Genomic DNA, 144,179 nt, shown 5'->3' with positions numbered 1-144,179 from the left:
TCACAGACTGGCAGACTCTGACATGAACACTCAACCTAGCAAGTCAGAACATCTGTTTCTGGACCCTCTAGTTAGAGCTGACACATTTTTAAGAAATAGGTTTGGAGTACGAACAGTCAGACGGAAAATATATTTTGTCTAATTGGATATTAATGAATTCAGTGAGTTTTGGCCTTTAGTTGCAACACTGGACATACAAATAAACTAAATAAATCCTTACTGTTGATAGGAGCAGCAGTTATTGGAAACTTGGTATCAGTCTCCTCCTTCACAAGGAGCTGCTCTCCTTCCTGATGGGCCCCGGGTTCCTCCTGTTCCTCCTTTATGTGGAGGAGCTCTGACTCCTGCTGCTCCTCCTCAGGACTCTGTTCTTCAGGAGCCTCTTCTTTAACATCTGCAGCCAACACTGAAACACATTACATGCTTTATGAGCAATTAGATCTTTACAATGTTACAACAATCTTAAAGATTGTTGTAACATTGGTCTAAAAGGAAACTTTCAATTCTTATTCGGCACAACAACCAATGCCGTTTTTCACCCTGACCAATGCATCCCCATATTATTGCAGCCATGGCAACAGCGCTCAGATACAAGCAATTTAGAATACCAAGTTGTTTTTACGACTTTCAGACAAGAGATTATTAGAGGTGGAAATATAGTGCTGTTCCAGTTAAATATTGAAATAGAAATATATTATTTGTAGCTTTTTAGTTGGTCAGTAATTGAGTAAATGTCCTTTTATTATTTTGTTGCACACAATTCACACATTACACCTTATACATTATATACGTAGACGCCTCGTTGGGCGGGTTCTGCCTATGTTGCGATGTGTCAGAGTGTCCGCCATATTATTGTGGCAAATCTGCAGTTACTCAGTCACTTAAACAGTATCAGAGGGAGTTTAATTTCAGAATATACTTTATTTTTGTTATATTTTCATTTTTGTAATATTAAGTATATTTTCATATCCGTTTGGCTTCATTTTCCTGACTTTATTCTCGTAAAGAATGAAAATTAAAAGAATCTAACCTGGCCCTATGACTATTCTGGAAATGTCCCCTCTTAATTCTCATAATACTACCACTTTTGTCTTTCATTTCTTTCACCTTATTGTCCTAGGACTTTTTTTCTCATTAGTAACTTCATCTCTTTAATACTTAATTAAGATAGATAGATAGATAGATAGATATATGCGTATATGTCTGTATTTATATACATAAGTACTTATATATATATATATATATATATATATATATATATATATATATATATATATATATATGCACATCTATACCTAAAAAAAATAGTCCATGCTGTATTCAAGCTAAAAACCTTCTCGATCTTCTCTGATCACCATTCACTATAACAGAACTTTACTTTTTTCTGCCACATACAATATGGCGGTGACGTTGATGTACGAACCCACGCCCAACGAGGCGTCTACGTATATGATGTCTATGACATTACACCACCACCACCAGCCTGAAGCATTGATACAAGGCAGGCTGGATCAATGCTTTCACGTTGTTGACGCCAAATTCTGACCCTACCATCCAAATGTCACAGCAGAAATTGAGACTCATTAGACCAGGCGATGTTTTTCCAATCTTCTATAGTCCAAGTTTGGTCAGCTTGGGTGTATTGGGTGCCATTCCGAACTTAGTCCCACCCACAACGTTTGAGCTCGGGAAGTTCGGTCTGGCATTGCTCAATAGTAGCGCGAGTATGCTCGCCCAATATCTGGCGGGCCAATCAAATTGTCAGGGTGGGCTTTATACGATGATGGACAGATGATCAACAGTAACGTAATCAACCATGTCACCAAAGCGCGCTTGGGTTGAATTTGTTTACAACAACGATAGCTGCCGCTGGAGAGTTGAGGTGTGTAGATTCTGCTATTAGGTCTGTTCTAGAAGATATCGACAGCAAATTAATTTTAAAAGAGGAACAGAAAAACGCGATCAAGGCATCTGTTGAAAAGAAAGATGTTTTTGGCGTCCTTCCTACGGGATTTGGCAAAAGTTTAATTTATCAGCTGGCTCCGTTGGTCGCTAAGAAGATGGGACACAATGAAAACCCATTGGTCATTGTTGTGTCTCCTTTGGTCGCACTCATGGAGGACCAAGTGAAAGAAGCAACTGAAATGGGCATCACGGTGATGCAACTCGGCGTGAACGACGAGGTGGATATAGCCAGCGGTCGTTGACAGCTCCTTTTCGGATGCCCGGAATCCTGGCTGCTGAACAACAAGTGGAGGGACATGCTAGGCTCCGATGTTTTTCAAGCCAACGTTATGGGTATCGTCGTGGACGAAGTTCATCTAACTTACAAATAGTAAGAGATCATCTGACTGTCTGACTTAGTAAATAACTCCCAATGTCGTGATATGAATCCCATGTTGTAAACATAGTAGGTAACGTTGTACGTTCGCTTAACATACGTCACACTATCTGTTGCTCTTATTGGTTGTAGGTCTATCCAATTGAGTGCAGAGGCATTTTTTTTCCTGGTTCGTTTCGAAACACGCCCCATAATCACAGCTCTATGGAGCAGTATCAGACTCAAATTCTGACTAGAATTGAGTAGTATTGAGAGGCTCGGTTTCCTGTTCTTAGCTGACAGGAGTGGCAGCCAGTGTGGTCTTCTGCTGCTGTAGACCATCCGCCTCAAGGTTCAATGTTTTTGTGTGTTCAGAGATGCTCTTCTGCATACCTTGGTTGTAAAGAGTGGAAAGGTGTAGCTAATAAAAGTGGCTGGCGAGTGTATCTTACTGGTTTTAATTAAAATATAAAGGGTTTGTAGAAAAGGTCTAAAAGGAAACTTTCTCACTTGTGTAGAGATGTATTTTCTTGTCAAACAGTAGTTGTTTCAGGCAGGTTTTGTTCCTGCAACCCTTGAAAAAGTTAACCTTTAAAAATGGAGGTATATAATTAAACTTTATTTTTCAAGAAGAAATCCTTATTTGTCATTGCAGTTGGATTGTTATTTTCAAACGTCACAAAAATGTTGTAAAGCCTGAAAGAAGTGACCTATTTAGGAAGTAGTTGATCTTTGTCTTATAATAAATTGGTAGCATTATTCCACAGGTAATTTTATAAGGTTTAAACAAACAGGAGCTAAGCATACAACAACATGGTCATTTGTGCAGTTTGACAAGGTGTTGGTTTTAAGGTCACATTACTTTCTTTAAATAAGGTTCAACTTAGATTTCCTCGATTTTTTTTAAAAACTATTTCACAATACTACAATGTTGTGGTTATTCTGTGAGAAAACATGACAGAAACGTAAGTAGGATATATAACAGAGATACAAACTCAGTTTTTTCAACTCTTGTAGAAAATTCTCTTAAATAATACAAATCTAACAATAAAAAGTAAGAATATCCAGACTATAATGTAACAACCAAAATAAGATGAGTGGGTAAACCAATAGACGTAAAACTCCTTTGACATTTATACACTGGTAACCAAAGTTCTTTCTTTAAGTCAGAATTTTCTCTGAAAGAGATACATTTTATTTGTTAGGTAATTTGTTAAACTTTAACAAGTTGACTATAGCAGCTCCTGGCATCTTTGGAGAAGATATTAAATAAAAGTGAGAAAAAACATATGGTTAGAGATACAGGTAAAAGCCAGTAAATTAGAATATTTTGAAAAACTTGATTTATTTCAGTAATTGCATTCAAAAGGTGTAACTTGTACATTATAATCATGCATTGCACACAGACTGATGCATTCAAATGTTTATTTCATTTAATTTTGATGATTTGAAGCGGCAACAAATGAAAATCCAAAATTCCGTGTGTCACAAAATTAGAATATTACTTAAGGCTAATACAAAAAAAGGATTTTTTAGAAATGTTGGCCAACTGAAAAGTATGAAAATGAAAAATATGAGCCTGTACAATACTCAATACTAGGTTAGAGCTCCTTTTGCCTCAAATACTGCATTAATGCGGCGTGGCATGGAGTCGATGAGTTTCTGGCACTGCTCAGGTGTTATGAGAGCCCAGGTTGCTCTGATAGTGGCCTTCAACTCTTCTGCGTTTTTGGGTCTGGCATTCTGCATCTTCCTTTTCACAATACCCCACAGATTGTCTATGGGGCTAAGGTCAGGGGAGTTAGCTGGTCAATTTAGAACAGAAATACCATGGTCCGTAAACCAGGCACGGGTAGATTTTGCGCTGTGTGCAGGCGCCAAGTCCTGTTGGAACCTGAAATTTCCATCTCCATAGAGCAGGTCAGCAGCAGGAAGCATGAAGTGCTCTAAAACTTGCTGGTAGACGGCTGCGTTGACCCTGGATCTCAGGAAACAGAGTGGACCGACACCAGCAGATGACATGGCACCCCAAACCATCACTGATGGTGGAAACTTTACACTAGACTTCAGGCAACGTGGATCCTGTGCCTCTCCTGTCTTCCTCCAGACTCTGGGACCTCGATTTCCAAAGGAAATGCAAAATTTGCTTTCGTCAGAAAACATGACTTTGGACCAAGGCAAGGCAAGGCAAGGCAAGGCAAATTTATTTATATAGCACAATTCAGTACAGAGACAATGCAAAGTGCTTTACATGATTAAAATATAGGAAAAAATAAAACAGAATAAAAGCAAGCAGGGATAGTATAGAAACAAAAAGAACATTTGAAAACAGTAAAACATTTTAACTTGAACATTCAAAGGCAATTCTAAACAAATGCGTTTTTAATCTCGATTTAAAGGAACTCAGGCTTTCTGCACTTTTACAGTTTTCTGGAAGTTTGTTCCAGATAAGTGGAGCATAGGAACTAAATGCTGCTTCTCCTTGTTTAGTTCTGGTTCTAGGTATGCAGAGAAGGCTGGAGCCAGAAGACCTTAGTGGTCTGGAGGGTTTATACGCTGATAACAAGTCTGTGATGTATTTAGGTGCTAAGCCATTTAGAGATTTATAGACTAACAGAAGTATTTTAAAGTCTATTCTCTGAGATATAGGGAGCCAGTGTAAGGACTTTAGAACTGGGGTGATGTGCTCTACTTTCTTAGTCTTAGTGAGGACCACTCAGCAGCAGTCCAGCTCTTTTTTTCCTTAGCCCAGGTGAGACGCTTTTCGCGCTGTTTCTTGGTCAACAGTGGCTTGACACGAGGTATGCGGCAGTTGAAACCCATGTCTTTCAAGCGTCTCTTGGTGGTGGATCTTGAAGCACTGACTCCAGCAGCTGTCCACTCCTTGTGAATCTCCCCCACATTTTTGAATGGGTTTTTTTTTCACAATCTTGACTAGGGCGCGGTGATCCCTATCACTTGTACACTTTTTCTGACCACAGTTTTTCCTTCCCTTCACCTCTCTGTTAATGTGTTTGGACACAGAGCTCTGAGAACAGCCAGCCTCTTCAGCAATAACCTTTTGTGTCTTTCCCTCCTTGTGCAATGTGTCTATGGTCGCCTTTTGGACAGCTGTCCAATCTGAAGTCTTCCCCATGTTTGTGTAGGCTTCAGAACTGGACTGAGAGACCATTTAAAGCCCTTTGCAGGTGTTTTGAGTTAATCAGCTGATTAGTTTGTGGCACCAGCTGTCTTCAAAATTTAACCCTTACACAATATTCTAATTTTGTGACACACGGAATTTTGGATTTTCATTTGTTGCCACTTCAAATCATCAAAATTAAATGAAATAAACATTTGAATGCATCAGTCTGTGTGCAATGAATAAATATAATGTACAAGTTACACCTTTTGAATGCAATTACTGAAATAAATCAAGTTTTTAAAAATATTCTAATTTACTGGCTTTTACCTGTATACAGAAAATAGATAAATAGAGATCAGAAAGGGTGTCCAAAATATTTTATTTTTGGCTTAGTAATTATTTGTGTACATATATAACCATACAGAAGAGTTAAAAAAAAGTCAAAACTTCAAAGTGGTCTGTCCTGCCTGTCTGCCATAGCCCAAGGATATGGACCACTAATAAATTACCTTAATTACGCCAATTACATGACTGTGTGAGAGCTTATAAAAAAGCTGACAGAAAAAAGTTTTTTATAAAAAGCTATTTTATAATCAAAGAACTGTTTTCTCTCTTTTAACTCTTTTAAAGAAAAAACTAAATTATGTAGGTTTGTGTTAAGACTTTCTCTCAGAGGAGGGTCAACAGGTTGATGAATAGGGATCTAGTTGAGGTATAATAGTTAAGTGTTTGGAGTAGAAATATAATTAAATGTGTTGCAATGGTGTGACAAAGAACAACAGACATTAACCAGGACAGATCTTGGAGGAACAGGATGAAAAATCGGGTATCATTTGACAGAATATGAAACTTACGGGGGAAGAATTTTTAAGTAAAAATGCAGAAATAATATGGTGTGACAACAGCGTCAGCATATATAGAAAATCTGATTGATTTATAGCGAAATTTAGACAACAAAGTACTTAGAATAAGAATAATATATTGAAGACACCCTATGGGCATAAGTAAAGTCATGAGGTAAATGGTAAATAACTTGTTGTTTAGCGCTTTATCAAGTCCGACGACTGCAAAGACCTTTACACTAAAGTCAGTCATTCTTCCATTCATGCACACCTTCACACTACCCTAACCCTGACAGTAGTGAGCTATGTACCTGCCCTGGGGATGGGGGTTGGGGGGACTGACAGTTGTGGGATCAAACTTGCAACCCGCCAGTTACAGGACGTACTCCCTGACTCCTGCCCCACTGTGGCCTTAAGGATGTACTCTCAAGATGGCCTCTAGGCGGTCATGAGACTGTCATGTGGTGGGGGTGAAGTCATAAGTTACTTGTCATTACATGTCATTACAGGTTATAGGGGTGGGGTGAAATCATAGGGTATTCAATTGATGGGTTAATGAGGCGGTCATGAGACTAGAAAGTGATGGGGCGGGATGAAGTCATGAGGTAGTCATAATGCGTCCATGAGGTTGTCACATCCATGTGGGGGAGGGGTCAGGTAAACTCAGGTAGGACTGGGTGAGTTCAGGCAAGGTCAGGTACACCAGGTTTGCTCAGGTAAGGTGACAGCATACAGGTAAGGTGACATCATCAGAAATCAGAATCAAGTTTAATCGCCAAGTAGGTTTGCACATACAAGGAATTTGACTTGGTTATGATGGTGCGGATTTTTTTTTTTTTATAGAAAAAAAAATGTGTCCACATAGATCACAACAGAATGACTTCTGTAATAAAATAAATCATACTTTATTTTATGTGTCCTGTCTGGCAGTGTGGCATTAGGAATTACTGTCTTCATACCAAAGAGAGCCCAACAGATTTACTTTCACAAGTCGAGCATTACTGCTCCGCTATATATATATATATATATATATATATATATATATATATATATATATATATATATATATATATATATATATGCAAAAAGCTTTATTAGACAAAAATAAAGCAGAGAAAAAAAAAGAGTGTACAAGCTTCTACACATGCAGAGAAATATATAAAAAAGAACAGCAAAACCAAACAACATAGTATTTACAGTTACAAACAACCAACACCTTAGTGACGTCACTGAAAAATATGTAGTATTATTTAATAGCGTACCGCGCACGTGACGTCACCGTCTCAAGAGCAACGCCCCTTTTGCCGCTTATGTAGGGCACACAGGAGAGAACGCCAGTAGCAACCAGCTATTACAAGTGCAACAGAACCAGCGATATGACCGACTTTGCAGCCATTAAACTTTCCCAAGACGCACCGTTTACTGGTCGCACTGTCGAAGAACACACCGACCTTCAGCTCAAATGATGGCTTGAGTGTCGAGGGCTTAAAAAGACCGGAAAACGGGCCGAGTTGATCGAACGGTAAGCTTTGGTTTTTTTTCCTGCGCGGCAGTAATGCCGTCGTCGGCCGTTTTTTTTTTTTTTGTAATCACCGTCCAGGAATTGGTATATGTTTAATGTTTGTCTCATTTGAAATGTTTTTGAGTAGGCTATCCTGGTAGCAGGGTATCATGTTAGCGCCTGCTACCATGATAGCCTATATGCTATCATGGTAGCAGGCGCTTCATTATTAACATGTCGGCCACCAAAATAATCTTACCTGTTCACTACTTGATGTCGCTGGAATTGGGTCAGGATGTTCTTCGGTTGTGCCCTTTCCTCCGACAAAATGCTTGCTACATATGTAGGCCGACCGCACCGGTGTACCAAGCGCACACATTTCTCCTTGGCACTCTTGAAACATCCTTCATATGCGGCCGATCAGCGTACCTCGAATCGCTGTTGCACGTTCCATAGCAACATTGTTTAAAAACCATGGTCTTAGATTTGGAAAAAGCAGTCGATTTAATGAGTAAAACCTAAGCTAACGCACGTCTCTTTACAGCGAAACAGCTGTGAACTATGGAGGTTTGCCCTACTGCGTACCACGTGATGTGACGTCATTGTGACGTTACGTTTCTAAAAATAGCTTGCTCGCAGTACGCTATATAAGTTTAATATAAGATTTATAAAGTGACAGCCTTAGCTAATTATAGGATTTTTCTGTATAAAAGTGAATCTGTAAGCACCTATATCCAAGCCTCTACAGGTGTTTGTGAGAGTGCATTTGCATATGTAAGGCTTATCCATGAGAAAATCCTCAATAGTGGTTGTGAGGAGCCAAAGACCCGCCTCTTGAAGGCCTAGACAGACACCAGGGAAACCAGAAACCCAGACGGCCATAAAGGCCCCCAGAGCAAACAAAACAGTCACAGTGCCAACGCCCCCGGAAGCTGCATCAATGAGCACGTGGGCCTCGCCGGCAACCGGCAACGACAGAGTGGATTCAGCCATGGCCTAAGAGACTCAAGGCCATGGGGCACTCCAACTCTCAGTAGGGCCCCAACGAAGCCGTGGCACCCAGACCCCACGAAGCTGCCCCCAGAAATGAGTGAGAATACACCCAAGCACCCAGCCCTGGACAGCGAGGATCACCGACGCACCAATGGGTCAAGGCGCCAGCCAACGGAGGGAAGCTGGACGGGGGGGATGGGGGGACACCCCAGGAGAGGGGGCAGTTCAAAACTCAGAAAGATAAACTCAGAAAGATAAACAGAAAACCATGTACACAGTTACATTAACATTTTCCCACCCAAGTGCCCCACGTCTAGACACTCTTACCCACACACACACACACAAAAAGAAGGAATGTTGTACACACTTGCAGTCAGCACACACACCCTATACTCCCAGGTCCAATTGCAGGTACCCCAGAGGGGTATCCAGCCCCCAGACCTGGGAGGTGAATTCCATTGTCAGGAGGGACCTCAGGAAACCCAACAGTCCCAAAACCTGACATAGTCAGTCCATAAATCAGCCCTAACTCCCTACCCCGATCTGAGCCCCAATGACCCTCCAGCCCATCCAACCAGAGATTGGGCCAACACGATCCAAATGGGCCATCCAACCAGAACCCCCCCCCCCCCCCCCCCACACACACACACACACACCCAGAGGTGCTGCCTCTCCCACACCCTAACCTCCATACTCAAGCCCTACATCCGGGAGGGGAGCAGAACTCCCAGCCCCAGTTGATCCCCAGGACCAAACGCCCATCCCGAGCCCAGATCCCAGCTAGGTCGCCCTCTCCTCCTTCAGGCTTTAAACTTTGTATGTCAACTGGTGAGCAAGGGTGTAAAAAACATCCCAAGCCTGTCTCTGCCTGCTCAAATGACTGTTCTCAAGTGGATTTGAAACTTGGAGGGTTAAAATCTCTCACATAAATCATAACAGACAAGCTTCTGTCGTGTATGAATTCTCATCTGTACATTTAAATTTGATTTAAGGCTAAATGTTTGTCCACATAGATCACAACAGAAAGGCTTCTGTCCTCAGGATTGTTTCACAAAACAAAGAGAAAATTAAGCTGTGATTTTCCAGATATCCTGGCTGAATAAAGCCTGCACTCTGTTACGCAAAAGCCTTACCATGGCATTGTATTCTGTCCAGCTTAGTTACCCCTGGTGCCTTTTGTGTTCAGTCAGATAAGGCAATGAGTTTTGTCAGTGATTCTGTTTCCCTGTGTGTTATGCTATTTTCTTTATCAGCCGGCATTAAAGTATCACCGATACACATTTGTATTCAGTCCATATTTTTACATTGTGATTGTAGCCAATACCATTATACGCTTTATTATTATCCATGTGGGCATTCTTACTGCTTAACTGTTTTTTAAGACAGATGTTTGATAAAGGCTTTTAATAGACCATTACATTTGTTAAGAGAATTAAATAAATGTTAATAAAAGGTGTTGTCAATAAAGTTCGGTATTACACCATTTTCCACAAAATTCTGTGACTTTAGGGTCACTGTTTCATTGATTCTTCCAGAACAAAAATGTTCTATTTAGTGCACAACATGCATAACCTCACAGCCCCAAAAGGAAAGAAAATACAAATCATAAGGATCGGTCACTTAACTCTTAATAGTTAATTAGTTTAATAGGTAATTTCATTGCATATCCTACATTAACTAGTTTTCGTTTGTTTGAGTCTATGCTTAGTGCTTTGGGCACAAACAATATTTGTATTAATCATTAAGGTTGTCTGCTGAAAGTTTCATCCCTCTATACTGCTTCAGGAGTTATGGAAGGGTCAAAGAAACAGTACCCTCTAGAGTTAGAATTGGATAGATCTAAGAAAAGGGTTGTTGCTCCAAACAAACGTGTTTTCCTTCATAAAGCAGCAGTTTTTCCTTTCTTAAGTATGATGTGCTTCAATTCCTCTTAAGGCTCATTCAAAAGATGTTGCTTGTTTTCTTTGAAGATTGACACAACTCATCCATTGGAGCATCAGTGAATCTGTGATTGACCATGTGTCTTATGTGTCTTTTGTAGACAGCCAAAGATGCACATAAAGCTGTATTACTTACACCTGGAACACATTGTTGCATTTTCTGAACCTGGATTGGGTTTTGTGAAACAGATAAAGCCAGGAATTTTGATCATGCCATGTCAATCCTGGCTTTAGCACTTAACCTGGATTTCTAAATTCGGCTTTTGTGAAACAGCCTTCTGTATGGATTGCCATGTGTGTTTTTAAAGTTAATTTTCGGCTAAATGTTTTTTCACATAGATCACAACGGAAAAGCTTCTGTTCTGTATGGATTTGCATGTGTGTGTTTAAATATTGGTTTTGGCTAAATCTTTGCCCACATAAATCACAAAAGAAAGGCTTCTCTTGTATGGATTCTCATGTGTCTGTTTAAAGTTCCTCTAATGCTAAATCTTTGCCCACATAGATCACAACAGAAAGGCTTCTGTCCTGTATGGTTTCTCACGTGTCTGTTTAAGTTATATTTTTGGCTAAATCTTTCTCCACATAAATCACAACAGAAAGGCTTATGTCCTGTATGGATGCTCGTGTGTGTGTTCAAATGTTCTTTTCGGCTAAATCTTTGCCCACATACATCACAACTGAAAGGCTTCTCTCCTGTGTGGATTCTCATGTGTCTGTTTAAATGTTCTTTTCGGCTAAATCTTTGTCCACATACATCACAACTGAAAGGCTTCTCTCCTGTGTGGAATCTCATGTGTCTGTTTAAAGCGTAATTTCCAAAAAGTGTTTTTCCACAGTCTTTGCAGCTAAGCTTCTCCTTTGTCTGGACTTTCTTTTGTGACTCCACATTTTTCTTCTCTATGGAACATTTATTATATCCAGAGTCTGACAAGTATTTCAGCTCACAGAGAGGGTTCTCTACAGGACTTTCCCCTCCGTCCTTCTCAGTGTCTTCAGTCTGTAAACAAATGGAAGCATCTCCATGACATTGTATTCTGACGGATTCTTCTGCATCATTCTCTTCTGGAAGCTTCCCGCCTTTAATTTGGTCTGGAAAAAGTTGTGAGAGCAGCGGAGACTGTTCATCATCCAGATTCTTTATAGGAGGAAAAGCGACTGGAAACCTGATGTAGTCTCCCTTCTGTTCCTCCTTTATGTGGGGGGGCTTTGGGTCATGCAGGTCGGCAGGAGGTATGTGGTATAAAGAAGCTTCTTCTTTAACAATCAGCTCATGCTTAACATCTGCAGGAAACATTGAAACACATTATGTATATTAGAAAATATTTTGATCTCAACCTGAACTGAGGCACATTTTAAAAAGATATATTTAGGTAGTTAGATTTAATTCTTTGATTTAACGACTACACTTTGTCTTATGTCTTGTATGTTTATAGTTTCTTGCAAAATTATTTATCCCCCTTGGCATTTGTGATGTTCTATTGCCTCACTACCTGCCAAGTAAAATTAATTATTGGATGACTGAGTTTGAACATGCAGTACAGTAAATCACAGCAAAACAGAAAACTTAAGCATACATGAATGTTACAAGACCCCCAAAAAGGTCAGTTCTGTAAACCAATAAGTAATCCTAGATGATATATTAAATAAATACAAAAATGACTGCATAACATTGTTTTAATGAAAAGAAAAACTGCCATTCATGCAAATTAGAGAGGTCTGTAGTGCCGCTTAGCAACTGAGGAAGGAGGTAGAAGGGATGTAAGCACGAGATAAACTTTGAGGGTTGTTGGCACCAAAAACAGCATGTTAGTAGCAGACAGTGGCTAAAGTTTTCAGAGATTTGTAGGTGATAAAATACGGCTATGTTGTCCCGTAATATCGCAGGTTTCTTTTCAAACACTCCCAAGGACGACGTTCATTTATTTAACTTTCCTGAGGATCCTGAGCGAAGGTCAAAGTAGGAGAAGCGGGTAAAATGGATTCATGAACAGTGGGAGCCGAGCCCGCTGCCGCATCTGCTCTGCTTTGAACATTATGAGTGGGGCAGATTTGGTTTTGTTCCCATCTTAAAAGTCACAGTGATGTCATAGTGAACCTGGAGTTTATTCTTTCTCCACCTTCGTTCAGCTTTTCGACACTCCCTTTTTTCACTTCTATCTGCTGGAGCACTTCTCCAAGGCGATTGTCTTCCCAGAAACAACATTTACTTTAACTGGAACAATGCAGTCAATGATGTCTGAGACTTTAGACTGAAAGTTATATACTAGGTCATCTACTGAGTTGCAGCACAAAGTTGAAGTAGCAGAGTAAGCTTGAATAAAACTTTCCGCGGCATTGTCCTTAAAGATGCGTTTTTTTTAAGATGTCCCTTTGGCTAAATGAGTCAAAGGTAACAGATAAGTGATCAGATAGGGCAACATCAGTTACACTGACCATGGAAATGTTTAGACCTTTAGTGTTGATTAAGTCTAAAATATGTCCCCGTTTGTGCGTTGGCTGTTTAACATGTTGTGTTAAACCAAAGTTTCTAAGTGCGTCACACAGTTCCTTCGCACTTCTGTCTTCAGTTTTGTTAAACGTAGCTCGAAAACATAGTTCGTACAGGGTTCTTTACCTGGAGAGCCAAATGTTCAAAAGAGACGAATTTTACCCAAAACACCTTTTTAAACTTTAGTGAATCAATAAACAAAGTTGTTACTCCTCCACCTGTCCTTTGCTGTCCGCTCTTACAAAGAAAACAAACAAGCCCAAATGTCTGGAGTAGTGTGGAGTTGCAAGCTTTATAGTACTGCTGAGACAAAGAGATTAGTACAAAGGCCTTGTTATGGCTTAAATGACATGCCAATTGAATCTAAACAGGTAATGGACCAGTAATAGTAATAGACCAGTTCATGCGCGACGTCCGCGCTACATCCGGGTCCCGCGGGTAGGCAAAAGCAGAACTGTTCCCGTCTACCATCATTACAAAACGGGTGATTTAGAGCGTACTTTTAGTTAGTTTATTTTTGGAATCTAAACAATGTCTACGACTTGTTGTGGTCCCGGTTGCACACAGAGGCATTATAAATCGTTGGATGTACGTTTCTGTCGTTTACCAAAGGACGAGGAAAGATAACAAAAAAATGGATAATTTCAATGAAAAGGATGCAGGCAGACAATCTCAATGGACTGTGGGAGCCATCATACTACGACAGAATGTGCAGTCTACACTTCATCTCCGGTAAATACAACTTAATTCTGCACTGGTCATTGTTCTACTTAAATAGCGGCGGAGGGGAGGTGGCGATCGCTACAGGGGCCGGAGAAGCGGAGTCGATGCACTGCAGCAGCAGCACGCCGCATCATTTTAGTTTTCATCGTGCAATCAGTGTGCAATAATGTTCACCAGACAGCGGCTCCATTACGCCCCTGTTTACGCTGCAACGTCGCCGACACCCCCACCCATTTTAATAAGACAAAAACACCAAAATAATCCGTAGTGAACAATGTTTTTTTAACTTACCGGACGGCTCTTCCTCTCTGCTGAGGCGCAGTGTGTCAGACTCCGCTTTCTGCTGTTACACAAACATGTCTGAACATCCATCCATCCATTTTCTAGACATTTTTATGTCCCGATATGAAATAATTGTAGCCGTCCAGTGATTTCATGGCTTCCATGCTCTCTCGTCTGTACTGGCCTGCGTGTTTATAAGGCAGCTGTATGTCACGGTACGGAACAGTTGGCCAGCATTTCACAGACTCGCTCCGTCCCTTCAGGCTTTTGCTGTGTGGATCTGGCAACCTGATACCATCAACCATCAACTTACTCTTAAAACGATCTTGTGATACGTTATCTTAAGAAGAAAAATACGTGGAGAACTCGTCGTTTCCTCTGTTTGCGTCCGCCTTTGTGTTCGTCTTTTGCCTACCAGTCCGGCGTGCATGCGTGAAAACCCCGGATCAAAACAATAACAGTGAACTGGTCTATAGGGAGTCATTAAGTTCATTGTAGGCCTGCAAATTAAACTGAAACTAGCACACTTCTCTGCAATGGGGAGTTGACAATATGAATTGAGTAACCTTTCAGGATAGGAAGTGAAATGTCTTCAAACTTCGAAAAAAAATAGTCCAGTTTTGTTTTTTTAACTTTTTTTGGAAAACGTTTAAATTAAATTAAATTTTTTAGCTCCTGGTCGTTGAGAAGCAGAGAAGTCCAAATGATGGGTCAAAGGCTGTTCCCCTGGGTGGAAAGTTTGATTTCATGCTGAAAAGTATGGGCTCGAAAGCATGACATGCATAAATGATTTGATAAAACACACAGATTTCCCACAAGGGGGTTCATTTAATATTGCAATACTAAAAAAAAAAAAAAAAAAAAAAAAAGAAGTCAAATATCTGAAAGGGCTGAAAGTGTATGCTGAACATCAACGTGTAATGTTAAAAAGGGATAGGGGTCCAAGTGTCTGCGAGATAAAGAGATGTATCCTTATGGAGCTGAAGCATAAAACCGCGTCTAAGTTGTATAACAAAGACATTCGGGGTCGGTAAACACTACCCACCCTCCCCTCTGGTCTGAGTCGAAATGTTCAAAAATGAAAGACTGCAGAACCGTGCAAAAATAGTGGGAAAAAATAGGCCTGCGTCTGCGTTTGTTTGTCTGATTGTCTTGTTTGTATGTGACTCAATCTCTGTTCGTCTGTGTTAAGTAATTACAGTTTAAAGTATAAATATCATGGTTTCAAAAATCTTTATTTTGCAACACAAATGCATTTGAGAGACCTCAAATACGCATGAAATATTTAACTAAAAGTTTGAAAGAAGAAAAAGAGAGAGACTTTAATAACAGAATTTGACGTTTTTCACATTAAATGTCCAGCCCAAATTAAATATATGATACACGGAGAGATTAACATGGCATAAACAAAAAATATCTGGAACTGACTGAAACTGAGAATAAGCATTAAAGGCATTAAATGATCATTTGGTTTACTTTACTACAAAAGTAAGCAGAGATTCTATGATTTGATTTTAGCCCTAGGTAATATAAAAATACTGAGATTATGATATTGCTTGTAACAATAATGATCCATCACAAACCTGTCAATTTGAAAGAAGGCTTTAGATATACATGGTCTTTGATTTTAATAGAAAAAATTGTTTTGGCGTAGATCAAAACTGTATGAAATTGAATTGAATATAAATTGCTTTTCTAAGGGAGATTTTTTTTAGACTGATTTTAATGCAGTTAAAAGAGGGATTTTGAGCAGTTTCAAGATATCAAATTCTGCTGGGTGCTCTGATGCTGGATGACATCAAAAGATTCTGCCCTAACTGTTGCATGTAACATTATCTTAATCTTCCTAATAAAAAGTTGGGTGTCTGGATGTCTCCAGTGTTGATTTATATCAATTATATATTATAAATGACTGAAGGTTAAACAGAGAATATAATCTAACAATGTGGTTACTTATGTTTGGCTTTCTTTTTATAAACAACTATTGTCACTGCATGCTGAGATACAATGTAGTGGCGCGGCTGTCAATTTGTTGCATTTCATTAATCTGGCAATTGTTTAACTAACTGATTGAAAATAACTACTCTTAAATAAAAACACCCCAATAGACAAGCCTTATCAAACAGTATAGAAAAAACATTTATTACACTTAAAAAACTTCCACATGGTAAATAAAAAGGGTAAAGTGAAATACACACAACAATAAATGCATGAAATGCAACAGGGGAAAGTAAAATACACAGTAAAATGATCATATTTCAATATTTCAGGCCAAATTTTCATATCAGTGTATCCTTAATATTGACAATTTTAGATAAATTAATAATCTTGAGGGTAGATCCATAACAATAAAAATGTTTATTTATAACCAAAAGTTATGTATTGTCAGTACATATGGCCCAAATGTTAATGACCCCTCATTCTTTCACAAACTATTCCATTCACTTTCAAATCACCTAGATCGCTGACTTCAGCTTTGTTTATTTTTTCCTCTTCTACCGTCCCGTTTTTGTGTGCATTGAACATGAAATAGTCCCAGAATAAAATCTAAAAGCTTTATGCGTGTATAAATCAAGCAGAGCACTATGGCAAAAGCAGTAATGCTCCACTTGTGAAAGTAAAATCTGTTGGACTCTCTATTTGGCATTAAGACAGCAATGGGGTACCGCGCACGTGACGTAACCGTCTCAAGAGCAACGCCCCTTTTGCCGCTTAGGTAGGGCACACAGGAGAGAACGCACGGATAACCCAGCTATTACAAGCGCAACAGAACCAGCAATATGACCGACTTTACAGCCGTTAAACTTTCCCAAGACGATGTCCCAGGCGCACGGTTTACTGGTCGCACTGTCGAAGAACACACCAACCTTCAGCTCAAACGATGGCTTGAGGTTCGAGGGCTTAAAAAGACTGGAAAACTGGCCGAGTTTATGAACGGTAAGATTTGTTTTTTTTTCCTGCGCGGCGATCAAGGCAGCGTCGGCCGTTTTTTTTTTTGTTGTTGTTTGCAATCACCGTCCAGGAATCGGTATATGTTTAATGGTTGTCTCATTTGAAATGTTTTTGAGTAGGCTATCCTGGTAGCAGGCTATCATGTTAGCGCCTGCTACCATGATAGCCTATATGCTGTCATGGTAGCAGGCGCTACTTTATTAACATGTCGGCCACCAAAATACTCTTACCTTGACTTGATGTCGCTGGAATTGGGTCAGGATGTTCTTCGGTTGTGCCCTTTCCTCCGACAAAATGCTTGCTACATATGTAGGCCGACCGGACCGGTGTACCCACCGCACACAGATTTCTCCTTGGCAGTCTTGAAGAAAACATCCTTCATATACGGCCGATCAGCGTAACTCGAGTCGCTGTTGCACGTTCCATAGCAACAATGTTTAAAAACCATGGTCTTAGATTTGGAAAAAGCAGTCGTTTACCGAGTAAAACCTAGGCTAACGCACGTCTCTTTTAAAGCAAAACAGCACCGGGTTTCCGGAGTTTGTCCCACTGCGTACCACGTGATGTGACGTCATCGTGACGTTGTGTTTCTAAAAATAGCTCGCGCGCGGTACCCCATTCTTAATGCTACACTGCCAGACAGGACACACAAAATTTTTTTTTAAACATTAGCTCACCAGAGACGATAATCCATAACAGATAAATTTTAGAGTAAATAAAACACTTACCGTCATTCAGGAATTCAATACGGCCGTGACAGAGCCGAGGTGACTCTCCCTCCCGTTGCTCATTGGTCGGTTCCAGTTTATCGAGTCAATTTTTTTTCCAGGTCATGTCGCTCTGATTGTTGCGGTCCTTAATGAACCTATAATCACGCTTCATTCTCTTCATCTTCAACCTACAGGGCTGCTGTGCTGCTTGCAGGCAGCCATCGGCTAGGACTGGGCGATGTGGCTTAAAAATTAAATGTACGATTTTATTATACCAAATCCGACTATGGACTCCCTCCTCCTTTTGTTTTGCAAAAAGAAACTTTTAACGAGTGACGATATTGATATTAAGGACCTCCAAAAACGGAGCGACTTTATCGTTTCTTTCTCAGGACATCAGCTAGAGCTGCAGTGACTCCTCCCTGCTTCCCTCAGCGCCGTCTCACAGGCAGCTGCCTCACCCTGAAAGCCCCATATGCAGTCAGAGCAAAGAGAGCAGAGAGGAGACCTGCTCCGTTTTCATGTTACAAATGTACAACGCATGCGCAAAGCTGCAGATGATTCCACCCTGGATTACAAAGCGGGATAAAAATGTATTGTAAACATAGTTTTTAATTGTTTCTTTTTTTCCTGAGACTGTTGAACTAAAACGAGTACCTGGGTACCACACAGCTGGAAAAAGTTATTCACCTCGTTCAATGCATGTGCCTCTGATTACTATCTTTTTGGTAGAATTAGATGTATGCAGTGTGGAATCAAGTACTGTATAAAGATTCATATACATTTCATAATCTTGATCTAGCCTGATGACCTCCAAAGCACTTTATGGGCTAACGCAGCCTTCAGCGCACCCAAAAAATAAAGCATTTTAATACACAGAGGAGACAGAGAAAGTGAAGCTTTGTGTTTCCTCACAGACTCAAACATGAACACTCGACCTAGCGAGTCAGAAGATCTGTTTCTGGACCCTCTAGTTAGAGCGGACACATTTTGAAGAAATAGGATCAGAGCATAAAGAGTCAGACGGAAAAGATATACTGTGTAATTGGATATTAATGGATCCAGTGAGTTTTGACCTTAAGCTGCAACACGGGACATACAAATAAACTAAAAAAAAAATCCTTACTGTTGATAGGAGCAGCAGTCAATGGAAACCTGGTATCAGTCTCCTCCTTCACAAGGAGCTGCTCTCCTTCCTGATGGACCCCGGGTTCCTCCTGTTCCTCCTTTATGTGCAGGAGCTCTGACTCCTGCTGCTCCTCCTCAGGACTCTGTTCTTCACGAGGCTCCTCTTTAACATCTGCAGCCAACACTGAAACACATTACATGCATTAATATCAACTAGATCTTGACAATGTTACAAAAATCATAAAGATTCAATTAAGAGAAAAAAATTTGATCAGCAGAGTGAAGAACTGACAGTTTCAAACTAAAAATGATCACTGGGATCTTTAGTGTCATTCTGTTGTGGAAATTCAGTGCAATGATTCTGTTAAAACATTTAATGGGTTGGACAAGGAGAGCTTTAATGAGGGAAGCAGTTGATATATTAAAGAATTATTTTTGCTCTTTAACAATGTATTATGGGAAAACCTGCTCAGTTATATAACTTGTTTCACTTATATTATGGGAAGAACTGGTGCTTGTTTTTGAGTTCACATAAAACTAAGAACAACATGTGTTATTTTGCTATAACATGTTTTAACTTGTGGTGGGAACCTATGACAATGTGTTGTGGGAAAGACTGATTCTGTATTCCTTATTTTGCTTATATTTGCGCTATTATCTGAGTTTGCAATATTATTTTGCTTCACACACTGCTGAGGTGCTGGGAACGGTTTTTGTTTTGGAAACGGGACAAACGGCTCAGATGGGACAGAGAACTGGCCACTCTCCCTCCCATCTGATACTTTGTTTATTAGTATAATAAACTGATGACACACGACTGCGTCCCCAGGTTCACCACCAATCACATCGTGAAGTTTGCAGACGACACAACGGTGGTGGGCCTGATCAGAGACGACAACGACCAGGACTACAGAGAGGAGGTGGAGCAGCTGGTGGGCTGGTGCAGAGACAACAGCCTGGTCCTGAACGTGGAGAAGACGAAGGAGATCATCGTCGACTTCAGGAAGAACCGGCCTCACCACGCTCCACTGCTCATCAATAGCTCAGCTGTGGAGGTGGTCAGCAGCACCAAGTTCCTGGGGGTGCACATCACGGACAACCTCAGCTGGACTGTGAACACCACATCACTGGTGAAGAGGGCACAGAAGCGACTGTACTTTCTGCGGAGGATGAGGAGAGCCCGCCTGCCCCCGCCCATCCTCACGACCTTCTACAGAAGCACCATAGAGAGTATTCTGACCAGCTGTCTCTCTGTGTGGTGTGGAGGCTGCAGTGCCTCCGACTGGAAGAACGTGAGGAGAGTGGTGAGGACAGCAGAATGGATCATCGGGGCTCCTCTTCCCTCCATAAAAGACATTTCATCTCAGCGCTCTGTGTCCCGAGCCCGTAACATCATCAGGGACCCCTCACACCCCCACCATGGACTGTTCTCCCTGCTGCCCTCTGGGAAGAGGTTCCGCAGCATCCGTTGCAGGTCCACTAGGTTCTGCAAAAGCTTTTTCCCTGCTGCCATCAGACTGTTGAACTGCTGAAGTATAAAAACGGACTGTGTACCACACTCGACTCGCTGATTTGCACATTGGATCGTATCCTGCAATATCGCTGCTGCACTTTATCTGGAAACGTACTGCAAAACTGTTTACAATGCAACTGTCTACTGCTAAATCACTGCTGCACCTTACTGCATATTTGTTTACATTTGTTTACATTGTTTTACATTTCAACTGCCTACTGCTCACTGCTGCACTTTATCCGGAAGTCAATTGAAACTTATCCTGTAACTGACTGCGATTTATCTCTGCATTTTTTTTTATCCTGTACTGTAATTCACTGCAAGCTATCCTGTAGAGTTACTGCAATCTTTCTGAGCTGTATGAAAAACGAAATACAAAGTTAAAGCCCAAACATTTACAACTGTCTTATTTTCTACGAGGGAACAAACTGGACGAAGAGACCGTGACGAGCCTGGAGTGCTACCTGGACGAGTGTTTTGATAGCATCGTGATGGGGAAGGCCCAGAAGCCTACAGCTGCTAGCACACCGTCACTTAAGCGCACTCGTTCTAATTCCACCAGTGCTTCTTCTTCATCCACTTTATCCCCAGACAGGAACTTCAGCGATATCTTGGAATCCATCGACAAGAAGCTTACCAGCCTTGATGCGCGTCTCGCCTTGGTAGAGGTTCTACACAAGGAGTTTCAGTCTCTCAGGGAGTCGGTGGAGTTTAGCCAAGCCCAGCTAACAGCTATGGCCGCCGAGAACGACGCGCTGAGGGAGAAGGTTACGGAGCTGACCGAAGGGATTATCCAGCTTTCCGGCGAAAATAAGAAAATGAAGGAATCCATTCTGGACATACAGTCGCGAAGTATGAGAGATAATCTCGTCTTTGCAGGCATTCAGGAGCAGCAGGGAGAGATAGCAGAAGAAACGGTCCGGAACTTTCTCCAGCAGAAGCTAAAAATCCCGGCGGATCAGGTAAAAAACATCACTTTTCATCGAGTCCACCGGCTCGGAGGTAAGAAACCCGACAAAACCCGTCCTCGCCCGATCATAGCTAAATTTGAGCATTATAAACAAAAAGAATTCGTTAGAAGTTGCGGCAGGGAACTGAGAGGGACAGACTTTAGTGTTAATGATCAGTTTCCTAAGGAAATCCTAGATCGCAGGCGAGTGCTGTTCCCAATCAGGAAGAAATACATGATGGACGGCGTTAAAGCCACCATATCGGTTGACAGACTTTATATTAATGGACAGTTGTTCAGGGATCAGAAGATCACCCCTTGGCTTTATTAGTTACACCACAGGTGGACTTAAAAGCATGTTTCAATGATTTAAAATAAATAAATAAAATAAATAAATAAATAAGACGCACAGATCGGTACACGGTGATAAATTAAATACACGCACAGCTAAAGAGCACGTTGGTATGGTTGGTGTTCACGGTTGGGTACAGAAGGCACGGGCTATGGTTTATCCCTTTACACACTCTCTTACTCTTTGCACTTTTTTATTTTTTTGTGTATTTCTATCTTATCTGTCTGCTTCTTTCCTGAACATCAGTCAATCACAAGCACATCATATGATGCTACCTGGGTCTATGTATGACTATTTTCTCAAGGGCATGCACCTTCTAACTTCTCACTCACATCTATGGCGAATGTAAAGTTTGTGACATGGAATGTGCATGGGGCTGGCACCAGAGAGAAAAAAATGAAGATCATTAACCAGCTTACTAGATTAAAGGCAGATGTTGTATTATTGCAAGAAACCCACAAATCAGCTACAAATGCAAGTGAGCTTAATTCACCTGAGTTCCCTAATGTGTTTGCGGCCTGCTATAACTCTAGACAGAGAGGTGTAGCAATCTTAATCCACAAAAGCGTTAGTTTTAAAATATTAGATAAAACTATAGATCCTGAAGGTAGATACATAATAATTACAATAGCTATCCATAACCAGAAGCTATGTATTGTCAGTATATATGGTCCAAATGTTGATGACCCCTCTTTTTTCCACCAATTCTTCCTTGCACTTTCAAAACACGGGGATTGTTCACTAATTATAGGAGGTGACTTCAACTTTGGTTTAAATAACGATATAGACAGGTTGAATAAAACAGGGATTCAGCGTAGTTGGCAGTCAGTAAATGTAGTCAAACAATACATGAGTGATTTTGGTCTTTGCGATGCATGGCGTTCTCTTCATCCTATTAGTAAAGAATACACTTTTTTCTCAAATGTTCACCATTCGTACTCTCGTCTGGACTACTTTCTTATAAGTAGCTCACTGCTGTCGGTCGTTTCAGAGACGGTAATTCATCCTATTACTATCAGTGATCACGCTCCTGTTACTCTCACCTTAATTAATAAAAAAATAACCACACAAAACAAAAGCTGGAGATTTAATACATCACTGCTTAAAGATGAAGAATTTATAAAATTCATTAAAGAACAGTGGGCTTCATACTTAGAATACAATGATCAACCAGGTACATCTGCATCGATATTGTGGGAAGCTGGAAAAGCAGTGATGAGAGGTAAAATAATTTCTTTCTCATCTCATAAAAAGAAAAAAGAAAACAAAAAGATTCAGGAATTAGAAGAAAAACTTAAGTTACTAGATTTATCTCAAGAAGAAGGGAAGTTAGGTAAAATCCGTGAAGTAAAATTAGAATTAAACCACTATATTGAAAAGCAAAATAGATTTCTAATACAAAGGCTCCGAATAGAAAATTTTGAACATGGCAATAAGTCAGGAAGCTTTCTAGCTAATCAGCTTAAAATAAATAAGGAGAAAACTACTATATTTGCAGTTACAGATTCAACTGGTAATACAGTAAGTGAACCAGAGTGTATAAATAATACCTTCCGCGATTTCTACAAATCTTTATACACACCACAGATAAATCCATCAGAGAAGGATATTAAGCAATTTCTGGATAAAATTACACTTCCTAAATTATCAGATAACCAAAGAATGACACTGGATTCCCCGCTGACAACAGCTGAAACCCAGGAAGCTCTTAAAAGCATGCCTAATAAAAAGGCTCCAGGTCCAGATGGATTCCCCACTGAGTTTTATAAAGAGTTCTGGAATATTCTAGCCCCAACGTTCCACAGAATGTTGCAGGAAATACAGGAAAAAGGTAGATTTCCAGCTAATATGAACTCTGCCACCATCAGCCTTCTGCTCAAGCCAGACAAAGATCCTGTGTTGCCCACTAGTTATCGTCCCATATCCTTAATTAATGTGGATATTAAGATAATCTGTAAAGCTTTAGCAAAAAGATTAGACAAAGTAACTCCCCTCATAATACATCCAGATCAAACTGGTTTCATCAGAGGAAGGCAGTCATCCACAAATACACGCCGATTACTTAATTTAATTGATTATTCCTACAGTAAAAACATTAAAACCAATATATTGTCTTTAGACGCAGAAAAAGCATTTGATAGAGTAAATTGGAAATTTTTATTCGCTACTCTTCATAAATTCGGTTTTGGCGATTTATTCATAAACTGGTTAAAAATTCTATACAATTCTCCAACAGCCTGTGTCAGGACAAATAATCAAATATCTTCCAGTTTTTGTCTACAGAGGGGCACCAGGCAAGGATGCCCTCTTTCTCCATCACTTTTTGCCATCTTTATAGAACCTCTAGCAGCAACTATCAGACAAACAAAAGCTGTAAAAGGTATAAAATGCATGAAAATAGAGCACAAGATTAGTCTGTACGCGGATGATGTATTACTTTATCTCCAGCATTCAAATAATTCTCTTTTACAAGTAATTAGAATACTAGAATCTTTCTCCAAAGTATCAGATTACTCGTTAAACTGGTCTAAATCTACGGTACTGTCAATTAATTGCTCTCTCGAAAACTCCCTAAATTTACAAATGCAATCAGGAAATATTAAATATTTAGGTATTACTGTGTCGAATAAATTAACGGATTTACTTAAACTTAACCATGCCCCACTTTTAAACAGGATAGAAGAGGACCTTGAAAGATGGAAATCGCTTCCAATCACACTTATGGGTAGGGTAGCTTCAATAAAAATGATGGTCCTACCTAGAATTAATTATTTATTTTCAATGGTCCCCAATAAACCATCATCTGACTGGTTTAAATCTCTAGACTCTGCCATTTCTAGATTTCTTTGGAAAGATAAACCCCCACGTATTAGCTTAAAGACAATACAGAAGACTAAAGACAGGGGAGGATTAGATCTGCCTAACTTCCATAACTATTACTTAGCAAATAGGCTACAATACATCTCTAAATGGATAAAAAATAGTCTTTTAGATGAGCCTTGGTTAGATATAGAACAGGAAATGTGCAATAATATCATGATTTCAGATCTGCCGTTTATAAGCTCAAATATAAAACGGCATACATGCTTCAAATATATCAACATTAGTTCTACTCTGACAGCATGGTGGGAGTTCCTCAAAATGACAAAGTCATCCCTTATCCCATGCAGTCGTACACCGATCTGGAATAACCCTGATATCCTACAAAATAATAAAATGATAAACTTTACATACTGGAAGAATAAAGGTATTAAATATCTGGAACATCTACTTGACGGAACCGAGTTCATCAATTTTGCTAAACTAAATATGCAATATGGCATTAGTAAAAATAAATTCTTGGAATATGAACAACTTAAATCTATAATTAAAAATAAATATAAGCATATTAATGGTGGTTTACAAGTCCCAACTAATATAATAGAGTTCTTAGATTTAACCCCCCCCAAACTACTGTCTAAATCATACAGGACACTGACTAAAATAGATGATTCGATATCTCTTCCTATAATGAAGTGGGAAAAAGATTTATCAGGCACCTTTGAACAAAATTTCTGGGCTCAGACATGTCTAAGAACTTTCAAATTGACTAGAAACACCAACTTACAACTAATACAATACAAAATCCTTCACAGAGTACATTATACAGGACAAAGATTATTCAAGATGGGTCTGGCACAATCTAATATCTGCCCACACTGCATAGGCAATCATCCTGATAATTATTTTCATGCGTTATGGTTATGCACACCAGTCCAGAGGTTCTGGACACAGATATGTAAGGACTTATCAAGGTGCTTGAGCTGTAAGATTACACCATCCCCATCAGTTTGCCTGCTCGGTAATTTTGAGGAAAGTCCTCTGAAAAAAGAAATAGTTTACATGGTTTTTACTGCTTTATGCATCGCAAAGAAAACTATCCTCATGAATTGGAAAAGTAAACAAAATCTCAGTATCAATCAGTATAGAGATCTTTTGTTGGATCATATTAATCTAGAGACAGCATCTGCTTCCACATCTGATTGGTCTTTTTGGGCTCCTCTGATCAACACCATCACTTAGTGGAATAGGGGGCGGTGGGTTGCTTCCTGCAGGGCGCAGTGGCTGGATGAAGGGGTTCCTGGGGCCCTGGGGGCACTTGGAGTAGGGCGCCTGGTGGATCCGGCTCCGGGGTCTGTTGCCCCCATCTGGGAGGAGTTTGGGAGGCCTACGGGTGGCCTACAGCAGCCGCTTGCGGCGCTCTTTGGGAGCTGCGTGTTGACGGACGTGGGTTACTGACCTGGTAGCTGTGCTGCCGCTGGGTGGGGCCGGGGTGGGTCTGGGGGTCTGGGGTCCCTGGGGCGCGCCGCCCTCGGGCGCGGGCCCCGGCGGGGCCTCGGGGGTTCCGGTTCCGGGGGGTGTGCCGCTTTTGGTGTGGGCCGGCGCGCGCCCGGGTGTCCGCCCCTGCACGGGGCCTCTGGTGCGCTGGGGGGTCTCGGGGCCCGTTGAGCTGGTAGGGGGGCATGGTCATTAACACCTCTGGGCAGATGCTCTTCTCCTTTATTGGAAAGGCACTCTGCCAGTGGGGGGAGGGGGAAAGGAGGGGGAGTAGGGATCTGCCCAGCCTGGATGTCTACTGTCGAATGTATGGTGAGTTGTTTGAACGTTAGTGTTGGGGAGGGATTAAATCCACGGGTGGGGGGGGGGGGGATTGGGGGGGGTTGACGTTCTGGTGGGCTTGTGTCCGGCCCCCTGTCCCGGTCCTGGTCTGTGTCGTCTTCCGGTGCGGGTTTCACCTGGGGGGTGGGGTTGGGGTGGCTCGTGCGGGCCGGCTGGCCAGGGTCCCCCCCTATTATTATTATTATTATTTATTTATTTATTTATTTATTTATTTATTTATTTATTTATTTATTTAGTTTAAGTAGGCTTGGTGGGTGGGCTGGGGGGGGCTTAGGTGTTGGTCCTGGTGGGTGGTTGGCTGGCGGGCCCTGCGGCCTCTCCCTGGCCCCCGGGCTACGGTGGTGCCGCTGGCGAGGCGCCCTTCTCTAGGTGAGGCTTTCGGGGAGCGGGGGTGCCTATTGGAGTCAGTAGGGGAGCTGGCTCCCTGGGTTGGCTTCCCAGTCATTTGCTCCCCATCCCCGGACTCCTCCCTCTGCCTGCTCCATCACGCCGCCACACATGCAGGTCATGAGGGAGGGGGCGTTACTGGAGGTTGCCACTTTCTGGTGACGCCCCTCTCCCCAATTTTATTTTGCATCTTAGACACTTTCACTTCAAACATTTTTCACATCACACACTTATATAGGCCATGGTAGGGGGGGGGGTGGGGGGGAAGACGTCTGGGAGGGGGCTTATGTTGTGTGGGCCTCACCTCGGACGGCTCCCTTCACCTCCTCTCCCACTTAGACATTGAGGGTTCTGGGCAGTCACACGGAAGGGGTGCGCTGGCAACAGCTACCTTCCGAAAGGGGGGTGGGCTGTGCCGTGCATCCCCTTCGGCGCTCCCAGTTTTTAAACGCACTTGAGAACAACATGCAACAACACAACATTTGAGCAGGCGTAGGGAGGGTCGGGGTCTTCTGCACACCCCCGTTCTCCGATGGAGGCAAGGAGTCTGGGGCCTGGAGGAGGTGCGGGCCACTGTGTCCGGGGTCTTGGCGGGGGGCTGCGGTGTGCAGTCAGCGGCCTACCAGGTCTGGGGCTGATGCCTCCGCTCCCCCCAGGGGGCGGGGGGCAGGGATGGCAAGGGTAAGGTGGGGGGAGGGAGTGGGTTTATTAGGTATTTAGGGGGAGGGGGGGGCTCTGGCCGGGTGGCTCGTGCGGGTCGTGTTGGCCCGCCCTCTTGGGGGGGCCCGGTCCGGGGGACGTCTGGTCGGGGGCCGGGGCCGGGGGTCGGGCACAAGCAGTCGTATAGTCGATTTGGGGTGTCCCCCCCCCCCTTTGGTCAGTGTTGGATGTGAGTGTTATGTGGGAATGTGTGTACAGCGTCTTTTTTTTTTTTTCCAGGTATGGGTGTGGTCCGCTCCCTCTCCCAAGAACATCTCAAGTCTCCGATAGGTGCGGAGCCCATCCCCCCACGTCCTGCCCTCCTCCACTTCGTTGGCGGGCGCCTTGGCCCCCTGGCGCATTAGTTGGCTTCGGGTTTGGGGCGGGTTCCCGGGCGTGCGCCGGCCCGCTCCTGGCGGCCTCTTCGCGGGGCCTGGCCCCCCGGGGGGCGGCCGGGGCCCTCGTCGCGGGGGCGGGGCGCCCCTGGGGCCTCTGGCCCCCAGGGCCCATGGCCGGGACCACTTCAGCGGGGCTGGCTGCCGGCGGAGCCCACGGGCTCGTCTCCGCGGCTCTTGAGGGCGTCGACATTGCGGTGGCTGGGGGATTTCCTCGGGGTCGTCTCTGCTCCTTCCTTGGGGGGGGGGTTGCAGATATCCTGTGTCGGCCCCTCCTGGGCGACCTGCTTTAGGGACCCCTTTGGGAGTCTGGGGTTACGGGTCCCCTGACGCCTGCCTCTGTGCTCGGGGAAGGTGGGTCTTTGGTTCTCCACAATCACTATCAAGCTATTTCTGGATAATCTTCACCTAAACTAGTGCACTTTCACATCTCCCACTGGTGCTGGGTCCCAGGTATTAAGTGTTCACTTATATACAGTAATCTTATAATTTATTTATTTATTTATTTATGTTGTGTCACTTTATTTTTTCAAATATCACATTACACATGTCAGCTTACATATTAATATATATGATTAAGCAATGGCATCTAGGTGTAATAAGAGTGTATCTGTTGCTTAATGTCTGTTGGTTGTGCTGTTCTTTTTGTGTCTCTTTCCAGGTGATGGAGCAGACAGAGGACATTTTATCATTTTCTTCCTTTTATCTCCTCTTTCTTTCACCTCTACTCTTTTTTTTTCTTTTCTTTCACTTTTTGTTCTTCCTTTACTCTCCCATTGTCATGTCCATATAATTTGAAATTCTCCTTGCAGGAATCATAATAAAGCTAAAAAAAAAAAAAAAAGAAAAACGAAATCTCGTTCTGTATGCATACAAAATGACAATAAAGAAAGTCTAAGTCTAAGTCTAAGTCTAATAAAAAGGAGGGAACCGCCCTCAGTCGTTGAAGTCTGCTGTGGGTTGTGTGAACGCCTGGCCGCGTGGATTGTGCTCTAACCGGACTGACCGACTTCCCAGTCCTACATGGTAAGAGATGGAACATCCCGCCTGTTTGAAAGCTAGCCAGGCTTTAAGTGCTTGCTACTTTGCGTGTGTAAAGAGCTTGCTGTTTTGTGTTGCTGTGTTCTGTGGGGAATAATAAATGTGGGCCTTATATTCTAACAGAAACAGCGTTTGAGTCCTTATTTGTGTTTGCCGATCTCTTCCGAATCTGAATAAAAATTTCATAAAACAGCAGTCAAGGAGACAACGGCCACTCTGGAAGAGATGCAGAAATCAGCAGCTCAGGTGGGATCTTTGGTGCAGGGGGTAAAGCAAAAATAATCAATTTAACGGAAAAAATGTTCTAGTCAGCCCATACATTCCAGGGACGGTGGACGTCATGCCACATTAGTTACCTCACTTGCTTTTTGTGCAAAGTAAACTTTAACCAAATCTGACAGTTTTAAAATATGCGTTGACCATTCCTGTACCTTTCCCAGCTTCCAGCTTCAGAGCCTTGGCAACATCCTCGACAGCCTCTCCATCCTCTCCTTCACTTTCCACATCCAGAAGGCCACCTGGTTAACTTTAATTTTTCCAGTATCGGGCAAGTTCTTCCTTCAAACTTTGCAGTCCACTGACTTCTCCACTTTACAATTTCAGCTCCCTTCCCTCCCTGTCCTCCAGAAAACCCTCCACAAACCGCAACTAGTACAAAAGACGGCAGCTTGCATCATTACATCATCTAAGTTACTTCACACCTGTACATTGACTCTACTGGCTCCCTGTTACATTTAATATAAATCAATCCTATGATCATACAAGGCTGACCACAACCTTGTCCTTTCGTAAATTTCTGACTTTCATATCTATCCAAGTAAATGCAAGTTCAAATTATTTGCTGTCGTTTATCTTTTTATCATTTTTAGAACCTTGTTAATCCATAGGGAGATCTTAAGGAGGTTATAAATAAAATATAGAACAATAAAAGAACACAAACAAACACTACTGAAATACTGTAGACAACAGGAAAATGATTTAAAACAAATTTTGCCTTTTAAGATGTTCAAATTGAAATTTTTTTCTAGTTATTTGCTAGTTTAAGAGAGTTTACAATTTTATCATACAAATGAAAGACTATAGAATGAGTATAATTGTTTCTGTGTAGGTTCAGATTCAACTTTATTCAACGTGTGACAGTTACTGCTCCTGCAGTTTTGACCTCTCTGGAGGCCATTTGCTGAGTCAGCGCTTTACCCAGGTCATCATCAGAGTATCACACTGGTACATTAATAATGCTGTTTGTATTTGTCGACTCATCTGCAGTCAAACAAAACTTTTTTTTTTTGCAGTTTGGCCGACAACTCTGTTTTATACTGGGCAGCAATGCAATGGGTGTAGCGATAAGCTAACCTAGCCTAGCTTTAGCCTAGCCTTGGCTTTAGTCTGGCCTAACTTTGGTCTGGCCTTAATTTAGTCTGGTTTAGCTTTAGTCTATCTTTAGCCTGGCTTAACCTCTAGTCTGGCCTAATTTTAGCCTCACAATGGCTTCCTTCCCTATCCTTCCATCAGCTTCTCAGTCTAACGCTTCTCCTCTCTCCTGCTCTCTGTATCTAATGTTTAATTATTCCTCTGCCTCCTTTAGTGATAATAGTACATGTCATAAATGTAGTGTTTTTGTAGCTTTGGAGGCGAGGGTGTCAGAATTGGAGATCCACCTGTTGAATAACCAGCAGATAGCCTTAGCTAGCACGGAGACACAGAAATTAGCTTCACGTAGCGGTCCTCCAGCAGCACCGGAGTAACCAGGCCGGCTGGGGGACAATACACAGGAAGCATAGCTCTGAATTACAGCTCAAACGTCACCACCAACCCGTTTGCGTTTCAAACAGATTTTCCCCACTCAGTGACACACCCGCTGAGAAGCCGACTCTGGTGATCGGTGATTGGCAGCTCCATAGTCGGTTTCTGGGTTGGAGTAAAATGAGTCCATAGTTCCACAGGAGGCTTTTTCAGCTGTTTCTGGTGCGACTTGCTTCTACAGTGTCACTTCACATCAGTCTATTTTTACCTTTTTTTTTTTTGACATAGTTTCCTTATAAATTTGCATGCATCCAAATCCTTGTGATTTTATTTAACGAGTGTCCTGGTGCGCAGCGGCTCATCAGGTGAAAGCTGCTGCAGATTGACCGACAGCCGCTCTGACTGCAGCTCTGCCTTCTTTTTTTCAGAAAAGTGCATGTGGAAATTATTATATATATTTTTTACTTTTTCTCGAAACAGACTCTGTCAAATGAGGGACATCGTTTCACACTACGACCCTTGTTCTTCTTCTTCAAAAAAAAACAACAAACCCTGTCATGCTAAATTAGCCTGACTTAGCGCGTTACTCTGAGTTTTAAATAAAACATAACAAATCATGAGGAGATCCCTGGTTGGTCGACCGTGTTTATCAGCTAAATTACTGGAAGTGAGGGAATAAATGCTGACAAGTGACATGGCCACAGGTAGAAATAACTCATTAATTAACTGCAAGAGTGTGGTCGGAGAATTATTCTGAAGACACTACTGCCTCACGCCACTCGGACATAGGAGGCTTGCAGACATGATGGCTGTGTACGAGATCAACTGTTTGCTGATTGCAAGGTCAATGCTTGCGTGTTACTAAGCAGAATACTGATTGTCTAGGATAGACTGGCTCTGTTTTGTCTAACTGCAGGCCTGCTGTGGGGTATTTAGAAGAGACGCTAGAGTAAAGATATTCAGAGACAGGGGCAAACGCAGACTGCAGCGGGACCGTGGGATGTGATTACTTTCCATCTATGTGATCTCTGCTCTTTTTTTTCCTCAATAAAAGTGCTGGAACTTCATCACCGCCGTCTCCTTGTACGGTAACTCTGGGAAGTCAGTTATTCAGTAAGTCTGACGTCACTTCCTGTTTGCGGTAAGGCGTATTGTATCACTTCCTGTTTTCACTGCGTGAGCAACGGTTTGTTGCTCCAGATTCTCTCGCTTTTATCTTTAATCTATTTGCTGTAACATCTGTTTCTAACACATAAGCACTTTAAAAACATTTTCTGTTGCTGCACATCACGCTTGGGAACTCCTCGTGTTTCACGGTTTGCTCTCTTGGCGTGGTAGAAGGGCGCTAGCCTAGCTGTAGCCTAGCCTAGCTTTAGCTCCACAATGGCTTCCTCTCCTACTATTACTTCAGCTTCTCCGTCTCTGACTAAGTCTCCCCTTATCTCCTGCTCTCTGTGTCAGATGTTTAGCTATTTCTCTGCCTCCTTTAGTGATAATGGTACCTGTAATAAATGTAGTGTTTTTTTAGCTTTGGAGGCGAGGGTGTCAGAATTAGAGTCCCGGCTCCGTGCTATGGAAAGACCAGCTGATAGCCGCCCCTCTGCTAGCGCGGAGCCACATAGACCTAGCGTTACTTCACTTAGTGGTCCTCCAGGAGTACCCGAGCAGCCGGGTAAGCAGGCCGGCTGGGTGACAGTTCGTAGGAAGCATAGCTCTAGATTTCAGCCCCCAGTTCACCACCAACCCGTCTGCGTTTCTAACAAATTTTCCCCACTCAGCGACACACCCGCTGAGAAGCCGACCCTGATTATTGGTAGCTCAATAGTCAGAAACGTGGCACTAGAGACACCAGGGACCATAGTTAAATGCCTGCCAGGGGCCAGAACGGGCGACATAGAATCTTACCTAAAACTGCTGGCTAAGGATAAGCGTAAATACAGTAAGATTGTTATTCACGCTGGCGGTAATGACACCCGGTCACGCCGATCGGAGGTCACTAAAGTTGGTGTTGCTTCGGTGTGTGAGTTTGCTAAAAAAATGTCGGACTCCGTAATTTTCTCTGGTCCCCTGCCTGATCTGACCAGTGATGACATGTTTAGCCGCATGTCATCATTCAACCGCTGGTTGTCTAGGTGGTGTCCTGAAAACGACGTGGGCTACATTGATAACTGGAGAACTTTCTGGGGAAAACCTGGTCTGATCCGGAGAGACGGCATCCATCCTACTTTGGATGGTGCAGCTCTTCTTTCTAGAAATCTGGCCGGATTTATTAGTTCTCCCAAATGCTGACAACCCAGGGTCCAGACCAGGAAGCAGAGCCGTAGTTTAACACACCTCTCTGCAGCTTCTGTACTGTTACCCACCCATTATTCTATTGAGACGGTGTCTTTCCCACGGCCAAAACTTAACAGATCAAAAACTTATCTAAAAGGAACAAATCATAAAAACCTAATAAAAATCAATACGGTTCACCTTGAACCTAAAAATAAAACAATTAAATGTGGTCTATTAAATATAAGGTCTCTCCCTCCAAAGACTTTGTTAGTTAACGAATTGATTTCTGATAAACAGATTGATTTGTTTTGTCTCACAGAAACCTGGCTACAAGAGGACTACGTTAGTATAAATGAGTCAACCCCCTCCAATTGTTCAAATTTCCACATTCCCAGATCTGTGGGAAGAGGAGGAGGAGTGGCAGCCATCTTTCAGTCTGATTTATTAATTAGTCCCAGGCCAATTAATAAATACAGTTCTTTTGAACATTTAACCCTCAGTTTCCCTCATCCAAACTGCAAAGCAATAAAACCTCTTCTGTTTGTTGTTTTGTATCGTCCACCAGGCCCTTATACTCAGTTTTTGGATGATTTGTCAGATTTCTTATCTGATTTGGTGTTAAAAACTGATAAGGTTATTATAGTGAGTGATTTTAACATCCATGTTGACACAGAATGTGATAACCTTAGTGTAGCCTTTAAAACTATCCTAGATTCAATTGGTTTTGCTCAAAATGTGCATGAACCGACGCACTCTTGGCTCCATACTTTAGACCTTGTGCTGACATATGGCATTGATTGTGAAGAATTAACAGTATTTCCTCACAACCCTGTCCTATCTGATCATTTTTTAATAACATTTGAGTTTAATCTAACTGAGTTCTCCACCCCCAAAAGAGGGTTCCATTTTAGTAGATCTTTATCGGATAATGCTGTATCAAAACTTAAAGAGTCTGTCCCCTTTTTAATATCCTCCGTATTGCAGAAATGCCCTGTAGATGGCAGCAATGTTGTTTCTTCCAATTCACAAATAGATGTCTTTGTAAACGGTATGACTTCGTCATTGCGTTCTGCATTAGACAATGTAGCTCCCTTGAAAAAGAAGGTGACTATTCACAGGAAGCTGGCTCCTTGGTTTAATTCAGAGCTGCATTCCTTGAAGCACAATGTTAGGAAATTGGAGAGAAAATGGCGCTCTACTCACCAAGAGGAATCCTACCTAATCTGGAGGGACAGTCTATTGTTGTACAACAAGACCCTTCGTAGGGTTAGAGCAGCATATTTTTCATCATTAATTGAGGAGAATAAGAATAATCCTAGATTTCTCTTCAATACAGTTGCCAAACTTACCCAGAGCCACAGCTCTGTTGATCCAGCCATCCCCTTAGCTCTTAGCAGTAATGATTTTATGGGATTCTTCATAAATAAAATTGATTCCATTAAAAATAAAATAATTGGCATCCTCCCAAACATGATTAGCTCGTCCTCAGTAAGTGAGGCAGCATTGGAGGAATCCTTAGAACCTGCGCAGTGTCTGAACTGTTTAAAAGCAGTAGAGCTTTCTGAGCTATCTAAAATTTTAGCTTCATCTAAACCTTCTACCTGTATGTTAGACCCAATCCCAACCAAGTTGTTTAAGGAGGTATTCCCTCTGATCAGTGGTCCTATTTTAGACATGATTAATCTATCCTTGGTAAATGGATATGTACCACAGGCTTTTAAAGTAGCTGTTATTAAACCTTTACTTAAGAAACCATCTCTTGATCAAGATGAGTTAGTAAATTACAGACCTATATCTAATCTTCTTTTCTTATCTAAAATTCTTGAGAAAGTAGTTGCTAATCAACTATGTGAACATTTACAAAGTAATGACCTACTTGAGGAGTTTCAGTCAGGCTTCAGAGCTCATCATAGCACTGAAACAGCTCTGGTGAAGGTCACCAATGATATTCTCATGGCCTCAGATAATGGACTTGTGTCTGTACTTGTCCTGTTAGATCTCAGTGCTGCATTTGATACAGTTGATCACAATATTCTCCTACAAAGACTTGAGCATACTGTAGGGATTAAGGGAAAAGCATTAGGCTGGTTTAAATCTTATCTGTCGGACAGATTCCAGTTTGTTCATGTTAATAATAAATCTTCTTCAAACTCTAGGGTCACCTGTGGAGTACCACAGGGTTCAGTCCTTGGACCAATTCTATTTACTATATATATATGCTTCCGATTGGCAAAATTATCAGACAGCATGGGATTAATTTCCACTGTTATGCTGATGACACTCAGCTATATTTATCCATAAATCCTGATGAATCCAATCAGTTACTTCGACTGCAGTCATGTCTTGATGACATCAAAAGCTGGATGACTTTAAATTTCCTGCATTTAAATTCTGACAAGACAGAAGTTGTAATCTTTGGGCCAGAGTCTTCAAAAAATAAAGTTCTTAATCAATCACTTAATCTGGATGGCATTAACTTGGCCTCTGGTAATAAAGTTAAAAATCTTGGTGTTGTTTTCGACCAAGACATGTCATTTAAATCCCATATTAAACAGGTTTCCAGAGTTTCCTTTTTTCACCTCAGGAATATCGCCAAAATTAGAAACATTCTGCCCAGGGGTGATGCTGAAAAACTAGTCCATGCATTTGTTACTTCAAGGCTGGACTATTGTAATTCTTTACTATCAGGAAGTCCACAAAATGCAGTTCAAAGCCTTCAGCTGATCCAAAATGCTGCGGCAAGAGTTCTGATGAAAATCAACAAGAGGGATCATATTTCTCCAATTTTAGCTTCCCTTCATTGGCTTCCTGTTAAATCAAGAATAGAATTTAAAATTCTCCTTCTAACGTATAAAGCTCTTAATAATCAAGCTCCATAATATATCAGAGCTCTGATTACCCCGTATGTTCCTAACAGAGCACTTCGCTCTCAGACTGCAGGTCTGCTGGTGGTTCCTAGAGTCTCTAAAAGTAGAATGGGAGGCAGATCCTTTAGCTATCAGGCTCCTCTCCTGTGGAACCAACTCCCAGTTTTGGTCCGTGAGGCAGACACCCTATCTATTTTTAAGACTAATCTTAAAACTTTCCTTTTTGACAAAGCTTATAGTTAGAGTGGCTCATGTTACCCTGAGCTATCTCTATAGTTGTGCTGTGATAGGCCTAGGCTGCTGGAGGACATCAGGGTCTAATTTTCTCACTCTACTGATTTCTACTGTTCTTCATTCTACGGTTCTCCAGTTTTGCATTGTATTACATTGAAATGACTGTCGTCATTTCAGCTATTAACTTTTTGCTCTCTTTTTCTTCATAGTAGGTACACCTGGTCTGGCGTTCTGTTAACTGTGACATCATTCAGAGAAGACGGCTCACCCGCTATTACCATCTAATGTAGAACAGATTACTAGATCAATGTGTGCTTCTGTGCTTTTTTGTCTCTCTTGTTGTGTCTCTGCTCTGTCTTCTGTAACCCCAGTCGGTCGAGGCAGATGACCGTTCATACTGAGCCCGGTTCTGCCGGAGGTTTTTTTTTTCCCGTTAATGGGTGTTTTTTCTTCCCACTGTCGCTTCATGCTTGCTCAGTATGAGGGATTGCAGCAAAGCCATGTACAATGCAGACGACTCTCCCTGTGGCTCTACGGTTCCCCAGGAGTGAATGCTGCTTGTCGGGACTTTGATGCAATCAACTGGTTTCCTTATATAGGACATTTTGACCAATCTGTATAATCTGACCCAATCTGTATGATATGATTGAACTTGATTTTGTAAAGTGCCTTAAGATGACATGTTTCATGATTTGGCGCTATATAAATAAAATTGAATTGAATTGAATTGAAAGTCACGCTTACTGAGGGAAGTTGTTGTCAGCCGTTCAATCCGCTGAACTTTTTGACCTGTTGGTTCGCATAAATCCATAGAAAACCTTTGACCACCGCTACTTTCGTTCATGCCGTCCGTGGTCAGTTTAAAATGTTCTTCCAAAAGTTAAAATAATTGAACAGTGACAAACCTCACTTTCCAAAGACCCACCATACTCTCTTTCTGATTGGCTAATGCTCCAGCTCTGCCAGGTCATTGGTGAGAGCAGCTTCTGTTTAAAACCTTGAATAAAAAGTCTACATGCGGCTTTTTGCGTTCATTTTCCAACTGACGGAAATCCCTCGTAGCGACGGAGAACTTTAACCCATGTTTTAGTGTCATTTTGTTGTGGAAATTCAATGCAATGATTCTGTTAAAATAATTTAATAACCTTTAAATTCTGCATCTGTAATTATATTTAATATAAAATATTAGTAGGTAATTTATAATTTCACCCATTTAAGGTGTTAGAGCAACTGTGGAAGGTCCAAAGCCACAGTTTGCAGAGCCCTGCTAGAATGGGTTGGACAAGTAAAGCTTTAATGAGAGATGCATTCAAAGCGACAATAAGAACTCTGGTGGAGATGCAGAGATCAGCAGCTCAGGTGGAACATCTGACCCGAGAAGTTTTCTGGTGTGACTCCTAAACTGGGCATTTTATGGGCAAGTGGTGAGAAGCCAGAAGAAGCTCCAAAATGTCAGCAGATGAGACAAAAACTGATCAAACTGCCAAAAGCTTCATGTTTGGCACGAAACAAACACTGTTCATCAACCTGACCACTCATCCCCTATTATTGTAGCCGTAGCATCAGCATTCAGATACAAGTAATTAAGAATACAAGTGGCCATGTTTTATAATGACTTTCAAACAGAGGGAATTAGGGGTGGAAATATATCAGTGTTTCAAAATTAAAAGGACGTGCAAAAAAATATTTGAGGAGAAAAAACATTTTAATTTAATTGATATTTTTTTCTTATTATGTTGCATTTAATGACACAAAAGTTCCGGCAGCAGGAAAAGGCTCAAATACGTGAGAAATCCGGAGGGTTTAGGGAGGGTTGGCAGTTAACGTTACTAACTAAACCTTTGAAACACATAGCAGCTAGTTAAAAGGACATTACATGCGTGAGTGGTTGTTAGCACTGACGGTTAGCAGGTGCCAGAGCCCGTCTGAGCACAGCTTACCTTTGTATGAATTACTGTGTTTCCACTGTTTGCTGGCTTTATGATCTGCCGCTCCTGAACCCATCCATTCATGAACTGCACATGAGACTCCAAGGACTTGTAGCTTTGGAACTGTTCTGAAGTATAGGCGCTCACACCACAAACAAGGTAGCCGAAGACGTCCGATATGCAAAACAGTGGCAACAAGTGGTCGTCGGCGCTCCATAATAATGCTGATTTTGTCAGCATACCGGTCCCTGGCTTCTCTATTTAATGTGTCCCGGTAAATTCCTGATCCTTTTCGGGATTTTAACATCTTTTTTCGATCTATTCTTTATGAACTTTATGAACTACTGCTACCTATCGTTGCACAGCGTTTTTTCAGCCTTAAGCTACCAATATGGCCGCCACGTCCCACAATGCAACGCGGATCCCAAGCCCTATTCTAGATACTATTTAGCATTGTATTTATTTTATTTGGTAGTGTATTTATACTCTATTTATGTTTAATTTTGGCAGGATTGTCCTCCAAAGTTAAACCTAAAAGCGTTCGGAGGAACTTTCTCAGACAAAACAAGAACAACTTGATGTTGAACGACGCTACATGCTAAGCTAGCATTGGCATGCCTTTTGCTACATGCTAAACTAGCATTAGCATCCTCTATGCTACATCCTAAGCTAGCATTAGCATCCCTTATGCTACATGCTAAAGTAGCATTAGCACCTCCTATGCAGAGCTGCAGGCTTAACCAGTTTCCTGGGGAAACCCTGCAACGAGTTCTGATGAAGAGGAGGAATCCATCAGCTGCTGAAAACGGCTCCTAAACTTTAGCTCCATCCACACAGTTAGCATGAAGAAGGAAATCTCCAAACCTGATGGGTCCTGCAGAACTCTGGGCTGGAAAACATCCCCCATCATCGGTGTCTCCTCTGCTGCGTCCTGCCGCTCTTTGAGCTCCTCCTTCCCTCCAGTTTCTCCGCTGTGCCTCCAGCTGCTGGACTTCTTTCCAGACTTCATCACCTGCAGCAGCGGCTGCTCTTTTTCACATTCACCGACAAAACAAGGACAAAGAACCCGAAGAGATCGCTTGATGTCACTATCCGGTAGCAAGAGCTGTACAATGTTTCTTTGCGCACGCGCAAACCGTAACTTGCGGGTCGTGATTGACTGCGCCTTCAAACAAGACTGTAAAAAAGTATTTCTATAATTTCTTTAAAAAAAACATGTATAATTCACTTGATAACACTTGTCATTTTTGTAAAAAAAAAAATTATTGTAGTAGAAGATTGTTAATTAACCAATCGATTGAGCTGCAACGTATTTACGCTGTCAATGCGCCCTCTGGTGGACCCATCACAAAGAACCTTGTTAAGGTAGCCACATCGTTTATTTCTTATAAAAACATAACCGCAGACGGCGAAAGTCTGCAAACAGATCCATTCATTGATCAACACTGTTAAGTACAAAAGTGAAATATTTAAATGAATTTCAATTGTCGCTCTATGTGACATAATCATTGAGCATTCACAGAGCAGCCAACGCGTTCTTTTGAAATGTGATTAAAACATTTTTTCTGTATTTTTGTTATTCCCATGTTCTTCCATTTTAAGTTTTTGGTCTGGTTGTCTGTAATATTTCGTAACTGAAGTAACTTTAAAAGTAATGATGGGCATGCTTGTTAGGCTGTTTCCCTCAGAGCTTTTATCTGCTGGCCCTGCCACGGGTAGCATGAAAAGTGCATACACACGCACTGAAAAAGTGTTTAAAGCAGATCCGTTGTGAAAAATATCTTGCTTTGTAAATAAATGAACCGATTAAGCCGCTAAATATTTCCAACATAGATGCAGAGAGGATGCCAGGCTTAAGGGAGCAATAAGAAAGAAATTAACTGCAAAATTATTCTCATTTGTCACCCTGGGTGGAAGTAACATTCCATATTAACAATCGGTCCTCTCCATCAACACTGTCTTAGTCAAATCTTTCTCCTTTCAAACTTAGAGGTACTGTCCAGCACTAGAGCAGACATGTCCAAAGTGTGCCCCCCCCCCCCCCAACTGCATTTCAAGAAAGAGTTGGTCCACCAGCACAGGTGGCTGATACAGATGGAAGATTTTAGTTTTTAATTAGGGCAAATTATTACAGAAAAATTAAAATCTTACAATTGAAAATGTTTAGTACAACACAAAGTATTTGACTTTTAACAAACACACTTTTGACATTATCTTTAATGTCATAGTAACATCTATCAATGACATTTTATTACTCAAATGCAGACTTTGGGGCATTAAAATCTGCTTTGCATTCAGTTATTAAAATTGGCTATTTAAAGCAAGTGTGTTCAAAGAACTGACCCAAATACTGTTCTTATATTGCTAGACCAAAAATAGTTCAGTTTATTATTGTTAAAGAGTCAAACGAAATTATTTAAAATAATTTGCAAACTGAATGACCATCTTTTAATACAAGAAAAGATGAAAACCCCATTTTAAGTTTTAGATCTACAACGATTTACATATTCATTTCCTACAAGAAAATCTGAAAAAAATATTTAAAATGATCATATTTTGTAGAGCAGGTAAAAATGTAACATTTGTTTGGTTTAAAAAAAATGTGTTCATATTTTGACCCCTCAAGTTAATTTGACTTGACAATTTTGGCCCATGTATCGAAAAGCTTGGACACCCCTGGTTTAGAGTGTAGCTCTTGTTTACTTCCTGACTCCTGAGCCAATCATATTTTAGTTCCCAGAGTTCTCAAAAAACAGTGTGCAGCATTTGGTATTTTATCTTAGCAAAAGAGCAGCAGCATGTTAACATGGAAGTCAGTAAGAGAAACGCACCAGAAATATAACAGAATACATCACATACCTGTTCTGTTGTAGCAAATATTCATTGGGGTTTCACAGCAGCAACGGACTTTTGAAGTGTGTGTGTTGTTCCGACTTTAACCACTAGGTATTATTACTTGCTCCTTTAAAACCGTAGCATGTCTGAAATAATCAGCAGTAAACTAACTCGGCTGAGATATAACGCAAGCACAGCATCTAAGAAGGATGGTGGGCAGCGGCGACAGCAAGTGTAAATCTATTGTCCGGTTATGTTCATGTTGAGGGTAATGTGGCGATCCCAGAGATTATTTTTTTGATAGTAAACCTTCAGAAAAGGGTCTAGACTTCCTCTTTAGTACGGTCAAATTTTTCGAGTACTTGCCGTCTCCATGTCTCACAGCACAGCATCCAAATCATAATGCAAACAAAAGCCGTTGCCCCAGAAAATGGTGACAAAATCCCACAATGCATTGCAAAAATCACATGCCCTTTCGAGCCCCATTATAATGACGTTTCCTACCTCTTTCAGACCATATTTACTCTTTTATTTATGACAATGGAGACAAATGGGTAAGTAAAAGGTAAAGGCTGAGCAAAAATTAAGCAGAAAAGAGACACTAGCCGACGTCTTGCTGTGAAATAAATATCTTTAATCGTTTTTATCATCATTATTCTGAACACAGAGCTGGTCTCAATACTCCAGAATTTGACCACAAACAGCAACCATTCAATGGCACTTCTGCGTCTCACAGACCCGACCATGCAGAAAATCTCCCATTAAAAAACAAACAAAAACAAAACAAAGAAAATAAAAAATATATATTAAAAAATTATGCGTACCACTGATATACAGATCTGATATAAACAGGCGTATTGGTCACAAACCAATCAGAATTATAAACATGGCTTCTTTTACAACACAGAGACCGAACAGGGAGACAAGAGGACTTAAAAACAGAGGGACATTTTTATTTTACACATCTGTACATTTTATTATTATTTTAATGTTCTTACCCTCAGAACACACACACACACACATACATACACACACACACCTCCAGGAGCAGCAGCAGTGGCTGAAGAGAGAACTGTAGGTATATCAGCAGCTGACAAATACTGTGACTGAAGAGTTCAACCACTGCACTGAGCGAGGCCCCCTAGAGGTGGAAATGACACATTACATTCAGCAGAGGGGAACTGGACCTTCTGCGTGTGCGCGCACGAACACACACACACACACACACACACACACACACACACACACAGAAAAACAGTGTTTAAATGTGCAAAGAAAAGGTTTGTGAAGCTGCTTCAGCGACAGCCGCTGAGCAAACGGGGAGAAAGCGTCCGTGAACAGCTCCTCAGAAGCAGCTCCTCCCTCAAGCGTTTAATCTGCAGGACTTCCTGTTTGGACAGGTACCGTTGGTGAAACGCGGCGTGAACAACTTGACTGTGCTCGTTTCCACGACCTGAGTGGCCCAAAGCAGGAACATTTCCCACAGAGCAACTACAGCTAAACCGATTCATATTAAGTGCCTTTACTAATTCCTGCTGCTGCCCCCCTATTGGTCCCGGGAGGCTCCACAACAACGACGTACCATAATTTGGTCTGAAAACTATTTTTTTTTTCCCGCAGTGGAAACATAGCTGCAGCTGTTTCTGTAGTTTTCGCACAAAGATGCTCGGGTGAAAGCTCAGCAGCTGATTGGCTGCTCAGAAACATCCAGAACATCTGGTCACCATGGGCGCCTCTGCCTGAACACAATGAAATGATGCTGTGCTGATGTCTAAAAGCTGGACTCTAATGCTTTGAATTGGGTGGGAACAGGAAGTGCTGAACTCCAGACTGGGTCCTACGCTGCCATTAGAAACAGAAAAGGCACACGGCAAAGACTGAGGAGGAGGAGGAGGAGGAGGAGACGAAGACCAAGGCAGGGGAGTGGGAACTTTTCTGGGAGTGTTTAGTTTGGTCTGTAGAAGTGGGTCATCGGCACCGCTCTGGGTTCTGGGTGGAGATTACATTCTGGGGTCGGGTCAGGTCCACAACACCAACATGTACCTCGGCCTGTCACGATAACACATTTAGCTGGACGATAATTCCCCAAGATTTATTGTGATGTCATTTGGAGACCCTTTTTCATCTAATATGATAACGGCATAATGACGCAAGTATATCCTCTCGACCGACGGGCTCAGACAAATTAAGCAGGTGACGTCATTTGGTTTAAATACAAAAAACTCCGACCCCGCAGCGGACGTGTTTGAAAAAAAATTTAATTGGTGTCAAAGCCAAACTAGGGTTACTCTGCCTCTCCCTCGTGAGGCTCTCAAGTTAACTTTTAGCATGTGCCTACCTGACACAAGCTGGACTGCCCCCACTCTAATTATACCTCCCCACCCCACGCTGGGCTGAGTATAATTTTTTTTTAATATTAAATGCCTCGATTTTTCAGAGAAACGTAAAACGGTCAGCAAGGTTCCCGTCTGGAATAAAACTTCCCAGTCAACTAAGCTAGCACGCTAGCTGTTATCAGCTTGTTAGCTAAACGCGAGGAGCTGTTATTAGCTTGTTAGCTAAACATGAGGAACTGTTATCAGCTTGTTAGCTAAACGCAAGGAGCTGTCATTAGCTAAACACGAGGAGCTGTTATTAGCTAAACACGAGGAGCTGTTATTAGCTCATTAGCTAAATGCGAGGAACTGTTATAAGCTAAACACGAGGAGCTGTTATTAGCTCATTAGCTAAACGCGAGGAGCTGTTATTAGCTCATTAGCTAAACGCGAGGAACTGTTATTAGCTAAACACGAGGAGCTGTTATTAGCTCGTTAGCTAAACGCGAGGAGCTGTCATTAGCTCATTAGCTAAACGCGAGGAGCTGTTATTAGCTCATTAGCTAAACGCAAGGAGCTGTTATTAGCTCATTAGCTAAACACGAGTAACTGTTATCAGCTCGTTTGCTAAATGTGAGGAGCTGTTATTAGCTCATTAGCTAAATACGAGTAGCTAATAACAGCTCCTTGTGCGCCTCCCGCTAGCCACTAGATAACTATGATCAGGATTACCCCCTTCTCTGTGGGAAACCCTGTCAAGATTTAACCCCACCTCCATTGAGGAAACGAGAAGGAAGGGGTGAGCAGACACCGGTGCTGCGTACTGAAGACTTTTTGCTATCCCGCTGTGTCAGAGAGAGAAGACGCAAATTATCGCGCTTATTTTATTTAATTGTGTGATTAAAATGTATCGTGCGATCAATTGATCTATCGATTATCGCGACAGGCCTACATGTACCCATCTCCAAGGTCTGAGCAGACAAACTGTACCAACGTTTCATCAGGAGGAAGAGCTCGACCTCTCCACGTCTGACTAATTAAGGTGCACGTTGCTGAGAAAAGAAACTAAAGATCAGGTCCTCTGTGGCCGCCTCGGGGAGGAAACCGACCTAACCTCTTCCAGCCGGTCCTTCCTGCTCCAGAGTGGTTTCAGCATGAAGGCAGAGGGGGCTGGGCCAGAGGCAGCACCGCCCCTTCAGGTAAGGCCTTATTTGGCAGCTCTACAGGTGGGCGGGGCTTCAGTTTTCAGGGTTAATGTACAAAGATGTGCCTCAGCAGGTCATCTGCAGACGGACGCTGCTTGGTCTCCACAAAGATCCGCCTGAGAAACTCTCTGCAGTGGTCCGACACGTGGGGGGGCAGGACTGGGTTGGTGGGCTGTGTGGCGATCTTAAAGATGGCCGCCATGGCCTCAAACTCCGCCCACGGAGGCCGCTGGGTAAGCATCTCCACGACGGTGCATCCGACGCTCCTGAGAACAGAAAGCAGAGACGAACGGGTCGACTTTATCTCCATCTGGACCAGTAAGGAACTGATGCTGCAACGCAACCAGTTTCCTGTAAGCAGGACTGGAATGTTAATGTGTTAAGTGGCTCAGCTGATCGGTCTTTTCATCACGGTGACATGGACACAAACCAAAGAAACTGAGAAAGATTCACAGAGAGGAGTTTATCTGTCAATCACAGGTCAAAGCACAGATGTTTCCTTAATAAAAGAACGTCATTGAAAAAATAAACCCATTTGAAGTTTTAAATGTCGGTAAACAGTCGCGTTTCCTCTGAGGCTATTTGTTCAGGTCGACGTTCAGAGAAGGGAGCGAGACCAGGATCAGGAATAAATAAAATAAACAAACACGCACAAAAGCATTTTAGGAACCCGACAGACGCTGAGCTGCATGGGTGTGACAATTAATCACATTTGCAATATAATCGCAATTTTAAAAAGAACGCAATTTCCAAATTGCAGTGGTCTGAAATTTTTGGCTACAATTAGTGAACCAGACGCGTCCTTTAGTGTCAATAATATGTTTTAAGTGGGTTTGTCTCCACATGGAAGGGAAGACAGTTACAGCAGTGAGATAATCTAATTTTATTATTTGTTTTAGAATTTATATAATCATACTTTTACCAGGAACTTTTAGGAATTTCAGCACATCATTAAGTTCTGGTCAATCAGTTTAATACATAGACTTGCTTGTTGGTTGAACTTTATGTTATGATTAATATTACAGTCATTACATCCTCCCAACCAATCACAACGCAGACCCAGGAACCAAGCTCCGCCCCCTTCAAAGAGTCCAGAGAGCACACGTTCTTTTTTTAAAAACTTGCAGTTTTGGTAAAAAGTTGGTTGAATAAAGGATTAAGTTTGAATTCAGTGTTTATTCTTTATCTAAAAATAAGACATTAAGAAACAGTATAAAATGGCCAGAGCTGCACTTAAAATATATGTTTTGAATTTATTGATAGTTATCGATATCGATCAATATGATTTCTGTTTTATTGATATGCTTTTTTTTTCTATATATATCCTTCAGCCCTACCATAAACACAAAATATTTAGAGATATTATGAGATAAGGCCTTAAGAAAAACCTAATTAGGAAACCATTTTCCTGTGGAGACGAAGTAAACTGTGGGTGTAGGGAGTCCTGAGAATGTTTAGTGTCTTTACATTAAAGGCGGAGACCTCCTAAAATGTTCCAGATAGAGATTTGGTTTTATTTAAAGCTTTCCCCACATCTTTAACAGAGGCGTCAGTAAATTTGTTCTCATCTGCCCCTCCTCTGCAGCCCGTTCATCAGACTTGACACAAAATCTAAAAACACGCAGGACTACAGCCTCAGAGGAGCAGAAGCGCCCAGAAGTGTGAGACCTCTCACCAGATGTCGGCTTTCCTGCCGTATCCTTCTCCGCTGATCACCTCCGGGCTCATCCAGTACGGCGTTCCCGTCACCGACTTGATGCCTGTCCCTGACAGACAGATGGTCTGCAGCCGCCTGCTGGCCCCGAAGTCCCCCAGCTTCACGTTCCCCACAGAGTCCCGCAGGATGTTGGCCCCTGAGAGAAGAAGACGGACCTTCCTTCATCCTCGTCTTCTTTCCGGCTGCGAATTAGGCCGGCGCCGAGAAGAGCAAAAGGCCCCGCTCACCTTTGATGTCCCTGTGGACGATCATGTTGCTGTGCAGGTAGGAGACGCCCTCCAGGATCTGCCGGGTGTAGCGGCGGGTCACGTTTTCCGTCAGCGCGCCGTACGACTTCAGCTGGTCCTTGATGGAGCCCTGAGAGTCCCAAAACAGCAGGAGCTGGGTGAGGAGAGGCCATTTCTTTCTTTTTCTAGATCAACCAGAACCAAAAGCCCAGCACTCACTCCGGGCATGTGCTCCATGAAGATGGAGAGCGTGCGCTCCATGCTGTCCCGCAGACAGCCGTAGTACTGGACGATCCGCTCGTGGCACAGGTTCTTCAGCAGCTGGATCTCGCACTCCAGCGCGCTCACCTCCTGGAGAGAAACAGCAGCGGTTCTTTAAATTCTCCCGACCGGAGCGGCGACTCTTCCCGCTGGTTTCGGGGCAGACACGCCACTGAGCTATAAAATACACTGGAGTGCTGATTTTGCCGAAAAACTGAAGTCACTGGCCGCCATCTTGCTACTCCCTACTCTCACAGAATCTCATAGGATTTGGTTGCAACAACAAGCAGTTTTCTGGCTGTGTGAAAACGTTTCACAGGTAATTCTACAGTCAGTGGATGTACTAACACTATCAACTACTAGGAAATTAGGTGCTGAAATATTTTACATGTTATTCATATTAAATATTATATATATATATATATATATATATATATATATATATATATATATATATATATATATATATATATATATGTCAAACAAAAAATCTGAACAAATAGTTGTATATAAACACACTCCTATTTATTTATGATACTTCAAAGCTATATATGCACATCTATATCTAAAAATCAATTGCTTTCTGTTCTGCCAATCTCTATCAATTAATCTATCTATCTATATATATATCTATATATATATATATCTCTATATCTATATCTATATATATATCTATATCTATATAATATATTATCTATATATATATCTATATAGCTATATCTATATATATATATCTATATATCTATACATATAATATATAGATCTATAATATAATATATACTATATATATGATATTCTATATAGATAATATATATCTATATATATATATATAGATATATATATATATATATATATATATATCTATATATCTTATATATATATATTATATATATATATATATATAATATATATATATTAATTTTTTTTTTTTTTTTTTTTTTACAAGTGTGTATATATAAGCTCCATCCATATCTTTCTGTTTAAATACTTAAAACATATATACAGGGAACAAAGCCGTTCACTACTTTCTGCCACACACAATATGGCGGTGACGTTGACGTGCAAACCTGCGCCCAATGAGGCGTCTACATATATAATGTCTGTGATTACTGCCACCACCTGGTAGGGCGTGTAACTGCGTCATCTGGGGTTGTAGATTCGTAAATCTGGGTTTCGTATTTGTATTTTTGTAACTTCTAAACTTTTTAAAGAGATAAAATGCAAAATATTTCAGCACATGACTTTTTCATTACTTGACAGTTTTAGAACATAACATAAAAGTATATGGCTTTTGACATTTTAGAAGTTTTAAGCCCCCCCTGAACATGAGAAAATCCTCGTTATTCGATGCTGTAGCGCACATATTCCCTAGTTACTGGGAGGAAAATAGGGAGTACCAATATGGCGGTCGTTCTAACAGTGGGCGATTAGCACTCCAGTGTATTATAGAGCTCAGTGAGACACGCACCTTACTGGTCTCCGGGCTCTCCGGGTCAAACTGGACCTGCTTGACGGCCAGCTCCCGTCCCGTGTCTGCGTCGTAGCAGAGGTAGACCCGGCCGAAAGCCCCCTGGCCCAGCAGCTTCCCCAGCCGCCAGTTGGTGGGAGCGCGTGGAGCTGCGGAGCGAGACGGAGCAGAGTGAAACCCAGAGGAGAAGAGGAGCTCCTACCTGCTTGGATTGACTCCAGGAGAGGGACTCACAGCGGCTGGGCGGGCTGATGTCCATGACGGAGAGCGTCGGGGCGGCGGCGGGGTTGGGCTCAATGTCGCTGCCCCGCCGCCTCCTGGCGGGCCCGGGCGCCTCCTCCAGGTCGGGGGTGAAGACGCTGCTGCCGCTGCTGGTGCTGGGGGACTGCTCCGTGGGGCTGAAGCTGACCGGAGAGCGGAAGCTGTGGACCTGCGTCCGTCGGGCCCGGGGGAACGTCTTCCTCCCTGCCGAGGACGACCGCAACCTTAATCTCTGAGGCCGAACGCCCTCGCCGCTCTCGGGAGCGTGAAGGTCACTCACCGTCGCTGTAGTCCTGCAGGCCGAAGGGAATGCCGTATCTGCGCGGATACGTGCCGCCTTTCCCCGACTTCTCGAACACGGGGAGGTCGTACTCTGCAGAGCAAGTCGGCGAGCAACGTTAGACAAACCCTGGATCTATGGGGTTAGACAACTATCGATATAAACGTACGCGTAGGTCTCTGGATTTGTAAATGTGAGTCAGTATAGGTGAATAAATTTAAGATTTGCATTTGTTCCTGGTTGCCAACTGTGAGAAAAAAAGTTTAGAAGTTACAAAAATACAAATAGGAAACCCAAATTTACGAATCTACTACCCCAGATGACGCAGTTACACGCCTTACCAGGTGGTGGCAGTAATCACAGACATTATATATGTAGATGCCTCATTGGGCGCAGTTTTGCACGTCGACGTCACCGCCATATTGTGTGTGGCAGAAAGTAGTGAACGACTTTGTTCCCTGTATATATGTTTTAAGTATTTAAATAGAAAGATATGGATGGAGCTAATATATACTTGTAAAAATATATATATAGATTAATTGATAGAGATTAGCAGAACAGAGCAATTGATATTTTTAGATATAGATGTGCATATATAAATTTGAAGTGTTATAAATAAATAGGTGTGTGTTTATATGCAACTATTTGTCCAGATTTTTTGTTTGTTTGTTTATATATATACTTGGTTAAATCTAAACATTGTGGTCTTCATTATTTCATAAAACCATGTGAACCTTTTAAGATCTGTTATAGGCTCAGATTAGCAACAGACTTTTTGGGGGAGTATTAAAGAGATAAAATTACTAATATGAGAAAAAAGTCATAGGAGAATAAAGTAAAAAAAAAAAAGACGAAAGTGGTAATATTATGGGGAAAGCGTCATATTATGAAAATTAAGAGGGAACATTTCCAGAATAGTCACAGTTTGCAGAATTCCAGGTTAGATTATTTTAATTATTTTAATTATTTACAAGAATAAAATCAGGAGAATGAAGCTAAAGGGATACGAAAATTAACTAGTAATATTAAAAAAGTAAAAATATTACGGATATAAAGTATATTCTGAGATTAAAGTCCCTCTGATACTGTTTAAGTGACTGAGTAACTGCAGATATGCCACATTTAAGATGGCGGACGCTCTGACGCATCACAGCAGAGGCAGACCCGCCCAACGACGCGTCTACTCTTATATTATGTCTATGGCAGTAATTTCATGTAAGTGCTGTTTTCTTCTTCTTCTTTTAATGGCGGTTGGTAAAAAACATTCAGGCACATCACCACCAGCAGCTGGTAAGGAACATAAAACGACTTTATCGAGGGTTGTAGATTTGTACTCGTAAATTTGTGATTAGTATGTGTAACGTTGCAAAGTTGTGACTTCTAAACTTGTATTCTGCATGAGTTGACAACCAGGACCAAATACAAATCTTAAATTTATTCACCTTTATGAACTTATGCGTACGTATATATTGACAGTAATCTTACTCCATACATGACCCCTTTTAGACTAAAGCAGCCCTGAAATCAGACCTGAAGCACAAATCTGAACCCGTTTCCCTGATGCTAATGTGGCTCAGCTCCAACCACTGACGACACTGTCCCTGTTTCTTCTATTAACTAAATATGTTAGTTATACTTGAGCTGCCCGTCCCAGTTGGTCACACTGACACTGCATTCATTAAAGGAGCGTTTGAAGGAAGGTTTAAAGTCACCTGGGAAGTCCTGGTGGTTGTCCGGGTAGCTCTGTGCTCGGGGCATCCTGGACTTGGGATAATCGCTGGCAGAACACGCAGGAGGAAAGGAAAAACAACGAGGTTTTAAAAAAACTTTTCTGTGTTTTCAAGTGACGCGCAGAGCTGCTACCCAAACACCAGTGAGGTTTCACTCTGAGGGTCTGACCTGTCCAGCGGGCTGTCTAGAGACGGACAGCTTCCAGACGCCGAGTTCTCCGGGCTGCTCATGGACAACGGGTCCAACATCTGAGGGAGAGAAACCAGATCAGGGAAAGAACGTCGCACGCCAAAGATCACAGCTTTATTAGAAACCAACAACAGTGATATTTCTCCAATTTTAGCTTTCCTTCACTGGCTTACAGTTAAGTCAACAACACAATTTAAAATTCTTCTTCTAACGTATAAAGCCCTTAATAATCAAGCTCCATCATATATCAGAGCTCTGATTACCCCGTATGTTCCTAACAGAGCACTTCGCTCTCAGACTGCAGGTCTGCTGGTGGTTCCTAGAGTCTCTAAAAGTAGAATGGGAGGCAGATCCTTTAGCTATCAGGCTCCTCTCCTGTGGAACCAACTCCCAGTTTTGGTCCGTGAGGCAGACACCCCGTCTACTTTTAAGACTAATCTTAAAACTTTCCTTTTTGACAAAGCTTATAACTAGAGTGGCTCATGTTACCCTGCGCTACCTCTATAGTTATGCTGCTATAGGCTTAGGCTACTGGAGGACATCAGGGTCTAATTTTCTCACTCTGCTGATTTCTACTGTTCTTCAGTTTTGCATTGTTTGTTGTTATTTAAACTTTTAACTTTCTGTTCTCTCTCTTTTTTCTTCATAGTAGGTACACCTGGTCTGACGTTCTGTTAACTGTGACACCATCCAGGAAAGACAGATCACCCGCTATTACCATCTAACATAGAAAGTACTCCTGGGTCAATGTGAGCTTCTGTGCTTTTTTGTCTCTGCTCTGTCTTCTGTAACCCCAGTCGGTCGAGGCAGATGACCGTTCATACTGAGCCTGGTTCTGGTTCTGCTCGAGGTTTTCCTTCCCGTTAATGGGGAGTTTTTCTTTCCACTGTCACTTCATGCTTGCTCAGTATGAGGGATTGCTGCAAAGCCATGTACAATGCAGACGACTCTCCCTGTAACTCTACGCTTCTCCAGGAGTGAATGCTGCTTGTCGGGACTTTGAAGCAATCAACTGGTTCACTTATATAGGAAATTTTTGACCAATTTGTATAATATGATTGATTTTGACTTTGTAAAGTGCCTCGAGATGACATGTTTCATGAATTGGCGCTATATAAATAAAATTGAATTGAATTGATTGATTGATTCAGCCCTTTGGCTTCATCTCTCTGTATCTGATTATCCTCTAATTACACAGCAGAAGAAGAAGACTGAAAACTAAAGTGTCTGCCTTCTTCAGGGCTAACATCCACGCCAGAAAGTGTAACCGTAAATAAATAAAGCAGAAAATGAGGGGTTAAGCTCCATTGTTGTGGTACCTGGTCCATGCTCTCTGGGATGAACTCCCCCTCGCTGTTGATGCTGGTGAAGGAGCCGTTCCTCGCCACCTGCTGGAGAGCATCGGGAATGTACCCGGGCGGAGGAGAGCTGCGGTCTGTAGAGTGGGAGCCTGACGAGGAGGAGAGAGGGAAACGTTTTAGGCCCGAGAGGGAAGCGAGACGACGCCAACGAGACCCAATGAAAAGCCAAGTATCACCGGTCAGAGGTCTGAAGCCTGTGTTGTCCAAGTCCTCGTGGGACGGCAGGAGGTCCATGTTGGACGAAGGGTTCTGGTGGGAAAACAAAACATAATTTACACCGAACCAGAAATACACCTGAAAGAGGCTTTTATCTGTTTTAAAACCCAATCTCTACCATCTACGACCAGCGGGTAGTAAAGAACCGTCTGATATACAAGTGGCGATCAGGTCTGCTTGAAACCGCACTGAAAATAAGTTTTAGAGCGTTGAAACTTCTCATCAGAAGCATTTTTCAGTTCTCCAAGTTCTCCAAGTCGCACTTTTGAACAGTTTTGGACCGAGTAACGACCCCCTGGGCGCATTAATCTCTCTTTACAGCAGCGAAGCACTACATATAGAGTCTTCCCGGACAATTAGCGGTATTGTAGTTTTGCAGTTGATCCCTGCTGTGATCGATTGTCCATAAGTTGCTGAGAAAAACACCAGGAGCTGCACAACAGCAGGAAAATAAGTTTATCTTCTGACTCTTTATCGTGCCACAGAGTCCCAACCACACATCGGCATCGCAGCAGGCGTGGCCACAAGGCCGAGAAAACTCCCGATACGACATCTTTTGCAGCCGTAATGTTGCAATAACCACTGAAAGACTGAACGTATGTTGCAGGTCTATATGTACATAAGGTCTGTACGTGTACGTTCTTTTCCAGGCAGCATCAGACCTCTGTGTGGGAGTCAGAAAGCAGAGTGCGCCTATAACTCCAACCAGAGGTCTGAGTCATGGTGCTGTGTAGAAAAAAGACAGATCAGCATCACTGAAATGTCGGAATATAAACACGTGTTGCATTGTGAGGCAAGGGAAGGAAACTGTCCCATATTGGCCAATCAGATTAAAGCAGACCTGACTTCCTGCTGAATAAACCAATAGTACAGAACTGAGCAGAATGCTGCATCTCCTGTTAATAACACGGCAACTGGCTTTTGCCAAATAATTACTTTTTATGTAGACAAAATGACCAACAATTAGCCTTCAGTTCAACTGGTTCAAATACATTTTTGAATAACTATTGCCAAGATAAAAGATTTCACTTTTCAGGGGGATGGCGTGAAAAGAAATCTCCCAAATCCACTCTGGTTTTATTACTTTCTACTGAGTCCTTCCTCTTCTTCTCATAAACATAAAAGCGGTTTGCTTATTGCGACTGTCAGCCATGTTCAAACTAGCACCGAAGCTAACCGCTAAGCTAACCGCTAAGCTAACTGCTAAGCTAACTGCTAAGCTAACTGCTAAGCTAACCGGATACATAAACACTAGAAGTGCGCAGCCAGCAAGTGGAAAATAACAAGCAACATGCTCTCACAGAGATATATTTCTTACCCTCATTTTTCTGAATGCATAATGTAGCGACTGCTTTTACCCAGAATAACAAAAGGCGTTTCTGAACAGCACTACCGGCTACAGCTTTAACGGGGGACCGTGGGAGTCACTGACCTGCAGAACCAGGAGGATCTTCAGGCTCTTCATGTGAACACTGCGATCCAGCAGCTCCACGGCCTTGTCCAGGTCGTCCTGCGTCGTCAGCGGAATCACCAACTGCAGCGGGAACAGCCAAGCACTACCTTAGTACCGCCGGCTACATTTAACACTCCCAGACCTAGCGTGCTGCTTCCTACCTCGTTGTTGGTGTAGTGAAGGTCCATGGCCTGACCGAAGGCCACCTTGGCTTTCGTCTTCAGGTCCTCCAGCTTTAGGGGCCGAGGGAACTGCAGGATCCTGCGGGAGAGGCACAGACGTCAGGAGGCTGTCGCACTGCCGACGTCACAGAACCAGAACATGAAGCCTCACCTCTTCTCCCCTTTAAACTCGAACTTCACCCTCACGTCGTTCTGTTGGGAACAAGGTCACGACCAGAAGAGATCATTAAAAATCCCAACAAAAAAAGCTTTTAAATGAAACTCTCAGCTGATATGGGCACCTGGTTCTTGGGCGAGGAGACTTTGGGTTTGCCCAACTCGGACAGGAAGGTGGCGGGACGGCTGGATCGGTGCAGCTCGGCCAGGTCCTGCATGATGGAGTTCAGGGCCTCCTGCTCATCTGAGAGGCGAAACAACTTTTGGTTGGCTGAGCACTTTTCACCGTGCAGTGCAAACAGGACTACAGGCTGCTGTGGTAAATTAGCCCTGGACCCTAAAAGGGAACGACGCATCGGTCCGGACCGGCACCAGAACACCGGGGACTCACCCATCATGGCGCGGCGGTTAACCCAGGAGGCCCGGACAGAGGATTCTCCCATCTAAGGGGGTCCCTTACTCCTGAAACAGCGACACAACAACATCTTATATGGCTTCCAACTGAGTTTAACGAATCTTTTACTTTCCTAAAATATATATTTTCCAAAAAATGGTTGCGCTAAACCACAATAATGTAATTTGGAAACCTTTTCCTAACTAATATGATAATGGCATAATGACGCAGGTAGACCCTATATAACGTGTGTCAAACATAAAGTCTGCTGGCCGAATTCGGCCAATCAAGGCAATTTATCCGACCCTAAAGACCCAAGAAACGGCAGGTTGTGTCATAAAGTAGAGGCCTATTTTTTTTTAATTGTATAAAGTGGCTAAAACTGCAAATGTTTTTTTTTAACTATGTAGTAACAGCATCCTGCCACTAGGTGTCAGTATTCCACAACACATTAAAACAACCCAGAGATGTCCAAAAAGAGAAAAAGGGATGAAAAATGATGAGTTTAAACTTTAACTAACCCCAATATAATTTTCTTTTTGCATATAAAATATATAAACTGTGAACAAAGGGAGCTACTTTTATGTTATTGTGCTTTTTTTTAAATATTTCTATGTGAACCGAGCTGAAATTACAGGTGCAAAGTGCCCTTTTAATGACTTGGTGATGCCAAAGTGGCCCCATATAGAAAAGAGTTGGACACCCCTGTAAAATAAACAAATTTGTTAAGAACATTAAACAGTAAAACTGAAAACCTTTTTAAATATTCAGAATAAATAGAACAATAAATATACTTAGTCTCTATTAAAAAAAAAAACACCTGAATGAAAACAAAACAAATGGAAAAACAATGGATATAGAAAACATGTCACAATAAAATGGATTTTGAACTTCCTGTAAATAAGATTCCAGTTAAAATGTTGAACCATTGAGCTCAGACAGGGAAAACAGTTTGGTTTAAACAAAAAGTGCAAATAAATAGGGTTGTCAAAACCATTGATACACAAATGCTGTATGCGCATACTAAACTAACCTGACATGGTATCGATACTAAATATTTTAGCATATGAGGCAAACGAAGAAGGAAAACCCAAATATCTTGACAAGCCTGTGAGCAAACGGCGATTTACAGTGACCACGAAGTAAAGCAGCTCAATAAACATCTTAGAGATCGAATACTTGGCCTTCATGATGAACTCTGACAGGTTAATAAATTAAAGCTCACGCTCATGGTTTCATTTAATACATTAAACGTATTAGTAATGTGTGATTAGCTGTGGCTAGCATGCTGCTGGAAATGTGTTTCAATTGTCATCATGAAAACATTTCTTAACCGTGATAAGAATTTGGCTTTATCAGGACAACAAGAAATTCCCATCTGTGGCGTCTGAAAAAAACAGAAGAAGAAAATGCCAGAATTGTCATTTTTACAATTTTTTGCTTACTGTAAATTTTGGACTATAAGGCGCACCTAAAATCCTTAAAATTTCTCAAAAATTGACGGCACGCCTTATATGTGATCACCGTTTTTCTTACTGACTGATTTTATGTGGTACAATGTGCTCAAATATCTGTTAAATGTTTAAGTACACCTTTGGTTAGCTCTGCTTAGTGGATATTAGGAGCATTACGGTACACTATGTCACTATCTGATAGGACCCCTGAGCTGTCTACAAGGCTGCCTGACTGTAATGTCTAAACTAGTAGTGCATTCATGTAAGGCAGCCTGGGGTACGTGCTAGTAACAATAAACCTAGTAAGTTAATGCAACATAAAAGTTTATTTTGGTCTTATGTTAGAAACACGGTAGTGTAGTCCCTCTAACGTACATTTCGGACTTTTTTCATAGTTTGGCCGATCCTGTGACCTATATGTCAAATTTAAATGGTAATTCATCTTGACCTGCATGAATCAAGGAGTAAACCGTCTATAGTGTGTATATTCATTGCATCATGATGAAGGAAAAAAATCTTAACGCAATAACAGAACCTGTTAATGGACTGTCTGTGAGGCTAATAACAGCTAGCGCTTGTCCGGTACGACTTATATTTTTTTCCCCCTCTTTATGACGCATTTTTTGACTGATGCGACTTATATTTCGGAGCGACTTATAGTCCTCCTGGCAGAGACGAATAGAGAGCTGTGGATGTGGAGGGGCGGAGTGATATTACACACTTGGGAAGAATATTTAGTGCTCCTTATAGTCCGGAAAATACGGTAATGTTGTGCAGCACCAACTCTGTGTCAGAACCAGGAGGACTGAACCAGTCTGAGGTTCATCCATCCGTATAACCTAGCTTGTCATATTAGGTGAGGACAGAGACGACTGTAAAAGCAGAAGTTACTTCCTGTTCAGGGTATGAATCTAGAAATAATAGATTATCCACATCCTGAGCAGAGCAGACTAAATAAAAGGTGCAAACATGTTGATGTTAGTTAAATCAGAGATAACAGGACTTTTGTAAAGCGGCACTTTCAACTCCTCCAAACTTAGCAGAGACAGAAAGCGACCCGATTCCTAATTTAGATGCTGGATTGTTGTCTTTACGAAATGTTTTCAAGTTGACTTCTTCCAAGTCTGATCCGCTCTCCTGGACCTCAGCTCCGTTTCCTGATCACAGGCCGCCTTCCTTCATCTTTCCACTGCGAAAAGAGGTTCTCATGAGCAGAACGCCATCGTGAAACGCGACCCCTGCTGGGTTTCTGGGTCCGGTCCGATAAGTAAAGACCTGCGGACCCGGTTTTGGTCTCACTGTGACAATTACAAGCCTGAGAGGGAGCGAGAGGACCTGCTTTAGGAGGAAAAGCTGCGTTAAAAATAGGGCTGAACGATTTTGGAAAATAATCAAATTGCGATTTTTCTTATCTTAATATTGCGATTTAATGCAATTCTCTTTTTTTCAGTTTAAATTATCATGTCTTTTTAAACATATACAAACAACAAATCAATCTGTTTCATCGCTGTGTAGATCAGGTGCTAAAAGAGCCGCTGCGTCTCAACTCAGAGCAGAAATGATTGCGTTCTGCCTACGATACATTTCAACCATAATTGCAATTTAATTTTGACTTTTCTCTGCATTAACCACACGCAACAAAAATGGCCTCCAGATAAAGATGTTTGTAAACAAGGACTATTTAAAACAAGAACTTTTAATGGTTTTATTAATCAGAATAAACCAAAAAACCAGTCTATGTATTAAACTGATTGACCAGAACTTAATGCTGTGGTGAGATTCCTGGTAAAAGTATGATTATATAAACTAAAACAAGTAATAAAATTAGATTATCTCACTGCTGAAACTCTCTTCCCTTCCATGTGGAGGCAAACCCACTTTAAACATATTACTGACACTAAAGGACGCGTCTGATTCACTAATTGTTACATAGCCAAAAATTGCAGACCTCTGCGATTTGGAAATTACTTTTTTGTTAAATTGCGATTAAATTGAAAATGCGATTAATTGTGCAGCCCCAGTTAAAAACAGGCGGCGTTATGGACCGGGGCTCGTTAGGAGCTGGTCTGGTCCAGATCCAGGTGTAACTGGGCAGATTAGAACACCGTTGAAACATTATTTTACTTTATTGACTCTATTTAAAAGCTAAACCTCTTATTACACACATTCGTTACACACAGTGACGTCATTCGGGAGGTTTATTTCTGATACCTGATGATTCAGGGTTGCGTCTGACAATAGACAGAATACAGAAATGTCCCTGGAGACGGGAATATTAAATAAAAAATGTCGTATACCAGCGACGCGGGCCTGCTGAGAGCATATCCTCATGGTTAAGAGTGAATGCACCACATCCTGAGGTTCGTTTTTTTCTGTGAATATCTGCATCGGCGAGCGTAAACTTCCCTCTGGACCTCAGTCGGCTCAGATTCTGCACGTCTCCGTTTTGCCCAGATTTTTGCGAGGATTTTCCCGAACGAAATAAAAATGTGCATTCATTTCCCTTCCAGGAGGACTTTGGACCGCCGAGCGCCAGCAGACCTTTCTCTCCGCAGCCCGCTGCTGTCGTCTGCGACTCGTGAATCTCCCTGAAGACACTCACAGCTGCAGCTGCCCCTCGTTTCTTGTCTGGACCCTTATAACCGCACTTTTTCCTCCTACCAAACTTTCCATGAACCCTTCACCTCTCCTTGTTCAGGTGGCGTTCGGCTGGACAGCTGTGGGTCACTGTTTTTCAGATTTATGCATTATTTTTCTTATTAGCTCAATATGATATTTCAGCTTTTGACTAGCAGAAGTTTTAATTTCAAGGCAGCTTTTACTTTGTGACACTGGGCTGTCCTCTGTAAGATGAGCAAGAATGAATGAACACTGATTAAAATGAACAGAAAGAAGACACGTCCCAGCTTGTGTGTCTGTTTTCTCTGAATCCTTCGTAGAAGACAGGGGTGTCGCTCGCTGGATTGACTCTTAAATGAACTTGACTGCTCAATGACTGCTTGGTGTGATCTGAAAATGGGGTTAATCCGAGTCGAGGCGGCAGGAACAGAGAAACGTGATTTTAGAGAAGTCCTGTATTGTGCAATGACATCACAACCGCAGAACCAGCACCGTCGAAGAGCTTTGAAACAGAAAAACAGGAGAAGTTCAACTGAACTTAATGTATTTTGGCACATTTAGTGCAAGAAAAGGCAGCTAAAGCTGTCAAAACAGACCAAAATAATAAGAGACAAAATAATAACCCTGACCATGTAAGAGGCTTAAATTATTAATGATGTATTATATAAAGCATAATGAGTGCATTAATTCATTTTATGGTTGTGGGGAGATAATTATTATCTAGCTTTAATTGAACTTGCTAGCCCCCGGAAGCTAACAGCAACAACTGTTGCTAGCGATTTTTTTGTTTTTACACTACGAGCTACACACCCATATTCAGCTGTTATAAATAGCTAATAACGCCTTAAAATTAAATCCAGAACGCCGTTTGTGTAATTAAACACACAAACGGGATGTTGTGACTTGAGTTGCGAGCACGAAGCTAGCTGTCAGGCCAGGGAAGTTACCAGGCTAACCTGATGCTAAAGTTTGGAGTTAGCCGCAGAGCTAATTAAGCTAATCTGCGCTGCAGCAGAGCCGAGACGGAAGGATGACCGAGCCGGAGCCGTGTGTCCCGCCGGGGTCCGCTCACCTGCGGGCTGCTTCCACCCCGCTTCACTCCCTCATCCACAGGGCCGGTGACAGGAGCCCCGGGCCCCGCGGACCGCAGCTGGAGGAAGCAGAAGTTTGGCACTGCGCTCCCAACTTCACTCGAGTCCCTGCTGGGCCACGACGACGAGGCCCGGTTAGCTGGCGGTGGATCCCGCGGGGACGCTCCGGTGGCGGGGACGGCAGGATAAAGAACGTGTCCGGGATAATGTCCCCCGTGGGTTTGACACGGTAGAAAAAAGAGGGACGAGTCAGTCCACAGCTCTCATTTTGCGGCGCTGCAGACCCTGCTGGATGGTAGCTTCGCTGGCTGCTGCTGGCCCCGGGCTGCGTCAAGTCGGCATGTAGCGAGTAGAATGAACCGGAAGTCTGTTAATTTTACCTGACAAAATAAAAGCAAAAAGTCTTGTTTTTAAAGCAATCAAACGTCTTTGTTTTATATTGAAAGGAAGAAACCGGAAGTGTGAATTTTTATTTCATCATACTTGATTAGCGGTTATCCCCTAACCTCAACAAATGAACCCGACAAAAACAGTCGTTTGATGTCAGAAAGGCTGGTGTCTGGTCATAACATAAATAAATATCAATAATAAAATACATAAATAAACAGGTATATAGATTAATAAGTATAACATATTAACATTATGATCATTTCAAACATACAAAATTAATAAAACCCAATCACTTTGTAGTCATTCGTCTCTTTATTACAAAAAAGCTTATATTTCAATTTCAAATTTAATAATTTCAGTTATTTTTTTATTTATATAGCGCCAATTCATGAAACATGTCATTTTAAACCAAAAATATGTTTTGGTATATTTTATATATTTGTTGCCCATGTTATTTATTTATTTACCTTTCAAAACATGCTAGTTAGGTAACCAGGTAGTCTTTTTAAAGCGTTAAGCTTTTTAAAAGACATATCTTAACATTTTTTTAATTTGTTTTATTAACAAAAACTTTTCATTTAAAATGCAACAAATCTAATTCAGCTCATTTGTATCTTTAAAATGCGGTTTTAACATATTTTTAATAATCCTTTCTGCGACAAAAAACTAAAATAAAAAAAGTTCTCACTGCATATCGCAATTATTCCAGAATAGTTTGACTTAAAGGGTATATTTTTATTATTATTATTATTATTATTATTATTATTATTATTATTATTATTATTATTATTATTATTATTATTATTATTAATGGATGGCTTAGAATACTGTCTATATGTCTCGTTCATTATTTTAACAAATTACTGCTTGTTTGTTTAAAATCCAGTTTTTCTGTCTGAAACCGTCTTTGTGGCGCCCTCCTCAGGTATAAGGATTGTGCTGCATTTAAATTTCGAAACAGTAAGTCAAGTTTATTTGTACAGCACATTTCAGTTCAAAGACCTTTACATCTTGAAAACATAAGAACATCATAAACACGTTAAACAGTGACTGGTTGTGAGAGCAGTAACAAACATAAAATTGTATGGGGCGACGGTGGCGCAGATGTCAAATCAAATTTGTTGGTCAATGGTCAGTGTTCCTGTTATTATGGACCAAAAGCAGCTGTAAACATGTGGGGTTTCAGTCTCCATTTAGTTTCTGCTCATTTGCAGTTTTCTGGAAGTTAGAAGCAATAGCTGCTATTGGTTCAAAAGATATTGTGACGTCATTCTGGAGAAAAAAAAAACCCCGACGTCAGTATCTCTGCCGCTGGGCTGTAGGGTTGGAATAGTGAGTTTTGCAATCTTTCTATTATTTTCCAGGTTAGCTATATATACTTACCGTGTTTTGGGCGGAGAGAAAAAGAGGCTTGCACAGTTTTCATCAGGACCTAGAAATTAGGCAGCAGTGGTTATAATAGCAAATGTTTGCTTTACTCCAACTGTGATCATTTCTGTGTAGGTTACCATTTCCTGGAAGATTTGTCAAGTATACATAATTTTCGATCACGCAAATGCTTGCTTGTCGTCATGTCACTGAGAACACTGTCAAGGCTGTGAGTTTGGTTTGGTTTTGCCCTGTGCTCGTGGTAACATCATGTTCAGAATAATCTGTTATACATGACGTATAATGCTAATCCCCCCACAAATACAAATAATACTAATAATAAATAAATACTAATAAGAATAATATATAATAATAATAATAATAATAATAATAATAATAATAATAATAATAATAATAATAATAATAATTATTATTATTATTATTATTATTAATAATAATTAATAACAATATTAGAATTAACAATAATAATATTAATATTATTAATAATACATACATATTTGAGCCTTATTAAAATGGTGGAAGATTATGAAGGAGTCGCGCTGACTGACAGCAAGTTTTAAAGAGAAACTGGATAACAGAATAATAAAAAAAAATAGTGACGTTGTTTTTATTTTGAAACTTCGATATCACTTCCGGCACGTCTGCAACGTGCGTCACTTCCGGCCGCTGTAGAATTCTCACAACATCCACCGTTTGGGAGCTCTCGCTGCGTCTATTGTCGGGATATTCGGCGGGACGGGAAAAAGACGAACATGTCGGACACGGTGAGACGCGACCGGTGGACAGTAACGACCGCTGCTGCTTCCGCCGCGGCCGGAAACACGTGTTTACCGAGCGTTTTTCTCCCGTTGCTCCATCGTATCTGGTTATCTAACATGCTAACACGGCTAGCCGATGCAGCTGCAGGCCCCAGGCTCAGCAGCCAGCTTCTGTTTCGGTTTTTGTTTTTACCTAGTAGTTCTGCTGGGAAACGAGGGTGGTCCACACCCCCCCCCCCCCTCCCTCTTGATGGACGGTACCGTTCTGGGTCCGGTTCTGTGCTCTGGTCCTGCTGCTGATTTACGTGTTGTTTGTTTTCCAGGAGACGAAACCATCCAGTCAAGATGGGGGCGACAAGAAGGATGGAGAGTATATTAAACTAAAAGTGATCGGTCAGGTCAGTTAAATTCTGGTTTCTATCACTAATCCACGGCTGAATATTAATTATAGATTATGGATTATATCTGGAGGCGTTCAATCCCGATCTGCTAATCCCACCTGATCTATGTAGACCACAGGAACAATGTCCCAGTTTAGGCAGGCCAGCAAGCTATTGTGACACTAAAAGCCTCTAAAATGTGTATTTAGATGGAATCTAGACGAGAAACGGGGATTTACGTTGAAATGTATGAAAAGATTTGACCCCAAATAACGTTAAAATGTTATTTTCTAACGTTGGATAAGAAATGGGCCTTAAATGATCTTTGATGTTGTCGGTTCATTGATTTTTATTGTTGTAATCATTAGCGACCCAGGCTGTTCGGTTCTGGACGTCCTCACGGATCTAATCAGCTGATTTTTGGTGCTTTTTAAGCTGGTTAATAAATGGAGATAAAGTTCTGATCCCAGCCTGATACCTAAAGTACACGTACAGATATACAGTTATCTGTATAAAAAAAGTATTTTATTTCCTGCTGTTCTGCCTCTCTGTCTGCCTGAATCAGCAGCTGTATTAATGCTTAATTACATTAAAAAAAAGAACAATTCTACCATCAACTGCTCCTGTCAGCTCTGTAACTTTAGTTTTTCACATTTATTTTATAGTAGACCATGGGTGTAATTTCTTTATTCCATATAAAGAAAATATGCTCTAGAGTTGCACCGTTCAGGCAGGCGACACGTTGAAGTGGCTCTGTCACCATTTAATGGGATAAATAAAGTATTTTTGAAGTTAAATCCTACCTCCTGATGACTTTCTTGCAACAGCGTGTCTATATTTTCATTATTTCCTCTTTTTGATATTGCTTCAATGGGAAAAAAAAGGCAATTTTTTGTCAGTTTGTTTCCTTCATCTAGCTACACTGCAAAAAGGGAACTCAGGATAAGTCAAATTTTCTTGGAATTAGTATATTTTCCCTTGATTTGAGCAGCTAGATAAGACTATTTGCCAATGGATTGAGTATTTTTAACCCTATAATAAGATAATTAGACATCCTGCACTTGAAATAAGATGATGGAGATGAATTATTCTTATTTTAAGTGCAAAAATATTATTCCATTGGCAAATAGTCTTATTTAGCTGCTCAAATCAAGGATAAATACACAAACTTCAAGTAAATGTTACTTACTTTGAGTTCTCTTTTCGCAGTGTAAACAACAATGTGTCTCTGCCAGGTGTTCAGAGAGCCTTCATAGTCGTCTGATTAAAGCAGACTGGCTCCTTTAATGGCTCATTTACAAAGATTCAGGAATCATTGAGTCGTCTGATTCTTCCCTGATTGTCGAGTCAGAATCTAAACAGTCATGGTGACATTAGAACGGTGCCAGAACTTTAGTTTGGGGCATTTTGGAGATGGTTATTGGTGGTGATAGTCGTGACCTCCGTTCATTTTCCACCCAAATCAGCTTTAATAAACCCAAAGTCTGCCTGCTGGGCTTCCTCTCCGGGTGGTTTCTGTGTTTCTGCTCGATTCTCGGTTAATAACGTCCCGTCCCCCCTCTTGTCTTCCAGGACAGCAGCGAGATCCACTTCAAGGTGAAAATGACGACGCATCTAAAGAAGCTGAAAGAGTCCTACAGCCAGAGACAGGTAGGACGCTGCTGCCCGTCTACTGCGGCTGATCCATCCGGACGGCGTGACCTCTGACCCCCCCCTGGTGTGTGTGTTTCCCCCTCCCTTTCCTGCAGGGCGTCCCAGCGAGCACGTTACGGTTTCTGTTTGAGGGACAGAGGATCGCAGACAACCAAACTCCCAAAGAGGTGAACGGGTCTCCCCTGGCCCTCCGTTTTCTTTCCATCAGCCCGACCTTCGGGAATATCTCTAGCTCCACAGATGTCCAGAACTCCCAGAATGCTTTGTACCTTTTAAGCCGGAGCGTCTCTAGCTGATTGTTTCTGCCGTGTAAGTGGAGGTGAAGTCGTCTGTCTCTCCTGTGTCTCCGCAGCTGGGCATGGAAGACGAAGACGTCATCGAGGTGTATCAAGAACAGACCGGCGGATTTTGGAACCATTAAGCCTCCCGCTTTTATCAACCTTTTTACTTTTTTTTTTTCTCTTCGTTTTCTATTTTATTTTGTATGTTTTAATGTTATTGCTGTTCAGCCTCAAACCATCTGGGTCAAAGCGGACTCGTATCGGAGCGTCCGTTTGTTTTTAGAGGAAGAAGTCGTGGCAGTCTGTCGGCCCTGACGTGAAATATTTAGTCCTTTTCAGGCGTTTTTAGGAATATCACGACTCCATATTTCTCCTTTGCACCATCTATTTCTTTTAGATTTTCTTTTGTTTTGGACTTTCTTAAAGTGAAGCAGCCAACGTATTGTAGGTTATCCTAAAACAAAAAAAAAAAACAAAGACCAATAGGAGCCAAAAAGTGGACCGGACGGGTTTGGGGTTTTGGAAATGTGGCGGAAAACGACGCGTTTGTATTAAAGTCGGCCTGAAGCTCGTTCATCTGCGCTCTCCTGTGCAGAGCCGCTGTACCTGCCTCTGCTGAAGCAGCTGGGCTTTTATTCTGAAGGAGGCTCCGGCCGTAATGTGTTTTTTTTTTTTCTAAAGACAGGACGGGGAGCTGCTTGCACCACGAAGCGTTCAGGTTTCTCTGCCAAACTCGGCTCCCTCCACGTCCTTTTTAAACCGCTTTTAGCAGAGACGTCTCCCTCTGGTTTTATACGCCGGCCCGTCCGAATGAAAGAATTGACACAAAAGAATCTACTTCACATGTTTGATATTTGAACTGCTTTCATCTCCGTCTTACTCGCCGCCGGTGCGTCCTGGTGTCTGGCTCTGGAATCATGTCAGGACGCGGGTTTTTACGCTCGTGTTTGGTGCCGCTGCCCGTTTCTCAGCTGCATCTCTCAACCCGTGGCGAGGGTTGAGAGATGCCTTTCCTCGCCTCCATCAGATTGTGTTGTTACAACAATAAAAGACAATAACGCTGTTCTAGGCGGTATGTTGGTGCTAATGAGCGGCTGAAACATCCCGTCCGGTGAGCTCTGAAAGGCGGTCAAAGGATGAGGTTTTTACTCGATGCTGCTGCGGGTGTACAGCCGGCGTGAAAACGTCCAGCTGCTCCGGCGCGTATTAGCGACTTTTTAGGCGCCAGACCCGGAGGTCGAGAACGCCGAGGACGAATGGGACGCACCGAAAGGCCCCGGTTGAGCTCCTGGGCCTTTATGTGTTCGTCGTTAGAGGAACATTGATGCAGATGGTTTGAAAATCTGGAAATGAGCTGTTTTTTTTTTTCTTTTTTTCAATAAAATATTTAAAGAAAACATACTTTCCGTGCGCCGATTCTTTGATTCGACGCTACGCTTCTAGTTCTTGTGGCGAGAACGAATGTCTCCAAAGGAGACTGCCACCCCCTCACTGCAAAAACACTAAAAATAAGTAGAATTTTCTTAAACTGAGTGCATTTGTCCTTGATTTGAGCAGGTAAATAAGATGATCTGCCAATCGAATAAGATTTTTTGCACTTATAGGAACAACTCATCTCCGTCATCTTATTTCAAGTGCATTATACCTAATTATCTTATTTTAGGGATCAAAATACTCGCTCCATTGACAGATCATCTTATTTGCCTGCTCAAATCAAGGACAAATGCACTAAGTTGAAGAAAATGTGACTTATTTTTAGTTCCGTTTTTGCAGTGCTGCAGCTCCTCCAGAGTCGCCAGGAGCCTCTGGCTTCTTCTCGGATTGCCTCTCTTCCTTGCCCAGCCTGTCAGTCTAGATCAGGGGTCTTCAACTCTCACGCTGTCCTGCATGCACTGCAGAAAGGAACTAAAAGTAAGTAATAGTGTCTTGAAATGAGGGTATTTGCCCTTAAATTGAGCATGCAAACAAGATTATCTGTCAACAGAATGAGTATTTTCACCCCTAAAGTAAGATAATTAGAAATAATGCACTTGAAATAAGATGATGGAGATGAGTTTTTTCTCATTTTAAGTACAAAACTCATTCCATTGGCAGATAATCTTATTTACCTGCTCAAATCAAGAGCAAATACACTCATTTCAAGAAGGTTTTACTTTTAATTCCCTTTTTGCGATGTGTTTTAAGTGTTTTCCCCGCCTCCACATTAATCTAACCATTGTATCTTTTTTAAAACAGGCGAAAGAGATTAAAAACAGGCTAGATAAAAAAATCTGCAGAACATTGAAGAAAAAAATATGTAAATATCTTTACTTTATTTCTAAAGTACTTTAAAAACACCACCGTTGACCAAAGTGCTGTACACCGATTAAAAACGAATAAAATGCAGAAATACGATAAAACTGACCAATTAATAAAACATCAGGATTATAAAAATAGATATGATAAAAATTAAGAACTCTTATATAAGAACTCCTCTGTTAAAGATGTTTAGATGGATTTTATTTGTAAAACTGGGTTTTTGAGTCAATATTCTCAACAAAAGGTACAAACATCTAAAGATCTGAAAGCAGCTTCTGCCGCTAACAGCTGCTGTATTTCAGTGATTTAATGTGGCTTCCTAAGTAATAATTCAATAACTATATATATATATATCGATGGTAGAAAAAAAGGATGAATAAAAAGTTCAATAGAATAACAGTTTTCCTTCCTTTTTTACATATTACAGTCATTACATCCTCCCAACCAATCACAACGCAGATCCAGGAACCAAGCTCCGCCCCCTTCAAATAGTTCAGAGGTTTTTGTTTTTTTTTCATTTTTAAAAACTTTCCGTTTTGGTAAAGTTGGTTTATTGGTTTGAATTCAGTGTTTGTTCTGTATCTAAAAATAAGTCACTAAGCTACAGCATAAAATAAACCGGGCTGCACTTAAAATATATGTTTTGAATTTGTTGCTAATTATCGGTATAGGTTTTCTATATCGTCCAGCCCTATTCCTAAGCATCGTTTAATAAAACAGTTCTCATTGGTCGGTGTAGTCAAGCCTGTGGGGGACATGCGTGTTTCTGTTTGTTCTTCCTTTACGAGGCAGACCGCACTGCAAAAATTGAACTAAAAATAAGTAATATTTTCTTAAAAGTAGTGTTTTGGTTTTTTGATCTGAGCAGGTAAATAAGATAATCTGCCAATGGAATAAGACTTTTGCACTTAAAATAGGAAGAACTCATCTCCATCATCGTATTTTAAGTGCAGTATATCTAATTATCTTATTTTAGGGGTCAAACTACTCATTCCATTGGCAAATGATATTATTTACCTGCACAAATCAAGGACCAAAACACTACTTTTAAGAACATTTTACTTATTTTTAGATCCATTTTTGCAGTGCGGAACCTGTATGCATCCTTTTACTGCTCTCCGCTCCCCTTGTCGAGTTCTCCGTTTGTGGAGACGCATCACAGGCGTTCGTGGGACTGGAAAGCCGGGTTGTCGGTCCCATCGAAGCTCACCTCCTCCCGGTCTCCTGCCCTCAGACGGGGATCCCTCCCGGGCCTGTAGGAGCAGAACACCAGCCCTGACACCGCCATCAGGACCGAGCCCACCAAGCCCACGGCGATCCCGCAGCCAGCGCGCTGCGCTCTGGGCGCTTTGGGGAGCCTGAACTCCTCGGGGAAGTCGATGGTCCGGTTCGCCACGACGGAGTTCAGGTTCCAGATGAGAGGGACGGACGACAGCAGAGCGGCCAGCAGGACCAGCGCCCCGGTGCCGATGAAACCCCGGCAGACCGCGGAGGCCTTCGCCTTCCCAAAGTAGGCCATCCTCATGGCGTAAACGCCGGCGGCGTTCCCAGCGAGCCCCACCAGCAGCGACAGGAGCATGAGGACCTGACCTGCTGCGATCTCCGGTGGAGTGAAGCTCTCCGTCAGCCGGATGGACCGGCAGAACATGGATCTCAGCCCCTCGCTCACGTGAGCGTGGCTGTTAAAGCAGGCCCTCCAGACGCCCACCCAGGCCACGCCGGAGGTGACCGCCTCACTGCCGGGAACCTCCCACACCCTCCACTGGACGAGGCCCGGCGCCATGGCCGTCAGCGTCCAGCCAATCAGGGCCAGGCAGAGGGCAGCGAACTGGGCGTGGGCCGTGTGGGCCAGGTAGGTCATAGGCAGGGGGGGGGGGGGGGGGGGCGCCGCAGGTCCAGTGACAACAGCTCAGAAGCAGGTTTCCATCTGGTGGAGGTGCCGCTCCTGCAGGGACGACTCCTCAGGTGTGACGCTGCTGCATCGCCATGGATACACCTGGATACACCTGGCAGCTCCCTGGGAGACAACACAACCATGATCATTAGCAGGCTGAAGCCTCTTAGACTCACCCTGAGCAGAGAATCACTGAAGCAAAGGAAATGAGGGGAGCCCCCCTTCAGGAGGAGGCACCCTCACAACACTCTCCTGTCCAATTAGAGCTAATTAAATTTAGCAAAGTGCTAAGAAAAGGTATTTACCTCCTCCTAGATTTCTTCTCTTAGACAAAGATAACCTGAGTAAACTCAAAAAGCGCTTTCCAATAATGAATGAATTCATATATTGAGTGGGAGATAAACTGCACAAACCAACATGGGCCCTCTTATAAATAAATGTAATTAATCGCAGTTTGCTTAGGTTCACTACAAGCTGTCTGACGTCGGCTAAGAACTTGTGCTGACATCTGAGGAAATTCAAATAGAGATTATAAACAAATTCATTGACAGAATGGAAATGGTTCCAAGGCCATTTCTGAGACACAATCATTATCTACACTGAGAAAACATGGAATATATGCATATTTTACATATAATGGAACATCTTGGGTTCATTAAAAAACAAATCAAACATCAGTAAACACATAAAAATGTATGAAAATAATTATTCACTCCATGTTTTTTATTTTTTTTTACATATTAGATATTTCATCTTGGTCTCAATCTGTCACCTAAAAACAATTCCAAACATATCCGATTTTTTTTTTTTTTTTGCAAATTGAACAAAATGGGTTTCTATGCAAAAGTTAATTTAGATTTTTAAACTAGAGAAGACTAAATATTTTACATTAATAAAAAACAATTGTATGAAATGGCCCTTTAACTTCGTAGCAGTACCAACATTAGCATCTTTAGCTAGGTGTGGAATATGCTTTATTTTCACTTATCACATGGGGATAGCCACTACCCACTGGCTGGAGACACAAATAAGTTCAAAATAATAATATTGTTGGGCAGGAATTGGAAGATAACTTTGGTTTTCTTGCGCCGCTCCCTGATCGGATGCTACCCTGGGCAGAGAGTCATATCCTCCATGTCAGAAAATACCACTAACAGCGTCGCCATGCGGTCCTGGCGGGTTCCAGTGCCAAAGCAACACATGAATGAAAAATAAATAAAGATGTAAAACCCCAAGAACCAGGGCAAAAACGATTTGGGCGGAGACAGGAAACAGAATAATGACAACAGGAAGTTAGCAGCAGCAATAGCAATAAATGCTAATCTAGATGCTAATAGGCTACAGGTGGGTGGACCTGTAGTCAGGGCAACAGAGAAGTTAATGGCTGCTGACCGCAAAACATCAACAAAAACACACAGGAAGGAGATGAAAGCAAAAATATAAAAACAGAAAAGCTAAAACTGCTGCAAAGCGACTTAAAAACCAGAGACTTCAGAAAGTTAAAACCCTTCATCCATTTCACTTAACCATCTGATTTTAACCAAGTGCTGGGAGCTAATCTGTCTCATTTTTTTTTTAATCTTATTTATTTATTTACTGAACCTGGGTTACTCACCTCTGCTAAAGCAGGCAGAAAACAAACAGGACCTGAAAAAAATAAATAAAACACGAGGAGAGTGAGGCGCCAAATGCACATGGAAGTTCAAACAGCCTGAAAAGTCCCTGAAAGAGGAACAACAAAGATTAAAAACCCAGAATGGAGCAAAGCTCTGGTTCCATCATGCAGGAAGCCGTAAATTTAAATATCCTGTAGTTTTATTACACATTTAACGTTTTCAGGAGATCTGCTGTTCTGTTTATGACCCATGCCTCACTTTTTAATCACTTCAGCTAATATTGGCTCTCCGTCCGAGGGTTTTCTTATAACCATATGGCATTAAATAAAGGATTTATGCATTTTATTAGACCATTTTTGGTAGTTTTTATCCATCCAATGCATTATAAGAGAACAACCAGCTAAAAACTGAGTGTATGTTCATGTCTTAATATGAATTAGTTTTTTTTTTCTCTATACATAAGGATTCAACATGAGAAAAAGAGTCTAAATGCAGTAAATTCAACTCTGAGAGGATTTAAAGCCTTAAAGAGAAGGTTTGGGGACGTACCTGGAGAGCGGTGTGCTGAGTTAGAGAAGCAGAGTGTGGATGCCAAACAGGAAGGGTTTTATTTTTTATTCCCTTAAACGGCTCTACGCTTCCTCATCCTGTAACAATGTAAACACGGTTCCTCTGTAAATGATCGACTGGCTCCAGCTCTGACCAACAGCGACTCACAGTCGCGTTCAGGCGCCTCGGTTTCTGGAGATTTCAGGGATTAATTTCCTGTATCAGGGTTTAAAAAAAACACCAGGATTCCAACAAGTCCTGAAAAACACTTTAAATCTGATAAATGAATTATTAATTTTCCTTTTTTTTCTCATCGATCTCCATGGAACTAAAAACAAGTAAAATATTATTTAAAATGAGTGTATCTGTCCTTGATTTGAGCAGGTAAATTAGATGATCTGGCAATGGAATAAGATTTATGCACTTAAAATAGGAACAACTCATCTCTATCATCTTATTTCAAGTGCAGGATAACTAATTATCTTATTTTAGGGGTGAAAATACTCATTCCATTGGCAGATAATATTATTTACCAACTCAAATCAAGGACAAAAACAATTTTAAGAAAATCTTACTTATTTTTAGTTCGTTTTTTGCAGTGAGCAGCTTGAAGGTGGTTAAAATGTGATTAAAATGATGCATTTCTGTTCATGAAAACAAACCGAGAGCCAAATCCTGGATATGACAGCGTTTCTATGTGATCTACAAACATAAACATCAAACTGTAAAGTTGGAAGAGCGTGTTTTACATTTTATTTTTTGGAAATAATAATAAAAAAGCCTCTTTTGTTTTCAGTCCCATCAAAATTTTGCTCTCATTTCTTCACAGAATAGATCAAGCTCCGTCAGATTGGAGGGAGAGCACCTTTGAAAATCAATAAGCAATATTATATTAATATAATCTAGTCCAAATTTAAGGTTAAATAAACAGATTTCTCATCTTATAATCAGCTTCCTTAAACTCTAACCCTCAAACGTACCTTCTAAACCCGACAGAAAACACTCAGAAGTGGATTTAACTTTAATTTATCTCACTTCCTGTCAGTATATTGAATTATCTGAGCTATTGGGAGTAAAAAAGTGCTCAGACTCTTGTAGAAATACCCAGAATACCAACCTCCAGCTGGAGCGCGCCACACAGGATGTTCTGAACGGCGTCTTCCATCTACCTGAGGGTCTGAGCTGGAATAACGATGAAAACCGCTTGTTTTATTGCACAGTTTGAGCTTCAAAGGGAAATAAATACTCCAGTCCGGGTCGGAGTTTTATCATTTTAATGCCTTCAGGGAGCAAACAGGGAGCCACGGGTGCCTGGCGCCTCTTAGAGCAAACGTCTCGGTTCTGCTGGGCAGATGGAAGCAGTTTACAGGAGAAGCCGGGAGACAACAGGTGGAACACTGCAAAAAGGGAACTAAAAGTAGGTAAAATCTTCTTAAAATTGGTATATTTTCCTTTGATTTGAGCAGCTAAATAAGACTATTTGCCAATGCCAAAGATTTTTGGACTTAAAATAAGAACAACTCATCTCCATCATCTTATTTCAAGTGCAGGATTATCTAATTATCTTATTTTAGGAGTAAAAATACTCGTTCCATTGGCAGATAGTCTTATTTAGCTGCTCAAATCAAAGGAAAATATACTAATTTTAAGAGGATTTTACTTACTTGTAGTTCCCTTTTTGCAGTGAATGAGAATAAAGTCCACCCTCTACTCAGATTAAACCATTTTCACCTTTTAAAATCAGATGTTTATGAGGTGGGAAAGTTACAGCTCATCAGGACAGATTCACGGACAGGACAGCTTAAAACTACGCGGCGTAGCTCTGGTTAGATCCGGCTCTTCCTTTTAACTTCAGAAACAAGCAAACGGTACGTCAGGAGTAGAATAAATTAGGCTAAACAAACTATAATAAATTACTAGAAAATTGAGCTTTAAATATTAAAATCACCTGGTGATAAATCAACAAAGCCACGTTCAGCAGCAGTGAGGAAATGCTGTCTGCCCTGCTATCAGAAGCTGAGAGGGGATTTCATCTCTCTGCCTGATGGAGATGTGGAAATAAAACCCAGAGGGAGACGCTTCTGGAGAAAAACAGTCAAACATCGGCTGCAAACAAGCTCAGGGCTCAGTTTCTGTCCTGATTTATAGAAAGTGTTTCAGACTTCAGAGTCCGAGCGGCGGCCTCTGCTCCGGCGGCAGGCTCTCCACCAGGCACTTCAGCTGCTCCTCGCCCAGCTTGATCTTGTCCTCCAGCTTGCGCTGCTCGATGATGAGCGCCGACTTCATCTTGACGAAGTGCCGGTAGTCGTCCAGGCTCTCCGCGTCCAGGTGGGCCTCCATGATCCCGGACACCAGCCGCTCCCTGCGGTCCAGGTTCTCCTTCAGCTCCTTGGCGTCGTCGTGCTGCCGCATCAGCAGCTTGCGCTTCTCCGTCAGGGTTCTCTGCAGAGAGGGAGGGGGGGGGGGTGTTAGGACCCGGCAGACCTCGTCACGTTTAGGCCACTGATCTCTATTTATTCACTGGAGTGCGCATTGGCCGTATATAATACGCATCGCTGTGAAGCCACCAGCCGCCATATTGGTACTCCCTATTTCCCTCCAGTAACTAGGGAATATGTGCGCTACAGCATCGAATAACGAGGATTTTCTTATGTTCAGGGGGGGCTTAAGACTTTGAAAATGTTAAATGCCATAAACTTTTATGTTATGTTCTAAAACTATCAAGTACTGAGAAAGTCATGTGCTGAAATATTTTGCATGTTATATATATATATATATATATATATACATACATATATACATACATACATACATACATACATACATACATACATACATACATACATATATATATATATATATATATATATATATATATATATATATATATATATATATATATATATATATATATATATATATATATGTGTGTGTGTGTGTGTGTGTATATACACACATATTATGGATATTATGTGTGTACTGTATATATATTCTGTGCATATTGATTTGCACTGCTGACTGTTTATTCACAGTACCAATTGTTTACATATACATTTGCAATACCGTACTTTAGCTGTAATATGCAATTACCTTCCACTGCACTTTAATTTAAATAGCTTCTGTCCAAACGTTATTTATTCATTTTATAGTAATAGCCATCTGTACATATATTCATAGTACATATAAACTCTGTTATAATAACAATCATCTGTATATTATGCTATTGTACATATCTGTAAAACTCTATAGTAATATCCACCTGTATATTATATTCGGTACATATCCAGCTGTAAATTTAGTTCACAATACTAGTTATGTATATATTATACTCATAGGACAAATCTATCAGTAAAATTCTGTTTATAATAGTATACATCTCTATATTTATTCAAGTATCCTGCACTTGCTGCTATTGCACTTCTGGTTAGACCTAAACTGCATTTCGTTGCCCTGTACCTGTGCAATGACAATAAAGTTGAATCATATATATATATATATATATATATATATATATATATATATATATATATATATATATATATATATATATTAATTTCCTAGTAGTTGATAGTGTTATTACATCCACTGACTGTAAAATTACAGCCAGAAAACTGCTTGTTGTTGCAACCAAATCAGCACTCCAGTGAATAAATAATAATAAATAGAGATGAGTGTTTTATAGACTAAGAAAAGCTAGAGGCGGAGGCGTCACCTTCTCCTCCGGCGGAGCTTCGTCCTCCAGGCTGTTGAGGGCGTTCTCCACCCGAGCGAGGCGGCCCGACAGCGACAGCAGCAGGCTCACCACCTTGTCCAGGTCGCCCACGAACATGCAGAACTTGTCCAGCTGGTTGGGCCGACAGAGGCGCCGCACCGTGGCCTCCACCTCGCGGCCCAGCGCCTCGTTGTCCTCCACGTCCTCCTGCAGGCTCTGCCGCGCCTCCCGCAGCACCCCCAGCTTCCTGGCCAGGCTGGAGATCAGCTCCTGCTGCACAGGAGAAACGTCACGTCACTCCCCCCCCCCCCCCCACGCCTCCACCTGGACACTGGGTGGAGGAGGTGTGGGTTCTACCTTTTTACTGGCCAGATCCACGTCCAGCTCGTCCTCGGAGTCCTGCTCCTCCAGCTGCTCCTGCATGTCCTTCATCTTGATGAGGAGCTCAGCTTTGGGAGCCGAGGTGTTGTAGTAGGAGGAGCTGGGGACCAGGGAGGAGGACGCCGAGACGGACACGTCGTCCTCGTCCCTCCTGGTGGACAGAACAGCAGAGGGACAGAAACTCAGCGTCTAAGTCAAACCTTAAACATGTTAAAAACATCCTTAAAATCATCAGGATGCTCTGTCTTTTACTTAAATATTATTCTATAGCCTGCACACTAATTAACCCCAATATTTAAAATTTAGAAAATGCAATTTTATAGAAATTATAACTACACGAATAACTAAAGAGTGCGTCATTGATTGATAATATTTGATTGAATGAGTTCAAAGTGAAAGCAGCAAGTGGATTGTTGGTCGCTGATAAAATCATCATTTGCCAGTTATTACTATGTTGGATATTAGTATTAAATTATAATTGGAAAAATGTTTATGTTGATGATGTTAATGAGTCGTATTTTTGGGAATATATGCAAGAATTTATAATCACTACTGTCCCCTTGAAGAATATAAAAAACAGATTGACTCCCTGGATGACAAAGAGTTTGGAGAAGGCGTGTAAAAAGAAAAACAAGTAATATAAGGATTTCATTAAGTGCCCAACAATATAAAGTATATAAAAATAAGTTAACGTCAGTGCTGAGAAATTTGCGAGGTTTGTTTATATTTGAATCTGCAAAAGTTATTGGTGTGAAACTGTGGAATGAATTGAACGATGATTTTAAGTCATATCCTTTTTTTTTTGGTGAACTTTAAAAGAGCTTTAAAATGTAAAATGATAAAATCTTACGCTGTTATGTAGATTCATATATGTATTGTGAAGATATCCTGGCAGGTTGTAAGGTATAGAAACAGGGTAAACAATAATAATCTTTGCTTTAGCCTATTCCTTTTTTGGTAAGTTGTGGGTTTGTTTATTGTTGTTCTTTTGTTGTTTCCTGTGTTTAATGTGGACAAGTTACCAAAATAAAGTAAATCCTAATGTAAAAAGTTAATTTTCCTGAAATGCAGCATTTGTCCACCAGGGGGCAGACTAAAGCCAGACCTCAAACAGAAGTTTCTTGGTTTTTTGGACTAAAGGAAACATTTAAAATGCGTCTGCACATATTTAAGTCGGTTGTTTCTTAACAGAAGCTTATAATTGGTTATCCTAGGAGTTAATTTCAGAATATTTTATATCTTCTGATTGTCCACCTGCTGGTGGCGGGCAGCCTGGAGCCCACCGAGGTCCTCCTCCGCAGCTGGACCCCCTCCAGGATCTTCTCCTCCGGTGGAAAGAGCCCCTCCATCAGGTCCATGGTGGTCTTCCTGCCGCTCTGGTCCAGGATGTCCACCAGAGACTTGTCCCGACCCATGATGTCCCTCACCAGCTCCTCTCTCTTGGCGTCCTCCTCCAGGTTGTGGGCCCCGGCCGTCTCCTGACTGGACGCCGGCTCCTGGGGGTCGTGGCGGGTGTAGGCGCTGAACAGAGAGGAGGCGGGCGCCGTCAGGGGGGACAGGTTGGCGGGCGGTTCGGGGACGACGCAGGACTCGCCGCTCTGAGGCAGGTAGGCCTGGCCCTGGCGCTCCGAGCTGCTCTCAGCGTGGACGATCCGGATGGGGACCTTCCTGAGCGGGCCGCTCACGTCCATCGCCGCTGGGACCCTCGGCTCTGTCTGGGAGCTGGAAAACATCATGAATGCATTTTTAGGCATTTAATAATTTATCAGGTATTTATTTATATATTTATTTATATAAATGTATATATAAATATATTTATTTAGGTCGTTAAAATAAACAAGAACGTCGTTGAAAAGTGGAATTCACTTCAGTGATTCAGTTCATATATTCCACATAAACTGGAAATATTTTTAGGTGTTTTTTTCCCCCATTCTTGTTGATTCTGGTTCAGGAAAACTAAAAAATTACAAGATTAAATCAGAGCAATTAAAAAAAAATGCTTTTTTAATGGAGAGAAATTTGGATGAATTCCTGCATCCATGTTGCGTTGCATGGAGGAAACCGGCCTGTGGTTCTGCTGAGGTGATCAGGAAGCTCACTTTGACTTTTATATATTCTACCCTGAATTTGTCAGGTCAGGCCCGTTTGCTGAACAATCACGCCCTCTTCCATCGTGGTCACTGGGTCAGATTTTCGGCCGGTAACAAGTCCTGCTGGAAAACTAAACCAGCATCTACATAAAAAATGTCCGCAGAACGAATCCTCAAATACTCTATGATGTCCCGGCAGACGGCTGCGTTGACCGTGGACCTCAGAAAACCCAGTGGACCAGAACTCTGGGACCTTGGTTTTCAAATGAAATCCTAGCTCTGCTCCGGACCGCTGAGCAACGATCCGATTCTTGTTCTCCTTGCTTCAGACGCAGCTTGTGAATCTCCCACGAACCTTTGAAGGACGTTCGATTCCTTACCCAGCTGCAGTCATTCCTGCCGCTCGTGTAGTTTTTCCTTCCACTTAACTTTCCATCACTGTGTAATGAGTCGTCCCTCTGGGAACGAGCTGCTTCGTCGGCGATGACCTTTTGTGGCGTCTCCTCCTCGTGGAGGGAGTCAGTGTCCAGTCAGCACTCCTCCTGGTGAGTGTGTAGGGCTAGGCAATGTTTCTATATTAAATTATTTGTTTAAAGTAAACTTTAATGAGCTGTAATCCATAATCACCCAACTGAGAGAAATAATTAAAACATATTAGCCTTTATAGTGTGAGTTTTTAGAATCTAAAATATATTGACCAAATTACTGCAATAAAGGGACTTTTTAAGGATATTCTGGAGGTGCTTCCTGTGCATGAAAGTATGAATAATAGACGTACAATGACGGCATTCAGCTATTATTCTTGAAAGAAACAGGTTATAAGATTAATTTAGATTTAGGACAGCAGAACAAGGCGTTCAGCAGCTGCTGAGTAAATGATTCAGGAGCTGCTCTGAGGCGTGTTACATGTTACACTGCAGAAAGGGAACTAAAAGGGAGTTAAATTTTCTTGAAACAAGTGTATTTGTCCTTGATTTTCACAGGTAAATAAGATGATCTAACAATAGAATGGATATTTTGACCCCTAAAATAAGATAATTAGATCTATTCACTTGAAATAAGATGATAGAGATGAGGTGTTCCTATTTTAAGTGCAACAAGTGCAGATAATCGTATTTACTCAATCAAATCAAGGACAAATACACCAATTTCAAGAAGATTTTGCTTACTTTTAGTTCCCTTTTTGCAGTGTAGCGTGTTACATGTCCAAACCCAACAGGTTTGGACATGTAACACGCTACACTGCAAAAAGGGAACCAAAATTAAGTAAATTTTTCTTTAAATTAGTGCATTTCTTCTTGATTTGAGCAGGTAAATAAGATTATTTGCCAATGAAATAAGATGTTTGCCCTTAAAGTAGGAACAATTTATCTTCATCATCATTTTCCAAGTGCAGAATATCTAATTATATCATTTTAGGGGTAGAACTACTAATCCCATTGGCAAATAGTCTTATTTACCTGCTCAAATCAATGAAAAATAGACAAATTTCTAGAACATTTTGCTTATTTTTAGTTCCCTTTTTGCAGTGTAAGTTGGGAAACGTTGCAGTGAGTCGATCTCGTGTTGGTTTAGGGATTCAAATAAATGATTTAAGACAACGAGCGGCTCCCGTTCATTTGAAGTTCAGGTTGAAAAACTTCCAAAGTTCAGAGGTTTTTAATTTAAGGACGGATCTGAGGTTCCCTGCAGCTGTTTTTTTAACCAGAATTACAGCCTAACTTTGATTAAAGCTGCAGAACCCAATCCAACGTTCTAATTAATCCAGCGCTGCCTCTGTTGCTTTAACAGAGGAAATCCTCCCTGTACATCTGTTCCCTGCTCATTGTTTCCTGCTGATCTCGTTTACCTGAAGCTGTTAATCAGAACCTGCTGTCCTGGAACGGGACAGCGAGGCTTTACGTACCGCCGGGGCCGCGAGGAGACCTGAGGATCCCCTCCCTAAGCTGCTTACCTGAGCTGCGGGTCATCCCGAACGGACCCGGCCGGCGGTCTGTCGGTCAGCCTGAGAGGAGCGAACTGAGGCGAGGGGGAGCGGGTCCGGTCCGTCCCGGGAAGAGGCAGAGCTGGAGAGGACGGCGGCGCGGTCAGGTCCTCCGCCTCCTCGGGTTCTGCAGCTCCCGGTCCGGTCTGGGCACTGAGGCGAGGGGAAGCGGACTGGGCGGGACCGGCGGAGGCAGAAGCGGGCAGAGGCTGCAGATCCGCCGGGTCCGGCTGGGTGCCGGCGAGGAATTCCTGGGAGGAGCGTGTGGTTTCTGGACCTAAATGGAGCCTGGGTGGTGGCAGCTTGGACTCCGGGTTTGGGCTGATGCTGCGGCGACCAGAGGAGTGGGAGGGGCTGGTTCTGTGGTCGGGAGGGAATATCCCCTCGTTTCTGGGTTCTGACGGGTCCGGCTGTGGGCTGTGGTCCGGCGACCTGAGGACAGAAATTAAAAGCTCGTCAGAAGCTTGAAGGAGAAACGCTCATAGTTATTTATGTGGAAACGGGTCCAAATGGTTTCGTCTCCACTTCTTTGGACTTTTTTAAGTCCAGTTGTTTGCGTCTCAGAACCATTCAGGTGTAAAAACGGCTCCTACACTCCAGCAGGTAAAGAACCAGGTTTAAACTGGATATTTAGGACCTTTTGGCTTTAAAAGAGGCTATTTAATCTCCTTCCATTAGATACATTTATTAAAAATTAAAGGGGGTTGGGGACATTTGATCCAGACGCCTCCTGCACTGCAAAAACTGATCTAAAAATAAGTAAAATGTTCTTAAACTTAGTGTATTTGTCCTTGATTTGAGCAGGTAAATAAGATTATCTGCCAATGGAATGAGTATTTTAACCCCTAAAATAAGATAATTAGAAATCCTGCACTTGAAATAAGATGGAGATGAGTTGTTCCTATTTTAAGTGCAAAAATCTTATTCTATTGGCAGATTGTCTTATTTACCTGCTCAAATCAAGGACAAATACACTAACTTTAAGAACATTTGACTTATTTTTAGATCCATTTTTGCAGTGTGGGCTCCTTTTTTGGGTGCGTCCCGCTGCGAGGAGACCCAGAACCCCCTGCATTGCAAAAACAAAACTAAAAATAAGTCAAATTTTCTTAAAATTACTGTATTTGTCCCTTGATTTGAGCAGGTAAATAAGATGATTTGCCAATGGAATTAGATTTTTGCACTTAAAATGGGAACAACTCATCTTCGTCATCTTATTTCAAGTGCAGTTTATCTAATTATCTTATTTTAGGGATCAAAATACTCATTCCATTGGCAGATAATCTTATTTACCTGCTCAAATCACACAGTAAGTTCAAGAAAATGTGACTTATTTTTAGTCTAGCTTTTGCAGTGTGGAGGGGCTGTATAAACGAGCAGCAGCACTGCAAAAACGGAACTAAAAATAAGTAAAATGTTCTTGAAATTAGTGTATTAGTTCTTTATTTGAGCAGGTAAATAAGATGATTTGCCAATGGAATAAGATTTTTGCACTTAAAATAGGAACAATTCATCTCCATCATCTTTTTTCAAGTGCAGTATATCTAATTATCTTATTTTAGGGGTAGAAATACTCGTTCCATTGGCAGCTAATCTTATTTACCTGCTCAAATCAAGGACAAATACACTAACTTTAAGAACATTTTGCTTATTTTTAGGTCCGTTTTTGCAGTGAGGGTGTCTGGGTTTCCCTCCTGGACTCGTTGCCCCCCCAGTGACCCGATAGCAGATAAGTAGATAGTTTGTAGTTTACTACATTTTTATTTTATCATCACATTTCATATTTCCCACCTGAGTTTAGTTTTTCTTCCACAGTCATTAAAAAAAACATATTTTTCAATTAAGATTCACTAATTCTGGTGTTTTTTGGGGGCCCGGTATGTTACCACAGCAGGTACAGAGTGGAAAAGTTACTTATTATTAACCGAGCTTACATATTTTCTCTAAAATGAAATTTCGGTCCGTTGAGATGATGGCCGGCTGGAAAGCGGACATTAATGAGAGACGGATCGGTGCGAACGTTTCAGGGATTGCTGGGAGCTGCTTGAGCCGCAGAGGAATTTTAATCTGCTAAAGATTCAGCGGCAGGCTTCCGATAAATAGTTGGCCAACATTGTTTTAAATGACGTTTTCAGCAGCTTTTAGGCTGGAAATGTGCACAAAAATGCTGTTTCCCCTCGTATAAGTGCTGAGATTCCCTTCTGACAGGTTGACTGAGACGGATGGAGGCCTCAGAGGTCAAGGTGAGGCTTTGTGGGGTTGGGAAATATGACCCCCAGTGTGAAAAGCAAACACTGAGGATGGATTACATGGGAGCTGAGACACAGAGGCAGAATGCGTTTCCGTAAATAAATGATTCAGCTCTAAAACGGTGGGGAAATTTAACAGCGCGTTTATCTTTTAATCTTTATCACAAGTCTTTTAAAAAGGTGGTCAATAGTCCTGCGGGCTTTCGGTGTCCTGTACCAGAATGTTTTCAGACTTTAGCCGCTTTGCTCCGACCAAATAATCAACCGCTGCTGTATCTACACACAGCAGACCTCACCTAAAACGCTGTTTTCCTTCAAATCAGCACATTTTTCCTGAAATACAACCACTTATGATTAAACCAACTAAGATGGGGCTTAACAATAAAAAGGACTTTGGAGATCACCTTGTACAGCTCGGAGTGAAACAACCTGAAACATGATGATAAACTGTAAGTCTGATGGAAAATGGCCCTACATCAGTTTTTGATCACAACTACACTTGGATAAGACAAAAAAGGACACCTGGAACTTTGACTAGGCCACTCCAAAACCTCCAAAATGAAGCAAAGTCTTGTATAGATAGAGCTTTATGTTGTGGTATAGCCTAAAGCAGACTGTTCCCACTGGAAAACTCTCTAATGTGTCTGAATGAAAGCATTTCTGAACAGCAGCAGGGGTCAACATCGCCCCACAGTGATGCAAACGAGGCAGGGGGGCGATTACTTTTTCCTACAGGGGCAGGTTGGTTAGGATTTTTTGCAAACTGTTAAAGCAAATTGGAGTTTCTTTGCATAGAGAAATCTGGAGCAACAAACCTTACGATGGGTCTTAAAAATACATTTTGAGTGAAATGATTTCTTTAAGTCTTCAACCTCACCTTGTGGTCACGCTGCTCTCCGGTGCGTCAGGATCTCTCCAATGAGAGGAGATATTCTGAAAGAAAAATGCAATGTTCATGACTGCGTGTCCGTGAAGCATAGAGACAGCAGCAGTTCTGTCTCTACGGCAAACAGTTGTACCCACTTCATCCTTTGTCTCCTAACCTACACAGCAAAAACGGAACTAAAAATGAGTCAAATTTTCTTGAAACGAGTGTATTTGTCCTTGATTTGAGCAGGTAAATAATATTAGCTGCCAATGGAATGAGTATTTCGACCCCTAAAATAAGATATTTAGATATTCTGCCCTCTAAATAAGACTATGGAGATGAATTGTTCCCATTTTAAGTGCAAACATCTCATTCCATTGGCAAATCATCTTATTTACCTGCTTAAATCAAGGACAAATACACTCATTTCAAGAAAATTTGACTTATTTTTAGTTCCGTTTTTGCAGTTTAATGGCTTCTCACACATTTCTGAAACATCGAACCACACGCTATCCAGTCACCTGTGCGTAGAAGTCTGCAGAAGGCGAGGATCTGGATCGCTCATGGATGCACGCGGCCTTGTCTTCTGCACCGGCGTCTAGAATGTTCTCTGCCGAGTGATATCGCCCTTGTGTTTTGACATCAGATGACTTTTTCTGCTTGCTCCAGTTGGCCTGGTACTCAGCGAAGGTGCCCAGTCGCTGCTGTTCTAGTAACACCTGCTTGTCGCCAGGACTCTGCTCGTCGAGGTCTGCGGATGTTTTGGACTGATCACTGTCTCCAGAGGGAGGGGTCTCTTCTGGTCTGCTCGCTTCATCTGGGTCTGGGTTCAGGTTTGGGCCGCCGGTCTTCAGCACAGGCCTGGGGAACGCAGGTTTGGTCTCAAACAACTCTCTCTGTTGCTCTGAGCCACGTTGGGATTCTCCTTCCACTCCCACTTTGTCTATCTTATCAGGCTCGGAGAAAGAATGCGTCCTTTTGGCTGGGTGGAACCGCCGACGTCCTCTGATTCTCCCGTAGCACGCTTTGAGAACTGGTGCCTCAGGTCCCAGAGGCTCAAGGTCCCGTCTCTGGAACGAGGTTGCCTGAAGGACTCTTGCCTGGGCCTCTTTTAAATGGTCCTTGTAGGTGTTCAATGAAGCAGAGGCTTCCATGGACCTCCACTCCTCTGCGTCTTCTTCCTCAGCCTCGTACGTCAGGGTCGCAGCGCTCCGGCTCTTCTGCAGCTGGGCTCTCTTCTGCTGGATCTCCTTGCGGAGGGTGGTGGCGTAGCGGTCACTGCGGCGGCATGCTTTCCCACTGCCGGCGGTTGCGGTCTCGCAGACGTCCTGGGTGGAGAACGCGGACTTTGTAGCGGCGGCCGGTTGCCTCTCTGTTGTTAGAGTCTGGCTCTCTTGAGCCAGGAAGTGAAGAAGCGGCGTTTTCAGAGCCGATATTCTGTGATCTTCTTGGGGCAGCCAAGGGTCTTGGTGTCTTGATGGAGCAACTTTATGATCATTACTCTGATGTGGTAGAAGGATCCTCTTCACTTCATTCGGGGGTCCTTCAGCTCTCTTCGAAGGTTCTTCTGTGCTTTGATGAGAAAGTTCGTAGGTTTTGTGGTCGTAGTTTAGACCATTCCCATTTCGGTCTTTGTTTTCACTGTAGGACATCTGGGACTGAGGTGTAGAGTACTTTGGCTTAATGTTTGTCTTCAGGGAACTCTGCAAGCCTGATTCACTGCTGTTCATCCATTGGGATTTCTCCATCTCCGCTCTCCAGCCCCCAGCTTTGCCCTGCCTGGCTTTTAACTCGCCGATATGCAGCGGATGACTACCCAAAGGGACGAACTGCCGGCCGTGCCCTCCACTGTCCAGACTTGAGTTTGCAGCACAAGCCGCCATGGCTGCTGTGGAGTGCCGCATGTGTTTTCGACTGAAGGCGTTGGTGGGCAGGTCTTGGAGGCTACGATAGTAGTTTCCAACACTTTGAGTCTTTGCTGGTGGAGCTGCCCTGGTTTGCAGGTAGAAAGGACTTTCATCACTGTATTGCCTCTGATGGGCGGGCGATTGGGCATAATGAGACTGGCTGACATCGCTGCTGGACAAGGAGAAGAGTTTATTGGGGTGCAGCTGCTTCTGAAACCGGAGGCAGCTCTGGTTGCTCTCTGTCAGTTTTTCAAACGAGCTGCCATGACTCTTCGCCGGACCCGAAGGCCCTTCGGTGTACGGGAACACCTTGGTCGCAGCAAAGCTGTCGCTGCGCAGGGGCGGCGGTGGAGGAGGAGGGGACTGGGATTTCTTCTTCTCCGGTACCTGCCACACCGGGTCAGCGCTGAGCCTCCCTACAACGGAAACCCGAGACGCAGGCTGTTCTCTGACCCGTGGCCCCTCCCAGCCTCCGTTGCCATGAGTCGACTGCAGGTATCTGTGTCGTTCGTTCTGCTGAGGTCCTTCGCTCTGAAGGCCCTTGAAGAAAATGTTTTCGGTGCTGGTACCCTTCCTGCCGGACATGCCCGAATCAAGAATAGGAGGGCTGGAGCTGCCGGAGAAACAGCTGAAGGCGGAGTCTCTTTTGGCTCCCGGTGCAGAAAACGCTTCAGAGCTGTCAATGTATTTAGGCGGAGAAAGACACCCCGGCGGGTAGGGATGGGATGGACGCTCTATTCTCTCCATGCTGTTCACTGAGCCGAGCTGACTGGGCTGCTGAGTCTTCTGGTCGCCTGGAGTGCTTGACTCTTTCGGCCTATGATTAAAAAATAAAGTTAGAAAAACTCTTAAGGCAAGGCAAATTTATTTATATAGCACAATTCAGTACAAGGACAATGCAAAGTGCTTTACATGACTTAGACTTAGACTTTCTTTATTGTAATTTTGTATACACAGAGTGCATACAGAACGAAATTTCGTTTTCACACAGCTCAGAAATATTGCAGTAACTCTACAGGATACCTTCCAGTGAATTACAGTACAGGATAAAGTGCAGTGATCAATCGCAGTCACTTACAGGATAAATTTCAATTTACTTCCGGATAAAGTGCAGCAGTGAACAGTAGGCAGTTGAAATGTAAACAATGTAAACCAAATGTAGACAAATATGCAGTAGGGTGCAGCAGTGATTTAAAAGTAGACAGTTGCATTGTACACAGTTTTGCAGTACGTTTCCGGTTAAGGTGCAGCATAAATTTTGCAGGATACGATACAATGTGCAAATGTGCAAATCAGCGGATCTAGTGTGGTACACTTTTATACTTCAGCAGTTCAGCAGTTCAGCAGTTCAACAGTCTGATGATTAAAATATAGCAAAAATAAAACAGAATAAAAGCAAGTAGGAATAAAATGTAGATAGAAAAAACAAGAACAAAAAAGTGGTGATTCAGTTAACTAGAACAGTCAAAGGCAATCCTAAACAAATGTGTTTTTAATCTCGATTTAAAAGAACTCAGGCTTTCTGCACCTTTACAATTTTCTGGAAGTTTGTTCCAGATAATTGGAGCATAGGAACTAAATGCTGCTTCTCCGTGTTTGGTTCTGGTTCTAGGTATGCAGAGTAGGCTGGAGCCAGAAGACCTTAGTGGTCTGGATGGTTTATACGCTGATAACAAGTCTGTGATGTATTTAGGTACTAAGCCATTCAGGGATTTATAGACTAACAGAAGTATTTTAAAGTCTATTCTCTGAGATATAGGGAGCCAGTGGAAGGACTTTAGAACTGGGTTGATGTGCTCTACTTTCTTAGTCTTAGTGAGGACGCGGGCAGCAGCGTTCTGGATCAGCTGCAGCTGTCTGATCCACTTTTTAGGCAGACCTGTGAAAACACCGTTACAGTAATCAATTCTACTAAAGATGAATGCATGAATTAGTTTTTCCAGATCCTTCTGAGACATTAGTCCTTTAACCCTGGAAATGTTCTTCAGGTGATAGAAAGCCGACCTTGTAACTGTCTTTAGATGCTTTTGGAGGTTCAGGTCTGAGTCCATCACTACTCCCAGATTTCGGGCCTGATTTGTGGTTCCTAGTTGAAGCGACTGAAGCTGTGTGCTAACTTTTGATCTCTCCTCTATTGGTCCAAAAATTATTACTTCTGTTTTGTTTTTATTCAACTTAAGTCATTTAAATGCAGGAAAGCAGAAAGCTTGACCTAAAAAGCTTACCTTGCTTCATGTTTCTGCTGCCAGACAGTCGCTGGGGTGGCCTCGGACCCGGCGGGCTCAGACTCCTCTTCTGTCAGCTTGGAGGAGTGCCAGGAATGGGGCCGTAAGCCTGGATCATTTTTCCTGCGCAGCAGAGAGCCAACAGAACACTTTACACAATGAGGGAGCGTTTGACATCCAAACTTCTCTCAGTTTTTCACAGGAAGATAAATGCCAGCAGTTTGCCAGAGTTCAGCAGTTCAACATTCTTCCTATAAGAGCCTCCTGTTCACTTTATCAGACCAAGATTACGGGCTAGTCCAAACACCGAAGATAAACGTGCGGCCCAGTATAATATCATGGCAACCTGATGGTTGGGCAAATTTGGCTTTGGTTGATCTAAAAAAAACTACTTGAAAAACAAAATAGGAAAGAAATGTACTATCTATATGATAATTTATGTTTTACATGGGTTCACATGAAAATAGGTGAATATTTAGGGATTTTAGGCATTATTTAAAGCAGCCGTCTGCATCTCTAGTCCTTGAGGGCCACTGTCCTGCAACCTTCGGTTCCAATCCCTGTCCCAGCACACCAGAATTAAATGAATACTTGATGCACTGCAAAAACGGAACTTAAAATAAGTAAAATGTTCTTAAAATTAGTGCATTTGTCCTTGATTTGAGCAGGTAAATAAGATGATTTGCCAATGGAATAAGATTTTTGCACTTAAAATAGGAACAACTCATCTCCATCATCTTATTTCAAGTGCAGGATGTCTAATTATCTTGTTTTAGGAGTCAAAATACTCATTCCATTGGCAAATAATCTTATTTACCTGCTCAAATAAAGGACAAATACACAAATTTTAAGAACATTTTACTTATTTTTAGATCCGTTTTTGCAGTGTGACCAGACCTTTGCACAACTTGCTGACACGCCAAGGAGGTAATTGAGTCTTTTGATTCAGGTGTGTTGGAGAAGGGATGCGTCCCAAAGTTGAACGACAGCGGCTTTAGAAGGAAAAACATTTTGGCCACAATAAAATCAACCTCATTGTGTGTCTTACCTTAATAAAACCTTAATTAGCACATTAACGACCTTTACCTTGGGTTTATCTTTAAAAAACACAAAGTGTCTTTTCACTGTTGTGCAGATGCCATTCAGAACTATCTGTAACTACAAATGACAGCCAGTCTGCTGTACATATGTTACAGGACTGTCTCATGGACATACATGCATGGCTGAGAGCTAATTTTCTGAACCTAAAAAAGGAAAAAACTCTGGTGTTCGCTCAACACAATCTCATGCTTGGGCATGACGGTGTGATTGGTCCTCTGTCCTCATACTGTCATCTGTTTGTGAAAAATCTGGGTGTGGTAGTTGACTCTCTGTTTAAATTAGAAAAGCATATTAGCGCTGCTAAGTTAAAATCTTATCTTCCTCTGTCTTATTGTGAGAGTGCTATCCACGCATCGCGTTTAGATTATTGTAATTCATTGTATCTAGGGTTGGATCTGTGCTTTTTTGCCACGATTGCAGAGTGTACGAAATGCTGTAGCCCATCTTGTGACAAATACAAGGAGACGTGAATCTATTACTCCCATTTTGCACTCCCTTGTCTTTTGGGTGAAATTGAGACTTTATTGATTGCTTTTAAGTGTCTAAACTTTAAGTCTTACTTAGCTCTTGCAGCCCTTCACTCTACTCCACAGCCTTCAACACCAGTACGGAAAATTAGTGCTTAATTGATATGAGTTCTTGGGAAATTGCTGTATTCTGAAATTAAGTATGTCTCGGTTTTTATTTGAATTGTAAGGTTTTGGAATTTTATTGCAAATTTTACAGTGGTTTTTACTATTTTTTATGAAACTCTGATTGTTGTGAAGCACTTTGGTCAGCTGAGCTTGTTGTAAATATGCTATATAAATAATAAATAATCATAACAAGGAGATATTAATGATTTAATACGAAATTACAATTAATAGGGTGTTTTATTCCCAAACCCCCCCGACAGCAAACCTTGTTCATTTTTTTTACTTTAATATTCACGCAATGTTGCTGAAAACATTATCACTAAACCGTCCAAGATTTTTCTTATTTATTTTTATCATAGAGCTGAAAGTTCTGTAACGAGGATTTCCAAACTATTTTGAGTTGCCCGATGAGTCTGCCAGCAGGAAATCTGTATCATCTCAGTCTTTAATGAATTTGAGCCAAAAAGGCAAGTTTCTAGAATCCATTTTAACCTCCACCTATCACCTACCAAACAACAATGCACAGACTCGCACCTAAAGAAGGTTTAGAAAGATTACACTGCAAAAAGAGAACTAAAAATAAGTAAAAGTTTCTGGAAATTAATGTATTTCTCCTTGATTTGAGCAGGTAAATAAGATTATCTGTTAATGGGATGAGTATTTTTACCCCTAAAATAAGATAATTAGATATACTGCACTTGAAATAAGATGATGGAGATGAATTGTTCCTATTGTGGGTGTAAAAATCTCATTCCATTGGAAAATAATCTTATTTACCTGCTCAAATCAAAGAAAAATACACTCATTTCAAGAAATATTTTCTTATTTTTAGCTCTATTTTTGCAGTGTAGGCTAAAGCTCATGTTTTGGACTGTGGGGCCGACACATGCGCAGGGAGAGGATGCAAACTCCATGCAGAAAGATATGGACCTTGCACCTTCTTGTTGCAAGGCGACAGCGCTGCCACTATGCAGCCCACCTCATAATTTGTCATTTATACTCTAAGCAGAAATGTAACAAATTTAAACTGAAAGAAAAAAAATAATTTGGCTGCCACAGCGTTGAACGTACCCCCTGAAACGGTTCTTCCTGGAGAGCATGTTGAAGAGGAGGAGAAGTGCACACATTCAGTAGGTTATTACATCATATTCATATGTAAAAAAAAAAAAAAAAGAAAAACATCAAAATAACTGAAAAAATTATATTTTAATAGTGTAATCCAAGCTGAAACTGAAACTACTTAATACAAACACATAATGCAACCAGTAAATACGGGATTTAAACAACTAGCAGCACAAAACCAAAAATACTGCACATGAACACGAAGCACAAACTGGACCAGACGTCACGGTTTGACACCAACAACTACCAGGAAGCAGCCGAGCGAAGGATATCACAACGATACCTCATGGAGCTTCGTAAGATCTTGGTGAGGAAACTCCTCGCCACATGAACCTCATTTTCTGACGGCACAGCTTGTGGCGATACAACGTCGACCATTTTAGCCCTGACGGGCAGCGAGTGGAGGACGGAGAGAAAGAAGGACACGTTGGGAACAGCGAGGAGCAATCAGAGCGCAAAACAGTTCAATGTTTCCTTTGAAATCAGGAAAATAAAACCTGCAAATCTGAGACATGCTGACATGTCATGCTCCCATTTCAAGTGTTTCAGCTCAAAATGCTGAACTAGCATCGAACTCTTTGTACTTTAAGATTCAGATCTTCTTGTTCTGAGGGAAACATTTGTGCTAAATAAACAGAAGCACAGGGAATCACAGGTTTAGTTCTGATTTAGCCGATTTATCGGGGTGACCAACATGGGGTTCCAACATGTTTCATGTTGAAATTACCAAGTTTTCCACATTCAAATGTTTTTTTTTAATTTTGCAGAAATGTTAATGTGTCATAACAAAAATTAACCACACATTTATGGCCGCTATTTCTAATGTCACCACCGTTTTAATAAGGAAAACTGATAGATGGATGGATGGATGGACAGACAGATAAATGAATGGACTGATCAGTGGATTCATTGATGGATGGAGAGGCGGACGAACGGATGGATGGAAATCGAGCTATTTCCTTCTGGATAATTTTCACCTAAACTAGTGCACTCTCACAAACTCCCACATGTGCTGGGTCCCAGGTATTAAGTGTTCACTTATATACAGAAAGCTTATAATTTATTTATTTATGTTCTTTCACTTTCTTTTTTCAGGTATCACATTACACATGTCAGCTTTCATAATAATATATATGATTTAGTAATGGCATCTAGGTGTTATTCGAGTGTATCTGTTGCTTTATGTCTGTTGGTTGTGCTGTTCTTTTTGTGTCTCTTTCCAGGTGATGGAGCAGACAAAGAAGGTTTTATCACTCTCTCCCTTTTATCTCTTCTTTCTTTCACCTCTTTTTTTTTTTTGTTCTTCCTTTACTCTCGCATTGTCATGTCCATATAATTTGAAATTCTCCCTGCAGGAATCATAATAAAGCTATTTACACGCACAAATCAAGCGGAGCACTATGGCGAAAGCTGTTCGCTCCACTTGTAAAAGCAAAATCTGTCGAGCTCTATCTGGCATTGAGACATCAATTCCTATTGCCACATTGCTAGACAGGACACTGGGGGAAAAAAAAAGAAATAATAATACTTTGCAAGTCAGTTAAGATTCAAACCAAATCCCAGATTTTCCAGACTCAGGTAAAGACTTTCACAATAAGAGCGCCGCTGGGTCTGCCACAGTCGTCATGGAGGTCAGGTGCTGAACGAATTAGTCAGATTTGAGCCGGATATCCAGGTTGGAATGAGGTTTCCCACCACGTCCTCCTGACAATCCGACATCTCTCTAAACCTCAGAATGAACACATTCTGTTGTTAATAGAGCAATAAAAGCTGAGCTTTCACCGTTCACATGAGACCCAGGGGTGGACCGTCTCCGTCAGAGGAAGGTTTACCTGCCCTGGCTTCAACTTTTACTGCCAGGCAACCAAAAGGGACGCTGCATTCTTTCAGCGGAGGAATGCGGGCAGGGAGGTAATTTCCCTCTTTGCCAACAGACTGAGAGGCTTTCCAGTAGCTGCAAGGCACCGAGGACAGTCTGACGCCTTCTGTTCATGTTTCTAACAATATTCAGGGTGGCTCTGGTTTCTCTGTTGTTGTGGGTTTGTATATGATACACACGATCTTCTCCTCGGCTCTTTCACGGCACACAAAACCTCGAAATGTCAAAACAGGGGGACAAATGGCTCTTTCATCAGGTCCATATTAGCGCTTAATCGCAAACTGTTGCTTTAAACCCCCCTCTCCCCGTCTGTTCAGTGCCGTGCTGCCTCAAAACAAGCTCCCCCACAATGCAAATGCAAATGTGTCTTTTATGTGAGGAGCGGAGGGTCTACTGTCCGGGGATGCAGCTGCTCTGTCACAGATCTCCTGCAGGAGGGAGGAGAATCCGCCGTTTGCCCCCTGGAAACCGAGCCGGATCGAGTTCATCGGAGAAAGGCTCTCAGCATCACGCTGCAACACAGATGCCCCAGTTTGCTGCTTCTACGTCAGCCAGAGAGATAAAAAATGCTTAAAAGACTGAGGAAAAAGACAAAAAAAGATCAAAAACTCCCCTTTAAACCTATGAAGTGATCAGCTGGACTCAACCTGCATTGATTATTTGCATCGGTTCATGATGAAGCAACCTGTAGGTGAGGGGATGAGTTTACAAGAACACCAGAAAGGTGGGGCAATGGAAGGAATAGCTGATCTCCTACTAACGCTGTGATAACATCTCTTGTTCTGCTTCTAAGTCCTCATCAATTATAAGTATGATCAACAAATACATGTAGTAGGCAGAGTCTGGGATTCTCACAGAGTAACATCCTCTAACCCCAAATTCAAGGTGTTTACACCAAAATATGACCCTGAAAAGTACAAAATCATCTGATTGCTTTTAACACAAAAAGTAACAACTCTTCCAGCTGTTGCAAACACAACATACAGCTTGTTATTTATTTAGTAGTACTTTTCAAGAAGCTTTTGCATAGCATACACTCCTTTTTTTGCCATTCGGCATTTTAAAGAGCAATGCTGAGAGTCTAACAGGCTGATACTGGCTGTTTAGTGAGTCAGGCTATCTGCCGTGGTGGAGATTGTGATCAGCCAGTTAACAGATGTGCAGCTTGTAGCTTAAAAACAGCCTGACTGGAGCAGGGCTGGACGATAATTTAATAACAATATATATCGATATATAGACACATATTTGAAACTGGAACTTTTTCTCACACGCCCCCCCCCACCAGCAACAGGTGGGGGAGGGGCCGTGCCACATCACTCTATGCGCCACAGAGCCAGAGAAACCTCGGAGCATTTCACCTCAGACATCTCACTGGTTTCCAGTCTTTTCTGAGGCTGATGAAAATGTAAGCAATCAAAAAACCTAATTAAAGATTTGTTTGATATGATGTTGATAATCATTCTGTATAACGAGACACCAACAAACTGTTAAACTTGCATTTCAAATCTCTAGTTTCACTAAAAACTCACAGCCAAGTCTCTGACTTTATCAGTCACAAATCATGGCAGATTTCCACCTGCACAGCTGGCAAAACTGTGTTATAAGTTATGCAAGCTATTCTACTGATCTAATAAATGTACGTTTTCCTGAACAAGCCAAGTTGCAAACTTTGCTCAGATGATACGGCTCAGACATCCCAAGATGCGCCCAGAGGAACTGTGTAGAGTGCAGCTGAAACAGTTCTTCACAGTTTATGGTTTTCAGAGCAATATAATGATTTGTGCCTGTCTGCCTTCTGCCACACCCACCTGATCATCCGCAATCAGACTCAGATCTTGCACTTCTTCTCTGCAATATGTCCGCCGTTCTTTTGGTTTCTTTCATTGATCATACCGTTACCTCCGTTCTGTCTCCTGGATTTCCATGCCCTGTCATGCCCGTGTCGGACCTCTACCAAGCTTCTAATCTCTGCACCAAAACCGTGTTTATGTGCCCTGACCAACAAGCTTTGCCTAATGTTTTGATTTGTTTACCGACCTCTACCGTCCTGCGTGTGACCCTCACCTGTCCCTCAGATACAGGAATAATCTCTACCGTTCTGCCTGACGCTGTGGCAGTTTGAATCTCCGGGTCCTCTGTCTTGAACAAACAATACCCTGTTTGTTTGCACATGCTCGACTGAAGCTGCAGCAAAAAAGATCTCACGAGCCAAGTTACTGACAAGTCATATCAAAACAGTGAGCAAACATGCTAACGATAGCGTAGCATAAATGCTAACATCCAAAAAAGCCGAACTGCCACATGGTTGATAAGAAACAACCCCTCCAACGTCAGCTCCTTCCATTTGTGAAAAGGAGCCGAGTTATTGACAAGTCATATCAAAACAGCGAGCAAACATGCTAACGATAGTGTAGCATAAATGCTAACATCCAAAAAAGGCGAACTGCCACATGGTTGATAAGAAACAACCCCTCCAACGTCAGCTCCTTTTATTTGTGAAAAGGAGCCGAGTTATTGACAAGTCATATCAAAACAGCGAGCAAACATGCTAACGATAGCGTAGCATAAATGCTAACATCCAAAAAAGGCGAACTGCCACATGGTTGATAAGAAACAACCCCTCCAACGTCAGCTCCTTTGATTTGTGAAAAGGAGCCGAGTTATTGACAAGTCATATCAAAACAGCGAGCAAACTTGCTAACTATAGCATAGCATAAATGCTAACATCCAAAAAAGGCGAACTGCCACATGGTTGATAAGAAACAACCCCTCCAACGTCAGCTCCTCTCATTTGTGAAAAGGAGCCGAGTTATTGACAAGTCATATCAAAACAGCGAGCAAACATGCTAACAATTGTGTAGCATAAATGCTAACATAAAAAAACCCGAACTGCCACATGGTTGATATGTAACAACCCCTCCAACGTCAGCTCCTTTCATTTGTGAAAAGGAGCCGAGTTATTGACAAGTCATATCAAAACAGCGAGAAAACATGCTAACGATAGCGCAGCATAAATGCTAATACCCAAAAAAGGCGAACTGCCACATGGTTGATAATAAACAACCCCTCCAACGTCAGCTCCTTTCATTTGTGAAAAGGAGCCGAGTTATTGACAAGTCATATCAAAACAGCGAGAAAACATGCTAACGATAGCGCAGCATAAATGCTAATACCCAAAAAAGGCGAACTGCCACATGGTTGATAAGTAACAACCCCTCCAAAGTCTACTGTTTTGGTTGTTTCATAGATGAAAGGAGCTAAGGGTCACAATGATGAAGAGGTTAAATGTACTCCAGCAGGAGCAAATTCAGCTCCTCATTATAGAATCATTCCCAACGTTTCAACCTGATGTTTGACACCGCCATGTCCTCAGGGTCACACTATTAATGCTGACCATGTGAAACTATGTGACACTTTACTAAAACAAAGCATTTAATTGAAAATCAAGGAGGGACTCGACAAATGGTTACCGAATGAGTCAGATTGTCTTTTTTTTTTCTTTTTCTGTTTGTTGAAATTCTAACAAAATTCTGATATCTGAAGGCTTTTAAACACCAACTTGAGAATTGAGGGATCCGGTGGGTAGATGAACGCAGTTAGTTACAGATCAACTTGATGTTCAGTTCAAAACAAGATAAAACGAGGTGTTTTCTTGGCGTTAAGTCAAACAGCAACTCTAGCAGAACGTAGCTGATGATTAACCTGACAGCTGGTTTTGTAAAGCTGCAGAAATCTCTCAATAAAACGCGATCAAAGTGAGATATTTAAACTTACCAACAACCAGAAACTCTCCCCGCCCCACTTCCCTTCACCCAGACTTCAGCAGGTTACAGAAAACCACTTCAGCGCTCCGCTCTCACTGGTCCGGCAAAGAGGAGCGCTCTGAGGAATCTGACGACTCCCTGACCGACTGGCAGAAGCCTTCCTCCCTCCTCTTCCTCACACCAACTCTCCACCTTGTCTTGCGCTGCAGATTTCCCTGAGGGATTATAACTGGGGGATTTGAGGCGAGGGGGGGAGGAGTTATTGTCCTGTGCGGCGTCCTTGCCGTAATCTAGTGTTTGTGCAGTAAGTGGCTACGAGGCGGCAGGAAAAGTTATTCCTGAGTGGGCGAGGAGACCAACGGGTTTACGGTATAAAACTTCGCTTGAGGAGTTTGCAGAATGTGGAGCTGCTGAATCGAATGCTGTCCGTGTTTTGTTTGAAGCAATTATGTGAGTGTAGATGTTGAAACAATCTGCTGCAGAGGTGAAGTGTTTCCACCGTGGGAAAATTCCTCCCGTTATCAGCCTGATGACCGTCTCTTCAGGTCACATTCCTTCAGGTTCCCGTCCGTCCACAGCCCTCTCTTTATGTCTTTATATTTTCGTTGAACATCTACCTCGGTGTCCTTGTCAGGAGAGACAACACATAGAGGAATGTCTGTTCTTTTTTTTTTTTTTTTTTTCAAAGAGATACCAGCCAATGTCAGAGCGAGGGGGAGGAGATGGTGTTTGCTGGACTGAAGGGAGGAGAGCTCTGCAGGTCTGAAACACAAATCATGTGTCTGAAGGGAGTTGACGGGTCCTAATGGTCACATGGTTGCTCACTACTGGTGTTTCAGCACTTCCAAGGGAAGCAACTATGTTATAAATGAGCTGGGTTAAGTCATCAGAGTAGTTGGGAATAACTGGATTTCAAACATTGCATATTCAACAAAACTAGCAGGTGGCGCTGTAGAGCAGCAGCAAGCTAATTTTTTTTGTAAAAATCTGAGTCGTCTGTGGATTTTAAAGCACATATTTTACAGTGTAGATGGGGGGGGGGGGCTCACCTATGGTATGACAGTGGGGGTCCCACAACTACAAAATGACCGACAGCAGGGGCCCTGAACAGGAGAGGAACGGGTGCTGAAATGTCATGGTAACGTCCCCACATTCTTTCGTGGATCCTTTTTTAGAGTCCCCACAGAACCAGGACTCTGAATACTGGCATAGACTCCTCACAAAACTGCTGAGCAGCTTTCTGTCTAAAATTTGCTTTTTCCACTGGTGCTTTGATGCTTTATCCAACTTTTTGAGGCTGGAAGGACTCCTCTCCATCACCCTAATTTCTAGAAACCTCCATCGGGTTCCGGTCGCGATTCTGGCTGGACCAGTGTCAAAATGTTATTATTTCAAGTTAGATAAAGAAACATTTTAAGTAAAATTAACATGTTCCTTTAAACCTAAATCCACCAGGGGTTTATGGGCAGCTTTAGGCTTAAATCTATATTTAATAAATTATTCTACTAATGTTTTTACACTAAATATTGATCACGTCATAGTGTTCATCAACCAGACTTTAATATTTTATTTAACCAGCTGTGCCACATAGCTAGCTGTGTTACTATAACTACAATTCCTCTTCTGAGAAGTTTCTACTATATGTTTTTGTACTTTATGAGATATTTATTCTCATTTGACCCATGAGGGGAAACAATTTAGCTTTAAGCTGTTTTAGGGTCTAATAACAGACGCAACAGTTTTATTTCCCTACTCTTCCTTCATAGAATAAAAATGCCCTTTTTCTGATTATTCAGCTTTTAAATTAAAAAAAGTCTGAGACTGAGCGCACTTCAAATTGCAGCCATTAAATTTCAACTGCGTCTGTGCAAATCTGCACAAAGTCGTTAAATCTGTTCCGTTATGAGCTGTATTTAAGGAAATTCTGATACAACCGTGAATGTGTGTTTGTTGATTTAAAAGTTAAATCCTACTATGAAATAATAATTTATGGTGAATCCAGTGGGTTCGAGCCTCTTTGCTACAACCACATATATATAATTTATTACAGAGTAAATAATAGAATAAAAAAAACTTGATTTTTGGAGAAAAAGGTCAGTTTAGATTGCTCGATTGAATAAAGAAGTATACAGATTAACCCTCTCACACCATCCGTTTGGAGCGGATAAGGTTAAACATGGTTTACTTTTGCCTTTGAAGTTATTTTTCACAGTAAGAAACAAACCGTAATACTGGAAAGCTGAAGTTGTCTTAAAAGAAATGGGATGGAGCAGCGGAGGGTCACCAAGCCCCCAGAGCAACCTTTAATTTGGAGGTTTTGTTTCTACATCATTTGCAGGGTTGACGCATCAATTATAATCATAATAACTGTACATATAATCAAAGGCAGAAGCTTAGCACAGATTTGCTGGAAAAGTAAACTTGAATTGACTCAGTAAAGTACCTTCAGATGACTTGGGTTGCAAATTGGTGCAATATAAATAAACTGATTTGATTTAAACCCTTTTGGGACACTATGAATTTCAACAATTCCAAGAGTATTAATTCCACACTATGATTCATTCTAAAAAACCTGATCTTTTAGTCTCAGAACAGCTTATCTGCTGCTTTTTCCCCTCTCTGCAGCTCCTATCAGAGCTGAGCGGAGGAACATCCTGCCGATTCCCAGCCATCATCATCATCATCATCATCACCATCATCATCAGCAGCAGCAGCAGCAGCAGCCGCCTGTGGGGCCGACCTCCTCGTCGCTCCGCTCTAAACACAACCACACAATGAAAGCGCCAACGTCATCACAGCCGGGCTTATCGCGGCGCCGCTGCACGCATTAGCAGAAACAAAAAGTCCTCTAGCTGGACATGAATGGGAGGTACGCTGGGGTTTGATAGAAGGGCAAACATGAACACCCAGAGCACGACGCCTCATTAGACTAATGCACAGCTGGAGAAAACGTTCAGCACCAGCAGACGTCCGGTCTGGACTCAAAAGAAACAGAGCTTCATAGTAATATTTAAACTTACAACCTATTGGTAACCTATTGGAGTCAGTTTCCTGGGCCTTAAAACTGTTTCCTGTGCAGCTGGCTCAACATTTTGTGGAAGTAGAACCAGAATTAAAAGTAAAATTAGAAGCTACCGCTAAGGGACTCCTGAAAAAAAAAACTAGTTTAAATTAATTTGATGTTAAATTTCTTGGCGTTTCCTGTCTAATGTCAAAATAAAAGCCCTTTATGTTACACCTGGATGCATGAAAAATGCCTTATAAATAAAGTTTGATTGATTGGTTGGTTGATTTCATGTCACAACCCTTCACAGAGTTGGAATGTCACTAAACAAGGAGATCTAGAACCGTCCTGGGGTTCTTTTAGTACCAAAGGCAGACTACTGCCATCTTTTAGCTCCCTCCTGAGTATGGTGACAAGTTCACCACTAAGGTTCTGTCCCATAGACGTCCTCAAAGGACAACAGTCCTTAGATCTGTCTCTGGTCCGGCACACTTGGGTCAAATGGTTTCTGCAGAAACCTCTTAATCTCCCCCACATTTGGGTCAGGCATCTGAGACCAAGGAACCGTCCATTTAATGCAGGAGCCTGGGTCCTGAGGACCAGGATACAAACACAGCTAAGTTAAATAAAAGGTTCGTCAACAGGCCTCTGCAGAGCTGGATGTGAGGAGCAGGGAGACATCTTCAACCCCACAGGGTGCCGGGTCCTGGTGGGTCTGGGGTCTGGACAGCCCCATCCTGTCCAGGTTTACTCAGACAACTAGCAGAACAGAGATGTTTTGCCCCGTTTGCTCCTCCCTTTTCAGGTTATTGGTGACAAAACCTGAAATTTGGACTGGACACCCACTGTGGAATCTACAATGACAGGGCAGCTGTTTTATGGGATATCCCCACGACTCCACGATATCAGAAAAGAAAACTGCCAATACTGTAGGATATCAGCTATAATATTCATGCATTTACATAGACCGTATTTTATGGACTATAAGGAACACTTAAAATCCTTAAATCTTCTCAAAAAGTGATGGTGCGTCTTATATCTGATCATCGTTGTGCTTACTGACTGATTTGTGGTACAATACACTCAGAAATCAGTTAAAATGTGTAACTAAGACTTTGGTTAGCAACAAAGCCGCTCCGCTCAATGGATATTAGGAGCATTACGGCACTGATAGGACCCCTGAGCTGTCTACAAGACTGCCTGACTGTAATGTCTAAACTAGAAGTGCATTCATGTAAAGCAGCCCACGCCTGAGTATGCGCTAGCAACAATAAACCTAGTAAGTTAATTAAATTTAAAAGTTACGTTTATTTTGGCCTTATGCTAAAACAGGGCAGTGTAGTCCAGCTACTCTGTCCTTCCCACAAAGACGGATAGAGAGCTGTGGACGTGAAGGAGTGATATTACACACTAGGGAAAAATATTTAGTGTGCCTTATGGTCAGAAAAATACGGTACATAGCAAAATATGATATACTATCATATGTTGTATCCAGTATTTCACACAGTGATGCTGGATGCGAGTCAGTGTATTGTATTCATTATGCTGCGTCGCCACTTTGTTTCCGCTAAATGTCAAAGAGGCCAGGCACTACTTCAGCCATGCTCAGGGTCTTCCTTTGCACTTAGAAGATGTTTGGACCCCCTGGTGGCGGATCGTAGGTAAGACAGCATAGTATATAAATAAATAAGATATTTAGCTGGAACCAAACAGAGACATAAGGAAGACCCACAGAACCTGATCTGTGATTAGACTTGGAAGTAATGTTGTGAAAAATTGTTAAAAATATTAAAAGGCACGACTTTATCCACCAACAGTGAAGACAGTAGACTAAATATAAGCATGCAAATCATTAGTAGTTATATACACATTACTATATCTTTTAATTAAAAGAGGTCAGGGATAAATTAAAGTCACCACCCTATAATGCATCCAGCATTTTATGAAAGGAAATAAGGCAACAGAAAATACTGTTAACTAATTTATCATCGTGAAAACGTTATGTTCACAAATAATAATCCTTAAGGCTCTTATTGTGAAGGTTTGCTGGAAGTTCTGTCCCAGTCCATTTGTCCAGAAACTGGTTAAAAAGTTAAAGAGGCTTCTCTTATTTAGCATTAGCTGCCAGGCAGCAGCTAGCGGAGGACGTTGGTTTCCTCTGAACGTGATTAGAAGCAGAAAAACATGAAACATTCCTGTTTGAGTGTCCGACTCCTGTCTCAGATGCACCATAAAACAATCAGACTCTTTAATATCAGGGTTATTATTGGTAACGTTACTCTGGTTTTAAGACATGTTTCTGGGGTTTTCGTTAAAAGCAGTAACTGATTGGATGTGGTTCAGGGAAGAAAACACTATAGTTGATATTCTTTTTGGATTTGGTAGAGAAGCAGAAAGAGCAGATTTTTTTTAATAAAGGGATAAAGATCAGCCCGTGTGTAACCAAGCAACGGAGCCCAAACACTAAAACAACCCGTAAACCAACACAAACTACCTCCACCGAGGTTCAGGGAACGGGGACAGACTGAAACGAACAGATTTAAAGATTTTCTTCTACTTTCGGCTCCTTCGCTTTCCATCTTCCCAACATCTATTCACCTGTTTGCTCACAGCCATGAGAGAAACCTGCTGTTGTCTTCTGATTCAGAGCTCCAGTGATCTAATCCAAGCAGCTGATGAAACAAACAGAGCTGACGGAGGAGGAACAGAGGAAGTACCTGGGACGGCGACTCTTGTCCTTATCTTCTGCGAGCAGACATGTCCAGAGAGAGAGAGAGAAACACACACAGGAGCGCCCACTCTGAGCCAAAGCCCCTGGAAAACAATGATCCCTCTGCTGATACCGCCTATCCCACTAAGCAGTGTCAGCTCACCTAGGCAACGTGGGCCGTACCACTCCTGCTGGACCGGGGGGTGGGCCTCATGAAGCCCAGGGAGCGCCCACAGAAACCCGACCACCTCTCAGATCTGCTCTGAACTTCTCCGCTCTCGCTCCCGGCCCGCCGTTTTCTCTCCAGCCCGCCTCAGATCAACCGTTCCCACGTCAACAGGACCCCCCTCTCTCTCTCCCCGTGGACTCGGCTCACGCCCCGAGGCTTTACAACCAGTAATTGGATTCAGGCCCTAAGACCCTGGTGCCATTCGCCGGCGGGGATCTGTGTGTGTGACTCCTCCTGGAACGGGACGGCAGAGCGGCATGTCGTGAAAAAGGTCTTAGGAAGCAGTTAAAGAGGTTATTCTTATCGAAAAGCCTGTGGGATGACAGAGACTTTAAAGCCCCACTGAGCTGCAGAAAAAGGGGCTTTTTACAAACAAGCAACAGGTGTAATTGCTGCATTTATGCTTACTGTACGTAGTAATAATCAAATATAATTTTCTATCCTTTTTCAAAGGCGATTTTCCGGTTAATATTCATTAAGTTGTATATGTTTTATATTATAGTGTCTAGTACAGGGGTGTCAAACATACGGCCCGTGGGCCGAATCCGGCCCGCCGAACAATTTAGTCCGGCCCTGTGGCCAAATGCATTATCATTATAAAAAAAAGAGAAAAAAAATTATTATTATTTTTTTTTTCCAGTGTCCTGTCTGGCAATGTGGCAATAAGATGCCACAAAGAGCTCATCAGATTTGACTTTCACAAGTGGACAAGATAAAAGGAAGAGAATGATAAAACAATTATTGAAAAACAACATGTACTTCGTTTAATTGAAAATATGCAGTTCCTATATTGCCCACGAGGGGCGCTGTGTTTTAATTAGCAGATTAAGCTTCAGGTGTGGAAAAATGTAAATCATTTCTTAATTTTTATCTGTTTGATGTATTTTGTCATGCAGGACAGTGTTTTTAAGTTCCAAAAAATTTGAATAAATGTTTTTCAACACTGTATAATCACTGTGATCAGTTCTTAAGCATAATGCACAAGTAAATGTTTAACTGAGTAAAAGTATTGTTGAAATTGCACATACTTTTCTTAAAAACGCTGAGGTTATTCATAATATATTGTGTAAAAGTGAAATTAACTTAATATAAAAATGAACAAGTCCACTTTTATTAGTTCTATTTAATCTTGCAATGAGTTTACTCGTGTGGCCCTCTTGAGATCAGATTAAGCTGAATGCAGCCCCTAAACCAAAATGAGTTTGACACCCCTGGTCTAGTACATAGAGAATGTGCTTTTATTTTGAAGTCTAAAAAGGTTTTTTGAGCTTTCGCGGGAGAAAGAGTTATTAAGGTTTTTTTTTGTAAAGTTTAATGCTAAAGACGTTTATGGAAACAGCATCTTAAAGATTTGGAATAATTCCCTTTTTTTTGTGCAGCATGCAGCCAACGAGGTATTTATGTATTTGTTTGCTGTAACTATTGTTTTGTGTGCTCCGCAAGTTATTATTTGTCACATTAATGTTTATGTTTGTCAACGTTGTTTTAGTTTTCACGGTGGATTTGGAGAGACCGAAAGCAACTTCAAATAAACCAGTGAAGGAAAACCACTTGAGTCTGCTCGTGCTTGGAGGGAATTACAACAGGTGAGCGGCGAACCCGAAGAACTGCAGGGAAAAAAGTGAAAAAGTGAAGAAATCAACAAATGTCGGTTTCAGAAACTTTTTGTCCAGTTGCGCCGACAAACTTGTTTGCAGTTTATTGGGAATTTAAAGGACTGAACAACAAGAAGTCGAGCTTAAATTGTGAGGTGGAAGAAAAAAAAAATGGCAAGGTAAGGCAAGGGTTTCGACATTTGTTACAAATAAAAACCTGAAACGCGTGCCATGCTTTTTATTTCATCCCTGTTGGTTTATAGAAGTGCCTTTCTCTGTGATCAGCTGCTTGTTGCTGCCAATTTCACACATTTTCAATTGTTCTTAGCAAACGAGCTTCTGACTGGACGGAGAAAATCAGTTTTCACATCTTTCCACAGATTCTCCCACGTCTTTAGGTCTGAACTTTGACTAGGCCACTCTAACCCATGAATCTGCTCCCATAATTTCTCTGGCTGTAGGTTCAGGACGGTTCTCCTGCAGGAAGGTGATCCTCCACCCAGACTCAGATCTTCTGCAGCCTGTAGCAGCTTTTCCTCCAGACTTGTCCTGGATTTAGCTCCATCCATCTTACCATCACCATGAACCAGCTTTACATTCCCTGCACAAGCATCACCTAACCATGACTCTGCCACCACTGTGCTTCACCCTGGAAATGGTGCATTCAGGTTGATTTTCAAGGTTCAGAAGTTTTCCACGTAGACCATAAAACTCAGTTTTTCATCTCCTCTGATCAAAGCTCCCTCTGTTGTGTCTCCTACTTGTCTTGTAACAAACCGGACTTCCTGAGGCTCTCTTTAATCATTGCCAGTCTTTGATAAAAGGCAGATGTGACTAATAACTAATCAGCCGAGTCCCCCAGATGTGCTCTGGATCTCTGCAGCTCCTCCAGAGTTACTATGGGCCTCTTGGCTGATTAAAAATGTTTCAAATACTTCAAGCCCTTGTTTCCCCGCTAAAATTAACACATGAAAGAAAAACTATGCATTTAAACAGTCTTGAAAATAACCATCTTTGAGCTTTGAGTTGGACTCCCTCACATGTCATTGTTTTAATTAAGATTTCATTGTAAGTGCATGTTTGGCTTTTATGTGTGTGTCTTTGTGCGTATGTAATGATGTGATTTAATTTTGATGCCTATCTTGGCCAGGTCTCACTTGCAAAAGAGATTTTTAATCTCAATGGGTATAACCTGGTTAAATAAAGGATAAATAAAAAATCTGCACTCACTGCCTTTTGAGTTAAGAGTTTGAGTTCCGTTTTGTGACCTGAAAGTCAAATTGGGCTCCTCGCCCTGATTTGAAGCAGAAAACATCTCTCTCTCTCTCTCTCTCTCTCCTATCTTATCGATCGCTTCTTGTACTCTATACGCGAGAGAGATCGCTCTCTCTCTCTATAAAGAGCGCTATCCTATCATATCTCTCGTCGCTTCTACTCTATCTCTCTCTCTCTCTCCTCTCTCTCTCTCTCTCTCTCTCTCTCTCTCTCTCTCTCTCATCTATTTTCAGAACTCTCAGTCTTTGACCTCTGACCCCTTGATGACTCAGAGGTAGTTAATCTAAAACGGGTATTGCGCCTCACACGAGGAAGGCAAACAAACTGCACACCGGCCAGGAAAGGCGTCAACGCGGGGAGGAAGGGTCGGTTTCAAACGTCTCCTCGGCTCTACGCGGACTTAAAGGCGTGTTTAGCGCCGGTACCTCCGGACCACCAGGGCCAGGGTCCTGTGGGAGCCCTTCACCAGGCAGATGGCCTCCTGCCGGGAGCCGCTGAGGGGAACGGCGTTCACGCTCACCATCCGGTCGCCGGCGCGGAGACGGACGCGGGCCGCGGCGCTGCCGTCCTCCACCTGCGGGTAGAGACGGTGGCAGAACCTTAGCCTGGACCCGGGAGACGCTCAGATGGCTGCAGACTAAACTCTCCAGGTCAGAACACTTCAGTTTAAACTGAGACAAACGGGCTCAGGAACAAGTTAGTAAGTAAGGTCCTGTTTGGCATCGTCACCTGTAAAAACGGTCCACTTCCTGATCCGGCTGCTGGCAGAACCTCCTTTAGCAGCATCAACCCGCAGCAGTAACTCCTTCTCCGCTTCTCGCATCATCGGGCAGCAATTTGGACTAATTTTAATGTCCAACATCGCTTCCGTTTATTTAGGTTTGCAAATGCTTGTTCCTTTAAAGGTATACTATGCAACTGGGGTTGATTTTCCAGCGAGGCTCCCCCCAGAGGGTGAAAGTAAAAGTGCACTGTCATAAAGATGCTCAGCTGTTCTGGTTTCTCCGTCAAGCCAGGCGCGGTTGTTTTGAGCTTAGCAGACAGGCGAACGCAACGAAAAGTGGAAAAAACGGCAGTACAAACAATGACTAACACAGTGAAGGTATGAACATCAAGCTTCCCGCAGCGCTATCTTGGCGCCAAACTCACGCTACCGCCTCGCCAACATTATAAAAAATAAATAATAATAATGATAATAATAACAATAAAAAAAACTCGATATGCTTGCATGTTTATTTGACTTTAACACGCGGTTCTTATAGTGAATAGCAGGGCAAAAACACATGGAGTTCTCGCCGTAAAGCGAGACTTCTGTGTGTGCGGGCCGTGAGCTCTTGCAATTGCAAGTGCGGTATTTCCCCCACAGACCCCCAGGGTGGCCGAGAAAACCTTTGTTCGACCTGAAATGACTCATTTAATCATCCAAAACGGTATGGAACACATTAATTAACTGAAAAATGTTGCATAGTATGCCTTTAAACATCGTTCCAATTAGGTAGAGATCTGGACTTTGACTAGGCCACTGGAGCACCTCCATTCTTTTCTTTTACAGCCGTTCTGTTCTAGATTGAGTTGCTGTTTTTAGGATTGATGTTCTGTTGATGACCCAACAGAAACAAAATGAGTTCATGAACCAAAAGGTGTGCAGGTCCTCACCAGGTCCTCATCCCTCCACCACCGTCCTCCAAACACGACTCTAGATAGCTCTAGAAGTTCTGTCCTTCATTCAGACGCAACTTTAGCTGGTATTGTCCAAACCAGCGATGCACATTCAGTCTTTCTCTAAATGTCCCGTCATGGCTTCTGACCTTTAAACATAAACTACGGCCTGTAGGGTCTGAGACGAAGCTCTGGGTTATTTGGGTTACTTCTAGGAGCTTTGTGCTCCGTCCTTGGTCTGAATTCAGTTCCTTGTGGATTGATGAACTTCTAATCATTTGGAAATGTCCTTCTACCCCTCCACAGAATAATAGATATCAATGATATTTTGTATTAGATGATTTCTGGGCCTGATGCTAACAGACAGAGGAGCAAACACTGATCATCATGAGCTCATCAATGCATTTGATCAGCAGCTACATTTCCTCTTCTTCTGGACTCAGCATAGGTATAATGGGTTTGTGATATGGCTCTTTAACGGTTAAACTTTCTTCTTGCTTTTAATTTGTAAAAAAATTGCAATATTTTATTCCAGAGCTCTCAATCACCAAGAAAGGGGTTCGATTCACACGAACAAGAAAACAACAAAGGTTTTTCCCTTTTCAAGAGGCAACCTGACGCTCTGATCAATATTTAAAGGCGGTGATGAGAGGTACTGTTCCCTCGCAGCCGTCCGCGGAGGCTTAATCTCTGACAGAAATAGGGTTCATTACAGCTTTTAATGGGAATATAGAGGAATACGCACAATAATCCGAATAGAGCTCTACGATTACGGCACGAAAAAGGACAACCTTGCCTGGCAAACGTTTATGCCGTGACGAATAACATTAGTCGTAAGTTTATGACGAGTGGAAGTACAAATGGTAACGCTAATAAACAGTTTCTACTTTCCCATGTTTGATTTTGTTTCTACATTTTATTCCAGCTTGTTTTTATTCTGTTTTATTTTCCTATATTTTAATCATGTAAAGCACTTTGCTTTGACTTTGTACTGAAATGTGCTTCACAAATAAATTTGTCTCGTGTAAATTGCAAAATTTTTGCCTGTATGGGGCTGGGAAAAATATTTAGTTTTCTTAGTATTACACTATGCACAATTACCACGAGCACGTTTGTATCCCTTCACCAAATTAGTAGATTTGATTAATAATTTGCTTGAATAAGATTATTTTTTATGCTTTTTCCCTTTTTTGTTTAAAACAAAGGAGGATCTTTAAAGATATACTTGAGTTCAGGATCTTGTCAGCTATGATTGAAGCACTTTCTGTTTAATGTTTATTCTTCCACCTTTATGTGACACATTTCACCAGCTATTGGGCTGAAATTAAACCTGAAACTATAAAGACATTCTAGATGTATTCTGACAGCTAAGCCAAATGCACCTTTGTGATGACGAGCGGCTCTCTGTGCTCCGTGCCCCCCCTCAGGGTGAAGCCCCACGGAGCTCTGCCCTGCAGCAGCACCTCCACCAGCTCCTCATCTTGCTCCGTCCCGTCCATCCAAGTCAGCTGAGTAATGGACGGCCTCCATGATGGCGGGCTTCGATGGACTCCATCAAGGCCAGTTCAAGCTGAAAGAGTGAAGAGGAATAAAATACTCTCCCGTTACAGAATGGTCCTGGCACTTTTGTATTTATTTATTATTGTGATATTTATTTCGGACACACAAGTATATAATAAATTACAATGTATGTCAATTTATTTTATGCACATCAAATGTTTCAGATTTATTTGTATTAAATATTTAATTAAAATGCTTAATTTCCCATCAAAACAATTCTGCATCGCTTTTGTGATGGGCCTGCCACATAACATCCCAATAAAACACATTAAAGTTTATGGCTGAATGGGACTAAAGGTGACGTATTTTATTACCAGTATTAGATGATATTTATTTTCTAGTGTCTACCCTGGCTGTATAACTATTGGCAGGAATAAATTAATAAATAAACATACAATTAACGATAAGAATAAGCAGTTTAATTCTCAACAACAACTCTTGAAGTAAATTTAAAAAAAGAGACAAAGAAATGGTGACAGCTACAAAAAAAAGCCTTAGAAATTTCTCCTGGTGCTTTTTTTTTTAAGGCTTCATACTCACAGCGACCTGCTGCTGCTCATGTAACATTAGACGGCTTCATTTCTCCACCTCAGCCTCCAGCTGCATCACCTTCTCTCACTTCATTAACTTGACATCAATTAAATGTTAAAAGTTCTCGTCCCCAGCGGGATTCGGGTCCAGCTGGGCCCGACAGAACCTCTGAGACGGGGTTCGGCTCTCCTAAAACAACAACAACAACAACTCTCTGATATCGCCTCCTCCTCCTCCTCCTCTAATCATTATTATCCTCGTCAGCCTCTACTGATGGCTCCGTCATCAGCGCCAGTCCAGTGCGCCCCCTGGCGGCCAAAGGGCTACATGAAAAATGTAATTACTTCAGTTAATCGCGTTTGTTTGACGTTTAACTTCATAAATGACAAAAACAACATTAACATACATTTTAAAATATGATTATTGACCTTTATCACTCCGCGGTTCCCCCTTAAACTCTTTTTTTTTCTTCATAAGGGATTAAGCAGGTCAGAAAATGGATGGAAGAATGTTAACTGCAGTTTACGGATTAACATTGTGCTGTTGCAAAATAAGGAAAATCCTTCTGAGTTTAGAAAGATGCAGTTTTTAACCAACTCTGCATAAATGAAAATGAAGCACAGGACATTAAAGTCAGTCAGTCTGTTCAGGTATCACAGGTAACCAATTTTATTACAGATGTGTCAGACTAAGGAAATAAAATCAGTGTATGTCTATTACAACAAAATGGAGGACAACCTACTTCTACATGTGTTTGTGTTTAAGCTGGTCAACAACTACTTCATATTAGTTGTTCATATTATGTAACTAAGGGACTTATCCTTCATATTTTCTTCAGAACATCAGAAATCTTTGGATAGGCACAATGCACGAAAGGTTAGTTTTGTTTAAAGTTACAGACTAAACCACACATATCCCAACAATCTAGAATAAAATAAATATTGAGTAAAGCAACTTATTCCTCATGAATGTGATGGTCTGATTCCCAAAACAATTGATCTTTTTAAATTTCATGCATGTTGGACCCATTAGACGGAAACAGCTAGCAAGCAAAGGCAAAGGAAAAAACCAAATAACAGCAGAGGAAATTAACACAATCAGTACAGGTTATAATGCGTCTTTATCTTTTTTTTAATCATATGTTCTTTCCCTGGCTCGCTCCATGAGGTCACATTTACGTCTGTTTCTTCTTGTCACTTGTTGGCGGGGCAGGTTTCTTTTTAGGGCTTCACCTGCTCCATCCTGCTGATTGAGGGAAACAAAGAAAAATCAGGATTCTCTTCGGTCAAAACAAAATGAGGAATGGAGAAACAAGCAACATCTGATTTGTCTTATAGAAGTTTGCTTAAGCAACTGTTTCAGGACTATTGCCTGTAGCTGCAGGTCATTTAGTTCCTTCACGGCCTCATGGACCTCAGCCAGCCCAGCACACCTCCAGGGGCCACTGGCCACCAGACAGGGAGCCCAACACTCTGGGGTATGGCCTGAGCACCCGCACAGACAACACCCTACCGAGCCAGGTAGAGTGTTGTCCGTCAGAGACCCACAGACCACCCACACAGTACCTGTACCCACCGGACCGGCAGTAGATCGAGGACAGGAGCTAGGAGATCATGGAGTACCCCATGTCCTGATCCACGCCCCGCACCCCATTTGACCCCGGCCCCATGAGTTGGGGCGGGCCCTGGTCCACTAGTGCCGATTGGTACCTGGCTCTGTCAACACGGCTAGTGTTGGCAGTGTGGCAGAGTCAAGGAGTTTCGGTACCCAGCGTCTCCCCCTGTGTCTCTTTGTCCCAGGGGCTGTGCAACTCACCTCTGGGCGGTGTGTATTGCTGCCAAGGAGTAACGCTTCGTACCTGGTGGCCTGGGACTGCCGTGGCCTTCTGGTGCTGGTTCTACCCCCCCTTTGCTGCGCTTAGGTGCGGTGGTTTGCAGTGCTTTTAACTGTTCTCGCCACATTCATAAATGTACACTTCCTGGTCACAAACTTGTCTGGACACTAGGACAACAGAAGGTTTTGCCTGCAAGCAGTGACGTGTCGCTCCATGAATGACCCAACAAGACCCAACATGGGGGTCGTAATAGGAGGATTTTTGGGGGATTACTTGTAAATAACTAATTTGTTAAGCTGTGGGGTCAGAGCTTCTTTTGGTGTTTTGTTCAGATGTTTAGCTGGATACTTACCACATTTATTGCTTTCCGATAACGTCTTTTGGGTTTGACTTGACTCTGCAGAAGAGCAACACCAAGTAAAATCATAAAACATGTTGCAGGACACTTAAATTGTTTGTCAGATCTTTTCAAACATTACCTCTTCTCTTCAAGTTCCAGCAGAGTCCTGTAGGCAATGATTTCTGCTTTCAACGAAATCTCATTACTTTGCAGTCTCTCGTGCTTTTCGCCGTAATGTTTCAAGTCCCGATATTGGTTTGCTATCTTTGTTTCCAAACTCTCCATGTATTTCTTCATTTTTGAAATATCTTCCTGGTGACGATCCTCTAGCTCTTTAATCTGTGTTTTGAGAGAGAGAATAAGCAATTACGTTCTTTATAAACTCTGAAAGGAAAAGTAAACTTTAGCAATGTCTCTCAATATACTTTTACACTAACCTGTTGGATCCAACTTCATTTTGAACCCAACAGGTTCATTCTCCATGACAGGATTTTAAGGTTGTTGTAATAAAACATGTTTGAAGGGACTACTCTTTTTGTAGAAATATTAGAAATATAAATACATACATCCAACCTCACATTTATGTCGCAGATTCTTGAAATCTGCGACATAAATGTGCGTCCGTCGAGCACGGAACTCAGCCTTCAAGTCTGGTGATAAGGAGGCACTGAAAACATCGAGAGCCAACTTGAACTGTGCCATCAGGTTAGCAAAGCGGGACCACACTAATAAAATCCAGGAGCTTTTCCATGACGCCAGCGACACCAGGAGCATGTGGAAAGGCATACAGGCGATCACTGAATACAACACACCCTCACCCCCGGTGGGTGAAGTTGATGCGGACTTCCTCAATGGACTAAATAACTTCTTTGGGAGGTTTGAGGCACTAAACAGCACTCCAGCAGTGAAAGCTGTTCCCCATCAGGAAGAGGAGGTCCTCCGCCTTGACACAGCCGACATGTGGAAGACTCTGAGAAGAGTCAACCCACGGAAGGCCTCAGGTCCTGACAACATACCTGGGCGGGGGCTCAAAGAGTGTGCAGATCAGCTGGCTGGTGTCCTCACAGACATTTTTAACATCTCGCTGGACCAAGCCACAGTACCAGCATGCTTCAAGTCTGCCTCCATCATTCCGGTGCCGAAGAAACCTCAAGTCACCTGCTGTAACGACTACCGGCCTGTTGCACTGACTCCCGTCATAATGAAGTGCATTGAAAAGCTGGTAAAGGAACACATCGTCTCCAGTCTCCCCCCAACATTCGACCCGTTCCAGTTTGCCTACCGACGAAACAGCTCCCCTGAGGACGCCATCTCCTCTGCTCCCCCTGCCACCGCCCATCCTCAAGACCTTTTACAGAAGCACCATAGAGAGCATTCTGACCAGCTGTCTCTCTGTGTAGTGTGGAGGCTGCAGTGCCTTCGACTGGAAGAACGTGAGGAGAGTGGTGAGGACAGCAGAAGGGATCATCGGGGCTCCTCTCCCCTCCATTAAGGACATTTCATCTCAGCGCTGTGTGTGTCACACCCCCACCATGGACTGTTCTCCCTGCTGCCCTCTAGGAAGAGGTTCCGCAGCATCCGCTGCAGGTCCACCAGGTTCTGCTAAAGCTTTTTCCCTGTTGCCATCAGACTATTGAACTGCTGGAACTGCTGAAGCCGCAAAACGGACTCTGTACCACATTAGTATATTGCACGGTTTTAATAATACTCACCTGTACACTGTGATCGCACACTGTCTATTTCCCCTGCATTGTTTACATTGTTTACATTTCAATTGTTTACATAAGTCACTGATGCACCTTATCCTGTAATTTACTGCAATTTACTGTAATTTTTCAAGCTGTATGCAAACAAAAATTTGTTCTGTACGCACTCTGTACATACAAAATGACAAATAAAGTTGTCTAAAATATAATATAATATAATATAAATAAAGTCTAAGTCTAAAAACAGGTAACAAGTCTATGTATTGAGCTTTTACATTGTAAAAATCTGCAGGTTCAAACAGCAATGCTGAAAGTTACTGATATCCTCTTTATTTAAAAGACACATTCTCTTCGGGTTAGTCCTCAGTGCTGCAACAGTTTATAGTCTGGTCTGTATCAATATTGTATTGATTTGCCCCTTTCTTTTTCAACTGTACAATCATGCATTGGAAAAAAGGGATCTAACAGTAACATTTTCTTGAATTGCGGGTATTTGTCCTTGATTTGAGCCGGCAAGCAGGGAATGGAATGAGATTTCTGCACTTAAATTAGGAACAGCTCATCTCCGTCATCTTATTTCAAGTGCAGTATATCTAAAGATGTTATTTTAGGGGTCAAAATATTCATTATATCGGCAGATAATATTATTTACCTCCTCAAATCAAGGACATATGCTCATTTGATTTTTTTCATTTACTTTTAGCTCACTTAATGCAGTGTGCATTTTAATATCAAAGAGATAAATCCCAATGTTTTACCTTAGCTTTGTGTTGCTCTTTAAGCTCGGCATCATTGTGGTTCCCGGCAATTCTTTCAGCCTCTTCCCTAACTTTTGACAAAATCTCCTCCAAGGTGTTTCCATCAACAGCGTCACCGGAGCTGCTAGTAATTTCTGTCTTCAAGGTCTCCAGCTCCTTAGTCTGAAGAAGGACAGTGAAGCAGTGAAAGTGCCAAGAATGTATGTGTTTTATTGATTAATAAAACTTTAGACACCAATTGAGACATTTTCCTTGATTAGAACATCTGTTTTTTTAAAAGTTTGGGTTTCATAACGGACTGTATAAGGGTTAGTCAGACGTTAGCACTGCTGTCATGGTGCAAGAAAGTCTTCAAATCCCTTTCTACAAGGAGTTGGCATGTTCTCCCCATACCAGTTCTCTTTGAGTAGGCTACTCCATCCAGAAATATGCTGATTAGGTTACTTGGTGTATATGCCGAAGACCATTACGGATTTTAAATTCCATTGCAAGCATCTCAAAATCAAATCTAAAATGCATGAGTACACATGAGATCTAATGTGTCACACATTATCTGCAGTTTACCTTCGTTATTTCCTTACATCTGGTGAAATTAACCTTAAAAAACTGTCAAAATATTAATGTTTTTAAAGGATTTGCTTTTAAGATTTGAAGCACTTTGTTTAGAAACACACCAGCGTATCTTAAATGTAAATTAGTTTATTTTGCTAAGAAACTCAGAAAGGTTTCAGAGGGAATGCATCATTTTTGATTCTTCATAGCTTTGAGTGTTGACGGTGTTAAAATTTAAAATGAAAAGAATTTTTTTTTAAAATCGAATAAAGTTCATTATTAATCTGATAGTGTTGTCGACAAGACATTTTTTTGGGGATGTTTGTGCTTTTGTTTAATTTTGCCTGTGATCCCGGTCATAGTTCAAATCCAGGATTTTTCTAAAAGATTCTTCACCATGGCGAGATTGGGGCCTTTTTTTTTGCATCTAGTTTCAGAAAAACTATCATATTGAATGGTATGGCCAAGTTTCTAGATGATCAAAGCAGAACTCTGGATCTGCTGATCAAGTACAGCGCTAATAGAAAATTTGTGTAAGGAAACAAGTAAAATCAGACATGTTCTATTAACAGCAAATTGTAGCTGAAGCTCTTCTTGTTAAATTAAGGAGTGAACAGCTTTGTTGTAGCTTCAACCTTTCTTGATTTGGATACGGACAAATATAGCAACAACTTTCAACTAACAATGATATAAATATGATTTCAACTGCCAATGGTGTGAAAACCAGGTATAAAATACATCTGATGAAAGGACGAGTGAGATGATTGTGAAAAAAAAGAGAAGGGTAACAACCTTTTTTCTGATCTGCTCACTCAGGGTTGAAATTTCCGACTCCAGGTCCTGGATTTCTGTATCTTTCTCCTGTAACAATCAACAATGATTCTAGAAGTTAATGATTAAAACTTACAGTGTAAAAATGAGGCCAAACTTAATCAGACGCATAAACATCTAAATGATAAAGCCTATCTGATGGACGATTCCTCACAAATACTTACATTATAAAATTATGTCTTTTTTTTAGTTTCCATTTATAATTTCCAATCAATGAAACCAAACTGTTTAAGAATTACTAGATATATAGTCCATGACTGGTTAATATTAGTCTTATTAAATTTTTAAAACATATTTCACTTCATTTTAACATAAATGGCTCATGCACTAAAGTAAAAAAACAAATCTAGCTGGCTCTGAAAATTGCAGAGATATTAATTTTACTTTTCCCCATTCTTTTAAATGAAAGCTAAAACTATAAATAGGATTGCATACATCAAAGTAACATGAAAAAACAAAGCACAAAAAAAAAACCTTGTGTACATATTCTCATGGACGACAGACAAAATGTGTTTAACGTGTGCTGTGCAGGACTTACGTCTTGTAAATCTATAAATCTTTGTTCTGCTTCTTTTCTCTGTTTCTCCTCTTTCAGCAAACTGGATAACAGAGAAACCAAGGAATTATGTTTACATTTATTATTTATTCATAATTACAGGTCAAACAACACAGAGAAGAAGGGTTTCAATTACATGTGTTTTTATTTTACACAGCCAAATTATTTCTACCCTGAACCTGCTCTAAATGTCTGGTTGTTTCAGTAAAATCCACTTGAGGTCTCAAAAGAGTGGTTTAACTAAACGTTATGTTTACGGAATAAACCTTTGAACTATTCAGTAGGATTAAGCATTTTCCACATCCTGAATCAAAACCAAACTGCTTTTTTTGTCATTAATAGCAAAATATCTTCCATCCTGTCCAGGGCTGTCAAACTCATTTTTACATTGGCCCAATTTAGCGTCATTAAAAGGGCCGGTTGTACGTGTATAGATGATGGGTTTGATTTCATAATTTCATTTATGTTCATATAAAAATGTGAGAAATTTCACAGTAACTTAAAATTAGCACCTTAGGCCCAGTTTATACAGTGTTTCGCATTGGGGTGAGTTACACTTTAAACCATTGTGCATTACTTTCTCTCTTTTTGGAAATTTTGAGTTGTTTTAACTTGTTGTGGGAAAACTGATATCTAGTGGCGGGATGCTGTTACCACAGTAAAAAAAAAAATCAACCTTCACAACAGGAGGCACAGTTTTAGCCACTTTATACAATTTAAAAGGATATTTGGCTCTACTTTACGACGTGATATGCCTTTTTTGGCTCTAGAGGGACGAGTTAATGGCCCTGACGGTCCAGACTCGGCCCGCGGGCCTAGAGATTGACACTTGTGCTCTAGAAGAATATAAACTAGCATGCAGTAAACAAACTGGTACAAATAAACAGGGTGGCAGATGACATACAAAAAACCCGGGTAGATGGAGAGATTGTTCATCAGGCATGAGCCTAACACACACCTGAGGCCTGTTTCACAAACCATTATTGGAGCATTATTTTTGCACATAAACAATGGTTAAACATTCTTCTGCACACTGTTTTGCACACTGTTTTTCTCCTGCATTGTTACATCTGATCACTGCTGCACTTTATATCGTAATATTATCCTTTTTCCACCAGCAATCCCATTACACTGTCGTAAACCGTATATAATGAAATTTTGTTCTGTATGCACTCTGTACATACAAAATGACAAGGTTGTCTAAGTCTAAGTCTAAAAGCCAAATCTGGAATTCGATGATAAGCACCAAAGCAAGGTTCAGTGCATCCTGGCTTTACCCGTCACACAACACCCAAGCCAGGCTCAGCAACTGCGACACTGTCAAGCCAGATAGTAACTCATTTAAATGCTTGTCCCCGGCTGTCTGCTGTAAACAAAACAAGCAACATATTTTGATGGTGGCTGATGAGCCCCTATGGCCGCTGTTATAAAGGAAAACACATTTGTTTGGAGCTAAACTATTTTCTCTGATCTATTTTGTAACTCTAGAGGGTGCTGTTTCGCAGACCCTCCCATAATTCCTTTAGAAAAAGCGTGGAGGGATGAAACTTTTTAGCAGACAGCCTTTGTAAAACAAAGTTCCCCTCATATTAGATTTTATTAGTGGCATTGATTATTAATACAAAACTATTTGTGTTTAAAACTTTAAGAATAGACAAATTGAAAGAAGTTAATGTAGGATACCTGATGTGCAATGGAATTACGTATTAATGATAAAACATGTCAAACAACATAATAGGCTATTAACAGTTGTTTAGTAACCAAGCCTTATGGTTTGTATAGTTTTTTTTTTCTTTTGGGACTGTGAGATTGTGTATTTTATGCACTTGAGGGAAACGTTTTTTTCTGGAAGAGTCACCAAAACAGCGCTCTCTAGAGTCGCAGGATTTTCTGGAAAATGGTGTCGCACTGGACTTTATTGACACCTTTGCTTCTTCATCAGCCATTTTAATTTCCTTCAACACATGCAATAGTCTGTTAAAGGACTTTCTGTCAAACTTAGAACAACAGTCTTCAAATTCACAACTGAACAGAAACAATGGTCGCATGGACAATTCTAAAGTTAACAATGGTATAGGTTACAGTCATCATTTTAAAATACTGATAGTACTTGACTACATACCAATGTGTATCAGTGGTATGTTAATGCAGGCTCATAAAAAATACCAAAACACACTGATGATGGAAACAGACATACTGATCAGAACCCATTGGTTTCTGATCAGTTCGACCAATGACTGAACAGATAAGGCTCCAGGATTAACTATACCTGGTCATTAACCTAGTCGGGAGCAGGCTTGCTGCACAGAATAAATCCTCATGGTAATTTATGTTACTGTTTTTGTGAAACTGTTTCCAGGATGAATTCAGCCAGGATGTGGGGAAAATCCCAGTCTATCTAACTATCTTGGTTTTGTGAAACTCCACATACCTCATTCACCTATTTCTCCTTTTGGCACCTTCTTTTGATTATTGAGCCGATGTGACATGTGAATTTCTCCACTGTGAGATCAATACATTCTATCTTATCTTATCTTATCTTAAACAGTTTTCAAATAAAAAAGAATCATTGAAATTTCTAACTATTTCACTTCCGCTTCACACTGGACTACTTTGTGTTGGTTTATCACTTAAAGTCTGAATGAAATACAGTACATCTTGTGTTTTGTACTTGGATGAAAATGTGATATCCCCTACCTTTCGTTCAGACTGTTGATCTGCTGAACCAAATCAGATTTGTCCTTTATCAGGTTCTGGATCTGCGCATTTAAGTTGGCGCAGCGTTTCTCAAACTGAGCAGATTTTTTTTCCGCTTCGCTTCGCATCAGGTCAATCTCCACCTGCAGTGTACGGTTCTTTTTCTCCAGGGACCGAATCTCGTTGATATACTTGGCGAAGCGCACATTCAGGTCCTTCATTACATCTGAATCGGAGGACTTTCCTGGGTCCATGTTGAAGGATATGCTACCCTGAAAGAGAAACAATGATAAACCAAGAAATAAGTGATTCAAATTCAACTCAATTGAAAAATAGTTTATTTATACCAAAGGGAAATTAAATGTTCAACTCCAAGGAGTTATTATAGATGGTGATGGCTGTGGGCAGGAAAGATCTCCTGTTGCGGTTCCTTTTTACAACCAATCTGAAGAAACCTTTGACTGAAGAGACTGTTTTCCAATGACAATGTCATGAGAAGGATGTTCAGGATTGTCCATAATTTTCTTGATTTTATACAAAATCCTTCTTTGCATCTTCATCTGCAGAGGTTCCACGTTCGTCCCCAGAACAGAACCAGCCTTCTTTATCAGGTTGTTGAGCCTTTTTAGGCTTTTTAGTGCTACCTCTTCTTGGTTCAGGCTTAGGTTGAAGAGGTGCTACAGAATCCCACAGAGCTGCTCTGCATAGACCTTCAGGACTTTGGGGCTGAACCCATCTGGACCTGCAGCCTTGTTCCAGTTCAGTTTCTTCAGCTGCCTCTTCACCAGGCTTCAAGAAACAGAAAAGTGGGAGGGAAGGGAGCAGCAGCATCTCCTGATCTGGTTTCTGATTTCCAGACTTCCTTCGATCCAACCCTCTTTCTGCTTGAAGCCTGTGATCTTCTTCATCCCTGACCACACATCTCTGATATGGTTCCTCTGCAGTTTCCTCTCCAGCTTCTTCCTTTACACCTCCTTGCTGTCTCTGATCTTGACCTTGTGCTGCTTCTGTAAACGCAATAGCTCTCTGTCTCACACCCTAAAGGCTCTTAATTTCTTGTTCAACAGTTCCTTCAGGTCACTGGTGATCCAGGGTTTGATATACCAAAAAATTTATTTTGCTCTTTGACAATATATTATGGGAAAACCTGCTCAGTTATATAACTTGTTTCACTTATATTACTTGTTTTTGAGTTCACATAAACTAAGAGCAACATATATGCTCGTGCTCTGAGTTTTGCCTGTAATTATGTTTCTCACATAAAACCATGGGAACTTATGACAATGTGTTGTGTGAAAGACTGATTCAATCTCTGTATTCCTTATTTTGCTTATATTTGTATTCTGAGTTCGCAATGTTATTTTGCTTCACACAATGCTGAGATGCTGGGAACGGTTTTTGTTTTGGAAACGTGTTTTGGAAACAGGATGAACAGATCTGCTGGGAGAGAGAACTGGCCACTGTCGCTTCCATCTGATACTTTGTTTATTAGTATAAAAAGGAGGGAACCGCCCTCAGTCGATGAAGCCTGCCGTGGGTTTGTGGACGCCCGGCCGCGTTGATGTCGCTCTAATCCGGACTGACCCGGTTTCCCAGTCCTGTGCCGAGGGTAAGATCACGTCTGTTTGAAAGCTTGTCGGCTTTAATGCTTGCTACTTTGCTATATTCTGTGGGGAATAATGAAGGATATAGTTATTCTAGCAGAAGTAGTGTTTGAGAAGTGCTTGCTGTTTGTTTGCTGTATTTTGTGGGGAGTAATAAATATGGGCACTATTATTCTAGCAGAAGCAGTGTTTGTGTTTTTATTTGTGTGTCGCCTATCTCTCCCAAACCTTCATAAAACAGGGTTCGTTATTAGGGAAGCATCTTACTGTTCTGGTGGGAATGGTGCTGTCCACACAGAACTACATACAGTCGGTCACACGCTCAGTCGTGGCATTTATGTCCTCTCCATGTAGCTTGCAAAGAGAAATCCAATTGGTAGTTTCAAAACAACCCTGTGTGTTCTCACAGCCCTTTTCGTTACAGGTAGTCTCTTGACAAGGGGTTTATAATCTGAGCAGAGAAACACAAGGTTGTGATCTGATTTACCCAGAGAAGGTCTTGATTTAGAAACATATGAATCCTTGACATTTGCGTAAAACATATCCAATGGAATTTTTGTTTTTCCCTCTTGCTCCACTGTTGGCTGGCTGGCCGGCTGTCCACACTCATGGCCAATCCCTTACTAGCAGTTGGCTGACTTGAAAGTTTTACTCTACATGATAAAACCACACCATATCCTGAGAGAGGGTGAAAAAAACTGTCCGGGTAGGTTAAAAAGGCCCGTTAAAAACCCTCAATGCGCACGTTTTGAGTACAGTACGGCCCGGTGGAATTCATGGAAAATACCTAAGCCAGGTGCCTTGGACCTACAACACTCCTCCTTGGCTGACCTTTAGCTAAATCTAAGTAAGACCCACTCTCTCTCACGTCAACAAGTTAATCTCCTGTTTCTATGCAGACATCTCCTCTTCTCCCGTTGTCCTCTGTTTCCCAGTTCCTGACCCTTCCCCAGACCTGTCAATACCAGTGTTCATCCTTTCAGTAACTATTCTTAAAGCGAACTCCGCCTTGTGTCTCCTGAGAGTTTCTATGCCTGTGGGTCAGAAAGCTACAAAATACCATGAGACTGTGAAAGTAGTACTGCTGGAGTAATTTTTCAGACCTGTATTATGTAAAAACGCAACATTCTGTGGTTTAGGTCAAAATGATATGTTTAATTTATAAATGTATGTGAATTAATAGATGTACTGGAAGAAGACAACTCATAATGCATCTTCATTTTGCTTAATAACATTTTCCAGTTTATAACAATGCACCTGAAGGTTGAGAATTGGCAGGAAGCCAATCGTGGAGTCAAGCAGAACCAGACATTGGTGACTTTCAGACTTCATTATTTAAAATTCCCTGAAAGTGGATGGATGAGAGGAAAGTTTCCCAGCTTACCGTTTGTTGGTTGGAGTAGGAGAAACTGCAGAGTGATGTCCCAGCTTTCGGCCAGATGATCCCGCTCTGGATTCTTGTGTTCTTTTATGCAGATAGACGTTGGTCACACCCCTGAACAAGTCAGATTTTCACTTTCACTTCAAAATTGCACAAGAGATAGAAAAAGCGTGTTGGTGTGTGAATTAGAGCATACTCCTAAACGTGTAAGACATGATATGTTTAGCCGGTTTCTCACGTACAGCAGGAAGTGAAAATACTTGAAAAACAAAAAAGATACTTTATCTTCTCTTTGTCACAGACACGTTTCTAAGACACCACTCAGCCTTGGCATTCCAGTTTGTCGACAACTTTTCCAACCAAAGCGTGTAGCTTTAGCAACCAAATCTTTCTCAATCTTTATCAAATGCTTTTTGCCCATTCTTTATTAAAGTATTGCTTCATTGCTTGTTTGACTAATCTAAACTTCCAATCTTAGATGTCTTCATATTTGACTCCAGAATGTTTTGTGTTGAGTTCACTCCGCAGATGTAAGGTTCCCAGGTCCTCTGGAGGAAAAGCAAACACAGATTATCAGCCCACAACCATCATGCTTTTTTAGGGTAAAGAGATTTTGCTGATATGCTCTTTGATTTTTGTTTTTTTACTCCAATCCTGTTACTCTGCATCTTGGTCCACATGGGTGGGGAACCTGACTTCTGACACCATAACTGTGAACAATGGTACAGCATAACTGTGTGCTCAGCCCTGCCCTCTACCATCTCCACCGAGGCCGGATATTATTTACTCATCCAAAGAAACAAAACAAACAACCAAACAAGCAAAAAATAACACCATTGGAGACATTATTCTAGAAATTATCATTGATTTCTGCCGACCTCACAAAAATAATTTTCCTTATTTAATTTTTCATCAGTTTCTTTTTGAGTTCACTGTGATTGTTAGTTTCAGGTCTACATATTTCTTCACAGCTTTAGGACATTGTATCGACCAGGAACTCCTCCATATAGCAAAGTGTCTTGTGGTGTCAAATGTGAGGCCGTCTGACTGACAGCTCACCCAACGCACAAACTGAGGTATGCAAGCAATGAAGAAACAAAGTCAGGAAAAGCAAGCTGAAATATGTCCAAGGTCATTTAAGAGAAACACAAACGACTTACATTAAATTTCTGAAGGCATTTGAACTTCACTAAGAAACGATGGCAGAAAACTAGTCAAATAAAACAAGTTTAACCCCCACAGATGGCTACAAGAGTCAAAAGCATAACAGGAATTTATGTGGTAGCACAGAAAATTTACTTTATTTGTGGCAAAGGGCACATGCATGTAGGTGTGCCCTCAACTTTGCATTCCTGAACAGCAAAGACTAGTAAGCAACTTAAAAAATAGTGGACGGCTTTGGCTTGATGGGTTAAGTAGTTGTTATGGGTTCGATTCCAGCTTCCCCTTGTCACTAGGTTCACTAGGGGTCTGACTGATTGAGTTAATTTTGGGAGGTTTTCTGCTACAACAGAATGTGCTGTAGCAGAAAACCACCCATGTGGGCGGGGTGGCCGAAGCAAGGCTGTGCTGAGAGACAGAAAAGTGTCAAAACGAAATGTTTATGCCACACAATGATACAATGTAGCATGGACACATACCTAAGAAGTGATCTGCTAAGTGTATATTTTTTAAATCAGGATTAAAGTAGGTCAACAGGAGGGAATAAAGAGTAGACAGAGAAGAGGTTCCTATTCGGAGGTTCTGGAAAAGAGGGTCTATTGGATAGTTGAACCTTGGATTCAGGAAGAACAGTGTGGTTTATATCCTGGTCGTGGAGCACTGGTCCAGCTCTACACACTGGAGGGTGCATGGGAGTTTGCCTAAAACCAGTCTACATAGACTTGGAGAAGGCATTTGACCGTGTCCCTCAGGGGATCCTGTGGGCAGTACACCAGGAGTATGGAGCCCATACTATTCTGTTTATTAAGATTGGCAAGGATTCAGCCTGGAGGCGGTAAAACACACTTTCTGACTCGTTTTTAGAGAAAAACACTGTGGCGGAGAAGATTGTGAGTGATTGTCTTACTTTAATTTTGTTTGGATTAATTGAAGCTACTCTACAGATGGAAAGGATGGATAATGTTTAAATTGGAGAATGCGACATCAAAAGGACTTGATTTTGGCAAAGATACTGGCCATTTTGCATCCACAGACAAGGATTAGAGACTGGGTTTCACAACAGCTGCCCTTCACGTTGAAGGAAGGTCTGCTGCTGACGAGAATGCAAACATTGATGAGGGCACAGGATGCCCTCCGCCTTGGTATGGACAGAAAAAGCCAAGGCGAAGACAGGTTGATCGAGAATAATTAACTAACACTAGAGAGCCACAAGAAGATGAGTTTAGCAGGACACACTTCATCGGTCACTCCAGATTTCTTGTACACAAACAATAAAAAATGTTAAAAATTTTAAAGACTTTAAAAGGAAGCAACATTAGAATATAAGCATCACAACAGAAAACACCTGCGTGGAAAAATAGAAGGAAACAGCTAAGATACAACTCAGTATAAAATTAATAAAATATAAATCACGCACATGACAGTGTTGTATGATGAATATTAAATATTACCCACTGCAATATTAATTTATATAGAAGTATAGAGCAACTTAAAAAAGAATATGACAATAGCCAGGTTTGATAATGTTTAAATATCAGTAATTATAGCGTCAATATACAGTAGAGGTGAAAATATGGAAATAATTTGTTACAGGGCTGAACATTCTCCACTTACAAACCGCACTGGGATAAAATAACAAACTCTCAACAAGAAATGTTAAAATATAGCCTGCTTATGTATAATGTACATCTTTATATAATAATTACACCCACCTTTGTCTAATTGCTACATTGTGAAAGAGTAAACACCAAATCCACAAGGGGGCAGTATAGTCTTAAATAATTAAAGACTTAAAATAGTCTCATCAATTTATTTAGATAACTGATTTATGAGATAAAGTCCAGTGAGATTGCATTAGTATAAATACAACCAGGGGATATAATTAGATCTGCACAGTTGCGTAGAAATAAAGTGCAGAAAGCACAACTGCCTAAAACTTAAAAGGACAAGGTCAAGAAATAAACTTCACTTTAGAAGCAATAAAAAGCAACTGCTAAACCTCTTAGTGCCACATAGTTAGTGTTGTTGTACAGTTTTGGTTTCTTTTCTTTGGGTGTTTTTTCTTGTTTTGTCTTGTTTTTCTTTTAAGATAAAAAAAAGTGTATTTCTATCGGAATGAACATTTGTAGACATATCCATGATTAAGGAGGAGGGGGAGGGAGTTTTTCTCTTTCTACATGAAGGTATGCGAGTCAGGACAAAATAGTAAGATTACCTGAAGCATAACTGTCACCTAGCTCGTGTATGGAAGGTTGTGAAGTTAATTTGGCTATGTTAAGTCTATGTCAGAAATGGATATGATGGATGTATACATTTTTATTTTTTTATTTTTTTGAAATACACTCAATAAAATGTTAATAAAAAAAAAAAAGCAACTGCTAGGTGAATGGTTGAAGTGAACATGACATCTTTACTGTAGGAGGCAGTGAGCTGGCCTGAAACAGGGAACCTTTCATCTGGCTTAATGTCAGACAACGAGAATAATCTTTTTATGCAATACATGTAATTATTTGCTAATTTGCTCAAACAGAGATGTTAACTGATTAAAACTAAAAAGTCCTCCTGCTTCATCTTCTTATACGTTCTTGTTCAAAAAGAAAAACAAGAACAAAAAGAAGAAAAAAGAAAATATAGACAGAGAAAATAAAATAATAAATAAATAAATAAATAAAAATCTCTAACAATTATATACCAACACTGTGTAAGTACAAAGTCAGTGGGTGTTATGGCCAGAGGCCATGTTTGTTTCCCATGATGCTGTGCAGTTGAAACCTCATGATTTGCTGGCTGATTTGATTTGATGGTAGCAGCTATCCTTGTTTCTTGGGTGTGTGGAAAATGCTTTGAACTTGTTTTGTTTAATTATTTCTTTCTTTGCTAAGCACGTGCAGGAAAACCTGGTAGTTAAGATTGGCAAATGAGTTTTATTGCAGCTTTGGAGCTGTCTGTTTATTTTTTATAAGCTCTATTTTATAGCTTTCTTGGTGGTTTGTACTTGGAGTAAACTGCTTTTTGTATTTATTTTGGCAAAGCCTAAAACACAGAACAATAAATCACTAACAAAACCATTTACATCTGGTTAAATGAGTTGGGTCGTAACAGTGCAGTTTTCACAGTAGCAATGGATCATTATGAAACGGCACTGGCTGCTGTTGTATGTGTTGTTCTGATTTGAAACACTAGGAGTCAATATTACTTATTTCTTTAACTTTACATTTTGCTTTTCTTTATTACTTTATTAGTTCCCCTGAGACCAATTTGTTTGCCACAAGAAATAATAGCTGACTGGTATTATGTGTTCCTTACAACAGATGACGACCAGACTGGTAGATAACTTCATAGAATTAAAAAGGTGTCTAAAACCTTGCTGAAAAAAGAAATAAACTAGAGCAAAAACTGAAGTTAAAATGCAGCAATTTGACAGTGAGCCTAAATCAGGACTTTATACTTTAAAAAGCCAACGACTCTGTGCTGTGGTGCCAGAGGAGTGGAGCATGTGACCTATGTTCAGAAGCCTCCAGTCCCAGCAAAGGAATATTTATCATTTTTCTATTTTATAATTTGAATTCAGTCAGAGAATTGCATTGAAATTTAAACCAAATGTACATTGTGAATGTGCAGTTAAATGACAAAGTCTGTCTCAGTCTAAGAAGAAAAAAGTGAGGATAGAATAAAAAAAGCAACTGCAAAGGTTGGATATAATTCATCTTCTGCACACTGTCTCACCCCAGGACTGAAAAGTCAGTATTTGTCCTTCCATAGATAGATAGATAGATAGATAGATAGATAGATAGATAGATCCTTGTGCCCAGGTACTTGTATTCCTGCACCCCTTCCACTGGATGTCAATCTATTTAACGATTGCAGGGAGAGGTGGAGGAGAGAAATAGTTCATGCATATTTCTTTCATTTTGGTTCTATTAATGGGCAATAAGGACAACTGGCATTGTGGCCAGTTGGTGCATCACTGTTGAACAGGCTCCTCTGTGCAGCTCAGATGGGAATGAATTGATTCCCCCTGCAAATTGTTGCCTGATGTCTCCTCACTCATTATAGAGCTGATCCTCAAGGGAGAACAAAAATACAAAAATGAAAAATCTAAGTCTCTAAGGAAGAGTTTTGTTCATCTTTTTCAGGTGACTCTAACTGGTGTCTAAACCAATAAACACATTTAGTCTGCTAAACATTCACACTTTCAATCTGACGTTAGCATCAGTTCAAGGCTTGATTCTTCCCTCTGGCAAAATAAATTACATCCTTCTTAGTTTAAAGGCAGGTTTAAAGTGATTGAAACAAAGAATAAATTCACTCAGTCAGTCCAGTCACTGGTAGACAGTCTTTATTCAGATTTGTTTCAAACCGAGAGTTGGTGTGAAGCAGAAGACAAATTATTTCTCTCAAGTGTAGATCATTATGAGCTTGTACATTTCTGTTGAGAACAATCATAGCCAGCAGGCTGAAAGAATCTCACCCACTCCACCTTATGCTACCCTCAGCTGACCCCACCCTGCTTGCCTCTGCTGTGCCTCTCTACCCTTATAGAGCAAGGACTCTTTAGCCCAGGGGTGTTAAACATACGGCCCGCGGGCCGGATCCGGCCCGCCGAACAATTTAGTCCGGCCCTGTGGCCAAATGCATTATCATTATAAAAAAAAAGAATTTTTTTTTTTTTTTTCCAGTGTCCTGTCTGGCAATGTGGCAATAAGATGCCACAAAGAGCTCATCAGATTTGACTTTCACAAGTGGACAAGATAAAAGGAAGAGAATGATAAAACAATTATTGAAAAAAAACATGTACTTTGTTTAATTGAAAATATGCAGTTCCTATATTGTCCACGAGGGGCGCTGTGTTTTAATTAGCAGATTAAACTTCAGGTGTGGAAAAATTTAAATAATTTCTTAATTTGTATCTGTTTGATGTATTTTGTCATGCAGGACAGTGTTTTTAAGTTCCAAAAAATGTGAACTGTGATCAGTTCTTATGCATAATGCACAAGTAAATGTTTAACTGAGTAAAAGTATTGTTGAAATTGCACATACTTTTCTTAAAAACGCTGAGGTTATTCATAATATATTGTGTAAAAGTGAAATTAACTTAATATAAAAATCAACAACAAGTCCACATTTATTAGTTCTATTTAATCTTGCAATGAGTTTACTCGTGTGGCCCTCTTGAGATCAGATTAAGCTGAATGCGACCCCTTAACCAAAATGAGTTTGACACCCCTGGTTTAGCCAAAGCAGAAATGCATCAGCGGTTGCCATGATTAGTGCTGTCTGAATAGTGCAGTCAGTAAGGAAGCAGGTAGGAAAAGGAGTCTGTATGCTTCCTCATGCATACAGGTTTAATTTAGCATAGGAACCTCATGATATCCCTTACTGGCACTAAGGAGATATAAGGAATCCCACAATTCTTTTTGTGACATGACGATTAAGCACAGCCCACCGCCGCAAATTAAGGAAATGTCCCCAGAGAAGAGAGTGTGATCCTTGTAGTTAATTTTTGGAAAGCTGTAGGCCTGGATATGACTCACGTCATGTAATGACGTTGGAGTTAAAGACTGTCCGAAATTGGCACAGCACTCCGAAGCTCTTTTGCTCCCCACAGAGTCGAGGAACCCGAGACTAGGAGCAAATATTAAGGGTATTTGGATGGAGCCCCGGTTGCTAGATTGTGTATTAAAAGTAGAGCCAACTTAATTTATAAAGCCCTTTTAAAACAGCAAGCACTGAAAAAGGGCTCTGAACAAAAAGACTGGTTAATGTAAATGAATGAAACATTAGAATTTAAAACAAAATGAATTGATTAAATGTAGAAATAAAATCAAAGTAAAGGTGGCAAGATCAAAATACAACAAAAGATAGAAAGAAAATAAAAATCAATTAACAATCTAAATCCAAGGAGAAGAGGTCGGCATTTAGAGCAGATTTAAAATATTCAGTGGAGAGTTTTTTTTTTTTTTTTTTTTTTTAGTTTGCAGCAGTAAAGTGGTCCATAATTCAAGAGCAAACGCCTGATCTGCCGTGATGATTTACTCACTCCAAGGTGCAAAGAGTTACGGTAATTCAGCTGAGTTGTAACAAAGGCATGGGTTTCTGTTTTAAAATCATCTTTCTGCTGGATGCTTTTATTTTAGCCTCCGATGAAAAAAGCTGGATTTCACTGCTACACTGATCTGTCCATCATGTTTAAAATTTACTATTTTAAAACTAAGGTTCCTGACAAGGTTTGTGTTTGTTTCTACGCTGATGATCTGACCTCTCCACTCCATGTATCAGCTCCTTATACCCCCTACAGAACATCTTTAAACACTAACAAGATGTTTATGTTAAAAGCATGAATCATTTTGTCAGAAATAATAAACAGAATATCCCAAAAGTCTAGAAAAAAACATTGATTCAACACTTTTCCCCCCATGAAGGCTGCAGCGTGATTTACAAAGCAGGTCATCTGAGATGCTTTGTAAATTTAATGCTTTTTGGACTCATTCAGCAAACATAAAGAAAACACCAAATAACAGTAAATAAAAATCGCTACAGGTTGTAAGAAGACTTGATTATTTAGCTTGATAAATTTTTTCTCATATTTAGCTTTCATTGAGCTTCTCAAATGAGGACACAGCTTTTCCTGTTTCTTCTTGTCTCCTAGCGACTGTGTGAAGATGTCCAGCTGGTGTTTAGTCCGTTCACTCAGAGTAGTACTGATTAAGGAGAAAAAACAAACACAAATTAGGATTTTCTTCATTCAAAAACAAAATACAGAATTTTCTCTAAGAAACAGGCTCTTTTTTGTCAAGTGGATGAATGTTTTAACCTTTCACACAAATTGTGCCATTGCTCTAAGACTGAATGACAAAGATCTGATTTGTCAAAAATATTTTCTAGGTCTCTTAGAGGTAAACAAACTTTTTCTTATTCATGTTTTTAACCATTTGATTTTAGTTTAAGCAATTCAGAATTGAGATAAATCTAAAAATCCTCCATAGTCAGATAAAAATATTTTAATGTTTTGAGATGATTTTACTTTATACCTACTGTGTGACTGTTTTCCATTGATTTTGGTCTTTTTGTTTCCATATGAACCAGTTGACTGATGAAATATGACAAAATCAATCAAATTTATTGCTTAAGTTAACCATTTCCTTACAAAGATGACGACCAGGCTGTCATTAGTTACTTTAAACCTTTAGTTATCAGAAGAAACTTCTTCTGACACCTGAATTGAAATCCAGTGTGAAACTGACTAAATGCTGAAACAGACGGTATATTCTCAGAGATAATAAATGATCTGTTCACAAGCTAAGCCTTTGGACTTATTGATGTTAATCACTGGTTGAACACATGCAGTCTGACCATGTATAACTTGGCAACTCTTTGTAGATTACTGATGTGAGAAATCAGTAGGGTTTGGGAATCTTTGGATTTCCTACAGGACTCCATAATTTAGAGTTTTTTTTTTTTTTTACAGGATTGTTTCACCAGTAGGAGACTGAGAGAAACACCCAGAACCTACTGGAGAGCAAAAATGTCCCTTTGGACCCTGGAACTGTTCGGGAACCCTCAGGGAGACTGGAGAAGGGATCTGGAGAGATGTATGTTTGAGTTTCCTTCCCTGCTCTGTTAGCTAAACCTCACATCAAACATTTTACTGTGTTCTTCTGAGCTACGGCGCAATGATAGAAGACCTGACTTTCTTCAAGTTCTCAAAAGCTATTGATGTGTGGCACAAAAATGTGTCATAAAATGTTCAACCTTCAGGGAAAAAGTGACACTTAAGAAAACCTGCAGCGTGTTTACCTGTCCATCATCAGAGTAATCTGTTTTGCTGTCCACTCTTCCATCGCTGTCATAAGGTCCTTCACATACAGGAAACAAAAGCTGAGTTGATATCATCCTCCTTAACCTAAGCTTTTTTTTTTTTTTTTTTAAAGCGTGGAGGCCAAGAAAGTGCTGATGTTTTTTTAAAAATGAACATGGAAATCTAAATCTACTTATCACGTGAAAACTGACCATGTGCATCATTCCTGTAATGATGCACATGGTCAGTTTATCTTCTGATGTGTTCAGGTAACAACAACAAAGTTCATACCTTGGTCTTCTTCTTCGTTGTCTGATTTAGGATCACTGCAAACAAATATCAGGCAGAGACTTGTTAAACTAGTTCAGAAAAGGTTGATTCTGACGTGCAGCTGGAGTTGACCAACATTACCTTTCAGACTGGCCCTCCTCTGGTGAACCAGAGTTCTGGGTAAAAAGAAATAAAAGGTTTGTTGAACAAAACTGTATGAAGAGAGCAGGACTGCAGTCAGCTCCAGTCATTTAGCTCCTTCACTTTCATACATAACCTTTGACCCTTCTGCTTTCTCTCAGAGATGTAAACAAACCTTTTCATATTTATGTGCTTGACTACTAGATGTCAGTTTAATTATTGCAGTTGTGCTGAATTTAAAAAATCCTCCAAAGTCAGATATAAAGTCAAATTCATTAAACTAAAATATACATTTCTAAGACGCTCGTTTGTCAGATTCAAAGTACCTATTGACAAAAAACAACCTTTAAGCCGGTTTTCAACATACTTTTTTTCTATCAAGCCCCCATTTCTGCATGAAAAGTTAAGCTTTTTTTGATCTGACGTGACATTCTGAACTTAAATGCTAGGTTTTTATTAGCTGAAGTTGGGGTGGGGTGGGGTGGGGGGGGAAATCACAATTACCAGAAAAAATGCTTTAAAACATCAGTCTGTGATAATCTCTGTAATGTGTTTCCCTTAAGGAATTGAGTTACTGAAATTAGTCAACCCTTCAATTATATTCTAATTTATTGAGCATAACTGTAATTATATATTACTGTACACCTTGTTTTCGATTAATTGTTGTTTTATTCTCCATATGAAACAATTGACTGCTGAAATATTACAGAAAACACCCCTGGAGCTAATAGAAATAACTCAGATTTATTGCTTAAGCTAACAATTTCCTTACAAAAGATGATGACCAGACTGTGAAAAGTTACTTTAAATACTGTCACGGTTTGTGGTGTAGGATCTAAGCGGCAGCAAGACATTGGTAGGTCCATAATGGAGACTATAATATTTTAGTGTAGTTACAAAAACCACAGGATATCAGGAACAGAGAGGAAAAATGGTTGACGTGACAATGAAGAGATGAAAACTCTGATCTTAAATACAAATGCTAATTTAGAGAAACTGCCCACAACCAGGTGAGTGGGATCTGCTAATTAACAACTGGCTTGGGGAGGATAATCATCTGAAGTAGACAAAACTGAAACAAACATAATCTACTTATTTAATGTACAAACACACACAAAAATGATTAACTAAATACGGCATGACCCTGGAGTATAACAAAATGAAAACAAAAACTATATATAGTTTATATTCAGTATATAATACTGAATTATTGAGATAACTTTAAAAGTCCTTCAAAAGTCGGATATACAGCCACATTCAATAAATTAGATTATACATTTCGTTTGTCAGATTAAAAGTACCTTTAAACCGATGTAAAACATACTTTTCATTAACTCCATTTCTGCATGAAAATGTTATCATTTTCTGGTATGATATGATATTCTAAACTTAAATGCTGTTTTTTTTGGAGATGAAAAAACCTAATTAACAGAGAAAAGGCTTTAAAAAAATCATTAGTCTTTGTTAATAAATATAATGTTTTTTTTCCCCCATAATAAATTTAGTTAGTGAAATAAATGACTTATTCAATAATTTGAAATATTATATTCTAATCTATTGCACATTATTTTAATTATATATAGTTTATGATGATTTTACTGTACACCTTGTTTTCCATTGACTGTGGTTTTATTATCCATATGAACCAGTTGACTGATGAAATATGACAGGAAGTACCCCTGATCTAATGTAACATAACTCTGATTTATTGCTGAAGTTAACATTTCCTTACAACAGATGACGACCAGACTGTGAAAAGTTACTTTAAACCTTCAGTTATAAATCTCTCCTCTAGTAGGCATGAATTATTTGCAGTCAGTACAGAGCATCTGGTGGATGATGGTTTCTATTGGAGAAAAATCCAGTGTGAAACTGACTAAATGTTGGAAAAACCAGTTTGTTCTCAGAGACATTAAATAATCTGTTCACAAGCTAAACCTTTGGACTTATTGATGCTAATCACCAGTTTAACATGTTTATTTTGGTAACTCTTTGTAGATTACTGATGTAAGAAATCAGCAAGGCTTGGGTGTCTTTGGTGTCCTACAGACTCCATCCTCTGGAGGTTTTCCAGGATTGTTTCACTGAGAGAAACATCCAGAACTTACTGGAGATCCAAAATGTCCCTTTGGACCCTGGAGCTGCTTGGAAACCCCCAAGGAGACTGGAGAGAATGATGTTGGAGTTTCCTTTCCTGCTCTGCTAGCTGCTCTGTTAGCTTATGGAAACCTGCTGTGTGTTCCTCCAACTAAGTAATGTATAGAAAACATGATTTAACCATTTTTATAACGATGCCAGTATACTGAGCAAGTCCATCAAGTGTCATTGAGTTGCTGTGCTGAGTGTTGTTGCTGTGGAGGTTTAGAATGACTTTTTATTGATATGATGAGCTATAAAAATATGACTCACAATCTGTCATTTATACATTCTAATCTTCAACGACCATGCCTTGCCTCTATTCCTCTCTGCCTAAATTTCAGCATTCTGTTATTGTTTGGAGATTGTTCAGGAGGTTAACTAGACCAAGCAGCCTTTTGGTTTCTGTCCTTTATACAATAATTGGACTGGTACGATAGTGTAGGCTTAAATTTATTTAACAAGTAAATATACACCAATATGAAAGTGTGCAAGCACTGTAGCAAGAAAGTTTGTTTCCATTTATAGGCTTCAGCGTCTAACCATTAGTACCTGGAGGTTCTGTCTCTCCTTAAAATGCTCAGACCAATCTTTTGTCCCATTCCAGCCCTGATTGTACCCCACAGTTCCAGGGCTTCCTCCTTGTCCTTCACAAACAGGAAACAAAAGCTGAATTAATATCATCCTGCTCAACCTAAACTTTTATTTTTTAAAGGGTGGAGCCCAAGAAAGTGCTGATAGTTTAGAATATTGAACATGAAAATCTTAACATACTTATAAATGAAAACCTAAACATTACTGAAGGGGGACACTGACATATTCTATCATTTTAACTCAGTATTCAGCTGCATCCCCAGCAGGGGAACTCATACCTTGGTTCTCTGCTTCCTCATGTTGAGAAACACTGCAAACAAATATCAGACCAAGATGTGTTAAACGTTTTATATAAAATGACTGGCAATAATTTGTTTAATTGCGCTAATATTACCTTGTTTCTGTTTCCTGACTGTGATGAATCTTCTAATATGTGTCCAAATTAGAAATAAATCAAAGTTTCCCCCCCAAAAAAAAAACAAACATTTAAATAGTGGAAACATTAACAGTAAATCTGAGTGGAAATTCCTAATCTAACAAATCTAGTCAAATTTTATTAATTTAAGATATTATTACTTAATATGAAGCTCTATTAAAACAAAGCTATTCATTTTATACATTTGCATGAAAATTTGTCATAAATCCAAAAATTCAACAGAAAACATTTTACCTCCTGATCATAGTAGGCTTCGACAATTTTAGTCTTTGTCTCTGTCTTTTTCATGGTTTCCGTGCTTTCCTCTGATACAAAATATTCTGAAAACATCAGAGGGAATATAATATTTCTTATATATATTACATTTTAAATACTCCAAGCATTTGAGTGAAATCTAAATAAAAAAACAATGATGATCCCCCTCTGAACTCCAAAGGTTTTCCCATGACTCACAGATTTAACAAAACATGTTAAGGACTGATTTGTTTGTCCGTGGGGTGATAGTTTAAGTGTGGTGTTTTGGTTTTAAACAGGACACTTACCTCCACCAGCGGATTCGTCTGTCTCATGTATCTTGAACCTGTAAAAGACGAATAAGTAAAAAAATTAAACTTGTTGTAGGACAATAGAATGACATGTTTGATCTTTCAGAACATTACCTGCCCTCCATAAGATCTAGATATTCCTTGTAGATAAGCAGTTCTGTGTCCAACTCCACCTTGGTGGTTTCCTCAGTAGTTTGAGAATGAATCTCTGTCTTTTCCTCCATGGCCTTTATCTCTGCTTTAATCTTTTGGATTTCTTTATTTAAACGTGATATTTCCGTCAAATATCGTACGTCTGCTTTCTCTAACTGGACGTGTGTGTGTGTGTTGTGGTGGTGGTGGTGGTGAGGATGGGGAGGGGGGTGGGGTGGTACCGGGGTTAGAGAAAGAATAAGAGGTGAACTGTTATTAAATTTCGGAGAGAAGAAGTAAACTTCAGAATTGTGTCTCACGTACTTTTTCTTTGAAGGAGGAGACCTCTGATTGATAATCCTCAATCTGACGAGCATACTTAATGTTCTCCTCACGGGCCTCAGCGAGTTCTGCTTCTTTCTCAGTAACTGTCTTTTCCAATTCCTCCACCTGCAGGAACAAAAGTCATTGGTTGGACGTTACAGTCATTAAAAAGGTCAGACCAAGACACAGAACGACTGCATCAAAACATGCAGTTCCCATTTCAAGAGAAACTTAGTGACTTTTTCTGCTGTTGCTGAATGTTTTAGTTGTATCAGCCTTGGAGAACATTGGTGTTTAACTGTTTTTGGATCTAATTGCCCTCTAATCAGTGACAGGATTTGTACCACTGACATGATCCATTGTTTGCGTTTGGATTTTGTTATTTTTTGATCATGTCTCTAGTTATTTTTCATTTAGTGTTTATCCTTGTGATTATACTAGGTCTAGGTATCCTGTTTCTGTTAAATCTCTGTTTCCCTTTCTTTAGTCTCTTTCTCCCTCAGCTCATCAGCTTCGTTATTTTCACCTGTCACTCATTATTAATTGACTGTTTTCACCTGCTGTCCTGCTCTCCTCTCTGTTCTTCCATCCTATTTAAACCCCCTGTCCCCCTCTCTCTGTTGTGTTGCCCACCTATTAGCTCCCTGTTATGTTTATCCACACCTGTGTGTTATTTATTACATTATCATCTCATCATGTGGCTTCCAAGCTCTTGTCTGTTTTGCTCCAGCATCCATCTCAAAGATCATGACAATCACAAGATTTTAAGATTGCTGTAATAGGACTATTATTTAAAGTGACTACTCTTGGTCCGACAATATTATAAATGTAATTGCATATATTTAATCTCCCATCTATCGCAGATTCTCAAAAATCTGCTGAAATCTACTAACAAAATTCTCCATCCACCCTTTTTCTAACAGTCTTATCCCTCATGGGGTCGCGAGGGGTGCTGCTGCCTATCTCCAGCTGTCAAAGGGGGAGAGGTGGGGAACACTCTGGACAGGTTGCTAGTCTACTACAGCTAACAGTATTCTCTTTATTTAAACAGAGAAAGTCTTCCTGCTAGTTAAGAACATCAATCAGAACATTACTTTAAAATTTTGCAAGTTCATGGGAATTGCACTCACTGGTTTGGCTCTCTTTGCTTCCACTCTCCTACCATACATTTGACAATCAATGAGATAATCTATTCTCCCCATCTCTTACCTTGGTTTTGTAATGACTTTTAATGTCAGTGAATTTCTTTTCAGAGATTTCCAAGATATTCTTCCTTAATTCCCCAATGTCAATCCCGATACCATCAACAATGTCGACATTGAAGCCACCTTTCCTAGTGATTTCCGTTGTCTCCAATGTCTGTTCCTTTTCCTGGTTATGCAGAAGGACAATGAGACAGGAAAATATTAATGAATATATATGTTTTTACTGATGTTACCAATTAAACTTTTGAAACAAATTAGAGACATCCTTCCTTGGTTTAAACACCTTAGTTAAAAGAAAACTGGATTTACAGCAGGGCTGTACGTTGGTTAGTCATTAGCAATGTTGCCTAGCAGCAACAAGGTCCTTGGTTGGTCCTTGCGGATATCAATCAATAAGTCTGACTTTATTTAAAAAACATTTTACACATCAAAATGAGGTCCATGAAGCCAAAGAAGCCTGTGTTCAGCTTTTTCACACTTTCTTTTTTCACTTCTAACTGCTGGAGCATTTCTCCAAAGAGATTTTTTCTTCCCAGAAACAACCTTCACTTTAACTGTAGCAATTCAGTCAATGATGTCTGAGACTTTAGAATGAAAGCTATCTACTAGCTCATCTACTGAGTTGCAGCACAAGGTTGACGTAGTAGAGTAGGCTTGAATAAAAGTTTCCGTGGCATTGTCCTTAAAGGTGTGTTTTCTTATTATGCCCGTTTGGCTAAATGAGTCACTGGAAATGATACTTTCACTAAATGATGCCTTTAGTGATAATCAAGTCTAATATGTCCCTGCTTGTGTGTTGGCTGTTTAGCATGTTGAGTTAAACCAAAGTTTCTAAGTGTGTCACACAGTTCTTTTGCACTTCTGTCTTCAGGGTGTGCAGTGTGAAAGTGGAAGTCTCCCACAATAAATAAACAGTCATAATCAACACATATCACAGACAGGTCACTAAAATTATTTAAAAAGTTTGATTAGAACTTAAGAAGCCTGTAAACGTTCAGAAAAAGAATTCACTCCGGGCTCTTTACCAAATGGTCAAAAGAGTTGAATTTCCCCAAAAACACCCTTTTACACTTTAGTGAATCATTTAAACAATGTTGCTACTCCTCCACCTTTCCTTTGCTGTCTGCTCTCACAAAGAAAATTGTAGTTTGGATGAGTCGACTCCAACAGAATATGTGCTTCATTAATATTAATATTGTCGATAATGAAGTCATTAATTAAAAGGGATTTTCCTGACAGAGATCTAATGTTTAATAAACCAAGTTTATATGACTTGGTGGTTGATGTCTCTGTGACAGGTTGCATCTGACAGTTTATGACTTTTAGGTTTTTGTTCCGGTTTGTTTTCCTTTTGTTTTTCCTATTTCTGCCACGTATCATCACAGATATTCCATATTCTCAGACAGAAGGCCCACTTATCATGTCTGATAAGGTTGCTGCTAGGGCCCGGTGTGTATCACAGAGAAGTCATCTGAAGGTCCTGAGCACAGGCATTTTCCGTCATACATAGAGGGGGAGGATCTGGCGCTCTGTGGCTTACGAAAAATGCTGGTTTAGTCACAGCAGAATAGCTATGTGGAGAGGATGTCAACTGTAGGCCAGTCTTCAAAACTTTGTTCATGTTATGAGAAAATTCCAGAAAAGGAACATCTGGGCTTTGTGGAGAAGAGGGGGAGCTGGGTGCAGTCTGGACCGGTGTCAGTGGGGATGGAGGTTTTTGGTTCTCTTTGGAAGTTAAAAGGGGAGTCCTCTTTTTTTCCTGTTGAGATCTGGGAATGCTCCTGTAGCTCTGATTTAGTATCTCTCTGTGTCATCTTTCTGGCCATCTTTATCTTGGCTTGCTCGGGCTGTACTGGGCTTATCATTTGTTTTGGCACTGGATGAGCTTTGTTTTGGGACAAAGCTGATGGTGCATGGTTCACAGAATAGAAGATGTTTGACATCAGCCGTTTTGCACCTAACCTATTTAGGGAGAAACTGTCTTTGTTGAACAGATGTCTCCTCTCCCAAAAGATGTTAAAGTTGGCTTTGAAGGTTACAGCTGTTTGTTTGCTTGCATGTTTTTTTCAGCCATTTGTTTAGCACCAGAACTTTTGAAAAAAAATGTCATCTCCACCATTAATGGGCGCATGAGGGTCGCTGAGAAACACGTTGACATTAAGTCCATCAACTAAATTCAGCAGACGAATGTAATCCTCTCCCAATACTTCTGAATTTCTTATCCGGGTGGAGTCGCCCAAGGCTTCTGCTTGCAGGATGAGTTTTTCCAGGGTTGGGCGTTCTTTTATGATCCTTGGATCTCTGTAACATTAGACACCAGATCACAGTTTAAAGGGTTATAAATCAACACCTCTGTGTTTTTCTTGTTACAGAAATATTTAATCCCATTTACAGATCCATTGCATAATATCAGGGTCCTTGGCCCTAGAGTGAAGATTATTGACATACCTTTGATTGTTGTAACGTAATTCCGACATCTCCAGCAGGTTTACTCCTATCATTTGTTGTGAGAACAGCCTGTTGTTGTTTCACTTTTCTTGGGACACTTCTCTGTAGTATCGGCCAGTTTTCTTTGACTAGGCGTGGGGTTCGTTGATCTTTTGGTCTTGCACCCAGAGTGGTCCAGGGATTCTCATTTTCCTCAGGGAACTGTTTGTTCACTGAGTTGCTGAGCTGGTGATCACAGTTCAGAATCACAGGCAGGGTTGTTTAATTTCCATATGCAGTGTTTACATCATAAATCACCTCAAGTTGGCGGATTTTCAGCTCCATAATAGCTATTTTCTGTAGAAGTGTGTCAAAGTCCTCTGTGGTGAAGGCTCTTCTCCACATCCACTTCATGTTGAATTCTTTCCATAACAATGTTTTTCCTGAGAACTGACTCCTCTGTGGTGTAAAAAGGAATCTTGTGTGGATTAGCTGAAATAGTCCACACAGGGGAAAAAAAAGCAGGCGGAGAGTCCCCTAGAGCAAAGGTGCACAAGAGGCCTTTCCCCCAACCCGGGGAAGAGCAGAGAGTAGTCCCAGGAAACCCCACTCCCAAATTCAGGGAGGGAGCAGAAGTGCCAGCTGACTGCCAGGACCCAATGCACATCCCCAGTCCAGACCCCAGCTAGTTGGCCCTCTTGAAATAGACCCTGGAAAGCTGTGGTTGCTTCCGCAAAAATGCTGATAGTCCACACATCAGGAAAGCAACATGAATAGAGGTTTGTGACTGGAGCATAAAAGGGTTTTCATATTTGTCAATGTTTTGTATGTGTCAGAAAAAATCAACAAGTGATATGGGAACATTTTTTGATTGTTATAATTTGCACACTAAAAGTTGATTCCCTTATATATCTCACTTTGTCTTTCTAAAGAATTTGCGTGTGAAGTTTATTATTTTAGAGCGACAGGGATCTGTGTAGCTCCAACAAAATCAATCCCCAAAAAATAGAAGTTGCCTAATAATTGTGTACATAGTGTATATATTTGTACCTGGGAACATCTTGGGCTGCCCAGACTGAGCTGGAGAGTGCTGCATGGGAACAAAAAGCTGGACGTTCTGATATACCTGTTGCTCCCATGATCGTTGGATGGATGTAGTTTTATGCAGTACATTCTGCTTTAGCAATCTTTGCACTAATTTTCATATTCTATCATGTAACTTGACCTGTTTACATTTCTTCCCAGTAATGAGTCTCTGCTACACCTTAAGGTTACCCAACTGTGTCTCATTTTCTTCCACTGTTTATATACAGTATATAAAGTACTTCAGCCTGATGAAAGCAAGAGAGAGACAAGAGAAGGAAGAGCAGGATACAGACCGTTTCATTTATCTCCTTCAATTTAGAAATCGTCTCCTCCTTTATGTTAATTTTCTTTTCCAGTTTCTTGATTTCCAGCTTGAGTTCTTCTTGCTCCTGTAATGAGTAAAACTAGCTTAGTGTACAAATAATCAAATTCAGGTAAATTTACAGCAACAACTTGACAAACAGAAAAATCTGCTGGCATGATTTTATTTAAAAGGCCCAACTTAAGCTGTTTTGATCTCCATAATTCACAAGATCAGCAAATTTCTACATGAAAATACATTTTATTGCTCTTTGGAATTAACCTGTTATTGGACCATTCATCTCAAATAGTGACAATATATTAAAAAAAAAAATCCAGTCTCTATCCTTGGCATTCCAACTTTTACAGCCAAAAAAACACTAGACAAATGACCCAGAACAGATACAATTCAGATGAAGCCTTTGTTTTAATTTAGGCTAGAAAATATGAATTGCATATTAAGATAAACAGTTCATGTACTAAAGTTGGAAAAATGTTTGTAGCAAGCTCTTTACAATGAGTTTTTTTTTCTTCATATTTATAAACGAAGGCCAAAACTATTACTAAAAATTCACAGATTAAAATAACATGAAAGTAAAACCCACAACGCACAGTGAACAAAATGTGTTTAATAGGAGCTATACTGCACTTACCCTTTCCAAAATCCCAAGTTTTTTCTCTGCTTCGATTCTTCCGTTGATCTCCTTCTCCAGGCTGGATAACAGAGAAACAGAAGAAAGGCATTTACATTTATCATTCATTAAAATTCAGCAGGGGGCCAGGGTGAGCCAGGAAACTTACTGCATATTTGTTTACATTTCAACTGTCTACTGTTAAACCTCTGCTGCACTTTATCCGGAAATCAATTATTACTGCAAATTATTACTGCATTTTTAATCCTGTACTGTAATGCACTGCAACGTATCATGTAGCGTTACTGCAATTCTTCTGAGCTGTATGAAAAATGAATTTCGTTCTGTATGCACTCTGTGCATACAAAATGACAATAAAGAAAGTCTAAGTCTAAGTCTTTTCATGGGGGCACAGAACAACAGAATGAAACAAAAACAAACTAATATGGGAATATCGTATCACTTCATATATTAAGTGAGCCTGAGCCACTTGCAGCTCTGGAATTTCAGGCTGATCTAATAGATGAAAAATGTGATCCTATGTCAATACTGCTGAAGCTAAAAGTGCAACACTTTTTGTCAAAGTAAACCTGTAAAGGTAAATGATAAAATTTGTCCACCGGAGGAGACTCAAGAACAGTTTTTATGTCCCTGCTTGCATTCCTAATTCGATTTTGTGTTTTGAAATGTAAGATGTGTAAGAAGTTGAAATTTTGTGAATACTTTTGGAAATACTGTACCATCTCTGGAAAAAGAAAAAAGCTTTTATTGCTGCCCTACCTTTCTTCTAGGTATGTTTACCTCTGATTCAGACTTTTGTTCTTCTCCTCAAGCACCTCAATCTCCTCAGCTCTGTTGGATTTTTCCTCCTCCCATGAAACGGAACTTATCTCTCTCTCCTTTTTTGTCAGACGCTCCACCTTAACCCTCAGAGAGTTGTTCTGCTTCATCAGGAAAGCTATCGTTTTGCCAAGGCGTTCATTCAGCTCTCTCAATCTATCGACCTCTGATTTGTCGATGCTCGAACCAGTGACATGTTGCTCAGATTTAGAGGAAGTAGTGATTTCCTCACAGCAAGTTTCGTATGTTCTAGACGATATTTCTGAGGTCATGGTGGTGGACGTGTCGATCTGAAAGAGAAACAATGATTAACATGTGAAAGCTTTCTCATTTTCCCTTATCAGTCTCTGAGATCTCTTTTCTTTTGCTCTCCTTTATTTCCTCTCTCTACTTTTCCTACAGTCTAAAGTTTACAGTTTTGTCTTCATTGTTTCTTTCCTTCCTCTTTTCAGCATATTGATATCTGTCAATTATTGGTTTCTTGGACTGGGAGGGAGTGAAGCTTCCTTCTAACTTTACCACAGGCCATTAAGCTAATCTAAATAAACCTTCTGCAGCTTTTATGATCAGCGGAAACAGAACACAAATAACATAGGATTCCTTTTACCTGGGTAAATAAAATAAATAAAAATCGCTGTGCCTGTATTCACAAGGATTCTCAGACTCCTCTCAGAGAGCTTCTATCTTAGCCTAAAAATTCCTAGCCAGAAGTCTTAGCTTACGAGTGATTCATATAGCATATGCAAAATCTTTCTTTGCATCATCATCTCCAGAGGTTCCACAGTCAACAGAACCAGCCTTCTCTATCAGGTTGTTGAGCCTTTTTAGGTCCCTGGCTCTGATGCTGCTGCCCCAACAGATGATGGAACAGATTATGGGAGACATGCAACATGTTTCTTGAAACCTTGAAGGATCTAAGCTTCCACAACAAGTACAGTAAAACACACACTCCTGATACTCTAGCTGAGTCCTTGTCAGGCCTTGAGGGTCATCCATCTTGTCAGCTAATGATCTCACTCTGCCCATGACGATGGATGGCCGAGATGGTTTGAACCTCCTCCTTCTCTCTCTCCTCTTTGCTCCTACTCTGCAACCACGAGGCCTCCTTTTCAACTCCTGTAGGATTTCTCGCTTTGGTTGTCATATAATTTCTGCCGTTGCGATGTCAATCAGCTGCTCCCTGTTGTAAAACTATTCTGTTGCTATGGTTATTCATCTTAACAAAAAAGATCAAAATATAGAAAAGTATTCGGAAAAGTCAATCCAGCTGCACAGCATCCAATACAAGAGGAAACGGCTGTCCAAAAAATATATATATTTCCAAAAAAAGCAGGAGTGAAATAAAAAAGAAAAAAAAAAGAAAAAAATCTCAATCCAAGTCACAGAGCTACTTTCACATGCTGCCACCCTGAGCGTCAGGATTCTAGAATGAATTCTAATAAAGTCTTTAAGACGTTCAATCTCTGTGTCGGCTCAATTATCGGGTCTCCAGATTCTGATAGTACATTACAGACTCTGAGTAAGGGGACTGTAATGATCAAAGCTTTTGCTGTAATTATTGTCCTAATGTCACTGTCACAGCATTCCCGTGTCAGATTACTCCTGTGGTTCTCAGTCTCTGGACTTCCCCTGTCCTTTCTGTACCTCAGCCTGTCGTATACTGGATTTTGGATAAAGACTTCGATTGACCTGCTGGATTTCCCCTTTTGTGCCTCAGTCTTTTCTCGATCTCCTGTGCATGATCTTGGACTGCCTCTGTGTTATCCCACATCGCCTGACCCTTCAGTGCAGTTAAAATTTCCTAGTACAAACTCCCAGCCACTTACCTGGTTGTCTAGCTCGCTGTGCCGCCCCCAGAAGTCCATCTGCAGAAGAAATGTGGTCATGATGATGAACTTAGCAAAACTAAATAATTGTCACAACGCATCAAAATGTTTGCAGGCACCTTATTTCCATCTTCATTGTTGCTTTAATTATTTATTTTTTTGCCATACTGATCATTTTACTACTTTATCAATTTAATATTAATGTATTCTTAGCTATCAGTCTGCTTGAATAAGATAAGATAAGATAGTCTTTATTGATCTCACATTGGAGAAATTTACTTATAATAAAGTGGTTGTATTTGGCAAAACGACCAACACAAAATGGAAAAAAAAAAGAAGGTGGAAAGTGGCGCCTCTGTCCGCAATGCTCAGGAGGAGAATAGAGGAGTATTGAAAGGTAAATGCATCTCTGGATGACAGCACAAATAGTGCTGGGTCCCTGAGCAAGACCCTTAACCCCAGACTGCTCCCCGGGCGCCGCACATGGCAGCCCACTGCTCCCCAATAGGGATGGGTTAAATGCAGAAAGCAAATTTCGTTGTAATGTATGTTTCAATGTATGTTTCAATGACAATAAAGATGATATTACTATATTACTATTAATTCAATGCAAAGACATATAGTAATGATATTACTATATTACTATTAATTCAATGCAAAGACATACTACCAACCCATTCCTGCACCCATACCTGCAAGTCCATCATAAGTTGTTCCTTCTCCTCCATCACATTCTCCCAGACCTTGTTCTCCTGTCCCTCCTCATCTGGTCCATCTTCACTTCTATAACTGGCCTCTGCTTCAGCTCCATGACTGAAACTGGCATCTTCAGCTACAACTAACAATAACAAACATTATGACAATTACATTGTTAGAACAACAACAATGTGTTAGAACACAAATACAATAAAAAATAAATAAATAGGGAAAGGGCTACACACACAAACACAGTAACGGAATTACTCTAATTATTTATATTTGTCTTTGGTTTGTTAAAAATATTTGATGTAGAGGCACAACAGGAAAACAAAGCCATCAACAATGCAGACGACTGTCCACTGTGGCTCTACGCTCTTTCAGGAGGAGTGAATGCTGCTTGGAGAGACTTGATGCACCCTGCTGGGTTTCCTTAGAGAGGAAACTTTCTGACCAATCTGGAGGATTTGATTTAATTTGACTTTGGACAGAGCCTTAAGATGACATGTTGTGAATGGGCACTATATAAATAAAATATAACTAAATTGAATGGAAAACAGGATATGGCCTGCAATTACTAAAATAGTATCTGAACACAGACTCTCTTCTGTAATGTCTTCCTTTTCCTGGTCCGTCAGTATGGATCAACATTCATTTTAATTGATAAAGCAGAGTAATTATTTATTCACAAATGGTGTTACCTTTAGGGTCCTGTGCCCCCTGAAAACATCCAAAACACAAACATAATGTATACCAAGTCTGGGAAGGGCCATGTAGGGAGTCTTTGCTCACCTTCTTCTTCCATGCTGTTTAGTCCGGTGTTGCCTCCTGTATGCCTGACTGGAAACCCAGTAAAGAGCTGTGGTCCAAGAGTAAAAAAAAATATATATTGTTGGTTGATTTTGTGCTCTACTCCACTCATTTCTTTCTTATTTCCTTCCAGAAATGTTGCGGCTAGAACTCACTAATGTTTCTTCCTTGCTTTGTTTTCAAATTAGTAAGGGACTGTCTATATCTCTGCTTATTGCCAAATATTCGATTGACATCATCCTGCCTGCTTTTTATTTTGGGCTAAGCCTGGAGGAAAAAAAGCTTTGGACCACTGACCGTTTCAGCCTCCTGTACCTCCCTATGGACACACCACCCCTGAGTTCCTCCTCAAACATTTTATGTAGTTTTGACATTTTTTCTGAAGGTCCTTCAACACAAAATGGGTGACTTAATGCTGAGTGCCTAATTTATATTGAATTGAATGTATATTTGTCCCCCAGTTGGGAAACTATTTCAGTACATCCCATCCAGAAAGAGAAACGTGTGTAGACACCTGCTGCCACAAGGGGGCACCTTTTAGCAAGGCAGAGAAAAGAATAAGTCAGAATGGTTGAAGAGGGAAAATGCATTTCTTGCACTGTCTCTTAACAGGGACACAATAATGCAATGCAAGAAAAACCTCAGCACAACCAGGCAACATAGAGACAGCATCATAAAGCAGAACGTGTGTGGAGGGGGTGGTGGGTTGAGTTCTTTTAAAGATGTAACCAAACTAAACTACATACCTGATGAAAAGTATTTACCACCTTAAAAGAGATATTACTTTTCTTTTATGGCCACACTTAGATGTTTCAGATCACTGAAAAAGAAATATTCACAGGCAGACAGAACCTCTGTAAATATATATATATATATATATATATATATATATATATATATATATATATATATATATATATAAATAAATAAATAAATATATATATATATATATATATATATATATATATATATATATATATATATATATATATATATCTTTAAAGAAACAATTGTATCCATCAAGGGAGGACAATTTTCAAACCAGCCTGGCTCTACACAAAAAAGCATTTGTCCCCCGAACCTCATGGTGGCTCCACCATCTGCAGCAACACATGCTGTCAAACATTTGTGATAACTGGCAACGAGTCTTTTCCATCCCTGTGATCCAAACAGAACGCCATAAATCAGACTTACTTGATAATTACAGTTGTGCCACAAGGCTCCATTTTGGGTTGCCATCCTCTTTTTATTTTTATAAATGAGATATAAAATATTCAGGCTAAACTGCATCTTTTATGCTGACACCACAATAACTCAGTGTGCAACACAAGCAGTAAAATTACTCCAAACAGCATTTCAGGTTTTACAGGTGACTTTGTAGAGTAAAACTGGTTTTGACTGCACAGAAAAC

At 41.0% G+C, this 144,179-nt stretch overlaps 6 protein-coding genes and 1 long non-coding RNA gene across 19 annotated transcripts; 1 reads left to right on the top strand and 6 right to left on the bottom strand.

Annotated features, from left to right (window-relative positions):
- Positions 1-44,084: 44,084 nt before the first annotated feature.
- On the bottom strand, positions 44,085-59,822 carry map3k2 (mitogen-activated protein kinase kinase kinase 2). 2 transcript variants are annotated; one of them, XM_036128371.1, is made up of 17 exons: positions 59,444-59,821; positions 54,296-54,366; positions 54,030-54,148; positions 53,900-53,940; positions 53,728-53,827; positions 53,546-53,647; positions 52,074-52,146; positions 51,856-51,986; positions 50,516-50,595; positions 50,329-50,393; positions 48,617-48,709; positions 48,310-48,540; positions 48,076-48,224; positions 46,566-46,697; positions 46,347-46,476; positions 46,078-46,255; positions 44,085-44,668 (listed from the first exon to the last, which is right to left on the bottom strand). In XM_036128371.1, the coding sequence occupies exons 2-17, from the start codon at positions 54,345-54,347 to the stop codon at positions 44,449-44,451; spliced, it is 1,896 nt and encodes a 631-aa protein (XP_035984264.1). In that variant the 5' UTR covers positions 54,348-54,366; positions 59,444-59,821; the 3' UTR covers positions 44,085-44,448. The 2 variants fall into 2 exon arrangements, with proteins under 2 accessions (XP_035984264.1, XP_035984262.1); XM_036128369.1 differs by having other exon boundaries at positions 51,856-52,146; positions 59,444-59,822.
- A 2,048-nt stretch (positions 59,823-61,870) lies between these two features.
- sumo1 (small ubiquitin like modifier 1) lies at positions 61,871-65,712 on the top strand. Its single transcript, XM_012856694.3, has 5 exons — positions 61,871-62,005; positions 62,323-62,397; positions 63,952-64,029; positions 64,128-64,199; positions 64,385-65,712. Exons 1-5 carry the CDS (start codon positions 61,994-61,996, stop codon positions 64,451-64,453), a joined length of 306 nt encoding a protein of 101 aa, XP_012712148.1. The 5' UTR covers positions 61,871-61,993; the 3' UTR covers positions 64,454-65,712.
- Positions 65,713-67,637: 1,925 nt separating this feature from the next.
- On the bottom strand, positions 67,638-68,483 carry LOC105921015 (claudin-34). Its single transcript, XM_012856693.3, has one exon. The coding sequence runs from the start codon at positions 68,470-68,472 to the stop codon at positions 67,768-67,770; it is 705 nt and encodes a 234-aa protein (XP_012712147.2). The 5' UTR covers positions 68,473-68,483; the 3' UTR covers positions 67,638-67,767.
- A 3,969-nt stretch (positions 68,484-72,452) lies between these two features.
- On the bottom strand, positions 72,453-107,372 carry shroom2b (shroom family member 2b). Of its 12 annotated transcripts, none has more exons than XM_036128365.1 (13): positions 107,160-107,372; positions 106,442-106,629; positions 103,826-103,974; positions 89,228-89,329; positions 88,894-88,911; positions 86,087-86,209; positions 82,476-84,678; positions 81,964-82,019; positions 78,808-79,269; positions 76,018-76,485; positions 74,740-74,914; positions 74,383-74,652; positions 72,453-73,112 (listed from the first exon to the last, which is right to left on the bottom strand). In XM_036128365.1, exons 2-13 carry the CDS (start codon positions 106,556-106,558, stop codon positions 72,834-72,836), a joined length of 4,422 nt encoding a protein of 1,473 aa, XP_035984258.1. In that variant the 5' UTR covers positions 106,559-106,629; positions 107,160-107,372; the 3' UTR covers positions 72,453-72,833. The 12 variants fall into 12 exon arrangements, with proteins under 12 accessions (XP_035984258.1, XP_035984257.1, XP_035984259.1 ...); XM_036128364.1 differs by having other exon boundaries at positions 74,383-74,655; positions 107,160-107,371; XM_036128366.1 differs by lacking the exon at positions 89,228-89,329 and having other exon boundaries at positions 74,383-74,655; positions 107,160-107,371.
- Positions 107,373-107,875: 503 nt separating this feature from the next.
- Positions 107,876-116,685, bottom strand: LOC105921019 (keratin, type II cytoskeletal). The gene is made up of 7 exons (XM_036128518.1): positions 116,425-116,685; positions 113,710-113,770; positions 113,133-113,201; positions 111,789-111,950; positions 109,464-109,663; positions 109,337-109,381; positions 107,876-108,395 (listed from the first exon to the last, which is right to left on the bottom strand). The coding sequence occupies exons 1-6, from the start codon at positions 116,676-116,678 to the stop codon at positions 109,342-109,344; spliced, it is 786 nt and encodes a 261-aa protein (XP_035984411.1). The 5' UTR covers positions 116,679-116,685; the 3' UTR covers positions 107,876-108,395; positions 109,337-109,341.
- Positions 116,686-127,197: 10,512 nt separating this feature from the next.
- LOC118557829 lies at positions 127,198-128,696 on the bottom strand. The gene is made up of 3 exons (XR_004928048.1): positions 128,660-128,696; positions 128,368-128,426; positions 127,198-127,271 (listed from the first exon to the last, which is right to left on the bottom strand). It is a non-coding gene; the product is annotated as an uncharacterized LOC118557829 (long non-coding RNA).
- Positions 128,697-131,899: 3,203 nt separating this feature from the next.
- On the bottom strand, positions 131,900-142,763 carry LOC110368279 (vimentin-like). The gene is made up of 12 exons (XM_036128517.1): positions 142,751-142,763; positions 141,955-142,100; positions 141,263-141,301; positions 139,398-139,726; positions 138,618-138,678; positions 137,958-138,053; positions 134,156-134,317; positions 132,947-133,072; positions 132,605-132,798; positions 132,488-132,525; positions 132,180-132,265; positions 131,900-131,935 (listed from the first exon to the last, which is right to left on the bottom strand). Exons 1-12 carry the CDS (start codon positions 142,761-142,763, stop codon positions 131,900-131,902), a joined length of 1,326 nt encoding a protein of 441 aa, XP_035984410.1.
- Positions 142,764-144,179: the final 1,416 nt, after the last annotated feature.

The sequence above is a fragment of the Fundulus heteroclitus genome, chromosome 24 (genome assembly GCF_011125445.2).
Source record: "Fundulus heteroclitus isolate FHET01 chromosome 24, MU-UCD_Fhet_4.1, whole genome shotgun sequence".
In the NCBI taxonomy this organism is placed as follows: domain Eukaryota; kingdom Metazoa; phylum Chordata; class Actinopteri; order Cyprinodontiformes; family Fundulidae; genus Fundulus; species Fundulus heteroclitus.
This window is presented reverse-complemented; position numbering and strand designations above follow the sequence as displayed.

Coding starts and splice junctions, on each gene's coding strand:
- map3k2 (XM_036128369.1), bottom strand. CDS start 54,347: ATGGGAGAATCCTCTGTCCGGGCCTCCTGGGTTAACCGCCGCGCCATG. Junction 50,394..50,515: donor CTAGACAGCCCGCTGGACAG/GTCAGACCCTCA, acceptor GTGTTCTGCCAG/CGATTATCCCAAGTCCAGGA. Junction 44,669..46,077: donor GGCAGGAAAGCCGACATCTG/GTGAGAGGTCTC, acceptor TTCTGTTCTCAG/GAGCGTCGGATGCACCGTCG.
- sumo1 (XM_012856694.3), top strand. Junction 62,398..63,951: donor AACTAAAAGTGATCGGTCAG/GTCAGTTAAATT, acceptor CTTGTCTTCCAG/GACAGCAGCGAGATCCACTT. Junction 64,030..64,127: donor AGTCCTACAGCCAGAGACAG/GTAGGACGCTGC, acceptor CCTTTCCTGCAG/GGCGTCCCAGCGAGCACGTT.
- LOC105921015 (XM_012856693.3), bottom strand. CDS start 68,472: ATGACCTACCTGGCCCACACGGCCCACGCCCAGTTCGCTGCCCTCTGC.
- shroom2b (XM_036128364.1), bottom strand. CDS start 106,558: ATGGACGGGACGGAGCAAGATGAGGAGCTGGTGGAGGTGCTGCTGCAG. Junction 79,270..81,963: donor GAGAGCAGCGTGACCACAAG/GTGAGGTTGAAG, acceptor TTCTGTCCTCAG/GTCGCCGGACCACAGCCCAC. Junction 74,656..74,739: donor TGGATCTGGCCAGTAAAAAG/GTAGAACCCACA, acceptor TCTCCTGTGCAG/CAGGAGCTGATCTCCAGCCT.
- LOC105921019 (XM_036128518.1), bottom strand. CDS start 116,678: ATGGACCCAGGAAAGTCCTCCGATTCAGATGTAATGAAGGACCTGAAT. Junction 113,771..116,424: donor ATCAACAGTCTGAACGAAAG/GTAGGGGATATC, acceptor TCTGTTATCCAG/TTTGCTGAAAGAGGAGAAAC. Junction 113,202..113,709: donor GATTTATAGATTTACAAGAC/GTAAGTCCTGCA, acceptor TGATTGTTACAG/GAGAAAGATACAGAAATCCA.
- LOC110368279 (XM_036128517.1), bottom strand. Junction 139,727..141,262: donor ACAGCGAGCTAGACAACCAG/GTAAGTGGCTGG, acceptor TTTCTCTTTCAG/ATCGACACGTCCACCACCAT. Junction 138,054..138,617: donor AACTTGGGATTTTGGAAAGG/GTAAGTGCAGTA, acceptor TACTCATTACAG/GAGCAAGAAGAACTCAAGCT.